We start from the raw sequence: 144,179 nt of genomic DNA, 5'->3' as shown, positions 1-144,179 counted from the left end.
ATAAAATAATCTGGAGAAGGAAATAGCAAACCACTCTTGTATCTTTGCCCAAAAAAAGCCAGATGGTGTCACGAAGTTTTGGACACAACTCAACAACAAATTTGGGAGCTAAGTGCTGTCATTATATCTCCATTTTAAAGATGAGGAAACTGTTGCAGACAGAGGTTCAATGAGTTGCCAAGGGTCATGCAGCTAGTTATCTGAGTCTAGATTTAAATTCGTTTTTCTGACTCCAGGTCCAGTGCTTTTTCCCTGGGCAAAATTAAAATGAGTAATTGATCAAGACTGCATATTATTATCTATTATTATTATAATAAAAACAATCTAATATTATTATAGATGTTGACATATCTATTATCTGCAAAACCATATTAAATTTCTTATGAATTTGTTAAATATGAATAACATTTCAAATGAACTAACTTACAACTTGTGCATAGATAGTAATATAATAATCATATGTATTTATATATGTGTGTGTATTCCTATCTATAGACATTTAATTTCAAAGTTGAAATTTTTTATTTGAACAAAGATTTTCAACATAGCTCAACACAAGTCAGATTAGGTTCTGCGTCATTTATTTCTTTATTTTCACTTAAAACCAGAATAAACTGAAAAATATTCATACAGATGTGTAGTGGGAAATGATAGGAGAATTTTATAAGTTTTCTTGCTGAGAGATGGAAAATAATTTTTAAATTTTTAGCCAAAAATGATAAGACTTTCATTTCCAAATAATCTTTTTAGTTCAAAATCTGTTCACATATGAATCCAATTTTCTTTATTAGCCGGAAATTGTGAAAGACATATCAAACGGGTTGCATATTTAGTTTAACTTATTGGAAATTTTAGGAAAATATTTATTAAAAGTTACTTCTATAAATTTCAGATTATCATTAATGTCTTTCTTGACAATTCAATCCCAAGATAAGTTAATTTTTAAATAGAAAATTATATAATGTCACAAAGCACTCAGTACTGTTTTTAGACATGTGGTTATAAATCATAATTATATCTTTTATTTTGTCTTGAACACTGAATGAGCTTGAATTTGCAACTATGGTGATGTATTGACTTCATTAAATTTTCAAAAAAGATGTGTGCTAAATATGCTAGTCTTTGTAGTAGTGTCATGCAATTTTTAGAATCAGGTAAAAAAAATGGTTGGTGAAGAAAATTCTTTTCTTAATTTTTGAGTGAGTAATAACTCTTCCATGTGTGGGAAAGCCACCTAATTTCTGTATGTATTAGAAGTGTAACATGTTTGCCAACCATCTCTCTGCATAAAATAGTAAACAATTAAAAGCTAGTGGGTCTTGATTTTGTAAAATTAATATTGGCAGCATTATCTAATAAGCTTAAAAAATTTAAAAATTTTATTAAAATTTATTTTTTAAAACCTTACCTTCCATTTTTAGAATCAATACTGTGTACTGGTTCCAAGGTAGAATTGTGATAAACACTAGGCTTCCCATCCCTAGGCCTGGCTCCTACTGATTCACCTAGCTTCTCCCATCTAGTAAGCCTTCCGTTTGAAACCCAAACTAGTCTGTATATACTACAGTTTCTATACAATCTTTTCTTTAGTTTTTTAAAGTATGTGAAACAAGGTTCCCAAATTCCTAGTCATTGATTTTGCTTTTTTGTGCAGATTTCAAAAGTAGACCAATTGATTTGATTTCCTTCAAAATATGAATTAATTAGATTTAAAATGTCCTAGAGTAAATATGCCATATTTACAGGTGATGAAATGGTTATTTTCCCTTCCACTTTATAGATATATGATAAATTCAATTGAAATTGCTAGGTTCCAAAACCTCATCTAGTTGCCACATGTATATGTGAGTTTTTTCTAAACTCATGATTCGCCATCATTGGACATATATATTTAATTAATGAGTGCATTTTCAGAAATGTATGTCATTTCTAATCTCTTATTGGAATCATCTCCAAACATACACTTAACAAATGCTTTGGCACCTGGAAGAATGGACTTTTTCTGAAAAACTATGAATTTCTTCAGTTTTTTGCAGCTTTGTAAATGTGAAGCTTTAGTCACTTTTCTATTTCCTTGTTCATTCACAAAAGATAAATGAATCAATGTTTTTGAGTCCTGTTTCCATTTTTAAAAATTCCAATAGCCTTATCAACTCATTTTTATGTTTCAATTATAAAAGTTGAGGTAAAATTGATTTTAAGCTGCTATTTGTTGGAGTATTTTCACAAATTACAGATTGTAGTTGCTGATATTCATTATTTTCAAGGAGTGAAAAATTAAGTTTATATTCACCATTATATTTCCTCTATTAAAGTATATTGAACAATTTTGTGTATTATTTCAGATTGTAATCTGTGAAATGATTTTTAAGAATTTCCTGATTGCCCTGCATGGAATCTTAATGCATATTCAGAAATTCTTCATTAATACATTTTTTTTTCATTTTTGTTTTTATCCAGTGATTCTATTGCAATTTCTGAAATTGTATTAAATTTAATAAGTGAAAAAATTGATATAATTTTAAAAAAATGTAATAAAATATATTTTTTCCAAAATTTTCATTTTTATACTCAATATTTGTTAGGTATATAATGGTACTATACATGCAATTAATACAAATGTACATTCCTCCAAGCAAACTTTGTTTTTTGTTCTTGTTACTTTATTTTTTTTTTAATTTTTATTTTTTTACAAATAGTCAGGTATCAGGCACTTCTTGGAAATAAATACTACCTTTTTAACCAGTTTATGGATTTTGAGAGATATGGCTTCCTAATCATTCTAATGTGTAATTTCTAACCACAGGAATGCAAATGATAAGCAAAGTCTCCAAACCATAGAGAAATAGGTTTATTTGGGGAGCGCTGGCCTCCCAATGAAGCCAGACTTCTGATCAAGACCAAAAGACCCCCAGCAACATGAGAGACCTTCCTATATACTCAAAGGAATTAGACATTTTTTATGCCAGTACAAAAATAATCCAATGCAATAACTAAAAATAGAGGCACACGGAAGCAATCTTCAATGGTTAGGGCAACTAAGGAAATGCTTCTTATTGGTATAAGAAGTCATTTGAGAATGACTTAAGAATCACTTGATATAAATTGGGGGAGTGATGGAGACTGGACTAGTGATGCAAAGATAAGAGTGGATGGTGTTGGCTGGTACCAGGCTTTGAATCCTGGGTCAGGCCTAATGGTGTATACTAGATCACAAGTTCAAGACCCCAATTAATGCTGAGGGTGCCTGATATAGGAACTTTGAAGGGTGGGACTGATACTAAGGCTTATGCTAATGCAGTTATTTACTTAATTCAAAACCTTAATATTTACACTACATTAATCACAAAAAACCTACTAAAATCATGACTTATGTGAACTATCTTAGAATTATAGTTATGATTATCTCAAGACTACTGCTAACATTAAAATCTAATCCTCATATAAGGTGTAGGGGATTTTTCACTTACATTATTCCTCCTCTGATCCAAAGAAAACTATGAGCAATTTTCTGCTAGATCATTTACAATCTAGGGATGATGCCAATTGAGGGCAGCAAATAGAATGATATTGTGACTGGGTACAACCTAAGTAAAGAAACATCATCAAAATCACAGGTAAGTACAACAACAAAAGCTACAAAAAAGAACTAATCAGTGTTCTAGAAAATGAAAGTTATTGATTTTGCAGTCCAGGAACAAAATATGTTGATGGATGCTTGAGGTTGGACACATATCCAGTGTGTATCTCTCCACTGTTGTCTTGAAGAGCAAAAGATAAAGTTCATGCAGTGTGGATGCTAAGCTAGCTCAGAAAAGTCCATTCCAAGGGCTGGAAATGAAAGACTTGTCAATTGCCAGCTGAGGTGTTCCACGCGTGGCTTTAGCTTCTTAAGAAGGACCAAATATCTTAAATAAAGAGCAATACTAAATAACAACAATATTAGGAGGCAGGTAACACCCACAATCACTAGAGTCTCAAGTACTATTTGCACTGAGTCCCAGTTCACTTCCTGCAGAGGCTTTGCATTCTCTGGGGCTCTATGTCCAAACAGAGCCATAACTCTGCCCAACCTCTGCTGTTGTGGATCCAATATTAAACAATGTCAGGTAGGTGAATAGATAGGATCCAAGATGTTAGGAGCATCTTGAAAGAGTTCATGTCTGAAAAAATACATCTGAAGAACAATCTATAACATATGCTTAGAAGCAAGCTAGCATTTAGATAGAGTAGTACAATGATAAGAATAATGATAAGAATAAGAATTTAAAAAAATGATTAGGACCCATTTAAGTATGAGTTACAATAAGTCGCTGCTATTAAGTCATGTGACTTACCATGAGGATGGATCCCACCTAGATGTAATATCCTGATTTATATGAGTGTGTTGTGCTTTTGAAAGTATCATTTAGTAACTTTTATGATTCTCCAATATCATTGATGATAACAATTGATGTATTTTCAATTTAATTGATTAATTATAGCACAGATTCATTTCATAACCATATGAGCAAAAATTCATTCTGAAACTTGTTACATAGATCTTGATATTCTGAGCCAGTCCCTTAAGTTTCAAAGATGAGTTCTTTACAGAATTTATCACTGGTATAATTCTGAGTTTTGGAATCAATGTCCCAAAAATTTATACCAAGAACTACTTCCATGTGCTGCTATTGGATTAGAACTTTCGCAAATAGATCTCGTTTCTATGTCCTCAAAGTTAAATTTTAAACTATATTTCTATAACCCAATTTTATTTCTAATTTGTTTCAAAAATTTTATTACTGATTTTATTTTTCAAATGTATAGTTATGTAATAAACTTAAAACAAAATGATTATAATCCCATGTGCAATAACCAAGTCAAACACACCTGCAAATTTTCCTTTACACTCAAGCTTCTTATTGGCACTTTATCTTTCAAACTTTCTTAACTGTCTCTTCCTCATCTCATTTGCTTAAAAGAAAAGCACTTTCAAACTAATTTTGAATTCTCATTCTACACTTCTCTTACCTTCTACTTCTTAGTCCCTCTAGTCTTTATTTCCAATTGTATTTCAGGTTATCTACATATACACCCAAACAAATTTCAACTTATAATTTTTCCTTCTTTAATTTATTAGGATCTCAGATAATCCTGGTTAACTTTTAGAAGCAAGAAGAGTTTCTCTCCTCTTGTTTTCATGAATAACTAACAACGCTTTAAATATCTAATTTATGACCATAAAATCAATGTATATAACAAAAATTTATAAAATTCATATGTAAAGACTCAAATAAAAATATATATTAGAAGATCACCATATATATCCCTTTTGAACCTTTTAGACATCCTTGTTGTTATGCTAAAAACTACTAAAATGATCCCAATAGCCACTCATGTCTGTCTTTATTATGATCTTGGAGGTATTTGTTGGACAGGGGCTAAAACTGCTTTACTTTTCTGACCTGACTTGGAGGTTACTTCTTTTTCTCTTCCTAAGCAATAGGCTTCTCATGCCATCCCGGGCAGTATTTCAGAAAATACTCCTTGATATTTGGGAATGACTGATTTACAAATGTAACATTAATTATTTTAGCATTTCTCTGGTTGATGTGATCTGATCTATCATCAGACCTTATAGGGATCTTATCTTAACTTGCTATAATTCTCTGGTTTATCTGAAAAAAAAAAAAACCCAAAACCAAAAAACAACCCAACAAACTTCATTCCTTTAACTAGGTTACCTCTTTGGTATTAGTTAGGTTTCCTGTAAAGGGAAAGCAGAGGCAGACACCTCATTCTTTCCTTTATTCTAATTCTCTTTATACTCAAAATAGAGAAGAGCAAAGAGAGCAATATTTTTCTTTCTCTTAAAAATTATAGTAGGTAATTCTTTTAACAAATTAAATATTTTAATTGTTGCCATTTTTTCTGGTTTTCTAAAAAGGATTTCAAGGATCTGCTTTTTTTTCTCTATTTTATTGATGTAAGCTTTTAGAGATATTAATTTTCCCATAAGTAGTTTTATCTGCATGTCATAAATTTTGATATGTTGTCTTCTTCTTGTCATCCTCATCAATTAAATTATTTATTGCTTCTTTATTTTTTCTTTGACTTCTTTCTTTAGGATTAGATTATTTAATTTCTGGTTAATTTTCAATCTTTCTTGCTACAGACCTTTATTTTATATAATTTTTGGATTGTTGTCTGAAAAGGATGCATTTAATATTTCTGCTTTTATGCATTTGGCTTTGAGATTTTTATGCCTTTATTAGGGGATATATTTTTGGTCTGTTTTTGTGCAGATATTGTATGCCACTGAGAAAGAGGCATATTCCTTTCTTTTCAGTTTTTTACAGAGGTCTGTCATGTCTAACTTTTTAAAAAATCCTGTTCAATTCTAATTTCTTTCTGGTTTATTTTTTGGTTGGATTTATCTAGTTCTGAGATGGGCAATTAGGTCCAAGTATAATTAAGTGCTTGCTAGGCAATTAGGTTTAGACAAATAAAAGCAAAATCATTTCTTGATTTTAATGAGTATGCATTTTGATGGAAGAAGCATCATGTGAACGGGTACTTATAAGATAAATAGAGAGTAGATGGAAAGGTAGCCCAAGTAATGAAGGCATTAGCAATCTAAGGACTTGGAAAATCTAAAGAATGTTCCTGAAGGAAGCCAGGGAAATCCAAAGACAGAAGTATGGAAGGCAGAACATTTCTGATATGAGAGGTAATCAGTGCAAAAGAACCACAAAGATGGCAATATTTCAAGATGGTAGAGTACATGGAGAGTTGTAAAGTGTATGTAAAGATTATGAAGAATGACTCAAAGTCTTTACTTCTCCAAACTCTATCTGGTAAGAGATCAATGCCGGTAAACTTAACTTCCAGCTGCTGTTCTGTCCAACTTACTTTAGGCCCCATTTCTGGACTTGCTCTGGGTTCCTCTTCCCTAGGTAAGTCCTTGCTCAGAGTGCCCACATATTTCTTGCCATGTGAGTTGGATTTAAGCTCCTTTGGCAAGTCTGCTCATAATGGCTCTAGGCTTTTAACCTAAGCTTGTCCTGGTTTCTGAGCTTCCATTGTTTTGATCCATTTCCAGGTGCCAACAGCTTCTGTCTCTCTCCTTTTATGGTGTTAGGCAGAAAGAAGGTATTGTTTCTCTTTGGTCTTCTTGATAATTGATCTTTCTGGCAACTTTTTAAATATCTGGTGGAATGTATATGGGAGAGCTGGACTTCTCTAGATCCTTTTATAACATTGTAGTAACTGGAAGTCTCACTTACCATTTTTATATATCCTTTTATTCTCAAATCTATTTGCCCAGTACTATTCTCTATCCTGAGCTTTAGTTCTAAATGATCAACAGGATACCTCCATATTTATGTCTCATAGATATCTTAAAACTCAACGTCTACAAAATGGACATAGTTTTCTTCCCCTTAAATCTACGCTTCCTACACATTTCTTTTGTCATTTTTATTATTTTTTCATCAGCAGTTTCCTAAGGATGGCCATTCTGGAATTCTCCTTTTAACTATTCCCTGAGCCTCACTTCACTTATCTAATTGGCTCCCAATTCTTGTTAATTTTACTTCTATCTTTAACATTTATCTCCTTCTCTTTACTTAAATTGGTTTCCATTCTAATTTAGACCTTCATTAACCTCTCCTTTGCACTGCTAAAATAACCACCTAATTTGTTTTCAGTCTTTTGGGCTGATTCCTGTCCCACATATAACTACCAAAGTAATCTTCTTTTTAAAGTGGTGGTCTGACCTCCCATTCCCAGACTTAAGACTCTTCAGTGGATCTTTATTTGTCTCTTGGGTATATTACAAACTCAATTTGGCATTTAAAGCCTTTATATTCTGAAGCTGATCTACTTTTCTAGACTTATTTCACATAATTTTCCTTCAGGTACTTTATATTTTTCCAAATTGTTTCAAAGTTCTTGGTCTTTACAAACTTTTATTGTATAGATTGATATTCTTCTTTTTACATCTTTCTATTCCATTTTTTATTCTGGTTCTAAGAAATATAGATTTCTTGAAGTATGATATGTAGGCTTCTCCCTGCTCCCATGATATACAGGTAGTCCAATGTTTCCCTAAATATTTTCCTCCTTGATTTATTTTTCAGTTCAGTTGTGTTTGCTTTGAGGTGGTACCTATTTGACATATAGTATTTTTTCGACATTTTGACGCTAATATTTAATATTGTCTCATGGAGCCATTGGGTTCTCTTTGGTTAATTTTAATTTTCAGAGAGTTCATTGCTTGGTTTTGTACCTCTTGTGCCTTTCCTTTTTTTTTAAACTCTTACCTTTCATCTTAAAATCAACACTGTATATTGTTTTCAAGGTAAAAGATGCTATTAGGGTTAGGCAATGGGATTCAAGCAACTTGCCTTAGATTACAGAGCTAGGAAGTATCTGAGGTCAGAGTTGGACCAGGACCCTCTTTTCTCTAGGTCTGACTCTCATACACTGAACCATCTAGCTGCTTCCTTTCTTGTACCTTTTCAATTCTTCCTTCCATGGGCATATTTCTTTTCCATTACTTTTCTTCTACCACTTTACTGTTATCATTTTTTCTACCATTCCTCATTTCCCCTCTACTATTATTATGTAATTGACAAAAGCATTCTTTTTATCTTTAAAAAAATTCTTGCTTCATCTCATATAGAAATTTTAGTTGAATTTGTACCCAATTTGTATTTTTCTGAAGCTTTGCTTGTAGATGTTTTGGAATCATTCTTTTCTTTTGGATTTGTGTCTTGAGCCTCTCTGTCACCATAATTGCTTTCTATGGAGGGATTCTTTTCTTGTTTTCTCATTCTTCTAGCTTACTTCATAGCTCTCAGACTCTTTACATTTACAGAGGAAAGGTTTGGATTAGTCCTCTTTCTGTTTTCTTGGGATATTGACTGTTTTATTCTAGGATCTCAGAGATAACTTAGGTAGAGTACCTGAAAGCTTTCAGGGTCCCCAAAATAGTCTGATTCAGGGAAGAGTCTAATTACTGCTCCTCTTGTCTGAAGTCTACAAGTTCCTGACCTGGGTTTGGGTCTGAGCAATGGTAGACTGCTATTGAGCTCGACATCTCTCACCTAGCTGAGAACCTCTGTTGATTCAGTGACAGAATAGAGGCTTCTATTTGGTCCACAATTCTTGCCTTATTTATTCCTTTTTAGGTTTCAAATAGGATAGATTTTGGACATGAGGATCTGCTCTTCTGGGATCAGTCACATTGCTGCTTTTTACTTTTGAACTTAGTCTTCTCAGTTTAAAGTCTGCTGCTGCTCCTTAACTTGTTATACCAGCCCTGAACCTAAGTTCAGTTCTACCCTTCAGGTATAACTGAGACCTGGACGTTAAAGGACAAACTTACAGTTGGCACCTGTTCCTGAGTATGCTGTGGTTCTGTAACATGAGTCTAAAGCTCTGCATCACCAGAGTGCTCAGGGGGCAGTCATTCCTTGTGAGATCCAGACCACAGTGTCTGTAGATCTTTCCATTTAGGCAGTTCTGTTTTTTTTTTCCTTGGATTTTCCCATCAGGATTTGATCTGGTGCACTTTATAGATCTGTTTAGAGCAGTGATGGGCAAACTTTTTAAAGAGGAGGCCAAAGGAAAGGAAATGCTCATCTTTCAGTCTGCTTCTAAGGCAACTCTTTCGAAGTTTCATTGTATTGTGTCCTACTCATTATATTTGTCAGATTAGGAATAATGTCACTCAGCCGGATAAAACATTTCAGGCTCTCCCTCCCCACCCCCCCATCTGGCCCGCAGGCCATATTTTGCCCATCACTGGTTTAGAGGAATTATTGTGGGGCAGGGAGCTCACTTTGTAATTTCCTGCAACTGCTATCTTGGATTCTTTTCTTCTCAGTGAGATCTAATCCACCTTTCCTCTGAGCTCTTTAAAATTTGTTTTCCTAAAATCTAGATTTCATGATACATACTATACCAGATGTCTATTTCTGTATTGAAAAGGATAAAGTCAGAGGGTTATTTCTTCCAGGAGTTCTCATCATTTCCATTCTAGCAACCAATTCCTCCCTGTTGGTAAGAATCAGACCTAGGACAGAATTTCCTCTTGTTGGTTATTTACCCTTTTGAAGAATGAAATTATTACTAAAGCAGGTCAAGAAGTTATTAGTTTTTTTTTTCAGAGAGAAAGCTTTAGCAAATGTTTACATAATTAAATTCTCTCATCACTACTACACTAGCCTTAGTGCCATTCCTGAATTTGTTTTAACCACTTTTAAACTTCACCAAAATACTCTCTGCCATCCTTCTTCCTTCTTGGATCTTGGATTTCTTCACATGAGTGTCAACTTGGAAAAATGCAGAACTACTAAAGTACTTAGTCAGAAAAACCAAGTCTTTAATCAAGGAAAGAGATAGGTCCAACATAATTGGCTACTTTCACAGAGCTAGGCACCAAAATACTACACAGAGTCAAAACCCTGTGACTCTGGGGACAGCATCTCTGGGAGAATGTGCTGGGAGAGATGATTCTCCAAAGAAACAGTAGAACATAGGAATCTTATATACCTTTTGGGGAACTCAGAGCATCAAATAGTATAAACAGGTTGTAAACAGGCTTGGGAAAGAGGCTGTAGCCAGGGTTAAGAGTATCAGGGAGTGGTCTACTTACAAAGGATACTAAAAGGATGGTTTTTGCATAGGTGTTAATCTTCTTGGGAAAGGATTTCTGATACAGTGGGAGAAACCTCGAAGACTAAAAGGGCACTTAACATTTGATTAGATCTGCTACCCCCACCTAAGCTGGGATCATCAAGTACTTTAAGGTGTATTGTTCAGTCTGAAATGGGTGAATCTGGGACTTTCCTTGGGGTGAGTTCTCAGGGAACAGGAGCAAAATTAGGGTCTTCAGATTTTAAGCTGACATAAGTATATCTTCCTAATATATAATAGTAACCTTTTAGCTGTCTTATTTCTTTTGAATGAAATACAATCATGGGTTTCATTCCACTAAGTAGTATCTTTAAGGTCAAATTTTGCTCCATTTCATTAGGCCCTCTGGTTCTTGCTTGTGGCTTAAATTGGACATTTTGCTGTTAGTAAATTTGATTTTTGTTTCCTGTTAATTTCTGGCAGTTCCACTTGCCATTATTATTATTCCTTCTCTGTTGTATATAATTTGGGAATGTATACATAAGTAGTCCTTTCTTTCCTCTATCTTTTTAGTTCAAGACCCTTTGGATAACATTTACAAAATAATTGGCAAATAGATCCTTACCAATCTCCATTAAATGGCCAGCAGTCTATGAAACCTGAAGTGCAATTTGTGATTCAAAAACTCAAGACCATTTTCACGTACCACTTTCTTAAGCAGTTGCTTATTTACATTAAAGTTAATTTTTCTCATTTACATTCATCATTTAATTGGGAAAAATGAGAGGAAATAAAACTGTACCTGTATGCTTTTTAAATTTTTGCTAAGACTTCATAATCATTGACAATACTTTTTTAGGTTGGTTCTGCAAGTGTCATTTATTTGTATGTGAATCATTAAGAATGTGTGCTTATCGTCTATTCTGAGAAGTTTTCTGAGCTTATTGATTATGTCTTAGATATATTTGTACCCCATTAAGATAACATTGTTATCAGGTTGAGGAATAATAGTTACTTAAGAAACCCGGACAAGGAAGTCACCATCTCATATTTTTTGACCTTTCAAGGCATTTTTCAGTCATATCTAACTCTTTGTGACCCCATTTGGAGTTTTTTTGGCAAAGATACTAGAGTGTTTTGGTATTTCCTTTTCTAACTCACTTTACAGATGAGAAAACTGAGGAAACCAGGATTAAGTTGCCCAAAGTCACATAGCTGGTGTCTTGAGATCACATTTAAACTCAAGACAATGAGTCTTTTTTTTTTTTTAAAACCCTTACTTTCTACCTTAGAATCAACACTGTGTATTGGTTCCAAAGCAGAAGAGTGGTAAGGGCTAATCAATGGGGGTTAAGTGACTTGCCCAGGGTCACACAGGTAGGAAGTGTCTGAGGCCAGATTTGAACTAGACCTGGCTCTCAATCGATTGAAATACCCAGCTACCCCCAGAATGAGCTTTTATGACTCCAGGACAAGCACTCTATCCATTGTACATAGCAGCTACCCTATTTTTTGACCTTTATTTAATTGATTTCTGCTAGTGAGATAATTTTCATGTAACTTCAATAGAACATCAATCTCTATTACTTGTGATATCTAAATACTTTAACAGAGATAGTTTTATTTATTTGAGATAATAGAAATAGAATTTGATTTACAAATCTTTAGTATTTTGGCTGTGGCCAATATTGTACTGAAATGCCGGGAGAATTATCCCCATAAACGAGTCTGAACCAACAATGCAAAATGCAAAGGGACTTTATTGTCTTAGTTTAAACTAAGGGTCTCACATTGAAAGGCTGATGTGTGACCACGAGCTGTGCCTGAGCTGGGTTTTTATAGAGTGGTAGGCAGCAGGGGGTGGGATAGGGGGATGTCTGTAGGCAGCAGGATTGGGGGATGTCTTCAAGGTAGGTGTTCCGTCAGATAAGGGGGAGAGGTCTGTAAGGAAGGAATTTCTTCAGATAAGGAAGGAAGGAAGGAATTCCTTCAGATAAGGGGGAGAGGTCTGGAAACCAAAGGTCTATAAGTTAAGAATTCCTACAGACAAACCTATTTCACTATAATGTCATACAGGGGTCTAGATTTTTAATTCTGACTCTTTCTAGGTTCCACAGTACAACTGGTTATCTATGTTACTATTGACTGAACTGGGCCTTGACAACTGTGCTGGTAGTGTACAAAAACTTTCAGGTTTGCTGGGGCCTGATAGAGATTTTGTTTCTCTGTAATCATCTTCAGATCCTCAGAGCTGTCTAAATAACCTGATAAAGCAGTAGAGTTGGACTTTAATGATGGAAAATAGATATATATTATAGGATTTTAGATGAGATGTACATTTTGTTTTAGACAAAAGACTTTTTAGAAAACTTAGTAACCTTAGAATGTGCAAAGGAAGATATTTTAGGTACATTGTTTCTAAAATACAGTTGAAGAGAACTAAATGACCCTCATAGTAAAAGCTTTACCCAGACAGTGCCTTATTCATTTGTAATTTTAGATTTTTGTATGTGTCCAAATTACAGCTATAAAGAGAATGATTTGTGTTTTATAGATATTATTTTCATAAATGGAGTCTAGGTAGTATTAGAAATTGGGATAGGGAACAAGTCAGTCTTGGGAACTACACTTCCCTCATTTTCTCCCCAGCTTTATTATTACTATTATTATTAATTTACATTAACCTCTTCACATCCTATGATTCTGTCAACTAATATCTCTGTTTTTTATATAATACATGGAACTATCAGCCTATCTCCATGCCACTGAACTGGCTGCTTCTCATGTTTGGAATTCACTCCCTCTTCACCTTTATTTTTCTTTTTATTAGCAGATAAGAATAATGAGCAAATAAAAAAAATCTCACCACAAAAAGCTATTATGGTGACAAGGATGCTCAAGTTACAAATTCAAAAGAAAATCAGCAGGAAAATTATAGTAGGGCAGAATTAGAAATGATCTACATGTCTTAAATTTTTCCCTTGTATCTTCATACTTGGCAAATTATTTGGAGAAAAGGAGAGTGATTTTGCAGGATAAATTTTCCAAGCTTCCCAAATAATTTGGCTAGAGTGTCAGATTATTCAACAGAAAGAGAGAGGTAGACTTAGTTTGAAAAATTATCACCTCAAGAAATTGTCTCTCACAATTCAATTTCCAGTGCTTTTATAAATTCTTTAAATTAAATTAAGATATTTTGTTTTATTTCACAAAGGTTAACTGCCATGGTATATAGGGAACATGAGTATTAAATATAATGCTCCCCTTTGCTATCATGGGAAAATATATTTTTTTAGAAAACTCAATACATAAATCCCCAATTATTGGCAATTTGTGATCCTAAGATTTAAAATTAAAATATGGAGGTTTCTCACTACTTCCAAAATGCTGGAAAAGCTTAATAATAGTGTTTCAGCTGTAATGCTGAGACAAAGAGAGAAATATTTGTTTTTTATGGAAGCCTGCATAACAATGACTTTTTTCTTCTTTTCCCCTCCCCCATAGACACATTCCTCATCAGTTCTCATGGTAAAGCTACCAAAATGTCTTTTATGTCATATTTGTAGAGCAGGAGTTCTCATGGAAGCACTTCCTGTCCCTTCTTTGGCAAGAGTATTTTATGCCATCTTCTTTTCCTGGTACAATGAAATGCTCAACAATTGAAAGATTCTTAGCAAATGACACTCAGTCCATAGCCCTGATTGTAAATCAGTACCACAAACCTAAGAAAGCTCTTGAAATGGTAAATAAAGAAAATATTGCCAGAATATTTCTGTAGATTTTTCAGCCCTCTTATTATGTATACTAAATCCCGTTTTCTTTGTAAATAATTTTTATTTTCGTTTGCTCTCACCCCCTTTCCTCAAATCTCCTGCATGATAAATAGGAAGATTACTGCTCTTCATGCAACACCTGGGAATAATCAAGCAAAATTAACAGTGAGAGACTGTAGAACATCTGTTGTAGACATTTTTACATGGTTTGACAGACTGCCACTACCAGCTGTTAGATTTAGGTGCCTTTTTTTCTACTAGATATGATTGCTTTCCTGTTTTCCTCTTTTTGGCTTTAGTAGGCTACATAAAATATCCTGTAGAGATTGCATAAAAGCACTTTTGAAAAAGATTGCTGAAATTGATCAATGTTCAATTATGATAATTTATTTTAGTTACTATTGTTATTAGGTAGCTCAGATAATTAAAATGTTAAATTAATAAATACATAATTTGGAATTTTTTTATTTTTAAGAAAAATTGTTCAATTTGAACTAACTACATGTGAAGTTATCATTTGACTCTCTAGACTTAATATGATGTTTTGTTTTTTGCTAAAATTTGGACCTGAATTTAACACATATACACATAAACAATTTCTCATGTAGCCATCCTAAGATATTCTTCTCCCTTCAACTAGTTTTTTATTAACTATTATTAATTATTACTAATATTAATTATTAATATCAACATGGATGACTATTTTGATCCCACTCCATGTTTCATAATAATTAAATGCTATAATATAGTAATGTGAAAGTGTGCAAGGTACTGAGAAGACAAAGACAAAAAAGAGTTTTTGCTTTCTAAAAATCTACCTTCTAATAGGGAGGATGGCGAAGATAGACATATTATTAGGAAGGAGCTGGTCTGAGGCTGTCCTAGTTGTGGAGTCAACTAATCCTTATTAGTGTGGTGATAATGGTGGCAAAAAAGTGACCAGGTCTAATTTAAATGTTATTATTCTATCTCTTACTCTTTCAGCAATGTTTTGTATGTTTCTAATTTAGTTGTGTGTGTGTGTTTTATGTTTTACTGTTGGAGTAAACTCTGGGGATAGGAGATATGATTTGTCTAAACTTATACCTATCCATCTTAGAACTGAAATGAATATGTTCTCTCTTCATGTATAATTATTTAGAAAAAGTAGTCACAGCATATATACATGTATATACAATCTTAGTTTTTTATTTTCCTGAGCTCTGCTACAAAAAATGAATGATTCTAGTAGCTCTTTGACTCTTCAAGAACCAAGAGTTGATGCCTTGTATATTTGATGGCAGAATTTTTTTCTAACTGCTCTGCAGAATAGAAAAACGTCATGATAGAAGTTCCAAATTTTTGTTTTTTTTTATAGATTCTAGAGTTTGGAAAGTCATCAGAAATTAATTATTCTAAGTCCTTCATTTTATAGATGAAGGAAATAAGATGAAATATCTGTCCAAAGTCACATAGGTAGTATGTGTAAAGGCTGAATGTGAACTCATTGCCTCTGACTGCAAATCCATTTTTTCCTACTTTATCTTTTGGTGTATGATCCTATGATCTCTGGAAACTACTTGGTAGCTTGGCATTAAAAGAATTAGAGTTCTATTTTATTATAGAAGATTATTTTACATCTGCCTTCTAAAGTATGTCTTATAGAATAACTCTGGACACTCTCATATTATGCTAGTTGAACACAACTTCAGAAATGGCTTACCAAATTGGAAGGACTTCAGATACTGGCCATGGTGTACTATGGGACTGTTATTTGAGGATTAACCTAGCTAACTTCAGAGAGAACATCAATAATCAGTAAATCAATCAGTAAGTACTTATTGAGCACTATACTAATTGCTCAGGATGTAAAGCAGATATTATCCTTTCCTTCAAGGAGTTTATATTTAGTATTAGAAGACAGCACATACAGACATAAGTACTCTATGTAAAATATTTATTTAAAAATCAGGAAAATTTCTGGAGAATGGCATTAGAAGACAGAGGTGTCAGGAAAAGCTTCACATAGTAAGTAGCATTTGAACTGAGCTTTGAAGAAAACTAAAGATAGTAGAGGGAGTCCCTTCTTGGAATGGTAGACAGCTGAGGAGAGGTTAATTAATTATTAAATCAATCAAGTATTTGTATTTCTGGTCATCACCTCCCATTTGCTTCAGGAGAGGTTGAGTAAAAAAAGGTGTCTTCTAGCTTTTAAAGTGTTATATTTGCATGTGATTTGGGAAAACAAACTGGTTTTGGAATAGCCTTTTGGAAATAATAGATTTGTAAAAGCTGTCCTTAGTGCTGAATTATATGTGGACATACACAATTGAAGAGTAGAAGGAGATATCTTCATGCAGTAAGAAAATGTAAATCAAGGATAGTCTGGGGTGGGCAATTTTTTTTGTCCTACTCTTTTCCTTCCTCCCATTAGTCTCAGGTTGCCTCTTATCCTCTCCTCTTCATCTCAACTTCTTGACATTATTTGACAATCTTTCCTCCTTTTTCCTAGTATCTAATGAAATGCCCTTTCTCTTTGCCAGGAATCTCATCATCTTTCATCTTCTCCAATAGATTAACCCCGTAATCATCCTTTCCCTTTTTTTCTCTCTTCCTCTTCTCTGTCTCCCTCCCTTCTTCCCTCCCTTCCTCCTTTCTCTCTCAATGTTTGTGTCAACTTGAAATGTGGAGACCCCAGTTCTGCCCCTGTCCTGAGAATTCACCCCAAGGGAAGTCCCAGACTCAGCCCTTTCAGAGTGAACAATGGACTTTTAAAGTATTTAAGGAAAATAGGGAATAAAGATCAGATTTAAAAAAACTTAGAAGATAACAGAAGAAGATCAGATAGGATAACAGACAAGTAGGACAGCTTAGAAATTTACATGTACAATATATTAAATATGTAAAAATAAAAACAACTATGTAGCAAGTATTCTGATATTCAAGAGGTATAAAAATAAGTATAATTACATAAGAACCAGAGCTATTTCCCAAGAATTAAATAGTCAAAGAATAAATATGAATAAGAAGTTATTAAGAATAAAGGTAAGTTGCCAATGACCCATGTGAAAAAGTGTTATAGATCACAAATTATTAAAGGAATTATAAATTAAAACACTAATAACAAAAATAACTAACATTTATTTAGGAAACAAGAGAAGCTAAGAGGCAAAGAGAGGAGGGGGAGCATCTTAGGCATTGGGATGAATTATTGCAGTGGTTATGGATACTTCTGAGGATAGTGTTTAATGAACAAGTCATCCAGGATAGCTGCATCCTAGAGTCTGTGGTGGGAAGTTTAAGACTATTATAAAAAAAGGGACAAATTTCTGAAGAGTTTTAAATGCCAAATAATATTTTATATTTACCCTAAAGGTAATTGGTAGTTATAGGAGTTTATAGAGTAGGTAGAGTAACTTGTAAGATCTGGCTTAGGTAAATTACTTTAATAGCTGAATGGAGAATAGACTGGAGTAGTGAGAGACTAGAGAGTCAGAGAAAGTAATGATAATACTATTACAGTAGTCTAAGTAAGAGGTGAAGAGGGTGTCAACTTAGACTTGGGTTAGAAAGAAGGGGATGAATGTGAGAGCCATTGTGAAGGTAGAAAAGATGAGAGTTGCAACTGTGAAGTGAGAGTGAGTTAGGAGTTGAAAATGATAGAGGGGTTTACATGCTTGGGTGATTTCAAGGATGGTGGAACTCTCAACAGTAATGGGGAAATTCAGAAGGGAGAGAGTTTGGGAAAAAGAGAAGTTCTCTTTTGAATATATTTAATTTGAAATGCTTTTGGGACATCCAGTTAGAGAGTAGCAGTTGACTCATTCACATAATGATAATTGAACCCATGGGAGGTGATGATGAGATCAATAAATAAGATAGTATAGAGAGAAAATGAGAAAAAGGCCCAAGTGAGAGTTTTGATACCAACAAGGATGAAGAAAGAGTAAAAGGGAGATATCACTATCATCCTCATCACCTCTCATTGAGACTACCCTAATAGCTTTCTATTTAGTTTCTCTACCTCTCAAGTCTCTCACTACTCCAGTCGGTCTTCTGTTCATCTGTTAATGTGTTTTACCTAAAGCCACAGGTCTTACAAGTTAACTTTTTCTGCTCTATAAACTCCTGGGGCTACCAGTTACCTCTAGTATCAAATACAAAAATGTTATTTGATATTTAAAACTCTTTAGAAATTTGTCCCTTCTTATGTTTCTACTTATCTAGGCAACCACTGAACAAGGACATTCTCAGGTAGGTTAAGAAGATGAAGATGACAAAATAGTTTTAGACCTTTGATGCATTCCTATTTGAAACAGTAACACTAAGATTTGGCTACCTTCTACCAAACACCAAAGAATACAGTGACAGAATTGAAATGATGCTTTGTTTAAGTTTGAACATTGATTCTGATGCAAAGGTGGAAGAAGAAGAGCCTGAAGAAGACCAGGAAGGTGGTAGGACAGAAGGGCACATGAGAAAATTCCAAATCAGAAAATGAAGAAATCAAAAAATGGATGCAGAAGAAGAGTTAAAAATAAAGAAAGAAAATCTTGAAGTGGAAAAGGTAAATTGTAATGATCATCATTGGAATCCACTGTGTCCAATAGAGAGAGAAAATATGAATTTAAGGGATTTTTAAAATTTTTTAAAATCTTTAAAATTTTTAAAATCTTCATCATTTAAAAAATATCGAGGATTAGTGGATAACAGAAAGAAGCTAGTTTTTGTTTGTTTTTCTTTTTTTGGGGGGTGTTGAACATTTTTTAACATCCTTCATGAAAGTTAATTTGTACTATTTAACTATTTGGTGTAAAATCTTGTCATGTGTACAAAAATTACCACCCCTCCCCAAAACAATCAGCAGACACTTTTTAAACACTTACTGTGTACCATCCTTTGAGATAATTGCCTGATTTAACAAAGACAAAAGAGAAACAGTTGCCACTCTCTAAGATCTTACATTCTGATGTGGTAATATATGTTGTCTAAATCTTGGAGGGAGGCCATTGGGAGTTGGAGTAGAATAAAGTGAAGAAAGACTTCATGTAGAAAGTGCATTTGAACTGAGTTCTGAAGGAAAATGGGAATAGAAAGACAGAGATTAAGAGGCATTTGGGATATGAGAAATTAGGCAATATATAAGTACACAGAGGAGAGATAAAGTATTGTGTATGCGGAACAGTGAATAAACTAGTATGGTTTAGATTACACAATTCAAGGAAGAAGATATATGAAATGAAGATGACTGTAAAAGTGGAAAGAGGCCAGGTTACAAAGAAATCTAAATTCTATAGAACTTCCTGTTTGATCCCAGGTTGAACATTACATTTTGAGTGGGAGAATAATTTAATTGGATCTGAAAACCATTTTGGTGACTGTGTGGAGGATCCATTGGATTGGGAAAGGACACAGGAAGACCAATTGGGAAGAAGTTTCAGTAGTACAAAAGAGAAGTAATGAGGACCTAAACTAGTTCAAGAGATTTTATGGTAGGATTAGTGAAAATGAGTAATAAAAGGTAGCACCAATGTAAATCTGAAGGTCAGAAAGGATAGTAGTGCTTTTAATACTAATAAGGAAGTATAGAAGAAGACATGGTTTGGGGAAAGATAATGGTTCTGATTTGCAGATTTAGAATGTGAGATGCCTATTAGGCATTATTTAGAAATATCAAATTTAGAAATATCAAAGTCATGAGGTAGGAGTTGACTCTGAAGTCTCTACTCTTTTAATCCCAAATTCTAGACCAGCTGGGGTCTCCATTGCTGAGGTCCTATAGACAATTGCTCCCAAGGCTTTCTACCTGCAGATTCAGTTTGGTATCCTCAGTAATACAGGCTCCCCTGGCTCTGCATATAACTGGAAATTGCTAATCTTATCCTCCAGGGTTTGTTTCTTGTAGTTTATCTCTGTTTGCTCTGTTCTGCTCCTAGGGCCTATGGCTATGGGACTGAGGTCAGGGAAGTGAGAAGCCTTTCCCCCTAGTTGTCCTTGCCTGTTTAACTTTACCGCAGAATTAGATCTGTTTTTGCTGCTTTTAAGTTTTGATTTTATTTAAAGAAATCCTTCATTTTGACCAAGTGAGATTTTTTTCTATAGGTGCAGAGGTTATTAAACATTAGGAAAACAATCATAGATACAATAGTTTCAGCAAAGTCGCTTGCTACAAAATAAATACTCAAAAATAAATAGCAAATATGACAGAATAGGTCAGCAGATTATTCTACTCTCCATATTTCTCATAAAGATGTAAAAAATGTGCCCTGAGTAAGGCTTTAAAAAGGCAAAAGTGGTTAAGATTTGAGGAAAAACACTGTGAGATAACTTGAGAAGAAGTTTAGGAGGACTCTACATGACTGTCTTAAGGACCAATAAACAGATGCATGAAAGAAATGAAGTCTTATCTTGGAACCTTCAGCCAACTGACTGTGTGGGTGACTGACTGAGAGAAGAATGTGGGGCCTTTTTGCTCTTACTAGATGCTGTAGCATACTGGCTATAGAAGAAGAGCGAACCTTGGGAGAACAAAGTTCCTAATTGGTCTACCAGGATGGAGGGGTAATAAGATGCTTAAAGCACTTGGAGAAACTTCCAGGGGAAGAATTTTGAAAGAGATAGTATTGCTGAGAACCCTGCAATATAGAAATTAAAAGAACCAAGAAATCAAAGATTCTCAGAAAGCTGATTAAATAACAACCACCACCACAAACCCTGAGGCATTATTGCTGCTCCTTATCCTCGGCTAGAAGAACTTGACACTTGCATAAAATTGGCAGTTCAAAAATAGGATGCTGAAAATTTATATTAAAAAAATGTTTTAAGCAAAAGAGAAAGAGCCCAATCACAGATAGGTTCTTTTAAAATAAAGAAGATGAGAGTTCAAAATCAGAAGATAGTGAAATTAAAGCATCTATTTCTAAAATTTTAAAGGAATACATAAGATGGACAAAGCCTAAAAACCGTTTTTGGAAGAGTTTAGAAAAACTTTGAAAAACAAATGAGAGAGGTTGAGGAAAAATTAGAAAAAAAATGAAAACTACAAGAAAATACAAAATTGTGAAAGAGAAATCATTTGGAAAAAGAAAAAGAAATGAAAAAAAATTTCAGCTTTAACCTTGTCTGAGATCATTATTGCTACCCTTGCCTTTTTTGACCAGCTGAAGCAGAATATATTTTACTTCTTCCCTCTATTTTTACTCTGTGCGATTCTCATTTTTAAATGTGTTTCTTATAAGCAATAATATATATTTTTGAGTTTTTGTTTTTAATACAGTTTGCTATCTGTTTCTGTTTTATGGGTGAATTTGCCCCATTTGTTATAATTATTAATTGAGTATTTCTCTCCATTCTATTTTTCTTCATTCTTTGGCCTTCTTTGACTCTCTTTGTCTTATTCCTCCTCAGAAATCTAATTTTCATTTAATCCTTACCTCCTTAATCTTACCCCTTCTTCATTCTTACCTTTATTTTCCTTCCCCACCTTTTTTTCCTCTGGTTACCATCTTAGTTGTTAATCTTATTTGTCCTTCTAACAGTTACTCCCTTATGCAAGATTTAAATTAATATTAATAACTCCAAGTATTATATTTTATAAGATTTATTAGTAATCACTTGAAGTAGAAGAAATAAAAGAACAAAAGTATAAAGCCTAAGTAAAAGCACATGGGTCAAAATCTCCTGCCTGGCTCTAACCCAGCCTCCATAACCAACCTCCTGGGAGCAGAGAGAGAGAGAGGAGCTACACCAAAATATATCCTCCCTACATACAGTGTTTGTACTCAGCATGAGCACACAAATAGGATGCTGGTTAAGAGAGTTGTGGGGAGAAAATTCTAATTACACAATCTCCCCCCTCCCCCCCGTGATTCCACTAGGAAACAAGTATGTAGAAATCTCCCAGATTTACATGCCTAGTTTCCCCATTGAATCATTACACATAACCAACTTATATATCTAAAGATCTTTAACTAGAGGTACATATAATATTTCAATTTCTAACGGGAAATTACAACAATTTGGGGAAAAGAAGGAAATAAAAGAGAAAGAGAACAAAACTAATGATTGCTAGGCACATTGACAAAAAGCCAATTAGGGGGCAGTCCCCTTTGGCATAAGAGTGTACATTCAAAATAAATGCATTCCACCCCCCCATAGTTCAATTTCACTACATCTTTTGGATCTTTTGGTGCAGTGTGTAGTTTCTGTAGGCTACTTTATGGTGCCTTCTCCAAACAGTTCACTTTCTTGATTTGGGGAGTTAGCAAGTTTCTTATCCTAAAATTACTCTCAAACAAGAAAAAAATTGTATAAATCTAGAATTTTATGACAGTAATTGAATCCCCCCTGAGGAGGGTGTTGACCAACACATGGATCACCTTGGGATACATGGTTGAGTTATGAGGTATATGAATCAATTTTCAAAAGAAAATAAAAAACATCAAAATAAAACCCCAAATAAAAGAGAAAATAGTAACTTCCAGATGAAACATAAACTATAAAAGTCTTATGTGTAAAAATTCTAAGTAGGGAAGAATAAACTATAACAGGTCCTTGAATCAGGGTCCGATTAAAGTGATTTATGTCCCACAAGCCTGTAGTAGCCATTATGCACTTAACTAGTCAGCAGCCATGACTAGAAAAAATTACCATAGTATGAAAGAGAATAAAAAGACTAAATTTTGAAGCAGAAGGGAAATATCATTCCCTGGTCTGATTTTACCTTTGAGGGATAGGGGAGCCAAAATGGCAGCCAAACTGAGGTACTTGGAAGAAGTCTAGATTTGACATGAGGGAATCCTATGTCTGAGGGTGTCAAACAGCCAGTTCCTCGAACCCCAAAATAAGTTCAAGTCCCCTGTCTTGGTGCAGAATCTCATCAATCCCACTGGGATTGGTTGGTCTCCTTGACCTTGTGCTTCTTGAAACTGTACAATGGTTCTTTCGTGATCCTTCTTCTGAAATCAGACACAATTATTAATCATAGTCATCCCATAATATTTAATAGTCAATGGCAGATATCCATAGTCTAAAGTTTTTGGGTATGCATTTATATTAGGGGTAATGGGCATTTTAAACTTATTGTAGTACAAAATCAAAAAAATCATTAATAGCAATAATGTACAAAAAATGAGAGAAAAAAATTCAAATACTCTATTGCACATGTAGGCAAAAACAATAATAAAATTTTAAAAAATCAAAAATATATAGTTCACATTCAATGACAAGGTGTCAGCCAATAGAGGCACAACACAAAAGTTTCTCACCCCAAAATGAAATCCATTTCCTTTTTCACTTGGCCATGATCCACAGTGTGAGTGCACATGATTTTTTTTTATCAGATAACAGCTTTATAAAAACAGAAGTATAGCAGCTAAAGCACATTCAAAAGAAGAATCAAAATCACCCAAATCATAACAACACATCAACTTCTCTAAACATTACTAATATAGGTTTTGTCCATCTAGTTTATGAACTTTTATAATGGTATATTCTCTAGTCCAGTCATGGGGAGGGTACAAATAAAGGCAATGCAACAGAACTTATAGCTAATGGCTAAAAACAGTAGCTGAAAATGACATAGTGTAACAGAATATATTAGATTAGATTAATATGTGAACTTAAAAAACAAAATTGAATTTTAAAGCAATCAGCAAATACAATAAGTGTGACTGGATATAGGCACTCAGTGTTAATAGAAGAAGGTTTTACATGTGAGCAATCGATTTGAGAATCCTTTTTTCCAATTCTGATAGCTGCGCTACAGAGACTTCTTCACTATTTGGAGGGGAATAAACTGAAACAGTTAACATCAATAAGGCAATGGACTCTGAAAAGGCTTAAAATTCACCTCCAGACTCTTTGAGGTTCCTTCCCCTCCCCAGTATCATCATCTATCTATATTACTTTGGTCACACTTTTGGGGTCCCCCATACTGAGGGGGATTTCCACACTGAGCATAGTGTGGATGACCCCCATAGTGGTTGTGCTGCAGAGTCTGGGTAGAATCTCCCTTCTGCATCTTGAGATTAGTCAAGATATATTTCAGTTGCTTTTTCTTGGGGAGGAATGAATAAATTTCAAAGTATCCAATAGGTACAAGTACTCCCAGGATTGGTAGTAAGTAAAGACATTCTAACACTGTTGTAATGCACTGCTCTTTCATGGAATGGGCCATGCTTGCAATTTTACTTCCTGTCCATAGGTGGCACTACCTAGTAAACACTACCTAAAGTTAAGAGGCTTGGAAGAGTAACCTTCCTTCCCCTCCACCTAGGGATAAAAACACCAGGGAGTCACTTGCTTCCATTGCCACATGGGCAGGGGACTACTGCTCCCCTTGATTGCTCTCTCCAGCTATGTGGGCAGGGATTTAAGTGTGTGGAAGCATCTCTTCAGGTAAAAGCCTTAAGGAGGCTAATTTTTGCCTAAGAGAAACACCTGGGCTTCCAAGGCAGCAGCAAGCTGTGGCAGTTGGGTGGGTGGCAGTGGCTCAGCAAGGACCCCCAGGCAGTGTCTGGTCAAATGCAGGAGACAGAAGCAGCAGCAACAGCAGCATTAACAGTGGAGGGAGGAGGAATAGGAGCAGTGAGGGTGGCAGAGGCTTTTTAAACTAATATGTCTTTTTGTCTATTAAAAACATTGCTCTACCAATGTAGAGAGGAGCAAGGGTCCTAAACTCCAGAAGTCTGTTTGCCAAAAATGTAAGGTCAGTAGAGAGATTGTGATTCAGTAATTCTCCCTAAAATGTATATACTATTAAGATTCTTAGATTGTATAGCAATGGGGAAAAAAACAACCAGAAAAAAAAAAAAAACCTTACGGAATCATGAACTGTTATAGGGACTATACAAGATAGTAAACTTGATTTACAGCAGATTTTGCTAATTCTTTTTATTTTTTTCTGATTTTTTTGTGATTTTACTTTGTTTTCTATTTCTTTGATTTGATTTTTCTTTCCTGTTATTTAAAATAAAGTTAACTAAAGTTTTATCAATTTTATTAGTTTTTACAAAATTCATCTTTAAATTTTATTCTTAATTTCTAGTCATTTTCATTTCAAGGTTATCTATTATACCTTAATTTTCAGTGTTTTCCTTTTCTTGTTCTCATTTTGAGTTTATTTGTGGTCTCTCTTTTTTTGAAAAGGCATATTCTGTTTATATTCCTCTTTTTTTCTATTTCATTAATGTATGTTTTTAAAGATAACAATTTATTTTCACAGGACTATTTTAGCTTCACCTTTTTTTTTTTAATAATTTCCTTTCACACAATTACATGTTTATGTGATTTTTTCCTTTGGCTTAATCATTACTGAGGATTTCCTCCTTAAGTTTTCATTTGGAAATGTCTCTTATTTTGCTTTCCAAAAAGAGTATTATTTTTATGATCTATAAAAATGTACTTAATATTCTTGCTTTTTTACTTTTCTTTGCAACATTTTTGTGTCCTAGTGCATAGGCAATTTTTGGAAGTTTAAAGTATACTCATAAATATTTGTGTATTTTTAGTAATCTTATGTAGAAGTTTTTAGAAATCTTTTTCTTCTAATTTAAAAAAATTTTAAATTTGTATTTTCCTTTTTTTGAATTTTTTTAGATTTATCTAAACTGTGGAGTAATGGAGCTCTTATAATATTACAGTCTATGCCTTCTTGTAATTCAGTTAATTCTTCCTTTATGAATGTAGATGTCAACATTTTTGAAATATATAAGTTTAATGTTGATACTGATTTTGATCTCTGAGGTTTCCATCAGCATAATGTATTCTCTTTATTTTTTTATATTATGAATTTTTGCTTTTACTTTGATGGAATGATTACAATTCCTGTTTCTTTGGAATCATCTGATAATACTCCCTGGGACCTCCTGCCAATCTTCAGTCTCCTCTTGCTCAATTTTTGACTCTAGAATTCAACACCATGCACCCCCCCATGTGAGTACTTTCCCCCTCTCCCCTATTTTATCTCCTTTTCCTCTGTTTTTTTGTCTCCTATTAAAATGTAAGGTCCTTGAAAGCAAGAACTATGTGTCCTTTTCCCCTTATATTTGTGTCTTCATTGCTTAGTACAGTTCCTAGCACATAATAGACATTTTGTTGTTGTTGAATGTTTTTTCAATAGTGTCTGACTCTTTGTGACCATTTTTCTGGCAAAGATACAGAAATATCTCTAGCTTATTTAATAGATGAGGAAATTGAGACAGAAAAGATTAAACAACTTGTCTCAGTGTCACAGATATGAATTCAGGAAGATGAGTCTTCCTGACTCTAGTACTGGTACTCTATCCATTGTGTCACTTAGCTGCTAAATTTTGTTCTATTACCACCATTTATTCTTGTATGTAATTGTTTTTTAAGCATATTTCTCATAAGCAACAAATATTGCATTTTGTTTTTTTAGCCAATTTTTACAATTTCATATTAATCTTTTATTTAATACATGTTTCTTCTAACTTGAAACTTCTTGTTTCGAGTTAGATATATTTTTTCTCCAATTCTTTTTTATGAACTATGATTTTGTTGTTTTTTATACCTCCATAAAGAAATAGAAAAAGTAGTACTTTGTTTCTTCAATTATTTTTGCTTGATTTACTTGAAAGCAAGCATTCCCACAAGCTCTCTTCTCTTCAAACCCCATTCTCCCTCACATTTGTCACATGTTTTCCTAATTTTGAAATTTTATTTGATTTAGTAACTCATTTTCCTAATTTCTTTTATCTAGTTATCTAATTTTCCCCTTCTTATTTTTCTAGTTAGTCAAATAAATTCATTTTCCTCTCACATGCTTCAGTTTGATTTCTTAGTTTTTAAAATTTTGTTTTTTTCTAAAAAGACTTATTTCCTTATCCTCTTCATTATTTGTTAACTTATTTTGTTTTAGACTTTTATTTTTTATTCATATTCTTTGTGCTTATTTATTCATACTTTTTAATCTCTATTTGTCTTGCCGTTAAAGTCTCTAATGTAATTGTTTTGAGCTCTTCTAAACAGATTCTATTCTTTTGATTTTGTTTTTTCTCTTAGAAATCTTAAGATCAGTACTTAAAAGAGAGAGAGATTATTTAAGTTGAATTGTTTCCATCTCTGACTGTACTTTTAATTACTACTCTGTATTCTCCCTTTGATCATTTCCTTCCTATGTTCCATGCACTCTCCTATCTTGGTCTGTGCCTTCTCATTTTCCTGTATAGCCATTGTCCCTAGGAGTTCTGATTTCTCTCCTCTGGAGGCAAGATGCTTTCCTGGAGGAACAATGTTTTCTCACAATTTTCTTTCTAAACACAAAAAATATTAAGTCATTTGTAAAAGGATATTGAGAAGTTTACTACACTGACTTTCATACCTATTCCTCAATCACCACTTCTGTTTAATTTCATCTTTTGCCCAAAACCCTTGTGTACTTTTAGAAAGAAATCTCTTAATGGTCTCGTGTTGTTATTAGTTAATCAATAAGACTTTATTAAGTGTCAGCTATGTACCAGATACTGCTAAATGCTGGGGATATAAAGAAAGGTAAAAGATTATACTTGTCTTCAAGGAGTTCACAATCAAATGAGAACGCCAAAACACAAACAACAATGTACAAACAGCTATATATACACAGGGGACCCATAGTAAATAATGAACAGAGACAAGGAATTAGAATTTAGAAGGACTGGGAGAAGTTTTCTATAGAAGGTGAGATTTCAGTTTGAACTTGACGGAAGCCACAGAAACCAGAAAGTGAAAATGAGAAAGCTAAACATTTTAGATAAAAAGGACGATCCGTGTAATTGTCTCGAGCAATTTAAATCCTCAAAGATGGACTTTTTTGTGTGAGAAATAACAAAGGAAGCCAAAGTCACTGAGTATTTAGGGGAAAAAAGGGCAATGATTATTAAAAGGCTAGAAAATTGGAAGAGAAGGTTGGTTAGGAATGGCTTTGAATGCCAAACAGAAGATGTTAGAGATGATTGGGAACCACTAGAGTATATCGAGTAGGTAGGTAGTGGTAAAATGGTCAAATCAGAGAAAATTGCTTTGATGAATGAATGGTGAATAGAGAGGGGAGAAACTTTTGTTTGGCAAACCAGTCAGGATTTGTCAGGTTCTATGATGGAATGAAATGAAGTACTCTTAAGTCACTGAACAGTTTACAAATAAGAGATGCCCTTAGTACTAACATAGCAATGATATACAACAAGAATATAGTGGCACTTAGCTTCTATTGATACCCTCTTCTCTAACTTGTTTCCATATAGAAACATGTGGGTAGAGGAGGGCAGGACGTTTTTTTGTTTCTTTTTTTAATATTGAATATCATACTCTTTGCAGCCATTTCTTTCAATCTTTACATTTGTATTATTTCCAGTTATTTTCTCATTAAAACAAAGGTATTTTCATATATACACAGCTTTTTACCCTCTCAGTAATGCTCTTAGGGCCAAATCTTAATGGGAACCCTAGGTCAATGTGTATATATAACTTTAAAGCTCTTAATATATATTTCCATCTTGTTTTCTTAAAAACAATTCACAGCTGCATTAGCAAAGCAATATTAGACCATTTCTCCATGTTCATATTGTATTTAATTTGTTCATCTTAACGTGTCTGGTTCTCATGCATTACCAGGGCCATATTTAACTAGATTGGTCCTTGGACATCAGAGATAATCTGATGTCAAAACCATACTCTTTCCAAAACAAGTCTTTCCAGCTTAATCATACCCAGTGGAACTTTTATTCCAGTGCCACAACCCATCGGGAAAGCAGTATTACCTCCATAATATGATGACAGTTAAGATAAACTTTTGCAGATTATTTATCCTTTCTAAACCATTGATGGCCCACCAAAAACTATGTTTGGGTTTTATGTATGCTCAGACTTAGATCTACTAATAACCTCATGAAGGTGTGTGGGTGCTCTCCAGATGTCTGTCATATTTAATTTATCTGAAATTCTATTCACCTCCTTAACTTCTTTCTTATTTATTTTTTGGTTATACATAGCTAGTTCTGAGAAGGAAAAATTAAAGTCCCCTGCTATTATTATTTTATCTAATTCCATCTGTATCTAATTTAGTTTTTCTTTTAAAAAATTGGATGCTATAACTCTTGGTGCATACAAGTCCAATACTGATAATGATTCATTATCCATAGTGTCCCTCAACATAATATAATTACCCTATTCATCCTTTCCAATTATATCCATTTTAGCCCCAAATCTGTCAAAGATCATGACTGTTACCCCTGCCTTTTCTGGATCAGCTGAGGCATAGTATATTTTTCTTCAGTCCCTCACTTTTACTCCATATGTGCTTCTCATTTTCAGTGTACTTTTTGTAAGCAACACATTGTTAGGTCCTCATTTTTCATTATTTCTGCTATCCATTTTCTTCCCATGAATGAATTCATTCCATTTACACTCAATATCATAGTTACTATCTGTGCATTTTCACCTATTCCCTTCCTCCACACTGTTTGTCCTCTTCTTCCTTTCTTTCTCTTACACCTTTCTCCGTACCTTTCAATTCTTTTTCTATCTTCCTTTCCAAAAATCCTTTCCTTATCCCTATAAGTGATCCTTTTGTTTCTTGATATGAGTTTGATTCTAAAAAATCTCTCCCCTGCCTTGTCCCAAGAGTCCCTCCTTAATTCCTTTGCCTTATCCCCTTACATCTTGATGTCCCTGTAAGTATCCCTTGTTTCCCCTCCTTTACTTATTCCCTTGCCCTTTGTTCTCTTTACCCACCCTACCTTCTCTTATTTCCTGAGTCACACAAAGGGATTCCCAGTTCTTCCCTGATCTCATCCCCCCTCTTTCCTGTTCCTTTGATTGTGAAGATTTTTCTTTATCCTTCTAATTGTATATGTTGTTCTCTCTTTATCTTAGGTCTGATGAAAGTAGGGTTTTAGTACTAACAGTTCTCCGTTCCCTTGTCCCCTTCTTTGTGGCAGTCTTCCATTCATTCCTCCTCCATATGAGAAAGCCATTCCACTCTAATTCCTCTTGGTCTATTCTACTACCATTTTAGCTCGTTCCATTCTATTCACCTCAACTTTGTGTCTTCCATCCATACATCCCCCTTCAAAATACTCTGGCAATCATGCCATTCCCAGTAGCCATAGATGACATTTTCTCATATATTAATAAAACACTTTGACCTTCTGGACTGCTTCTGATTAGTCTTTCATTATCTTTGTATGTTTCTTATAGACTGAATCTTCTGTTGAGTTCTGGGGTTTTCTCCAGGAATAGTTGAAACTCATTTAGTTCAATTTTTATCTTTTATAGTTATGCTCATTTTTGCTCGATATGCTATTCTTGGTTGTAAGGCTAGTTCTTTTGCTCTTCAAAATGCTGTATTCCATGTCCTGGATTCTTTAAATATTGCATTTGCTAAATCTTGTGTTATTCTGACTAGTCAATTTTTTTTCTTGTTCCTTATAGCAATTTCTCCTTAACCATGGGACCATGGAACTTGGCAATGATGTTCCTTTGCATTTTCATCTTTGGGTCTCTTTGAAATGGTAGTTGATGTGTTTTTTCAAATTCTATGTAACCCTCAGTTTCTAGAATGTTTGGGTAGTTTTCCTTGATAGCTTTTTAGTGTATGGTATTTAGGCTTTTTTATTTTTTGATTATTAACTTTTCAGGAGTCCAACTATTCTTATATTGTCCCTCCTTGATCTATTTTCCAGGTCAGTTTTTATAATTAGATGTTTCATATTCTCTTCTATTATTTTGTTCTTTTGATTTTGCTTTATTATTTCTTGTTGTCTTAGGAAATTGTTAGCTTCCTCTTGACCAATTTTAGTTTTTTATACATTTTTTCTTCTGTACATTTCTGGATCTTTTTTTCCATTTGGATGATATTTCTTTTATAATTTTCTTGCATCTTATTTTTTTCTAAATTTTACTCAATCTCTCTCTTTTCATTTTTGAGGTCTTTCTAAACCTTTTCCAAAAGTTCTTATTGAAGTTGTTGCCATTTATTGTCTGTCTTTGCTGATTTTGAAGTATGTGTTTTTATTTCATTGTCCTTTGAGTTTGAGCTGGCCCCATAATAGCTATCAGTAGTAGGGTTCTTTCTCTTTTGCTTGCTCATTTTTATTTTAGTGGCCCAGTCAATAGACTGATTTGCTGACTTGTTGTTGGAGTCCCATGGTTCCTATTGTGTTGGAATATCTCAGGTTTTAGGATTTTTTTGGTGTGTATTTGTTTTTTCCTGTGTCCTCTTTGTTTATTCAAGTTTTTATAGACCCAAATCAGGTAGATATATTCCCAGTTCCCTGTTCAAGTCCTAGCCTCTGATTGACCTTAGGTGCTTGAACACACAGGCAGTTCTGACACTGCAGTTGCTATCAGACAGTCCACCTCCCACTGTGGCAGCACTTAGGGACCACAACTGATGGGGCTTCAGTCTCTCAGCCACCAGTCATGAGTGTGCATTCCTTTATTCCTCTTCTTCTACCTCAGCCTGGGATATAACAGGTATCTAGTCCATGTTCCTCAAGCCTTCAAAGTCCCTTGTTTGTTAACAGCAGGTTTTAGTTCCTTTCCTTATGGCCTGGTGTCCATAGACTTTGTGGTCCACTCCTTCAGTCCTCACCTGGAGGCCAGTTGAGATCTCCAGATCCCAGGGAGACACAGTTGCTCCCAGGGCCCTTCTGTCTATAGATTCTGGTGATGTTCTCTTCCAGGATGCAAGTTCCAGGGCTCCACAAACCAGGAGTTCCCAAACCTGCCCCCAAAGGATGCCTTGTTGATTTCACTGTTTGTTGCTTTCCTACCCTAGCCTATGACTTTGGGAGTGATGCCAGGGAAATTGGAAACCTGCCTCTCTAAGCTACCCCTGGCTGTTTAGCTTCACTTCTTAATCCTGTCTGTTTTTGCTGTTTTGCATTGATTCTGTGGAGTGATGTTTGGCTGTCTGTGGGGTATATTAAAAGGGCAAGGAAGCTTTACACTCTATCCTGCTAACTTTCCATAATGCATCTTTCAAGATGTGTTATTTCTTATGTAAACTTCAGATTTCTCCCAAAATGGAAGGCCTTGGTTTCCAAATGAGTGTCACTAATTATGTACTTAGATGAATACAAATAAATGCCATTACAATCAGAGATCACCCAGAAGCTATGTCAGGTGGAGGCCTTTTGATTCCTGGGGACAGCTTTATTACATAATTTTTTTTAAACCCTTACCTTCCATCTTGGAGTCAATACTGTGTATTGGCTCCAAGGCAGAAGAGTGGTAAGGGTAGGCAATGGGGGTCAAGTGACTTGCCCAGGGTCACACAGCTGGGAAGTGTCTGAGGTCAGATTTAAACCTAGGACCTCCCATCTCTAGGCCTGGTTCTCAATCCACTGATCTACCCAGCTGCCCCCTTTATTACATTTTTAAGGAAAATGAAACCAAATTGGTGAGGAAGAACTATCCAATATCGGGAGAAGAACAGGTATCTCTGATAGGCAGCTTGCTATCCCATTGTGGCATAGACTTAAAGATATTCCAGAGGGCCTTCCATTCTTTCGGTGCTTTCAAAGATTTTACTGGACAATTATCTTGGCAAAGACAAGAGGAAAAGAGTAGAAAATAATATTATAGGTGCTGTTTACCTCTCTCCACCACAACTGTTAAAGAGTTAATGTGAAAAAGAAAGAAGAAAGAAAAAAGGAGAAAAATGTGGAGAACAAAAGGCAGAAAATTTAAACTTTTCTTCCTCTATTTGGAAGGATCAAGTTTTAGATGTCAAGTATCTGGTCTCTATATAAGGCAATAACACATTTTTGTAGTTTACAGTGGTTCTTCTAAAGCCAGGTGATAACAATGAGTGGGAGTAGTACTAGGAACATCAGGAAAGTAGCAGAGATGACACTTGTTGCACAGTCACTCATTCTTCATTATATATCAGGGTCACCTGTAGTAATGAGGTTATAAGCTTCTTACATACATCCTGTCTTGCTATCTAAATTGATACTTAGGCTCTCCCAGTACTGAATACCCATTCCCTATTCCCTTACTCACCCACCAAAATTCGCCACGTTGGGAAAATGATATGAAATCTTTGTTCCCTGTAGAGACCTTTAAAGTTGGGCTATTCCCTTTTACCACAAAATCCAAAGACTCCAACTCATGCCCATCTAGGGACCCACAATTAACATCAAATTAGCTAGAAAATCCTTTTTCTTCCAACTATGTTGTACATTTTACTGTTGTGAAGTGACAGTTTTGTCTCTCCCCTATTACTTCCCAGCTGTGGTACCCCTTTATCCCTCAAGCCCTTTCTAGAAGGAGTTATAGATGTCTGAACCTTCCTAGAAAAAAGGAAACCTTAAAATTAAGGGAGACTTGGACTATTTCTACAGAGTGTACAGATCACTCTGAGAGTCAAGGACTTTGCACTACTTTTGCACGAAGGAAGGAATAAGAAATTAATGGATATAATTAGATAGAATGATTTTCAAAAACAGTTCATTCTTTTTCAGATACTTCTTCTGGGTCAGAGAACCCTTCATTCTACAATTAATTTATTATAGAAATGTTTTCTGAGAGTTAGATGTATGGTGATACAGCTATTGATTATCAGGGGCAAGCCTCTTGCCCTAAAGTAATGGTGATCATTTGAAGGTCACTTTCATTTCTTATTGGTATAAGGAGCCAGGTTGGGGCACCTTGGCATTACAACCCCTATATCCATATTCACAATAGAAGCTTTCCTAACCTCTGGTTTTCCTGTAATGGGGCCAATCTGGCTTATTATATGATGTCAATGATGAGTTTTAACATACCCTGTAAATATCTGTATTCAGTAGGAGGCTTTGACAAAATTCTTCCATTGCTTTATTCCCACTTCTGTACTTTCTAGGCCTCAGATCATGTGAGCTGACCCATGGCCACTGATCTTCTCTACTCCATTCCTCAAAAGTTCTCTCATCTGTTGATACAATCTAAATCTTAACTCATTGGAAAATGTATTAGTTCCCCAGATCTCTCATCCTTATGTTATCCCATTAATGGATAAGTAAATACTGATATCTAGTTGTATATGCCTTTCTCATAACAGATGGAGGAATTGTGGACCAGACAAAGCAGTGTTTCTCAGGAGCACAGGAAGGCACTAGAATTAAGAAGGATCAGAAACAACTTTCTGTAGAAGGGGTGATTTTCCCTGGGAATTGAAGGAAGTCAGGGAGAGCAATACAGATATATGGAACAGTCAGTTTAAAAGGCCAGAGTTAAGTGAGAGAGTTTCTTCTTTGAAGAACCACAAAGAGTCCAATGTCTCTGGATTACAAAGTATTTGGTGGAATACGGGTGAGGAGGTATATGATTTAAAGACTAGAATAAACTGTGTGTATGTGTTTGGGAGATGGGGGTAAGCTAGGTGGTGAAAATCTTTGAATTGTCAGGACCCTCCTGACAACAGTTTGGGTCCTTGAAGGCATGTAAGAGAAATGATATGTAAATTGTGGGATCAGGAGGGCTAGGCTTATGGATTTGCAAGCAAGGCACTTTATTGAAAATTACATCTTTATTTGTAGGGGAGAAACACAGGCTGGAGTTTTACCCAAACTTTCTATATACATAGTTAACAGGCAATGTTTACATGGTAACAGGTAAGGTCTTACAGAGGGACCCTAAGCAACACAATGTAATGCCAAACATTGGTGATTTTCTAGGGTACATCTCATGCAGGGATTGGCGGACGGGGGGTGTCCATAGGTTACATGATACATACACAAGGATTTACCTAGGTTGCATTATACACATACAAGAGTTTACCTGGATTACCTATACCTTCAGGGGTTTCTAGGGATATGGGATACAAAAATGCCCTAGATAGAGAAGGAGAGAAAGGAGGTGGAAAGTGGATGGGGACTTTCTGATTTATGGGCCTTTTGCTGAGGGTCTCTGGAACCAGGTCTTTCCTAAGGGTCTTAGGCTGCTACATTGAATACTATACAAAAGATTTTACATTTGACTCTAAAAGGGATAAGGAGCTACTGGAGTTTATTTAGTACAAGGTGATAGAGTTGGATCTACACTTTAGGAAAATTACTTTGGCATTTGAGTGAAGATTGACTTGACTGAGAAGAAACTTATGTTAAGCAGACCAGTCATCAGTTGCTCATACATGAAGAGATGATGACCTGTACTAGTGGTAGTATCAGGAGAAAAGAGGATATATTTAAGAGATGTTGCAAAGGTAAAAACAAGAGACCTTAGGAAAAGATGGGATATGTGTGTGAGAGAGTGAGAAGGTGAGGTTGAAATCTAGTTTTCAAAGCTCATGGCCTAGGAGGATAGATTAAGAATAGGGTTATTTGGAAGTTGGATAGGCTTGAGGCGAAAGCTTAGTTTTGGACAAGTTGAATTTAAAATATTTGTGGAACATCTATTTTGAGATTTCTAATAGTCAATTGCAGATTTGACCTAGGAGTTAGGGCTGAATTAGTTTTAAGAATCATTAGAAAGGGTGGACCAATGTAATAGACTAGGTAAATGATCTCAGCATGCTAGTATTTGATAAACCCAAAGATCTCAGCTTTTGGGACAAGAACTCTTTATTTGACTAAAACTGCTGAGAAAATTGGAAAACAGCATGGGAAAAATTAGGTTTAGACCAGCATTTTATACCTTATAGCAAGATAGATTCAAAATGGGTAAATGACTTAAATATAAAAAAGTGAAATCATATATAACTTAGGTGAACATAGAATAGTATACCTGTCAGATCTGTGGGAAAGGAAGGAATTTAAGAACAAGCAAGAGATAGAGAACATTGCAAATGTAAAATAAGTTTGATTCTATCAAATTAAAGAGTTTTTATACAAATAAAACCAATCCAACCAAAGTTAGAAGGAAAGCAACAAACCAGAAGAACATTTTTATAACAGAAGTTGGTGACAAAGGTTTCATTTCCCAAATATATAAGGAACTAAGTCAAATTTACAAAAAAAATCAAGCCATTCCCCAGTCGACAAATGGGCAAGGGAGTTTTTAGCTGAAGAAATCAAAACTATCAATAATCACATGAAAAAACATTCTAAATTTCTCCTGATTAGAGAAATGCAAATAAAAACAACTCAGAGGTATCACCTTATACCTAGCAGATGGACCAATATGGTAGCAAAGGAAAGTGATAAATGTTGGAGGGGATGTGGCAAAATTGGGAACCTAATACCCTGCTGGTGGAGTTGTGAATTAATTCAACCATTTTGGAGGGCAATTTGGTACTATGCCCAAAGGGCTTTAAAAGAATGTTTGCCCTTCAACCTAACCATACCACTGCTGGGTTTGTACCCCAAAGAGATAATAAGGAAAAATACTTGTACCAAAATATTGATAGCCATGCTCTTTGTAGTGGCAAAAAATTGGAAAATGAGGCTGAACAAATTGTGGTATCTGATGGTGATGGAATATTATTGTGCTGAAAGGAATGATGAATTGGAGGAATTCCATGTGGACTGGAACAACCTCCAGGAATTGATGCAGAGCGAAAGGAGCAGAACCAGGAGAGCAATGTACTCAGAGGCTGATACATTATGGCACAGTTGAATGTAACAGTTTTCCATCAGCAACAATGCAATAATCTAGGACAATCCAGAGGAATTTAAGAGAAATAATGCTATCCATATGCAGAGAAAGAACAGGGGGAACAGAAACACACACACACACACACACACACACACACACACACACACACAAAAGTATGATTGAACATGTGGTTTGGTGGGATGTTGACTTTAAATGATTACTCTATTGCAAATATGAATGATATGGAAATAAGTTTTGAACAATAATACATGTATAACCCAGTGGAACTGCTTGTCAGATCCAGTAGTGGGGAGGGAAGAGAAGTGGGAAAAAATCGAATCATGTAAATCATGGAAAAATATTCTGAATAAAAATTTAAAAATCATTAGCATAGAGAGGTAGAGCCACAATGGCAGAATAGAGAAACAGGAAGTATGAATCTCTTTGAAAATCCCCTCCAACCAAGCTTAAAAAAACTTCAAAACAAATTCTAGAATTAGCAAAATCAACGAAGGGTGAGAATAGGACTATTCTCCAGGAGGAAACTTGGAAAGGAGGGAGAGATCTCTTTTACAGAGGGGAGAAGGAAGTGTAAAGACACACCAATGCTCAGTACAGGCTGGGGCAATGCCTCCCCTCCCCCACTGCTTGAGATTCTAAGCCTCCGCCCAAATCAGAAGTGAGACCCTGAGAATCCTGACAAAGCCAAAAACAGAGCACCCCCATACTCACTCCGCAAAGTTCAAAGCCTCAGCAAAAACCCCTAGTGAGACCAGAGCCCAAGCACAAGCCTGAAGTGAGGCCCTGAGATCCAGCTTAAGGCAGCCTGCTTTGCATCTGGCCTCTGTAAGCCCTTGATGAGGTGCCCAGCACTGGCACAAGCCTGTAGTGAGATCCTTAGGCTGGAGAGTGTATCTGGTTGTGCAAGCCAAAAGAAAACCTTGAATTGGTAATAGGAGATGGCTTCCAGAGCTCACAGTCCACACACCATCATACCACTTTGGGAGAACTGAAACTTGCAGACACCCACATCTAGGCCTGAGGGTAGATGCAAGAAATTATTGATGTTTAAGAGAGCGTCCCATCTTCTTCAGGAAAAAAAGCCTACCTTTAAGATAAAAAATAAAAGTCAAGAAAAGGGCTGGGAAAATGGACAAAAATAAAAAACCCCACCAAACAAATAGAAAATTATTATGGAGACAAGGAAGAGCAAGCAAGGCACAAACTCAGAAGGGCACTGTGAGGTCAAAGGCATGCCAAACTTCAAAGAAAAATGGAATGGGAATAGGTTCCAGACTCTGGAAGAGCTCAAAAACGATTCTGAAAACCAGAGTGACAGAGGAAAATTGGGGAAAAGAAATGAAAGTGATGCAAGAAAATAATAATTTAAAACGTTCAATAAAGGATACATGAAAAGTACTGAAGAAAATCCCTTACACCTTACTCTCATCTGAAATGACTCAGAGAGAAAATAACCTCCAGACTCATTTGGATATAGAAATCTAGCTTCCCAACTATAGGGAAGTGGAGGGAAATAAGAAAAGGGAAGAGGGACTAATAAATAGATGGGAGGATAATTTGAAGGAGACAGTAGTTCGAAACAAAACATTTGTGTGCAATGATCCAGAACAGTTCTGAAGAACTTATTAGAAAGAATGCTATCCATGTCTAAAGAAAGGACTGTGGGTTTAGAAATCCAGAAGAAAACTTGATTAATCATTTGTTTATATGGGTTTATGAATTGGGGTTTTAGTTTTAAAAGATTACTCTATTACAGAAATGAAGAATATGGAAATAGGTTTTGAATGATAATATATGTATAACCCAGTGGAATTGCTTGTCAACTCTGGGAGCAGGGAGGGGAAAGGGGAGTGGGACAACATGAATCATGGGATCATGGAAAAAATATAAAATTAAATTTAAAAGAAAAAAATTGTGAGGAGGGACAGAGTGAAAAGAATAGGATCAAAAGGGGAAAATAGGATGGAGGGGAATACACACTAATCACAAATAATGAATGTGAATGGGATGAACTCACCCATAAAATGGAAGTGGATAGCAGGGTGAATAAAAAGCCAGAATCTTACTGTTTGTTGTTTATAAGAAATACATTTGAAGCAAGGAGATACACAGAGAGTAAAGGTAAGGGGCTGGAGCAGAATCTCTTAAGTTTTGGCTGAAATTTTTAAAAAGCAGGGGTAGCAATCTTGATCTCAGACAAAGCTAAAGCAAAAATAGATCTAATTAAAAGAGGAAGAAAATTGCATTCTAATAAAAGCTGCTTTAAGCAATGAAATACTAAACATATGCATCAAATGGCTATAGCATCCAATTTTTAAAGGAGAAATTAAATGAGTTATAGGAGGAAATAAAACTATAATAATGGGAGAACTCAACTTTATCTTTTAAAAACGGAATACATCTAAGCAGAAACAAATCAGAGAAGAAGTTAATAAAACTGAAAGTAAGACAACCATTGAACTGATAGTAAGACTAGGAACTGGTTTTATAAGGGAAAAATAATAAAATTGACAGAAAACTGGTTAATTTGATTGAAAAAAGGAAAGAAGAAAATCAGATATCAGTATTAGAAATGAAAAGGATATATTCACCACTAATGAAGATGAAAATTAAAGTAATAATTAAGAGCTATTTTGCCCAATAAATATGCCAATCTAAGTGAAATAGATGAATATTTACAAAAATATAAATTGCTCAAATTAACAAAAGTAGAAATAGAATGCAAATAATCATATCTCAAAAAAAAAATGAAAAAAAAATCAGTGAACTCCCTAAAAATATTCAGGGCCATGTGAATTTACCAAACCTTTAAAGAACAATTAATCCCAATATTATATAAAGTAGTTGGTAAAATAAGGAAGGAAGTCCTAGCAGATTACATTTATGACACAAATATGGGGTTGATACCCAAGTCAGGAAGAGCAAAAACAAAGAAATTTATAGACTAATTTCTTTAAAGAATGTAGATGCAAAAATTTTAAATAAAATACTAGCAAATAGACACAAGAATCATTCATTATAATTAGGTAGAATTTATAACAGGACTTCAGGTCTGGTTCAATATTATGAGTTGGGGTTCAAAGGAACATTATCAGCATAGTTTACCATACCAATTACAAAAACAACAGTATCTCAATAGGTACAGAAAACACATTTGACAAAAATATGACATCCATTCATATTAAAAACACTAAATAGCTTAGGAATAAATGAAGCTTTCCTTAAAATTAAGTATTTAAATATCTATGTATGTATATTATTTATCATAAGTAGTATTTATCTAAAACCACCAGCAAGTATTGTTTATGATGAAATAACCTATAAGCCTTCCCCTTAAGTTTAGGGTATAAAACAAAGATACACATTATCACCACCATTCTTCAAATCACATTAGAAATGTTAGCTATAGCAATAAGAGAAGGAAAAAAAATAGAAGAAATTAAGTAGCCAATGAGGAAAGGTAAACTATCACTATTTGCAGATGATATGATGGTATACATAGAGAATGAATTAAAAACCTAGTTGAAATAATTAGCAACTTTAGCAAAGTTGCAGTATACAAAATAAACCCACATAAATCATTAGCATTTCTATGTATTACCAACAAAGTCAAGCAACTATAGAGTTAGAAAGTGAATTTCCATTTTAAATAACTCTAGATAATATAAAAATACCTGAGAGTCTACTTGCCAAGACAAACACAGGAACGATATAAACACAATTACAAAACACTTCACACAAATAAAGGGGGATCTAAATAATCAGAAAATTGTTAATTGCTCATGACTAGGTTGAGCTAATATAATAAAAATGATAATTACAACAAAATCAATTTACTTTTTTGGTTCCATACCAATCAGACTACCAAAAAATTATTTTCAGGATTTAGAAAAAAATTAACCAATATAATCTGGAAAAACAGTCAAGAATATCAAGGGAATTAATGAAAAAAATATGAAGGAATCCATACCAGATATCAAACTGTACTATGAAAGAGTAGTGACCAAAACAATCTGAGATTTGGTAAGAAATAGAATAATGGGTCAAGGGAATAAGTTAACTGAAGAACAGAATGGCAGAACTAGGAATAGACCAATATCTTTTGCCAGTCAGTTTTCAGATGAAGAAATCACAGACTATAGTCATATACAAATATGCTTTGGCCTGTACCTTGTCTTTGGATAATTTGTACCTAGCTAATTTCTCTGGGCCTCTCCCTGACCTTCTCCATATTACTTCCCTGCTTTCCCTGCCTGTTTTCCTGGGGCTCTGGGAGGCAGGGTGGCTTTGGGGCTTTTAGTGAAAAGACTTTGTGGGTTTAGTTTTCCCCAATAGGCAAGTAGGACATCCTTGAGTTCAAACTATCCCTTTAGTATACTTTCTACCTTAAAAGCAGCCAAATCTTCCCAGGCTGAGAGAGCAAGCTCTCTCTCAGCCTGACCCATTCCTGAGACTCTTCTCCCATCTTGAGTTTCTCCATAGCAGTTGTCAGAAATCCTGAACCCCTCTCTCCTTGAGACCAATCCTGAAACATTAATAAAACCCTTGGTTACCTAATCAAACCCTCTGGAGAATCTTTGTATTGAAGAAATTAGGCAGGGGTGAAGGGGAAAAGAATAATTCTCTTTCATTTCCTGAGGGAAACTGGAGGGGTCCACCTTGGGAGGAAGTAGTTGTCCAATGCTTCCTCCTGAATCCCTTCAATTTCACTGACAGAGAGGAGACTTGTGGTTCCTCCTTTGAGGACTTGGGAAACTGACAAGAAAGCCCTCAAGTCAGATTCAAACCACTTCTGTCTGGCCCTATTCCTTGTGTCTGTAAAAGTACCTCTCCTGCCTGGAAGAGTTCAGCCTGTTTCCCCTCAGTATACTCTGTCTCTATCCTGGGTGTCTAGTCTGTGTCAGCTGCCTCTCCTGAACACCTCACCCTGTACCCTTACCATCGTAATACCGCCTTCTCCATTCCTCTCTAAACTCAGCCATCCCTTTCATTCCTCTCCTATTACACCCTTTTACCCCTCCGTCACTCAGCAAAGGAAGAAGAGCACCCCCCAACTTTAGCGTCCCCTTTTTATACACAACATTTAATTGGCGAGCAAAGGTTAGCAAACAACCTTAAATCTTCTGACATACCCAAAATGAAATTGACTAGGATAACATTCATCTTATCTATGGTCTTTCATGCAAGGTGTAATGGATTTTTGGTTCAAAACAGTCCCGAATTTCGTGCAACAAGCTTTAGACCTCTATGACTATTACAAATGGTGTGCCTTAACTCTGGCTGAGTGCATTTGTTTTATCCCAACTGCCATAGCCATAACCCTATCCATTTGGCAATTCCTAATAGTCTCAAAGAATGTATGCTCTCACCTATGGAACTATTACAATACAATCACAGCCAAGAAAGACACTGATTCTCAGGAACTGATAGCAAACATTAAGCTACTGTTCCAAGTACTAAAACAACTAAGAGAAGGAAGGGAATTGGACAAGCACACAATTCTCCAACTGGAGATTGTGGAATCAAAGTATCTAGGAAGCAATATCACTAAAAACCAACCATTCACAAATGCTGTAGTCTATCTCCTACCAATAGTTGACCAAACAATAATGCATCCTATTGAAGGGGTAGTGCATGTGAAAACATACAAAGCATTCACCCCAAGTGACATGGAGGTCCTAAAAAGACGCTTTCCCAAGTATTTCAAAAAAACTTTCAAAAGCATCAAGGAATTAAAGAGGGTGTTTACATTATTTAATCCAAGTTTCAACGATGTGGAATTTCTTTTAGGGGAATTTTACTCTTCCTCAGAAAAGGAAAAATTCCTGAACGAAACTAGGACAAACCCCAATTTGACAGCATGGGCACTAGTTCACCAAGACTTAGATTTCACACAGCATGCAAACCTTAGATACTTGATTCAGTGTAGAATGGACTTACTTGAGGCAATGAAAATTCACGCAAAAAGACCAAACTCCTGGCAAAAGTTTGAAAAGTTAAAACAGGGGGAAGAAGAACATCCAAGTAGTTTTCTACATCGAGTAATTGAGGCAGCTGAGACAATCCTTGGTCTACGAGATACACAGGCCCAGGACACCATAGACCACATACGTAGGCAATTTGTAAAGGGAACATCAATCCCAATATAAAACTACTTTAGACAGAATTGTCCACAGTGGGAATCATTGCCACTGGAGGATGTAAGGCAACATGCTTCTTACATCCATGACTCAAAACAGAAAGAAGCAAGAATTGCAAGACAGACTGACTCAGACAAAGACGAAATGATAGCTTATTTAAAAAGGCAATTAAAACAAATAAGGCGAGAGAAAGAAATCGAGGAGATGAAAAATTTTGCCCTCCAAACTAGTAGGAGCCAAAATCAATACAGGCAACCTACAGTTAACACCCAAAAAATAAAATTATCTTCCCCTAGATGCTATCTTTGTGGATGGCTTGGTCACATTATTCATTTTTGTAGATTCAAACAACAAATTGATTTCTCCAAAAACAATAACTATAATCAGAGAGACAGAGGAAGCAGAAGGACCTATTATAATTCTAAGTGGTCCAAAAACAATCATGACACAAAAAGAAATGAAGAAAGCAAACATGATGGTTCATGCTGTAACCATGCATGTAAAAAATTTAGTCAATCACCATCCTTAGATGACATGGAAAGATATATACAAATGGGAATGAAGCCACAATCATTATGAATCAAGGTCCCTAATTCAAAAAATTCTAATCATTGTAATTTAGGTGTGACAGTATGTAATTTGAGTGAGAATAGTAAAATTGAAAATCTGGGCAAAATAGAACAAGTGTCTAAAGCAAGCTACTCAGAATATCAACATAGATCTGTGGTAGATATTCAACAATGGAAAGAGATCATGCAAATGCGCAGAGAAATTTATGGCAATAGTAAAGACGATTATATAAGGGATCAGCTTTCTCTTTCCATCCCAAACACATTGGATGAGAAGCATAAGGATTAATCAAGCAATTGCAACAGCTCGCATCATGAAGCTTTGCAATCTTGTTCAAAATCATCAAAAACTCAAACTTCTCTCTTTATTCCAAGTATAAAACAAAGGGGCAACTTGGATAAAGAACATTATGGTGAGGATTTACATTGTATTCAGAAAAGAATACATTTAGTAACCTCGGGGGAGTTAAATGCCAAAATTCTATCTCATTCACTTGCTTCAGACACAATGTCACAGATTGAGGTTAAAGAGCAAACAAATCAGTACTTTGGCAAAAACTTAGATTTGAAAGTGCAACCCACTAAATTACAGGGTGGTAGCATCTGTTTAGGAAATTCCACATCCACCTTTCTCAACCCCTTAGCTAAAGAATTCCAACCAGAAGCATGGGGAAGGGAAAGGGAGCAGTTGTCATCCCCAGTAACCAGTGTGGCCTCAAATAATGAAGCTTGTTCAGTGATTGAAGACAAAAACCATCTGACTTCAGTCACACAAACTTCAGGGCGAGATAGGGAACATCAGTCAGCTTTTAAGTCAGTAGTCGTACCTGAAGTGTTGAAGGGAGCATACTGATGGGAAAACTTCTGATTTGGAGCATGACAGTTCTCTAAATGTCAGAATGGACAGTGAATCAGATAAAACCTCCATTTCTGCAGCCCTTAGCAAAAGCCAACATGAAGTTTGCACAACTAATAATGACTCACCAGCTCTCAAAGAGAGAATGCCCTTTAAGCCTGCCTTCCGTTATTCTTCTGATTCTCAACTGAACTTGCCTGATGGTGCTATAGGAAGTTTGGCTTTAGATACAAATGACCATATGCAATACTGGATCGATAAGTGTACATGCAAAACTGAGGATTCTTTATTACCCCTAGTGCCAGTGAAGTCCAATGATTGTGGAGAACCATTAGTTACCTTAGAAATAGGGGGAGTGAGGGGTACACTATGAAGGACTACTGGACACTGGTGCAACTTGTTCCGTTTTATGCGACACACCAGAAGGATGCCAATATCAAGGCAGTTTGAGAGTAAGAGGAGCTTCTGGGGTAGCACAACAAGTCCCAAATCTAAAAGTTAATATGGTAAAATTTGGACCTCTAACTCTCGAACACACCTTCTTATTGATGCCATCGTGTCCTTTGAACCTTGTGATTGTTTTATTACTTATTAGCCCATTCTAATTCTTTATATTTTTTCTTCTCTTATTGCTGTTGCTAGCATTTCTAATACTATGTTGAATATCAGTGATAAGGGGCATTGTTGTTTCACTCCAGATCTTATTGGGAAGTCTTCTGGCTTCTAGCTTCTTCCCATTACTTGCTGATGTTTTTAGGTAGATGCTTCATACCATTTTAAGAAAAAAATCCATTTGTACTGATGCTTTCCAATACTTTTAATAGGAATGAGTATTGTATTTTGACAAAAGCTTTTTCCTTATCTATCCATACAATCATATAGTTTTTATTACTTTTATTAATGATATTATCAATTATGTTGCTAAAGTTCCTTATATTAAACCATCTTTGGATTCCTGATATAAATCCTGTCTGGTCACAATGTATAATGTTTGTGATCTATTGTTATAGTCTTCTAGTTGGTGTTTTATTTAGGACTTTTATATTCATATTCATTATTGAAATTGGTCTATAATTTTCTTTTAGTTTTTGTTTCTTTTTGCTCTTCTTACTTTAGATACTAGCATAAAATTTGTTTTATAAAGGAGTTTGGTAGAACTCTTTCTTTACTTATTATTTAAAATAATTTATTTAATATTAGAATTTAATATTGGATCTGTAAATGAACTCACTCACTTGTAGATCTTTTTGGTCCTTATGAATTTTTTTCTCATGAAGTTCATATATGGTCTGTTCATTTTTTATCTCAATTAGGTATATATATGTATGTATATATATATATATATACATACATACACACTCTATTTCCTTCTCTTACAATCTAGGCAGTTTACATTTTTAAAAAATATTTTTCCACTTCACTTACATTGTTAAACTTGGCATATATTTGGGCAAAATAAGTTCTTTATTTTTTTATTTTTTTAAATAAATTTATTTTTTAGAAAAGTTATCATGGTTACATGATTCAAGTTCTTACTTTCCCCCTCACCCCTTGACCTCCACCCCACCCATAGCCAATGTGCATTTCCCCTGGTTTTAACATGTGTCATCAATCAAAACTTATTTCCAAATTGTTGATAGTTGCATTGGTGTGGTAGTTTCAAGTCTACATTCCCAATCATGTCCGGATCAACCCATGTGTTCCAGCAGTTGATTTTCTTCTGTGTTTCCTCTCCTGTAGTTCTTCCTCTGAATGTGGGAAGCATTCTTTTCCATAAGTCCCTCAGAATTGTTATGGATCATTGCAACGCTGCTAGTACAGAAGTCCATTACATTCATTTTTACCACAGTGTGTTGGTCTCTGTGTACAATGTTCTTTTGGCTCTGGTCCTTTCACTCTGCATCAATTCCTGGAGGTCTTTCCAGTTCACATGGAATTCCTCCAGTTTATTATTCCTTTTAGCACAACAATATTCCATCACCAGCATATACCATAGTTTGTTCAGCCATTCCCCATTTGAAGGGCATACCCTCGTTTTCCAGTTTTTTGCCACCACAAAAATCACGAATATAAATATTTTCATACAAGTCTGTTTATTGATGATTTCTTTGGGGTATAGACCCAACAATGGTATGGCTGGATCAAAGGGCAGGCAATCTTTTATAATCCTTTGAATGCAGTTCCAAATTGCCATCCAGAATGGTTGGATCAGTTCACAACTCCACCAGCAATGCATTAATGTTCCAATTTGGCCACATTGCCTCCAACATTCATTACTCTCCCCTACTATCATTTTAGCCAATCTGATAGGTGTGAGGTGATACCTCAGAGTTGTTTTCATTTGCATTTCTCTAATTATTAGAGATTTAGAGTACTTTCTCATGTGCTTATTGATACTTTTGATTTCTTTACCTGAAAATTGCCTATTTGTGTCCCTTTCCATTTATCAATTGGGGAATGGCTTGATTTTTTAATACAATTGATTTAACTCCTTGTACATTTGAGTAATTAGACCCCTGTCAGAGTTTTTTATTATGAAGATTTTTTCCCAGTTTGTTGTTTACCTTCTGATTTTGGTTGCATTGTTTTTGTTTGTAAAAAAGCTTTTTAATTTAGTATAATCAACCATCCCATTCACATTCAGAGTTATAATTATCAGTTGTGTATTCCCCAACATTTTGGTATCCTCCCTTCTTAGGCTATTTACTTTTAAACTAGTGCTTTGTTTTAAACCACTAACCCTTGTCCCCTCCCTTGATTTACTACCCTTTCTACCACCTCCCTTGTTATTCCCCTCTTTTTATTTTTTACAGTCTAATGAATTCCCTCTCCCTTCTCCTCCCCTCCATTTTTTGACCTCCCCACTCCTCTGCTCCCCTTGGTTTATCACTTCTGACTTTCTGAGTAGGGTTAGATAGAGTTCTATATCTCAATGGATATAGCTACTCTTTCTTCTCAGGGTTAATTCCAGTGAGAGTAAGGTTTAAATATTACCTCTTAATGTTCTCTTCCTCTCCTTCTTATAATAGTATTCATCCCTTCCCTTTCTCATGCCCTCTTTGTGTATAATAGAATATCCTATTTTTCTTATTAATTCAAGTTTCTCTTAGTGTCCTCTACTATTAACCCCCCTCTTTCCCACCCACCCCCTTATCATCTTAGACCATTTAGTATTTTAACTTCTTCCTGTGAATAATTCTTCTAATTACTATAATAGTGGATACTGTGTAAATGGAATTAGCTCAAGCCCATTCATAGTTAAAACTCTACCCACCAGAAATAATGTCATCCCCAACTCCCTTAGTGGGGAGGGGAGATGAATTACCCACACGTGACAATAAGTCACAAATCAAGAACAAGGGACTGCCATTTGGGCAGTCCAAAACAGTGTAGAGACTTCCATTTGTCCACTTGAATTAGAGGTGGACCCCCCAGGAAGTGATTAAAGATGCTATCTCTTCAAATATGTTCGTAACTTCCTGTGGAGGGGTTTGGGCCTTGAACTTGGTGCTGAAGGATCTCGGCTGAGACCTTAGGCAGCTTCCCTTCTGAATTGTTACCTAGCTAAGTTATGCTGACATCCTTAGGCCTACCTTGGCGTTTCCAGACTCTCTATTCCCCTACCTTCTACCTTCCTAATTGTAAATAAACTATCATGAACCAATCCTGACTTGGGTCTATTTTAATTATGGAATCAGTCTGAGTTATTGATTCCTGGTGACCACACCTTAAAATATATATCTATATAATATCTAATTTTTCCATAAAACAGTACTATAATAGTGAATAGAATTCAGTACAGAGAATTACACATAACATTTCTCCATATAGGAATACAAATAATTAGATCTTATTGAAGCCCTTAAAGAGGCAAATTTAAAAATTAAGAGTTTTCTTTCTTTCCCCTCTGTTTCTTATTTACCTTTTCATGTTTCTCTTGATTTTTGTGGTTGAATATTGAACTTTCCATTTAGTCTTGGTCTTTTCTGTGCAAATACTTGGAAATCTTCTATCTTGTTGAATGCCCATACTTTCCCCTGGAAGTATATATAATCAGTTTTAATGGATAGGTGATCCTTGGTTGTAGACCCAGTTCTCTTGCCTTTCTGAATATCATATTCCAAGCCTTGTGGTCTTGTAGTGTGGAGGCTGCCAGATCCTGTGTGATCCTGATGCTGCTCCTTGATATCTGAATTGTCTCTTTCTGGCTTCTTGTAAAATTTTTTCTTTTACTTGGAAGCTCATGAATTTGGCTATTATATTCCTAGGTGTTGTCTTTTCTGGGTCTAGTGTAGAGGGTGATCTATGGATCCTTTCAATGTCCATATTGCCCTCTTGTTGTAGAACTTCAGGGCAATTTTGCTGAATAATTTCTTTTAGTATGGAGTCCAAGTTTTTATTAATTTCTGCTTTTTCTGGAAGACCAATGATTCTCAAATTGTCTCTTCTAGACCAGTTTTCTTGATCTGTCAAATTTTCAGTGATATTTCATGTTTCCTTCTACTTTATCAGTCTTTTGACTTTGTTTTATTTGTCCTTGTTGTCTTGAGAGATCATTGGTTTCTACTTGCCCTATTCTTGTCTTTAGAGACTGGTTTTCTGCTATATTCTTTTGATTTTCCTTTTCGATTTGGTCTATCCTGTTTTTCAGCTGTTTGATTGTGATCTCCAATTTGCTCATCAATTCTTTTGATTTGGGGGCATCTTTTTCTAATTGCCCAATTCTAGCATTTAGAGACTGGTTTTTGGCTATAATCTTTTGGTTTTCCTTTTGATCTGGTCTGTTTGGTTCTTCAAGGCTTCCAGCTGGTCATTTCTTGTCTTTAATTTGCTTATCAATTCATTTGATTTCTGAGCCTCACTTTCTAATTGCGAAATTCTGCCTTTTAAACTGTTATTTTCTTACCAGTTCTCTACTATCTTTCTCATAATATCAGATTTGAACTCTTCAATAGTTTGTGACCAGTTTTCATTTTTTTGGGAAGGTTTGGATATGATTACTTGTTTGTTCTCCTCTGCAGTTTGCTCTGTTGCCTGGCTTTTTTCTGTATAAAAGTTGTCAAGTGTTAAAGATTTCTTCTTGATCTTTCTCTTCTGGGGTTCTTGTGTCTGGCTTGCCGTTGTTAGCTATTAAGATAAAAAATAATAAGGGCTGATATTAATATAGAAATTAGTATTTTAATTAAAGCCATGCTGATTGATAAAGTCATTAGACCATGAGCTTCTAAGAATTCAAAACTGCCGCCCCAGCCATTATTGTTACCTCCATGCACTCAGTAGCTAAAAAGGAAGTTCCTCCTCACCCCGGAGATTTAAACTGTCCTCTGCGTGGAGACGTAGGCGTCCCCATGCCCAAAGAACCGGAACCGGAAACCCATTGGACCACGGGAAATGTAGTTTGATAATTTCCACGTGTCCATAGAAAATACATATATATACTTAAAGATGGCATCTCCCAAATTTCACTTTTACATAGCCCAGCACCCTCTCAGCTTTATCCTCACCCCCAGGGTCTGTCTGAGCTCTTTGGGTTCCTGAGGTCTCAGGTCTAGTTGTTCTCAGAGTCAAGTCTCCCTTGCTTGTTGCTCTGCCCGAAGGTCCTTTAACAGTTTTAGGCCGCTGCTTCCACAGTTGTGCACCCATCTGCACTGGGTCCCCACCCATGGTCCACGCCGGCTTTCTGAATCGGCATCTGCAGCTGGGACTGCACCTGCCCTCAGGATCAGAGTTCAAAGTCTGCGCGTTCTTTAGCCTCTTGAGGTCTTAAGTCTTGCTGCTCTCAGGAACAGGCTCTGGTGACCCCAGGTAGCTGTCAAAGACTTAATGGATGCCCCAAACTTGCTCTAACTCTAGTGCACTGGCTTTGGCCCTGTAGGTGGTGTAGGCGTGGAGGGGGTTGCTCAGCTCGCGTTTTAGTAGAGCTATTTCAACCCCTTATAGCATGGAAATTCCCCGATACCACGTACCTTCAATGCTGCGCCCTGTTGTGGGGTCCCTTCGTTCGTCTGGATTTGTTTTTATGTCCCCTTGAGGAGACCTCTGTGTTTCAGTTAGGAGAGGTTAAGCAGGTGCTTTTTACTTTGCCGCCATCTTAAGCTGGAAGCCCCCCAAGTTACTTCTTTATTGCTTTGACTTAATTTCCATTTCTGTTATTGTCACATTTTTATTTTTAATGGTAGTAATTTGGGTTTCTTCATTCTTTTAAAATTTATATTAAGCAATGATTTAAATATTTTGTTGATTTCCTCCCCCCATAAAACTTACTCCTAGTTTTATTCATTCAGTGGTTTTCTTGCATTCAGTTTTATTCATCTTGCCTTTAAGTTTTAGGATTTCCAATTTAGTGCTTAATTGGAGATTTTTGTTTTGTTCCTTTTCTAGTTTTTTAAAATTGCATTTAGAATTCATTAATTTAGTCTTTATTTTATTGACATAAGTATTTAGAGATTTAAATTTCCTTTTAATTATTGTTTTGCTGTATCTGATAGGTTTTGGTATATTGTCTCATTATTATAATTTTTGTTAATAAAATTATATATTATTTTTACAATTTATTCATTTACCCACTCCTTTAAGATTGCTATTTAGTCTCCAATTCATTTTTTCTTTATGTTTCTATGGTCCCTTATTAAATATAATTTTTATTGCATTATGGTCTAAGTAAGCATTTTACATTTTACATTATATAGAAAGTTGAAGTCCCCCACTATTATTGTTTTACTATCCATTTCCACTTGTAACTCCTTTAGCTTTTCCCTTAAAACTTTGGATACTATAATATTTGCTCTATATAGGTTTAATATTGATGTTTCATTATTTATGATGAGCATAAACAAATTTATAACATATAAATTTATAAAAATATTTATAAAAAATTTATAAAAAGTTATAAAAATATAACTTTAACAAATATAATTTTCCCATTTATGTCTTTTCATTAAATCTGTTTTATCTTTAAATTTGTCTGACATCATGATTACTCTTACTTCTTTTTTTATAAGTGCTTTTTAAAATCTATTTGTGACTGTCATTTAAAAATATTTCTTGTAAACAACACATTGCTAGGTTTGGGTTTTTGATCCATTTTGCTATCTATTTCTGTTTTATTGATGAATTCATCCCATTCTTATTAAGTTATAATTAGTTGTTTTGCATTTCCCTCTATTCTCTATTCCCTTGCTGTTTTTCAACCTTTCAAAAAGATCTAATCAAAAATGGGTTCTAGTACTATTTCTAAGGGCTTTCTATCCCCTCCTTCCTTACACTCAATATTACACACACCTCTTTTGTATGAGACAATTGTTCTGTTTACCTCTTCCTATCCCATTCTATTATTATTTTTAGTTCATGCCATTATGTTCAATTTGATATCAAATGCACTATACAAATATGTATACACATACATATATATTTATATATGTGTGATACATATGTATGTATATGTGTGTGTATGTATGTGTATATATATATATATATATATATAAAAAACCTTTCAAAATACCTAAATAGTGATATCATTTATATACACACATATTTGGGCAATATTGAAGATACTATAATGTCTAAAACTTTTTTTGAACATAACTTTCAATAATCTGACAATTTTTTAAAATAAACATTTATTAATATTTATATTTTAGAAAAGTTAACATGGTTACATGATTATGCTCTTACTTTCCCCTTCACCCCCCCCTCCCCTGGCGGATATGCATTTCCACTGATTTTAACATGTGTCATTAATCAAGACCTATTTCCAAATTGTTGATAGTTGCATTGATGTGATACTTTCAATCTCCAATCATGTCTTCATCAACCCATGTATTCAAGCAGTTGATTTTCTTCTGTGTTTCCTCTCTTGCAGTCTTCCTCTGAATGTGAGTAGCGTTCTTTACCGTACATCCCTCTGAAAAGTCCAGGGTCATTGCATTGCTGCTAGTACAGAAGTCCATTACATTCTATTTTACCATAGTATATCAGTCTCTGTGTACAGTGTTCTTCTGGCTCTGCTCCTTTCGCTCTGCATCAGTTCCTGGAGGTCTTCCAATTCACATGGAATTCCTCTAGTTTATTATTCCTTTTAGCACAATAGTATTCCATCACCAGCATATACCACAATTTGTTCAGCCATTCCCCAATTGAAGGGCATGCCCTCATTTTACAGTTTTTTTGCCACCATGAAAAGCGTGGCTATAAATATTTTCGTGCAAGTCTGTTTATCTATGATCTCTTTGGGGTACAAACCCAATATTAGTATGGCTGGATCAAAGGGTAGGCATTCTTTTATAGTCCTTTGAGCATAGTTCCAAATTGCCAGCCAGAATGGTTCGATCAGTTCACAGCTCCACCAGCAATGCATTAATGTCCCAATTTTGCCACATCCCCTCCAACATTTATTACTCTCCCCTTCTTTCATTTTAGCCATTCTGCTAGGTGTGAGGTGATACCTCAGAGTTGTTTTGATTTGCATTTCTCTAATTATCAGAGATTTTGAACACTTTCTCATGTGCTTATTGATAGTTTTGATTTCTTTACCTGAAACTTGCCTATTCATGTCTCTTGCCAATTTTTCATTTGGGGAATGGCTTGATTTTTTTTATACAATTGCTTTAACTCCTTGTATATTTGAGTAATTAGACCCTTGTCAGATTTTTTGTTATAAAGATTTTTTCCCAATTTGTTATTTCCCTTCTGATCTTGGCTTCATTGTTTTGGTTTGTACAAAAGCTTTTTAGTTTTATATAATCAAAATAATTCATTTTACCTTTTGTAATTTTCTCTAACTCTTGCTTGGTTTTAAAATCTTTCCTTTCCCAGAGATCTGTGTTCACTTAACTTATTTATAGTTTCCTTCTTTATATTCAAGTCATTCACCCATTCTGAATTTATCTTAGTGTAGGGTGTGAGATGTTGATCTAAACCTAATCTCTCCCATATTGTTTTCCAAATTTCCCAACGGTTTTTGTCAAATAGTGGATTTTTCTCCCAAAAATTGGGCTCTTTGGGTTTATCATATACTGTCTTGCTGACGTCATTTACCCCAAATCTATTCCACTGATCCTCCATTCTGTCTCTTAGCCAGGACCATACCGTTTTGATGACTGCTGCTTTATAGTATAGTTTAATATCTGGCACTGCTAGGCCCCCTTCCTTCACATTTTTTTTCATTATTTCCCTTGATATCCTTCATCTTTTGTTATTCCAAATGAAATTTGTTATAGTGTTTCCTGATTCAGTGAAAAAGTATTTTGGCAGTTTGATAGGTATGGCTCTAAATGGGTAAATTAATTTGGGTAGAATGGTCATTTTTTATTATGTTAGCTCATCCTACCCATGAGCAATCAATGTTTTTCCAATTTTTTTATATCTAGTTTTAATTGTTTGGAAAGTGTTTTGTAGTTGTTTTAGTATAATTCCTGTGTTTGTTTTGGTAGATAGATTCCTAAGTACTTTATCTTATCTAGGGTGATTTTTAAATGGTGTTTCTCTTTCTACCTATTGCTGCTGTGATGTGTTGGAAATATATAGAAATGCTGATGATTTATGTGCATTCATTTTGTATCCTGGAACCTTGCTAAAGTTGTTGATTATTTCTACAAGCTTCCTAGTTGATTCTCTAGGATTTTTTAAGTAGACCATCATATCATCTGCAAGGAGTGATAGCTTAGTCTCCTCATTGCCTATTTTAATACCCTCAATTTCTTTTTCTCCTCTAATTGATACTGCTAGTGTTTCTACTACAATGTTAAATAATAGAGGTGATAATGGGCATCCTTGTTTCACTCCTGATCTTATTGGAAAGGCTTCTAATTTATCCCCATTGTATATGATGCTTGTTGATGGTTTTAGGTATATACTGTTTATTGTTTTTAGGAAAGGTCCTTCTATTCCTATACTTTCCAGTGTTTTCAATAGGAATGGGTGCTGTATTTTGTCAAAGGCTTTTTCAGCATCTATTGAGATAATCATGTGATTTTTGTTTGTGAGATTTTTGATATGGTCAATCATGTGGATGGTTTTCCTAATGTTGAACCATTCTTGCATTCCTGGTATAAATCCCTCCTGATCATGGTGGATGATCCTCTTAATCACTTCCTGGAGTCTCTTTGCTAATATTCTATTTAAGATTTTTGCACCTATGTTCATTAGGGAGATTGGTCTGTAGTTTTCTTTCTCTGTTTTTGATCTACCTGGCTTTGGAATCAGTACCATATTTGTGTCATAAAAGGAATTTGGTAGGACTCCTTCTTTGCTATTTTATCAAATAATTTGTGTAGTATTGGGATTAGTTGTTCTTTGAATGTCTGATAGAATTCAGTTGTGAATCCATCAGGCCCTGGCGATTTTTTCTTAGGGAGTTCTTTGATGGCTTGTTCAATTTCTTTTTCTGATATGGGATTATTAGGTATTCTATTTCTTCTGCTGTTAATCTAGGCAATTTTTATTATTGTAAATATTCATCCATATCTCTTAGATTGCTATATTTATTGCCATATAATTGGGTGAAATAGTTTTTAATGATTACCTTAATTACCCCTTCATTAGAGGTGAGATCTCCCTTTTCATCTTTGATACTGTCAATTTGGTTTTCTTCTTTCCTCTTTTTTATTAGATTGACCAGTACTTTGTCTATTTTTTCTGTTTTTTCAAAATACCAGCTTCTAGTCTCATTTATTAGTTTAATAGTTCTTTTAGTTTTGATTTTATTAATTTCTCTCTTGATTTTTAGTATTTCTAATTTAGTTTTCATCTGGGATTTTTAATTTGCTCGCTTTCTAATTTTTTAAGTTGCATTCCCAGTTCATTAATCTCTGCCCTCCTTAATTTGTTAATATATGCACTCAAGGATATAAATTTCCCCCTCAGTACTGCCTTGGCTGCATCCCACAGAGTTTGGTAGGATGTCTCATCATTGTCATTCTCTCAATGAAATTGTTGATTCTTTCTATATTTTCTTCTTTGACTAGCTGGTTTTGGAGAATCATATTATTTAATTTCCACTTAGTTTTTGATTTGCCTGTCCAGGTGCCCTTACTCATTATTATTTTTATTGCATTCTGATCTGAGAAAGTTACATTTATTATTTCTGCTCTTTTGCATTTATTTGCAATGTTTCTATGCCCTATTACATGGTCAATCTTTGTGAATGTACCATGTGCAGCTGAAAAGAAGGTGTATTCCTTTTTGTCCCTATTTATTTTTCTCCACATATCTTTTAAATCTAATTTTTCTAGGGCTTCATTCACCTTTTTTATCTCTTTCTTATTTATTATTTGGTTTGATTTATCTAGATCTGAAAGAAGAATATTTAGATCTCCCACTATTATTGTTTTACTATCTATTTCCTTCTTGAGCTCTACCAGTTTCTCCTTTACAAATTTGGATCCTGTGCCATTTGGTGCATACATATTGAGCTACGTTATTTCCTCATTGTCTATACTGCCTTTTATCAGGATGTAATTACCTTCCCTGACTTTTTGAATCATATCTATTTTTACTTTGGCTTTATCAGAAATCATGATTGCCACTCCTGCCTTTTTTTTCTCATTTGAACCCCAAAAGATTTTGCTGAAGCCCTTTATTTTAAACTTGTGTATGTCCACCCGCCTCATATTTTTTTCTTGTAGACAAGATATGGTAGGATTTTGGTTTCTAATCCACTCTGCTATTTTCTTCTGTTTAATGGGTGAGTTCATCCCATTCACATTCAGAGTTATAATTATCAGTTGTGTATTTGCTGACATTTTTGTATCCTCCCCTAGTTCTATCACTTCTTCTTACACTATTTCCTTTTAAACCAGTGTTTTGCTTTAAGCCAGTAACCCTTGTTCCCTCCCTTGATTTACTTCCCTTTTTACCCCCTCCCTTATTACTCCCCTCTTTTTATTTTTAAGGCCTAATGAATTCCCTTCCCCTTCTTCTCCCCTCCCTTTTTTGACCTCCCTACTCCCCTGCTCCCCTTGGTTTATCCTTTCTGACTTTCTCAGTAGGGTTAGATAGATTTTTATATCCCAATGGATATAGCTACTCTTCCCTCTCAGGGTTAATTACACTGAGAGTAAGGTTTAAATATTACCTCTTAATGCTCTCTTCCTCTCCTTCTCATAATAGTATTCATCCCTTCCCCTTCCCATGACCTCTTTGTGCGTAATAGAATATCCTATTTTTCTTATTCCTTCAAGATTCTCTTTGTGTCCTCCAATATTCACTCCCCTCTTTCCCTCCCGCCCATATCATCTTAGACCATTTAGGATTCCAACCTCTCCCTATGAATAATTCTTCTAATTATTATAATAGTGAATGCTATTATGGTGATCAGAGTTCACTATAGATAATTATACATAACATTGCTCCACATAGGAGTTCCAATAATTAGATCTTATTGAAGCCCTTAAAGAGGCAAATTTAAAAAAAAATATGAGTTTTCTTATTTTGCCTTTTGTTTCTTATTTACCTTTTCATGTTTCTCTTGATTTTTGTGGTTGGATATCGAACTTTCCATTTAGTCCTGGTCTTTTCTGTGCAAATGCTTGGAAATTTTCTGTCTTGTTGAATGCCCAAACTTTAGCCTCGAAGAATATAGTCAGTTTTGATGGGTACATGATCCTTTGTTGTAAACCCAGTTCACTTGCCTTTCTGAATATCATATTCTAAGCTTTGTGGTCTTTTAGTGTGAAGGCTGCTAGATCCTGTGTGATCCTCATTGGTGCTCCTTGATATCTGAATTGTCTCTTTTTGGCTTCTTGTAAAATTTTTTCTTTTACTTGGAAGCTCTTGAATTTGGCAATTATATTCCTGGGCATGTTCTCATCTGGATTGAATGTCGCGGGTGATCTATGGATCCTTTCAATGTCTATATTGCCCTCTTGTTGTAGAACTTCAGGACAATTTTGCTGAACAATTTCTTTTAGTATGGAGTCCAAATTTCTATTAATTTCTGCTTTTATCAAGAAGACCAATGATTTTCAGATTTTCTCTTCTAGACCTGTTTTCTTGATCTGCCAGTTTCTCATTGAGATATTTCATGTTTCCTTCTATTTTATCAGTCTTTTGACTTTGTTTTATTTGCTCTTGCTGTTTTCATAGATCATTGGCTTCTACTTGCCCAATTCTTGTCTTTAGAGACTGGTTTTCTGCTATAAGCTTTTAATTTTCCTTTTCAGTCTGGTCTGACCTGTTTTCCATCTGTTTGATTTTGGTCTCCAATTTGCTTATTAATTCTTTTGATTTGGGGGCATCTTTTTCTAATTCCCCAATTCTAGCCTTTAGATACTGGTTTTTGCTATAATCTTTTGGTTTTCCTTTTCAATCTGGTAATTTCTGGTCTTTGATTTACTTGCCTTACTTTCCAATTGTGACATTCTGCCTTTTAAACTGTTATTTTCTTGCAAATTTCTTCCATTTTTCTCATGATCTCAGATCTGAACTCTTCAAGACCTCATGACTCATTTTCCTTGTTTTGGGAAGGTTTTGATTGTTTTTTCTCCTCTACCGTTTCCTCTGTTGTCTGGATTTTTTCTGTGTAAAAGTTATCAAGTGTTAAAGGTTTTTTCTTCTTCATCTTTCTCTTCTGGTTTTCCTGATGATTTTGGCTTGCCATTGTAAGCTCAGTTCCCTCTCAGCTTTATGCTCGTGCCCAGGATCTGTCTGCGTCCTTTAGACTCCTTAGATCTCAGGTCTAGTTGTTCTGGGACAAGCCTCCTGGTGGTCTCCTTGCTCGTTCTTCTGCCTGAAGCTCCTTTAACAGTCTCAGGGAGCTGCTTCCACAGTCAAGCACCTCTCTCTGCATTGGGTCCCCACTCAAGGTCCACTCCTGCACTCAGAATCAGCCCCTTTGTCTGCGCCTTAGCCCGAGCCTGTGTCAGCCCCTTCGCCTGCGCCTGCGCTTAGGGTCTGTGTTCAGAGTCCATGAGTTCTTTAGCCTCTTGGGGGGGGGTCTTAAGTCTTGCTGCTCTCAGAACAAGCCCTGGTGAGCTGCCAATGACTTAATGGGTGCCCCAAACTTGCTGTGACTCGTGTGCTGGCTTTGGAGTTGTAAGTGGTGTGGGGATGGGGGCAGGGGGTTGCTCCACTGGTGTTTTTGTGAGAGCTGTTTCACTCCTTTATAGCATGGAAATGCCCTGATTCCACGTACCTCCAATGCTGCGCCCTGTTGTGGGGTCCCTTCTTTCCTCTTGAATTGTTTTTATGTCTTCATGAGGAGTCCTATATGTGTGGGTTAGGAGAGGTCCAGCAGTTAATTTTTACTCTGCCACCATCTTAATCCCGCCTCCACTAGATTTTCCTAATCTGACAATTTTTATATTGTCTTTCCTCAATTTGTTTTTGAGGTCATTTATTTTTGCAGTAAGATATTTCATATTTTCTTCTAATTTTTTATTCTTATGATTCTGCTGTTTCATCATTAGCTTCTCCTAGTCCAGTTCTAATTTTTAATTGTTTTCTTTGGTGAGTTTTTGAATTTCTTTTTCCAAATGGTTTACCTTTCTTTCACAGTTTTCTTAATTTTCTTATATTGCTCTTATTTTTTATTTCTAGTTTACTTCTTATTTATTTTTAGAGGTTTTCCGAAACTCTCTTTGGGCTTGTGACCATTTTGAATTTTTTTTTGATGTTGTAGAAGTAGTTATTTTAAACTTCCCTGCTTTCTAAGTTTGAATCCTGGTATTGTCTATCCCCATGGTAGCTATATATGGTTGGTTTATTTCTCTTTTCTTTACTCATTTGAAAAATAATACCTTGTTGTCCTGTTTACTTTATGCTGGAGTAGGGTCCAAACCCTACTCACAGGATACTGGGGATAATGTCAGAAGTTTTATGGGTTTTTTTGTGCCATTATTTCTTGAGTCCTCCTTGATTTTTCTAATTTCTTTAAACCTGGGCCAGATGTGTTTCCTGGTCCTTCTGGCTGACCACCCCAGTTTGTAAGTGACCTCCTAACATAACAGGAGATGGTTGGAAATCCCCACATTTTAGGCTGCTGTGCACTCCCTTGACCTTATGCCTTGGAGTTTGTTGATTCTGTGTTATTTGCTTTCAAGTTATTTGCACTTCAGTCAGAGATATCACCACCAGGGAGATCAGAGACCTACCTCCATCGTTGTCATTGGCTATACCATTTCTATGCCAAAGTATTAATTATTTCTTGTTGTACTTTAGAGTTGATTCTGAAGTATTATTATTTTTCAATTTTTGAGGGAACTTGGAGAGTAGGGTAACATTGCATTATATTCTGCCATCTTTCCACAATCTTCCAGAGTAAATCCTATTCTTGAAGAAAATAACCTAATGAAATATTAAGCAGAATTAAAAGGAACTTAGCTTTCATGAACTGGAATATGACATTCCTACTATACTTTGCCCTCATACTACTTCATCTGCAATATTGTATTTACATAGCAGTGAGAACATTGGTATAAAATGGATATTGGTAATTGTATGATCCTCAAAGGAGGGCAACAAGTGTGGTGAGGGGCTTTAAGTATGTGATATTTGAGCAATAGTTGAAGGAACAAGGCATATTTAGCTCTAAAAAGAGAATATTTATTTATTTATTTAAACATATATCTTTTTGTCAAATTATGCCTTCTCTAATAGGAGAGTGGAGCAAGGTGAACCTGTGAATTTTAATCTAACAAACAAACTAATTTAAACAAAAAAAGAAAAGAGAAGGCTCCAATTTGATGTAGGTGTCTTGGAGCTCAGAAGGCAGGATCAGAAACATACAAGGAAATCAATTTGGGCTTGATTTCACGTAATGCTTTGTAATAATTAGAATAGTTCAAAAGTAGAATAAGTTGATTCCCTCTCCTGGGAGATGTTACGGTAGGGATTTCTTTGGTGTGTAATTCAGATTAGATGACTATTGAGGTCCCCATAAATCTCAAATTCTATATTCTATGATTCTTGAGCACCAACATGGCATTTTTTTTCAGTCAATGCCACACACACAGTGTGTACTTTATATTTGTGGAGTTGTTTCAAACTTAACATAGATCATTATTAATTCTCTGATTTCATCCTTACTTTACATTTCCCTTCATCCTTGGAATAGCTTCTTACCACATCTCTTTCCTATTGAAATTGCATCCTTTCCTTTAATACCTTTCCTATGTGGTAATATTTAATATACAACCATTTACCTTAAGTTCAATGAAATTCATGCACTTTATTATATAATTTTGCTTACTTACCCTAAGTTATTTTTTGTTTACTCTAACCCAGTTTCTGGTTGTTTCTTCTAGCCTTAGAATGTAATTAGAAAGAGCCTGGAAAGCTCTGGCTACATTGGGTAAGTCTTGATGATATGGCTCCTTCAACTCCTAAAATATATGAAACTATTGGAACTGAGAATACATTGCTCCTTAGATCTAATCCTCCTTGTGCAGATTTACTAATCCTTCCTTTCTTAATCATTCTTCTAGAGGTCTTAGGAAATGAGACAAATTATGTCTAACCTATATATCCAGTTTGAACAGGTACCCTCCTTGAATCATGTCCAATATGAACCCCTTGTCTGACTGGCACCTTGCACCTTTGAATTTCTTTTATATTTTTTATGCAGTTAAGTAACTGACTTGTGTCTTGGAGGTTTTGTTTCCTCCCTTATCCAAAAGCTGTGCGACTAGCTCATTTAAGGTTAGATCTACATAATTGTAGTAACTGGCAAGATAGATGAGAATTGTCTACCAATTGGTTGAAATAAGTAGCCAGAGAATGGAGACAAAAACTGCATGTCACTTGACTATCCAGTCATAGGCTCATGTAATGAGCCAAGTCTCACTCAAGCCAAAATGATAGCTCAGGTCAGAGATTGTAATAAAATTATATGTTCTTTTAACATGTAATATTTAACATAAAATTTACTTAGTTACTTAGTCTTAGAAGTGGACGGATATTCAGAGTAAAGAAGATATTCAACAAGGATTAAACATTGATTTAACTGGACATATGTCTCCATGCTGCTCATGCTTATCTGATCAGAAGCCTCAGGGCACACTTTTTGTAAACTGATTTTTTTATATATGTCAGCAGAGTGCTACCTGTATCAGTGGACTAATCTTTTAGTTCCTTGAATCAATTAAGTGTTGAGGACAGATCACATATCTTAAGTAGAAATTAACCTAGTCTGGGAGTGTCTGGATCTTCAAATATTGGTTGCTCCCACTATATCCCTAGGGCTTAGGATCACAATAACCTTTATACTCTACATGAGAATAATGCTCCATTGGATCAAGAATGCATCCTGTTAATATCTGGGGAGATTCAAGGGCAAATCTTAAAGGAGTTTATTCAAGAAGTTAAAAATGCAGCTTATACAACCATTTCTTGGTTTTTATTGCCCACCATAGAGGGGGGAAAAGCACTGAAATACTCTAAGAGGGACCTGAAAATAAACATGAACAGTGTAAGTAAATTGACATTTTGGAAGTGAAAATATAACCTAACACTTAGAACTTCTCAGGACTGAGAATTTAAAGTTAGAGGCCAATTTTTAGACCTATTCATTGTCTAGTTGAGGAGCTAATTTTTGTAATTTGCTTGAAGGGGAAAGAGGCATTTTGAGAAGAGATCTTAGGGATACAAAACTTGGTCTGATTTAAGTAGATGCCCAGGAAAAGCTCAGGGTAAGAATCAGACTGGGCAGAGCTGAATACTCTAGAAGAGATTCAGATCGTTTTGGAAGGACATGATCAAGATTCAGGAAAAACAGTAACACCTGATGATTGAATAATGTATTGAGTTGGATTATTGAGTTAAGTAGAACTCCCATAATTAGCTCAGGTAACATTGTTTCATCACATTAATCCACAGTTTTCTGTGGCAGAGAGAATGGAGTGGGTTAGGTGGGAATTGTAACCAACTGATTTTCAGAGGAGAATTTTCTCCATTTGCCATTTCTCAAATGGTGCTCAGCTGAAGTGATAAGCCATTCTGGGTCCATTTCCTGAATACTTCCTCCTGAAACTATACTCAATTGATTCTTGGTTCTCTTGCAGAATAAAGGTCATTGATTTGGGGTTTGTGGAATAGTGAGAAAAAATTCTCTGTTTTGAGAGGAGTGTGGTCTCAATACAGGTGAAACATCACCTGGTATATTAGCCACACAACTGCAAAGGGAACTAATTCATGTCAGAAGACTAGAAGACCCACCCAGTGGTTAGTACAGCCTGGGAGAATAATTCCACATCCTCAAAGTCACTCATTTAGAGCAGTTTATCAGAAGAATGCATTTTTCTGAAACCATATCTCATTCTCCCTTACTCTCAGGTCAAAATTATGAATCTCTCATACTGTTTTGTTTTGTTCTAAGCAATGAAATACTCTAATTGGATTATAATTAGAAATCATCTCTACTAAATAATAAATTCCTTGAGAAATTCAGACTATCGTGTCTAATCCTGGTAGACTTATTGATCAATACAATGTATTAGATATATTAGGTCTATGCTATATTGAATTTCCTTATGGTAACAACAAAGTAGAAACAGCTAAGATAGAGAAGTGGGGAAAGTATAGATGTGATTCACTCCCATAACTCCTTCACAAAGATCTAGAAAATATACACAAAAATTGAGTTCTGAATGGTAAAGCAAAGGAAAAAACAAACAATGATACATATTCGAGCCCAGGTTGTTATTGATAGGCAGATTGCTTTGTACACACAAGGTCTAGCCAGTAATAGAGGATTTTAGTGAAAGAGGGTGAAGACAGTATACCCAAGAGAGATGTCCCAGGCCCATATGAAGGGGCCTCACTTTGTGCAGGCTTTAGGAACAGGTGCTAACTGGTAGTTCTGTCACTCACTACTCAGTTCCTGGGCATAATAATAGGGTAAACTGAGGAGGTGGCATTCTAGGATAAGAAATGGTAGCAGATCTTAGTTTTAGCACCCACTTATTGTGAAATCCTACAACAGAATAACTAGATTCAATCCCACATTAGGAAACTAATGCTCAGATTTAGAGGGAAGTGATCCGACTTTGCCCTGGATCAGACCGAATTGTGAGCACTGAAAGCTTGTAGGTCTTTAGCCTGAACTATTCTTGAGATCTTGTAATAACAATCAGAATACCCCATGAAAATGGCAGAACCCAAGAGAGCACAAATTCAGCCCATATATTTCTTCCAGAACTTCTTCAAGCCCAGTCCTGACTTAAAAGTCCAAAGTTAGGAAGTAAGCTGAATAAATGAACAATAAAAAAGAAATCCCTCCATAGAGAGCTGTTATGATTACAGGAATGCTAAACATAGACTCCCAGAAGAAAAGACTGACTGACAAATATCTACAATCAAAGCCTCAAGGAAAAACACAGTTGAGAAACGAGTTCAACTAAGAGTCCTGGAAAAGAGGAAGCAAGAGCTTTTAAAAATGCTAAAAATTAAAAAAAAGTTTTAAAACATAAAATGCTAGCACTAGAGAAAAATGGCAAAAGAAATGAGAACTATGGAAGAAAGAATGAAAGAATTAACAGCTTGGCACAAGAGATATAAAAATGAAATTTGCAGTGCACCAGATAGAAGTTAATGACTCCATGAGATCATAAGGAATATTAAAACAAATCAAATGACTGAAAATGGAAGAAAATATATCTTATTTTAAAAATAATTTATCTGGAAACCCAAAATGAGGTGTGATTTAAACATAATTGGATAACCTGAAAGCTACTAGAGTAATAGAGGAAATCTAAAAAGATGGAGCATCTGGCAATAGTTTGGTTCTTTTGATTATCTTAAAAAAAAGAATGGAAAGGGATGGGAAAAGGAATAGACTGGATGGGGGGAGGGCAGAAGATAAATAAAGTATGAGGGGACACATCTTACTTCACTGAGGTTTTTAGGTACAAGACTATAAACAAGTAGGAAGATGTGGGGTGAGCCAAGTGATCCCCACTCTAATTTTAGCTAGTAGATTGAGAACAGAAATACATGTCATTTAAAAGGGAAAGGGGAGAAGAGAAAAGAGTGATAAAATAGATGAGTGATTAAGGGAGATATTTGTCCTAAGTCTAACAATCCCTAAGGAACAGAAGCAAATTCCCCCAAATCTGTAACACTGTGGCTAATCACATTCCTCTCTCACCATTCTGTTCTTTATAAAAAGGGGAATGGAAACAGAAGAAAATGTAGAGAGGATTGAGAGAAACAGACAATTAATAATAATTATCATGAATTTCAATTAGGTGAATTAATTCACAAAATGGAAGCAAGTAGAAGAATAGACTAGAAAGCAGATTCCAATAATGTTTTTTTGATAAGAAATAGTTTAAATATAAAGATTTGCATAGCATTAAAATAAGAAAATGAAGCAAAATCAATTATGCTTCAGTTAAAGTTGGAAAGGCAGGGGTTGATAATCATGATCTTAGGCAAGACAAGAACAAAAATAGACTTAATTAAAAGAGGTGAACAGGGAAACTACATTTTGCTAAAAGGTATTATAAGGAATGACAATATAAATATTCACCATAGATATGTACCAAATGGTATAAAATCTAAATACTTCAAGGATTAGTTAAAAGAGAATCACAGGGAGAAATAGATAACTACAACAATCACAATGATTGACTTCAGGTTTACTCTTCACAGATATAGATATGTCCAAAACAAACAAACAAACAAACAAACAGAAGTGAAGATCCTCAATGAAATATTTTAAAAGTTAGATATTATATATTATTGTACAATAATCTTGAGGTTATATTTCCCAGCTATTCATGAAGCCCTTACAAAAGCTGACCATTTATTGGCAAATAAAAATCCCACAGAAATTCATGAAAGCACAAATACTAAACACATCATTTATGGACTTCGATGCAAAAAAATTATATTTGAATAAAGTCTAATGAATAAATCACTCAAAATTTGAGACCAAGGAACTAAGGAATGAGTTCTTCAAATAATAGATTGGAAAAATAATTAATAATTTCATTAAAGACAATGACAGCAATGAGACTATACTAAAATTTTGGGAATGTAGCCAATATATTCCTTGCAATAATACTTGTAGCTTTGTACACTTTCATCAATAAAATAATGATCAGATTAATGAATTGGGCATGCACCTTTAAAAAAGCCCAACTTAGATAACCAACAACTTAGAAATTTAAAAAACAACTTAACTAACAACTTATAAATTGTACAAAGAAAATATTAGCAAAAATATATATTGAATTAATAAATAAAACTAGATGTTATTAAGAAACTCAACAAAGTAGACAAACTTTATTACCTAATTTTAAAATGAAGAAGTAAATCAAATTTAAGTACTAAAAAAGGAAAAGGTATTTTCAAAACCACTGAAGAAAGTATTAGAAATCTCATTAAACCATTAGAAACCATATTAAGCCACAAAAGAAATTGTTAGAAACTTTCATGCAATTATATGCTGGTAAGACTTAAATGGAATAGATGAATACTTACAAAAGGCATATAAAATGCCTAGCATAATAGAAAATAGAGGACAACCCAGTCTCAGAAAGCAACATTTAACAAATCACAATCACAACAATCAAAGGGTAGACTAAGTACCGTATGGATTTATAAGAAAGTTTTATAAGGATTATGAAAAATTAATTCCAATAATACCAAAGCTATTTGAAAAAAATAGGAAGAAATCTGCCAGATTCACTTAATGATAGAAACTTGTCTTGATATCTATACCAGGGAGAATGAAAACAGAGAAATACAACTGTTTATTAAGGAAACTACAACAATACACATCTAGTTTGATTTTATACTTGGGATGAAAGACTTATTCACTATTAGGGAAACTGTTAATATAAATCAAGAACCACATAAGTCAATAAGTTCAGAAAAAAAGCCTTTGACAAAAAAACCAACATTTCAATTTTTAACTAGAAAACAGAAATAAATAGATTTTTGATCTGATAAATAGCATATATCTGAAACCAAGAGCCAACATTATTTGTAGTGGGGATAGAGCTGAACCTTTTCTTTTTTTTTTCTTTAAGTTTTGAAAAGTGGGAAGATGTCTTTCTAATGATATCAAGGGTAAAGCCATATATATATATATATATATATATATATATATATATATATATATATATATATGTACACACACACACATATATATGTATATATATATATGTATATAGAAATAAAACCAGTATTACTATTCAATATTGTGCTAGAAATCCTAGGTTGAGAAATAAGATGAGAAAAAAGAAATAGAGGGAATAAATATGAATAAAGGGGAAATAAAATGATTGTTTTTTAACAGGTGAGTTGTTGGTTTGATTCAAGAACCTTAACCAACTAAAATATTAATTAAAACAATAGCTTTAGCAAATTTAAAGGCTATAATTATAGTCACACAGTCATAAGCATTTCTTTGTATTACCAACAAAATCAAGCAAGATAGAGAAATTCCATTTAATGACTACTTGGCATTCTGCTTAAGACATTCAAAGGAATGCTGTGAATACAATTATATTCTTTTTACACATTTATACTTTTATTTACACAATTATTTACACAATTATACTCTCTTTACACATTTCAAGACAGATACAGTTAATTGGACAAGTAGTTTTTTTATGGATAGGGCAAATTTATCGATTAAATCAATACAATTATTTATTAATTTTTAATTAATAAATGTAACAATACTATCTTTAAGTTAATTTATTCTTTCAGTTCCATACCAATCAACTTATCAAGTAATTTAAAAATAGCAAGATAATTTATCTGGAGGAATAAATACAGAATCTCAAGGGAAATGACAAAAAAAACCAAACAGCTGGAAATGAAGGAAACCTAACAGTATTATGTTCCAAAATATGTAGTAATCATTAGAGCAATTTTATACAAGATAAGAAATAGTTTGCTCATTGGAACAGAGTAGGTACACAATAAACTGAAGCAAATGAACACTGTGGCCAGTCGCTTGGTAAACTCAAAGATTCCAACTCTTGGAGTAAGAATGTACAATTTCACAGAACTGTTAGGAAAGCTAGAAAGGTGACAGAAACTAGTCATATAACATCTTAAAGAGTATGCCAAGATAAGCTTCAAATGCCTATGTGATATAAAAAGTGTAATATAAAGATAGCATCACAAATAATTTAGAGGAGCAAGGACAGAATTAACTTTTCAGGTCTATGCATAAATGAAGTGTTCAAGACCAGAAAAAGTGGATGATTTTGATTATATAAATTTAAAATATTTTTGCACAAGGCAAAACTAGTTCAGCTAAAATTAGAAGAGAAGCAGATAAAAGGGAAAATATTTTCAGCAAAGTTCTCTGATATAGGATTAATTTTAAGCATTTATATGCATACATATGTGTGTGTGTCTGTATGAACATATGTGGAACTGGTTAAAACATTTAAGAAACACTCTACAGTTGATAAATAATCAATAAGCAGTTTTTGGAAGAAGAAATCTTAGCTATCAGTAGCCATATGAAAAAGAAATTCTTTCTAATCACTGATAATTAGAGAAATATAAATTAAAGCAGATATTAGGTTCTACCTTACACCTATCAGATCTGTAAAGTTGACAAGAAAATGACAGTGACAGATACTGGAGGGTTTGTGGCAAAACAAGTGCATGAATGTACTGTTGATAGAGCTGTGGATCTGTCTAGCCTTCCTGGAAAACAAGGTAGAACTGGGCCCTCAAGTGTATTAAATTCTCTGTGGTCCCTTTTTGACAGTAATATCCCTATTAGTTCTATACCTCAAAGAGCTATAAGAAAGAGCAAAAGAAGCCATGTACAAAATATTTATAGCAGCTTTTTGTGGGAGAGGATGTGGTAAGGAATTGGAAACTAAGCAGGCACTCATCATTGGTGAATGGCTGAACAAGTGAACAATGAATGGACTTATTGTTCTATAAGAAATGATACAGGGGAAGGTTTCAGAGAAAACTGGGAAATCTTGTATGAATTGATTCATAGTTTGGAGAGCAGCATCAGGAGAATAATTTATACAATAATAGCATTACAGTAAAGATAAACAGCTTTGAAAAACTTTAGAAATCTGATCAATGCAGTTGTCTCCAATGATGATTATAAAAGTCTCATGTTGAAACATGCTACTCATATCATAACAGAGAGGTAATATTATTTGAACATTGAGACATACTTGTTTCTGGACATGTCCACTGGGAGAATTTGTGTGTAATAGGAATTTTATTTATCTTTTTTTCTCAGTAGGGAGATAGGGGGAGAAGGAAGTTTTTCCTGATTGAAAAATAAGTTCAATTTTATCCCTTTCAAAAAAAGGAAAAAAGGAAAAGAAGGATCTTTTCCTATTCATCTTAGATAGATGTCCCAAACCCAGTATTTCACGTAGCCATTAAATACTGGTCACATGGAATAGATATGAAACTATTCATGGGATAGTAACTACATCTCTTCTGGTTTTGCAGTGAGAATGAAAATGGGGAGGGAAGAGAGCAAATACCATATAAATTATTACACCTATTACCAGTCATTGAGTGCTTCCTCCACTGATGCAGATGAAGCAAAAGGCAACAATATTAAAAGAACACATCAATTTTACACAAGATAAAGCAATTGACCTCGAAGACAAGAGGCACAGAGATAATTTAAGAATCATACATCTCCCAGAAGAAGACGATACATCTGAGAACCTGAATTCCATTTAGCAAGAAATGGTACAATTACCTGTACAGAACTTTTAAATATAAAAAACACAGTACTGTTCAATTTCTCTTATTACTGCCAGAGAAAAATCTATGCTTAAAAACCTTAGGCAACTACTGGTTAAATTTCAAAATTTTAGTAACAAACAACAAATTTTGCAAGTATCTAGGAGAAAGACCTTCAGATATTAAGGAATGCCAGTTCAAATAACCCATGGTAACCCTATAGTCTTGGAAATAAGGACAAAAGAATGGAATTGTATATTCCCAAAAGAAAGGAGTTAAAGCTACTACCAAAAATAACATATCCTACAAAGCTTAGCCCAATCATCAAGAAAATAATTTGGATCTTTATCAGAAAAGAAGCATTTGAATCATTCTTGGGAAACAACGACAGAAGCAGCAGCAACAATAACAACAAGAGAGGTGAGCTAAATATTTGATTTGCATATGCTTCAAATGAATGAATGAATGAAAAAGCTTTTTAAGTCCCTACATATGTGTCAAGCAATGAGCACCAGGGATACACTTAAAAAAATGAGACAATCTCTAACTTCAAGAAAGTCATATTTTTAATAAAGGACAGCACATATGGGAAAGTTCATCTTTGGGGCATTATGACAAGGCCTAGGAATTTAGAAGATGCTCTGGCAAGTTTGCTTGATAGAAACAAATTGCTTGGCTTGTGCTTAAAGCAGCAGGCATATGGTAATTCCCTGAGTTTGGGAGGACTCAGTGTTATTATAAATAGCAAAGGTTAAAGTCATTCACTTTGTCAGACAGGGATTTCTTATTGCTTAGCTTGTTATTGTTACTGAGGAAGGTGGATATCGTGGGCTTTGCCACTGTTTTAGTACATGTAAACAACTTTGTGGTGAAGAATCAACCCTGCAGTTTTGGAAGAGAATAAGGTCTATGAGGGGGGAAAAAATCCCAAACTCAAAAAACAAAATCCAGTATGAAAATAGCATAAGTAAATTTTTTGTAGGACAAAATGTTGACTTTAATGAGGAAGGCATATATATCAATACTAAAGAAATAAAACTGAAATGTATATAAACAGCTCAATTAAACTAGAGTGTAATGATGGAAAAAACAAAATCCATTATTGAAAATGAGAAATGTGTAAAATAATAAAGATAACTGCAGATTTAAAAAGCACAAAAATATTTGCATAACTTTTGTACTTAGAGTGTATGTGGTACTGTGGGGATTATTGAGAAATCTCACATATAAAAATAGCATCAATAAACCATTAAAAATAAACACAAAAGTTTTTGATAAATAGAATACATCCATAATACTTGAAAAGTTTGTTATCCAGTTTTAATCATCTTCTTTATTCTTGAAAAATATTATTACAACATTGCAACTTCTTAAGTTAGATAAACACTTGTTAAATTATGGATATTCTTCCTAGATTTTTCCTCTTCATTTATCAAGTCAGTTCTTGAAGTATACATCATTGTGAACTTTGATCTACATTAAGTTGCATTTATATGAAAATTTAAATCATTGAATTTAATGTTTGGACTTCTAAATATATTAATGTAGAACAATAAAAAAAACACTGAACTAAAGAAATTTTATGGTAGATTTGAAAGGAAGAAATTAAAGTTCCTTTAATGGGCAGATGGATGAAAGATTGCTCTCTTAAATTATGAATCTTCACAACTAAATTAATATCAGTTTATCATCTTAGTGGAATGCAAACTGTAGAGATAGTTCCTACACTCATATGAAAAAGACTCAGCTGATTACTTCAGTTGTTTGAATCAAAGCTCATTTGACTATATATATATATATACACATAATTTTTACACAGAATTTGTATAGTATGTCTATAAAAGTGCTGAATTCTTAGGAAATATGTTAAGAAAAATATAAATTGTAAAGGAAGGCTGAGTTTTACCTATTAGTTTTCCTGTTAGTGCTTACTAGTTACATATGTGATTTGAGATACTAATTGAAAGAATATGCTGCCTTTTGTCTTTTTTTAAACAATTGATAGCTATTTGTCAAGATTAAATAATGTGACATTTAGCATCAGTCCTTGAAATTGTAGATGGATTTTAGCTGCTATACAGCTGAATACTTAATGTTCATACATTTACCCCTTATATATATGGGCTTTGCTACAGTAAAAATCCCAGAAAAGCACTGTGGCACAGTGGATATTAGAGGTGGCCTACTGATTTAGGAAGATATGAATTGAAAGTTGACTTCATATATACACTTCCTATGTAATTCTGGACAAGTTACTTAACTTCTCAGCATCCTAAACCATTCTCTAAGATTATAAATTACAACACAGTAAGTACCTGTATTGGTAGAAGGAGTTTCCCTACTGGGAGTTCCTTATTTAAGTAAAAACACAGATCTGGTTTAAAAAAAATTATATCCTCATTTTGATAATTACTTTGCTTCCCACATGAAATCTGATGGAGAAGGGTGTATGTGTGTGTGTGTCTGTGTATCTGTGTGTGTGTATGTGGTGTGTGTGTATTTATCTGTGAGGCACATGAGTGCCTGCATTCATGCTTATAAAGTAATCCAATTGGCTAGTTAAGAAGAGGAAAGTTTGGCTAATAGCCTATATGTTTTATTTATTAAGTATCTCCTGTGTGCTAAGTATGGTGCTAGTATTTTTCCAATTCTTCATTAACAATTCAATTTAAAAGACACTAGGAAGATAGAGAAGACTTTAAGCTCACAATGTCTAGAACCTATCAGAAAAGTAAATAGGATATTCCATTTACTACTTGTTTTCAGTTCATTGGGATTTGCTGTTTGGCCATATGAGCAAAATAAAGTTGGAAGAGATCCCTACAAAATGGTTTTTAATATTATTGGTAATGTCTACAGAGATTACTAATAGAATTTCAAGGCTAAGTATAATTACAATTGTATATATTTCTGCAACTCAGGTGATTCATTTGTGAATAAGTGCATGAATGTATTTGTCTTCTCTGGAACTAAAACATACTTCTTATTAATATTTTACCTGTCTGGATGTCTAGTGTTCATTAAAGTTTTTCATAGTGATATCCAAGAAACATATTGTACCTTTTTTTTCCAAATTGAATTTTTCCTTTAAAAGATGTGGAGGTGAGGCATTTTCATTTTGCAGTGCTTATTTTCATGCTGTTGAGTTGTGTAGACTTACTTGATGAATTTTGAGAAGCTAGTCTTTATAATTCAAACTTAAATGAAAACTTAAAATTTACTGGGCCTTGTTTAACATAAAGAATATAATATTTGTACTTTTAATCATATGCTGGGTTCTAGCATCATTAAGAACGTTCAAAATGTATTTGAAGTATCAGTGGGAGTTTTGAAAACCGATCTTTTCCAATAGAATTATAGTTGTTGCTTGTGATGAATTACCTACTCAGCTCCATTGCAGTAAGGATGTCTATTTTTCAGGTTGACCCCCTGTTTACAGTGCCAGCACCACCTCCACCAGTTTCCAGTAGCATCACGCCTCAGATTCTGCCTTCCTACTTTTCCTCATCTTCATCCAATATTGCAGCCCCAGTGGAACAGCTTTTGGTACGAACTCGTTCAGTGGGTATTAATACTTGTGAAGTTGGAGTAATAACTGAGCCTGAATGTCTGGGACCCTGTGAACCTGGGACCAGTGTGAATCTGGAAGGGATTGTGTGGCATGAAACTGATGAAGGTAAATTTCTTTTAGTTTTCCATTATCTTGTCTTTGCTATGTTGATATGTATCTGTAAGAGAATTTATTGTCTGTGTTGGGAGGAAAGACAAGTGGCTTTTGCCATCATTTGGCTTTATTTTTATAGAAAAATATTTGCTTTTTTTGTTTGTGACTGTTTTTAAAGGTCTAAGTTTTTTATCTGAAGAATTAAATATTAAAGAGGAGAGATGACTTCATTCTTATTTATTCAAATAAATATGTCAAAATGTGGTAGATCTAAAAAAATTGGAATCTATAGTCGAAATTTTTGTTGAAAGGGGTCACTAGTTAACATTGGCCACAGAAGTATCATTAATATTTTTGGCTTATGCACAAAAGTAATGGAGCCAAGAATACTCTTGTAGGTTCATTTGGAAAGAGGTTTGGCTTTGGAATCATATCTGGGTTCAAATCCTACCTCACCTATTTACTAGCTCTGTGACAAGGGGCAGTCATATAATCTCTAAAGGAGCTTTAGGTTCCTTAAAATGAGGATAATAATCCTTTCACTTATTTACTTTGCAAAGATGTTTTTGATGAAGTGCTTTTTAAACAATGAAGTAGTTATGTGCAAAAGTTATTTATTTTTTGGACCTGTTATCATCATTCTATTATATAGCTACATACCATTTCCTGAATTCTAGCTAATATTCTTCCAGATGCAAATCAAATTGAAGTCATAAATGGAACTGGGAGAGAGAAGCATTAATGAATTATATTTGTATTAGTAAATCAGAAATTTCAATTCGACCCATCCCAAAATCTGATTACAGTGAAAAAAGAGGAGTGGGATAGGCAATAGATGTTGGTAGATACATAGTTAAGGGAATATTGATGAATTTAGACAATTGGCAAAAGAATGAAAAATATGAAAGAGAAAAAATTTTAAATAGTAAAAAATTAATAGCTTTTGCTTTTTGCCTCAAAACAGTCATGAGATTTTAGCCTCCCATATACACATGATAGGGAATTGGGGAAGAAAAGGAAAGAAAAGTCTTTAGTACAGGCAATGGAAGGAAAAATTGATAAGGATTCTTATATGTAAGTCAGGGTAAAGTCCCTTAAGTTATGGAGACAATTTAAAGAATCATGGGAATAGTTAGTACCTATTTGCTCAACTGTATAATTTGTTTTTCACTTTAAAATGTGGTTTTCTACTTGTATTTGAATATGACTATTTCTAATTTGGTCACGCTTTTTAAATAAAATAATGAGGATATACTATAAAGAACTCAAGAAAAACTGAGAAATTCTCCAATTTATCCTGTCTTGATGAACCTTTGTAGTTAACACCATTTAGGAGATATACTCAGGAAAATTCAAGGTTACTTATGTTTTTCCATTGATCCAAGGAGATATTTAATTGTTGCTTCGTCTTCATTTTGATTTACAAGTATTCAATATCCATTAGGGAATTCACTTGTTTGTTTTTTTTTAAAGCATAGGATATACATATCCTATGCTTTATATATATATATACATATGTATGTATATATACACATATATATATATGATGTATATATGTATATTATATATATTTAAAACCCTTACCTTCCATCTTAGAATCAATACTGTGTATTGGTTCCAAGGGAGAAGAGTGGTAAGGGCTAGGGAATGGGGGTTAAGTGACTTGCCCAGGGTCACACAACTAGGAAGTGTCTGAGCCCTGATTTGAACCTAGGACCTCCCATCTCTAGGCCTGGCTCTTGATATTATCAATATTTGGAATGATTAGTTGTTTACTGGGCAAACATGAAAGCAAGAGTTATTTTTGTTGAATATACTAAACTTGTAACATCAGGAGAATTTAATAATCTATTTCTAATAAAAACTCAGGACCTTTAGAGCTATGTGTTAAAAAGAATATTCTGCCATATTTAATATTAATTAATTATTCATTCAGTTAATTAAATACAGTTTATCATTATTTCATGTAATTTTGAGAACAATTATAAGTAAAAGGGAGAACGCATCAATCAATGTAAGCAAATGAATTTAGGAACAGGAATGGAAGATGAGGGAGAAAGAAAGCAACTAATATAGTTTAATTAGAGTTTTGACATAGCATTTACCCAAGTAGACAAATTGTAACATTGCCAACATAAAACAGTAGCTTTGAACTACTAATTTTTAGATTTGGTTGAATAAAAAGTTCATTCCTAGTACATTTGCTTTTTTTGGTGTGATATTGTTGGTAGTAGTTCCCAATTATTTATAAGATGGAAAAAATGATATTTGGAGGTAATTTGTCTTTTTATAATTCTACATGTTGTAATTATTCAGTCATCTCCAGTAATTTGTAATATTGTGAATTTGAAGGTGTGAGATTTAAAAATTGCAGAATAGTATTTCATTGTTTCTTGTGATTTAAAGTTGCTGATTAGAGAAAGATTCATTTAGTTAACTTTGTTTCTGATTTAACTCTGTCTTGCTCTTAGTGTGCAAAGCTTTCATGGCTTAGTAACAAATTGTCAAGATAGAAACTGTTGCAAGTATGGAAAAATTTAGGATATATAAATTTATACTACATGTGGATGTTTTGTTATTCCACTCTGATCTCTCCTCTTCAAGGAAAGTGCGTGATAATACAAAATTACTCACAGATGTAAAAATCACTTTAGGGTTTCATGTACATTTGGGGCACACATGCTGCTGTTCAATGATTTGTCAAAAATTTTGCTCTTTTTAAAAATAAAATGTAAATATGTGTTTGTTGAATTTGGTTTTTAGTTAACTGAGATTCATTTTCCTTTTGAAGTGATCACATAAGGTTTTAAAGAAATACTTTTTGTCTTACTCTTTAGTTAATACTTTCCCTCTAGTCATGGTTCAGTATTATGATTATCATTTATATCTCTTGAATTATCGAAACGATTTCTCTTTCTTTTCATTCTCATGTTCTTATACTTAAGAAAAAGCTAAGCAAAGACAGGGAGTGAAGAGAGAACTCAATTTTGCCATGCCCAGTGGATTTTCCTAATTGTCATCTACATGTTTTAATGATTCTGAGCCTTTAATTATTATTATTATTTTTGTAAAAAGTTGTTCATTGTAGAGTGTAAGAACAAAAGCTAGGTTATTTAGAAAATCTGTTACGTATTATAGTATATGCTAAGAACTGCCCAAATGGATTGTTGATTTTCCATGGATGTGAATAGCTAGAATAAAAAGGAAAAAGTAGAGAGACAGTAAAAGATATTATTTGATAGAACAGTTTAGAGGAGGAAAAGGGTTTATGTATTTGAAATGTTTCACTTAGTGCATTTTGTGCTTTCTGGGGGGGGATGTGAACTTGAGGGAGGCAATATTATCAAAGTAAATCAATTTCTTGTAGAACATAGCAGTATGTTGTCATATTCTGCTTCTCCTCTCCCCCAAGTTATAAAGAAAACTGATGTTTTGGATCTGTAAAGTTCATTTTCAAGCTAATTAATTTAAATGAAGTTCATTTTAAAACTTCTCATAAAATATGACTTCTTTTGTTAATAATATTTTATTTTCCAGTATTTATTCCATTGAGGTAATTCCTTCTGACTTTTGATTGAGTTGGGCAGGAACTGAAAAGTGCATTGAAGTTGATTTTATAATAACTAATTCCGAAATAGAATGAGAATTATGGAGGTAGTGGGGAGTACTTAGCTGATTGAGTGTATTCCTTGAGCCTGGAGTATTCAGCCTGACACACTGTGTAAGTTCACATCTGTTTGAGATGTATTCTCAGTGATTATGCATAACAACAGAAGTGAACTTCATTGTGATTAAAGCTAGTTTTCTTGTTGTAAGAGCAATAACCATTAGCCCACAGTGTGTGTTTGACTGGTTAGCTTGGCTATAATACTTTGCTTAATGAGTTCAGGTTTATAGGTTTGATTCCCATCAGGTGCAGAGTTTCTTTCTGTACCAAGGCCATCTGCTGTACTATAACTGTATCTGAGAGCCTTGTAGATTCATCCTCTTCTTTGGTTACCAAGGGAACTAAATATGAATTGAGATGCTTCAAGGCAAATCTATCCCCACTAGTGGAAAAAGTTTAAAGTATGTTTCCTATTGATGTGCCATTTGAACGTACAAAAATTCAATGAACAGAATACAAGGTAGTTGCATTATCTTAACTACCATTTTATCAGTAATATTATTTGGTTATGATATTTAGCTCCTTTGAAATACCTTTGTTTTGAACATCAAGTCAGTTTTTTTCCCTGAGGAAACCAATTCAAGTGTTTATTCTTAAGTAAAATTTGTAAATCTAACCATTACAATTTATGTTTTTTCTTGGAAATTATAAGATTGAAATAAATTTTTAAGTCTCATAGAAAAATGTGGAAAGTAAAAAAAATGGAAGCATTCTTAAATTTTGAAACTTCTCACACCTGGTTTTTTCAGTGTGCTCTTCTAACATCCTACATCTGTCATGTCTTCCTGACAGCAATATAGTTCAAATTTTCCATGCTAAGTGTTTATTCTTTCAACTTTGTAAAAAACAAATCTTCTTATTCTCATTTGAAAAATAAGCTAAAACAAAACTGAGCTAAAACAAAAACCTTCTGTTTTGAGAATGATAAACTTCTTTATTTCTCTTTTATATTTGTTTATGCTATTAAACAAAAATAATAAAACAATGTAGTCAATAATAAAACAATGTAGTCAAAACCAACTTTAATAAGGTGTTTCATTGGCTACTTTAGATTACTAGCTTTAAAATGAAGAAATTATAAAGTGTAAGTAAATCGAATGAAATTAAGTGTGTGCTTTCATTGTTAACTTACATCAAGGCAGAACTCATTTAGTTTAGGTTCCATTCTGGGACAAAATGAAGCACTACTAAGTTGCTGAATATTCAACAATGGAGCAGGTTTACTTTGTCCTAATATAGCAAATATATGTAGGAAGGATGTAGCTTCTCTGTTAATGGCCTCTCTAATAAACATTTTTGGGCAGTCAGTCAACAGAGAATGGAAATGTGTAATTTGAAGAATCCATCAAGTCTGAGAAATATCAACTACAGGTGACTGGAACTTTTTATGCCCCAAATAAGGAAGTTGCATCATGGAAAATGAGACCAATTGTGTTGCATGTGGAAGAGAAGCCATGTCAGAGTCAGGGAAGCTCTACATTAGGAAATGGTTGGTCCTATTACATATTGTACCTTGAAAGAAAGAAGATCATAACAATCTTCTAGAGCAGAAATGTCCAACTAATGGGAAAAATGGAAAACTAGAAATTGTCGGGAGCTATTAAGAGAAATTAGAATCTCAAGTAGATATTTTTATCTGGATCCCCTCAAGAGATCAATACAGACTGGCAAAGCCATGTATTGGCTTTTTCTCCCTTTTGGGTCAAGAACTGGAGTGGGATATCTAAGATAAAAATCTGAGATTCCTCTTTTGACTCTTTTTCAGATCCACACCTTTTCTTAATAACATTTTAGGTCACATTGGAGAGCTTTAAACAAACCAGCAGTTACTGGGTTAACAATTTCTCTACAAGAAAATTAAGATCTCTAAACTCTAAAAATATTCCTAAGTCAGCCAAGGTCAGAGCTAGACAAAACTTTATCCAGCCAGGTGCAGTCCTCCCGATGAAAAAATACAAGACTCAATTCATTTATGATATCTATAGAATATATTTACAATTCTCAGAATTTGCTTGCTGATATCCAGGCTGCTAGAATTCGGCCTTGGACCCTGTTCTATCTTTACTTTGAAGCCTCCAAGGATTTTCTTTTGTATGATTTGTAACCCTTTCACAGCTGTGACTCTTTCTTTGTGTTCTTTGTTTGAAACCAGTATAAAGTTGACTCAAGAACTCCATAAAGATGGAGCACTATGAGCTAACAAGCCATGCTTCCAATCTATTTCATTCTTTGCATCCAACGACCACCCTAGGCCACTCAGATTAGTCTCTGGTTATAGAGCAGGATCTCTAGAAGAAATGAATAAAAGAAAAACTAGAAAAAAATATGTAGGAACACTTGCTTTAAGCCTTCCTTTCCTTCCTACTTCTTTTTTTTTCCTTCCTACTACTGAAAGACTATCTCAAAATCTTACTGTCCATGTGATGTGGGTTATGCCATTAATATAAGTTTGACAGTGATGAAAAAGAGTCACCTGAAGAACATCAGAGTTCTAGCACTGATGATGACAGCCCAATGTAATCACAGATTTCTTCTGATGTGAGGTAATAATGAGCAAGAAGAGCTCTAGGAACATCAGGATCTATACATAGACACTTCTGGCAAAGTCAACAGTTCTTCATCCTGCATCAAGATCATCAGGACTATTAAAATGGCCAAGAGGTCATAATCCTCTTGCATGCAACCTATAGCAGGATCCAAATTGATATAGAAGTGGCTCCTGTACTCCTGTCTTACACATGAAAACCTCTCTCTCCCTGAGAACCATATTAAGAAGATGGTATGAAATCTTTGATTTCTTAGAGGCCACTATGGAAAGTCTACCCCCTTCTTGTACACTGGCTAAATTAGGGCTCTTTCAACCTCATCTAGTGTCTCAGAAATACCACAAAGCCAACTAAGAGATCCCATTTCTTCCAAGTAAGTACATATTCACCATAGTTACATAGCAACAGTTTCACCTCCCTTATGCTTTTATAAAACCAAGATGTCTCCCAAGACCTTTGGGGAATGGAACTACTTGAATCCTCTGAAAGGTAAGAATGTGTGCCAATGGTGGGTGTATTAGCTACTTCTCCAGTATATAGTTCCTTTTGAGAGGGTGAGACATTGAGGCTAAGGCATTTCTGTCCTGAGAAAGGAATGAGAAAGAGTCAGAAACGATCAGCCAGAACAGTGTGCAAAAATACTCCATTCTTGTTTGGGTTAAGTCTTCTTGAAGATTAGATTCAAGAACCCCTCCAGACAAAGGAGTCCTGCTCCTTTCCAGTGTAACATCGATATGTCATGGACATAGAGATTAGACAGCTGATGTGGACAGTCAGATGCATAATGATGTAGCTTTTATTCAGTAAGGACAACTCTCTTAGACCATGGTGGGAGAGTTCCATTTTGTCATTTGGAGACAGGTTAAAAGCCACTTTCTAGACCACTAGGAAGATATGCCTTGTCCTTACTGAGGAGGATCATATGGTCCTGTGCCCAGCACTGAATGTCTAAATGAACACTAGATACACTCACCAACCTCTGCCAGTCTTGTAACAGCTCCAAAGTGGTTGTTTAGCATATGTTTCTGATGGGTGCTGACAAATCCCGCAAACAATTGTATGCAGAGAGAGACATTAGCAAAATTCCTCCATTGGTCCTGATCCCAAAGGGGAGAGTCCTTGATTTTACAGTCTTGTGCTTTCTAGGCCCCAAACCACTTGGTCATATACATAGCCACTGTCCAGGATCTTGTATAGATGAAAATCTTCTCCTTCCCATCCTTCAAGACTCTCTCATATGCCAACCATGTAACCTGGAATAATTTCCCATTACCAAATTAGATGACTGTTAAAACCCAGTAACATATGCCTCTATTGCAATGAATGCAATGAAGAAGAACCATGCAAAATGGCATTCCTTGGGAGCCAAGTCCCTCTATATTAGAATCCATTGGGCCAAGAGAGGAGGTAGGATTCCAGGATATAGACCGAAGGACTTAGTATTCTGTTTGGTCCTTCCCTCTTGTGAAGACTACTAATACCCAGAAAGACTGAGGCAAATGTGATTTCTAATGAAAATTTCCATTTGGGAGTAGAATCTACTTTTGTTTTAGCAGTTATTCACCTAGTCCATAATAGCCAACTTTGGATAAAGGGTGATTTTAAGATCCTGTGCTATCTATTGAGTTGCAAAAGAGGCTTAGAAAGAAGAAAGCAACTGCTGTTCAAAGCAACTGCTGTTCAAAAAATGCAGTATAGGAGTGACTGTTTCAGTGTATTTGGAGCTCTGGATTCCTAACAGTGCTTTATTATAGCTATCTCTTGGTGTCTACCAAACAGAGATCTCCAGAAACTAATACATTTCTGAGTCATAAGGACCCAAGTGGAGAAACTGCTGGAAAACCTGCTTTACACGTTCTCTGCCTTACTCAAAAGATTTACGGGTGTCTTGGAAATGGGGGTCATCAGGATATCCAGGTGGGGAATGTGAGTTTTTCAAAATCTAAATAGTCCATTAAGTTTCTGAGATTTTTAAATCATGAGGAAGCAACTGTAGGTAGCTTATTCTGGATTGTACATATAATCTTCTGGGCTTTCTGAGCCCATTGTTTGCCTCAAAATTTGACTGAGCAGGATAAACTCTATTTTCTCAGGGTTGACTTCTCACTCCTTGTCCAAATATGGACCTCTATCTGGTCTAGGGCCTTTGTCATTGTGGCCATCTGATCTAGGAGGTTGTTTTCAGATCTTTGATCACTTTAAAGTGGCAGTATGGAGACTTCAAATAGCCTTACACAAGGATGTTGAATGCATATTGATCTCCTTCCCAAGTGAAAGCAAACTGTTTCTCATTAGGGTCAATCATAGAAATAGAAAAAAAATTAACAAGGTTGATAATGTCATAACTCTCACTCTGGTTCTGTGATAGCTGTTTCAGCTTGATGAGATCAGGAATAGAGGTAGAGAGATACACATGATGACTTTGTATTCCTCACAGGTAATGCAACATTGTAAGTATAATGAAGTACTCCAGCCTCTTCCATCACTTTATCAGAAGAGAAGAAATATTTCATCTGTCTGGGGTTCTAATATACTTTTTACCCTTATACCTTGTTAACTCAAAGGGTTTCCATTTGGTCCTTCCACAGTAATATTCTTTGGTGTTGCTGAAAGGGCCCACCCAAATACTGAGCCCATAATCTCATGTCCCTTCATTAATTGTCCACTGTAGCTTCCTCTGAATGGTGTAAAAGAGGGAAAGGTTAGGAGGAAATCTCAGACTTAGTTGGGGTTAAAGGGTCCCTCAGGTCATATGCTTAAATTTCTTAGACAGTTTTACAAGCATTCCTGAAGGCTGACCATCAGCCATTTTTCTTAATCTTAGTGCTTCTTCATGAGGATGGTGTCTGCCTACCTAGTAGGACTTTGATGGAATCTGTGAATTCTTCCCCTGATCTGAGAGTACCTATTTGCACTGACAACCATATTTACTCAAGCTACAACTGACCCAACATGCCACTCAAATTTCACCAACTGATCAGCCCATATCTATATAGTTGTTTGGTATGAGGAGACCCATACCAAATTCTGAAGCCATTGAGATGGCATTCTGCTCAAAAGGCAAGAACCAATTGCCACTGAGCTATTAAACATAGTTTTCTCTCATTTTAGATATGGAATGTAGTAGGACTTGGTAGAGGTGGAGGGAGACTGAATAAATCTAATTTTTCCAATATATTCCTTAGAAACGTCGCCATCTTCCTTGCAGATCCCCATCTGGCTATAAGAGAAGTTCATTTTTACAAGGCCAGGGGTGAATAACTCCCCAGTTCAGTCTTTTAAAAAGAGATAAACAGCATATTCCTTCTAAGGTTCTAATAAATGTAGTTGGCTTTATAGAAGAAGGTCCTTAGAGAGGCCATGAAAGACTAAAACTGCCTCCATTGGACTACATCTCCAGAGGCCATAACTCTAAGAATTTTTCATTTTTTTGTTCATTTGAACATCTACAACCACTTCAATTCCTAGGTAGCATTGTTTCCTAGCCTGTTCCCTCAGGTAGAGAGATACTGTCCTTCCCCTGGAATAGTAAGAGGATAACCCTGGGGCTTTCTTTCTCTGGGTTGGAATTCCTAGTCTTTGTCCAAAATCTGTACTTTTTCTCCAGGATGTGGTTCCTTTCTCAGGAGGAATCAGGACCTGTGAGTTAGAGGCTATATAGCTGGAGCCTCTCATTTTCCAACCCTATCAGGAGAGATTTCTTTGTTTGAGGGATCATTAACTATTAGCTGACTCTTATCTTTCATTGTGCTGCCCCTGAAAGCCAAGTCTCTTAACTGCTGAGTGTGTAGCCTAGTTTACTTTCAGTGTAATATATTGGCAGTTTTATGCCAAGATATATAGGCCTAACTCCAATGCAAGTACCTTCTAATTTCAGGTTTGATGTTGGGATGAAGTATCTGATTTTCCCCTCTCATCTTCATCTGAAAATATATCTGGCCAGTCAGTCCTCAGGGTATGGTGACTCCTGTGATCTCAGAAACCCAACAAGTCTGAGAAAAGCTAAATATATGTGTCTACTACTCCTTAACTCCCCTAGACCTTCATGGAAGATGAGGCCAATCAGATTTCATGTACAGAGAAAGCTATGTCAAGAAACCACTGGTGCCATCACAATTGGTAAATAAGTTTTCTTTAAATTGAGAGAGGCAGTAAAAGTTCTAGCTTAAGTTTTTATAAATGATATTTTCTAGCTTTTAGGTTATATCTATATATTTACAGTTTTCTTCTGTGCAGTTACATTTTTTAAAATGTCAGAATTATCTTATCATTTGACCTTAATTATTTCTTAATCACAAAATGGAAATCACTTCATTTTTAAAATATAGTTTGCTCAATTTATTATATAATCATATCTTTATCTTATCATGGCACCATTGTATTATGGTTAAATTTGTTCATTTGGTAAATGGAGTCACAAAATGACAACATAGCTTACTACTGTGGGAATAAGTTTATTGTAAATAGCCACAGAGAAAGATATTGCCAAAATGACTTTTTGTTTCACAATAATACTTCAAAAAGTCTTTTTTTTTATCCTGATCAAATTTATTTCTGATCTTAGGTGGCCTTTAAAACTTCAAAGTGAAATGACTCTGCTTGTGCTAATTGAATATAAGCCCTAGCAGGACCTACCATAGGCAAGCTCTATCTGCCATCAGAGAAAGAACTTCTAATTATCAAAAGTTTGGATACCATTTTTTTAGCCTCAATTCATAAAATGCCATTAAGTTTTTTATGACCTCACAGCTTTAATTCATTTGCTTTTTACTTTGTGTGACTCAAATATCATCTCACTTTCAGGAAGAATTTTTTGAATTCATATCAGTCACTAAGCTCTTGAGAATATTTTCTCAGTGTATTCACAACTGAAACCATTTATACATACCTATACAGTGCAAGAAATAGAATATTGAATTAGTCCTGTGGATTATAGAGGAAAAAAGAATGTAAGCATTCTGATAAATGAGTCAAAAAAGAATCTTTTTGCACTAATATTGCTTACATTTTTTGTAGAAACTTGGGCACTGAGACGGTAAGGGACATCATTATACAAGTAGTAAAGTGGCAGAGCTGTAATTTTAACCCAGATCTTATGACTTCTATTCCTGCACTCTTCCCACTACTCAGTGCTGCCTTGTAGAACTTCTTGAAAAGAAATTAAACTTTAACTTTGCAGTGACCATAAACCTGACTTGTGTTGCTTATAGTTATCTGGACCATGCAGAGGTCCACAAGTTTAGATCCCTGGTTAGTCTTCTCCATTCATGATGACATCATAAAATTTTAAATTTTAACAAAATCTGTTTTTGCTTTCATTTTTCTCCTCGTCCCTCCAAATTGCAAAAAAAATAAAAGAAAAAAATCTTTGTGACAAATGTAAATTGTCAAAAAAGAGAGCTTCCCACATTGGCCATGTCAAAAAAATATGACTCATACTTCACTGTGAAATACTTTTTTATGTATGTAACAAGTTTCATCTCTAGGCTACTGGAATTGTGGTTAGTCATTGTATTGATTGGAGTTCTCACGTTTTTAAAAATGTTTTGTCATTATATCATTCTCCTGATTTTCTTCATTGTTTTCTGTATTCATTCATACAAGTATTAAAAAAAGTTCTCTCAAGGGAGACTGTCAAAGGACTGTTCCTTTTGTTCTTTCTTATGTAATGAAATAGTATTCAATTACATTCATGTAACAGAATTTAATAGGTATTTCCTTACTCTTCAATGTTTTGCCGTTTATAAAAACAAACTACTATAAACATTGTACATGTGAGAAATTTTTTTCTTTGATCTCTTTGGATGGATAAGAATTGTACTAGTATCACTGGATTACAGGATCTTCATAGTATAGGAACTTTGGGGTCAAAGTTTGTTGCTTTATAGAATGGCTAAGACAATTCACAGATTCACTAAAAGTTAATGAATGTGCCTGTTTTCCAGAATCCCTTCCAAAATTTTTTCATATTTTCTTTGTCAGCTATGTCAGTCTGATGGGTTTAAGGTAGAACTTCAGATCTGCTTTAATGTATATTTATCTAATTAATAATAATTTGGAATACTCTTTTCACATTGCTATTCATAGCTTGGATTTCTTCCTTGTTAAACTGTCTTTTCATATACTTTTGATCATTTGTTTGTTGAGAAATAGCTCTTATTTTGAAATTTTTAATCAATTCCTAATAAATCTTCAAAATAATTATCAGAGAAATTTGGCACTGTTTCCCCTCCCCCCCCACCTCTCCCACCCCCAGTTAACTGTTTTTGAAGCTGTCCAGCAGCTCCACGAAAATTCCTAGTGGGTAGGACACTCAGAAAGGGGAACCAAAGACTGAGTGAAAATGGGTTATGGGTTAAGGACTAATAGAAAGAGAACATAAGGCGAGAATAAAGACACACAGACATAGAAAGTTCTGGCATAAGGTATGTCGATGTGGAATCTAGAGACCCCAAACTTGTGGCTTAGTGAGATCTGATGAACTCCAAGTTATAGAAATAGCTTGTAGGCTGGAGACCCCCAAAGCTTGTGCTTCCCTGTTCCCATGAGAATCCACCCTGAAGGGAATCTCAGGCCAGTAGTTGCAGACTGAATAATGGACCCTAGGGAAAAAGCTAAGTGACTCTTTGGCGCAGTCAGAAGCCTGTCAGTCTCCTAAGCTGAAGGTCCCAGGGGGATGTGGTACAATGGGAGAAGCTTCTAAGGCAAAAGAATCAACCTACTTTCTCCCTGCTTCCCTGCTTTGCTCCCATTATGTCTCTTAAGACCTTGACCTCTATTCTTCCAGATGAATTTTGTCATTTTTATCTAGCTCTCTTGTTGTACCCAAATTTTAATACCTAACCCAGGTTCGATCATGGCTGGAGGAAGAATCACACTGACAATGCAATATGCAAGAAGAGGCTCATTCTTTACTAGCAATAATAGCTAGGGTCGCTAGGCAGAGAGGAGTACCTGAACCGACCCCTTGGAATTCTCAGCCAAGAGTTTATATAGAAATATTTGGGGAAGGGGGTTGGTACATACATAATTATCAAGGTAGTGTCAGGGACAGGTGGTCAGGAAGCACCTGGGGAGGGGGGGGTTTCAGGGTCAGGGGTCTGGAAGCATTTGGCAAACATACATTAAGTAGGCAAATATTGTTCAGCAGGCAAACATAGACAAACATTCCTCAAGAAGGTTAATATCCATCAGATAAGATAGCTTCAGTTTTAGGTTTATGATAGGGAGAGATAAGGAAGACTGTACTGGGAAACCTTGGGGGCTGGAGATAGCTTGTCCAGGCCAGAAATAGTTCAGTAGACTGCCAGACTGATTTTTAAATCCAACACTCAAGTAATCTTTTTTTTTCTTTTTCTTTTTTTTTAAACCCTTGTACTTTGGTGTATTGTCTCATAGGTGGAAGATTGGTAAGGGTGGGCAATGGGGGTCAAGTGACAGCTGGGAAGTGGCTGAGGCCGGGTTTGAACCTAGGACCTCCTGTCTCTAGGCCTGACTCTCACTCCACTGAGCTACCCAGCTGCCCCTCAAAGTAATCTTTTGATAGTTTGACTGATAAATGAATTTAGGTAGGATTGTCATTTTTATTACAGTCTCCCTTCAGCAAGCAGTTGATATTTCTTCAGTTATTTACACTCTGTTTTTATTTCCATAAAGAGTATTTTGAAATTGTATTCATATAGTTTCTATATGTATATTTTTTGGATAGACTTTGAATTATTTTATACTTTTTGTAGTTACAGAGTTTCTCTTTCCATCTCTTCCAGATGAATTTTATTGGTGATATACAGAAATGCTGATATTTTAAACATAGATTTGTTTTGTTTTATGTGCTATATTTTACCATTATTATTTCAGGTATATTTTAGTTGACTCATTAAAGGCCTAAATACCATCTTCCAAAAAAGTTTAATATTTTCTTATGCTTATTCCCTTAATTTATCTTTCTTGTTCTATTTATATAGTTGGCATGTCTAAAACATATTAAATAACAATTGTGATAGTGAAATTCCTGTTTTACCTTTGATTTTATTGGAAAGCCTCAAATTTATTCTCATTACATAGAATGTTATCCCTTGATTTTAGATAGATGCTACTTATATTAAGGAAATGTTTATTTATTCCAATGTTTTTTTTAATATTTGCTTTCAACTTATATGGGTGTTATATATAAAAAAGCTTTTTGAAGCTTTTTTTATTCATATGTTCAGGTAATTTTTTATTAATATTGTCTGTTAGGGTAATAGTTTTCATAATATTGAAAGAATTTTATAATTCTACTATAGATATAGCTAGTTCAATGTGTATAATCTTTATGATTTGTTGCTTTAGCCTCATAGTAGCCAATATTTTGTTTATTTTTTGTGAATTTATTGTATTAGAAATATTGTTTGACAACAAGAATTCTTAATGAATTCCAGACTCACTGGGGTTTAGGGGAAGCTGAATTTGGATTAAAAAAATCTTTATTTGAATATTGTTGATTTTAATTGTAGTCCTGTGTTTTTTAAAATCCTTTTGAAGCATATGACCAAGCTACCAAAGGCTTCATTAGACTGTTAAAAGGGTTCATAATACTAAAAAACATTAGGACCCTTCGTCTATAGCTTTTCCCCCCTTTATTTTTATTCTCTCGGATTTAGGTATCACAATCTTGTTTGTATCAGAGAAGGAATTTGATAGTATTCTTATTTTCCTTGTACTTTAATTTATTTGGTATTTGAATTAATTATTTTTTATTTTTAGGTAGAATTCTCCAGTAAATCCAGGATTTTGATCTTTTGGAACACATTTATTCCTCTCCCTTGCACCCCTCCAGTAATATTTTATTTTATTTTTCCCCCAATTACAGAAAAAATTTTAACAGGTTTGCTGATAGTTTGTGATCCAAATTCCTCTCTTCCCTCCTTCCTCCTGAAACAGCAAGTAATCTGATATGTTATACATGTGTTATCATGCAATACATATTTCCAAATCAATCGCTTTATATTTTAAAATCCATTTAATTAATTAATTTAGGATTTTTTTTCCCCCATAGTTACATGATTCCTGCTCTTTCCCTCCCCTCCTGTCCACCCTCCTTCCAGTAGCTAATGAGCAATTCTCCTGGGTTTTACATACATCATTGATCAAGAACAGTGATAGGCAAACTTTTTAAAGAGGGGGACAAAGGAAAGGAAATGCTCATCTATCAGTCTGTTTCTAAGGCAACTCTTTGGAAGTTTCTTTGTATTGTATCCTACTCATTATATTCGTCAGATTAGGAATAATGTCACAAGGCTGGGGCCTGATAGAACATTTCAGGGGGCTGCATCTGGCCCTCGGGCAGTAGTTTGCCCATCACTGATCTAGACCTTTTTCTATATTATCAATAGACTGCTTAGAGTCTATATCCCCAATCATATCCCCATCAAACCATGTGATCAAGGAAATGTTTTTTAATTCTGTGTTTCTACTTTCACAGTTCTTTCTCTGGATGTGGATAGCCTTCTTTCTCATAAATCCTTCAGAATTGTCCTGGGTCATTGCATTGCTGCTAGTAGAGAAGCCCATTATGTTCAATTGTACCACAGGGCATCGGTCTCATTTCTTCCCATTTCTCAGTTTTTCTTATTATTTGATATTTAAACTTCTTTTTGAGTTCTTCTGATAGTTTTTTGGGCTTGAAACTCTTTTATAGCTTCCTTTGAGACATTTGTTCTCTTTTGACAATATGTATTTAAAAATGTAAATTTACCCCTAAGGACTACTTTAGAAGAATCTTAAGATTTTTGGTATGTTGCTCTTATTATTCCCTTTTTCTTTAATGAAATTGTCTATTGTATCTATGGTTTCTTTCTTTGATGCATTAATGTTTTAAGATTAAGATATTTACTGAATTTTAATCCTTTTTTCAGCAACCCTTTACTGAGTATAATTTTTATTTCACTAAGGTAGTAAAAACTATTTATCATGACATCTTAAAACATTTTGGCAAGAGCAATTTAATTTTCTAAAAGTAACTGTGCCTTAGCTTATATCCCACAATTTGATGGCAATTTGTGTTTTTGTTTTTTGTTTCAGTTTTTTGAATATTTTATTTAAAAATTTTTATTGGTTTATGAAATAAAAACTTCGTTGTAAAAAACAAAAACTAACAATACAGTGAACTTATCAGAAATGCATATGACATTCCACATCTGTAATCTCAAACTTCTCTATTTAAAAATTTTTTAAGAGAAACTGGTTTTCTTTCTCATTTATCCTCACTGAAAATAAAAGAGAAAAGAAAATGAATTCTTTGTAATAAATTCACTGACTGTATACAAATACAGGCATATATTGTTTTATTCCATACTCTAAACCCACCAAATCTCTCCCTGTGGAACCATGACTACTATTTCATTGATTGCAGGGTTTTTTAAAAATCCTTTTTAACATTGTTTGTCTTTAGAGTGTTTTTTTTAAAAAGGATTGTTCTCCTTACTCCATTTATTCCATTGTTCATAAGTTTTTTAAAAAATCCTCAAAATTATTTATTTGCATGATATTGATGTTATACCAAAATACTGAGTTTTCAGGTCAATAACAACAAAATATATTTTTATACATAAAAATCAGGTCAGCAACAAAATATATTGCAAGCACCAGAAAAAATTTATTCAAATGCCAAGAAACCAGAGTGAAGGTGGTCCAATACTTGTTAACAAGAAAAGGAAAACAAGACTAGAAAACAATAAAAGAGAGAAAATTTTGGAACATGATATTGTAGATAGCAAAGGATAAAGGCTTATAACCAACTATAAGTTATCCTGCAAAAATGGGTAAGATCACACATTAAAAGAGGAAACAACGAACCTTTAAATAGATAATTTTCAAGCATTTCTGAATAAAAGGCCAAAGACGAATAGAATTTTGAAAATCTAAAAGAGGAATAAAAAGAAACTTAGAAAGATAAATAATTTTGAATATTTGCAAAGAATTAAACCATGATTAAGTTCACATTCTAATAGGAAGTGATGATCATAAGCCTTAAGATTCTTTAAGCATCTTAGAGATTATCATGTAAGAAAAATAGAGCATCTAAGTGGCTTTGTTTTGTTTTGTTGGTCTTAACTGAGGAATGAGAAAATGTATGAAGAACAACATTAAGGATGAAATGAGGAAGAAAGACTTCTGAAACCACTATTTTTCCTAATGGAGGCTCATGAAGAGTATTGCAAATGTGAAGCAGGGGAGGGAGGAATGAGCATCACATAAGATTCATGCTTATTTGAACAGTACAGAGGAAGCTTAAATACACATGTATAGCAATGCGTAGAGTAGCATATAGAAATACATTATTGTCAGTAGTAAAACATTCAAGAGATAGAGAGAGACCAAATAAGGGTTTTAGAAGATAGAGTATGAGGAGTATAAACAAAATCATGTTTAATGTGAATCATCAAGCAGATATCAAAAGGAATCAAAGAAAGTATAAGTTAGGGTTAGGATCTTAGTGAGGAGAAAAAGGCTGGTGGAGCAAAAGAAGATCAGTTATAAATCAGTACTGCTAATAATGCTCTTCTTTTTTCATCATATTCTTCTTCATAAAGAGAGGGAGGAAAGAATAAAAAATGTAAAGATTATATGATAAAGGGGAAAACTAATAATCATAACCATGAATATGGAAGGGATAAATTCACTCATAAAATAAAAGCAGATTGGATTAGAAAGAAGATTTACCAATGTGTTGTTGATAAGAAAAATGCCTAAAATTTAAAAATTCACAGAATTCTAATGAGGAAGTCAAGTGAAATTCATTGTGTTTCTGGAGAACTCAAAGAAGCAGAGATAACAACTGTGATCTCAGCCTAAGCAAGAGTAAAACCATAAATATGGTTTGAAGAGACATTAAAGTAAACTATATTTTGCTTAAAGGCACCATAGGGAATAAAATAAGCAATTAACACACATAAAGACTGAATGGCACTGCATCTAAAACTTAAAGAGAAAATTAATATAATTACAGGGTGAAACTGATAGTAAAATCTTAATATTTGGGAACTTTAATATGCCCATTTCTGATCAGTACATAAAAATGATAAATTTTAAGAACCTAAATGGAATTTTGGAAAATTGTTTGTAATAGATCTCTAGGAATTACTGAATAAAAACAGAATACACATATATACATACATGCACAAATATATATATGCATATATATACATATATATATATATACACATATACACGATGTGCCATAATGTCTCTTGCACTGTTAAAATAATTTACCATGACCTGACATAAAACCTTATAAATTTAGAATAGCAGAAATATTAAACATATTTGTTACTTAGAAAATCCTAGATTTAATAAAAAATTAATAGAAATAATTAACAACTTCACTAACATAGCAGGTTAAAAAAATAAAAGCCACAAATTGTATTAGCCTCTTTGTACAGTCACAAGAAAACCACAAAGAGAAATATAGCAAAAGATAGGCAATTAAAGATGATTACAGAATGTTTAAAATACTTAGGAATCTATACTCTATGCCAAGCATTGTGCCAAGTCCTAGAGATAAAAAAGGCAGGCAAAAGCAAAACAAACAAATGCCCTCATCTTCTGGAGCTTTCAGTGTAATAGAGGTGGTGAGGGAAAAGAAGATGGAAGTGGAGCCAAGATGGTAGAGAAGAAGCACATCTGAAAATCTCTTCCTACTAACCTTAAAAATAAAGCTTCAAAACGAATACCGGAATGGCAGAAACAACAAAAGGACAAGGTCAGACAATTCTCTTGCAAAAGACAACAAAGAAGGGAGGGTGAGAAGAGTGAGAGGGGAATGCAATCTGTAGCAAGGCCACACCACTGCCCAACACAGGCCAACAGCACAGGTCTTTTTCACCCACTGTTTGAGGTTCTGAAGCCAGGCCCCAGGCCTCAGCCAGAAGTGAGATCCTGAGGCCTTGTCCAAGCCAACAACAGGACACTCCCACATGTACCCCTTAAAGTTTCAAGCCCCAGAACAAACACCCAGTGTGTCCTGAGCCCCAGAACAAGCCTGCAATGAGGTCCTAATCCCCAGCTCAAGGCATCCTGCAGTGTATCTGACCTCTGCAAGCTCTTGATGAGGTGCCCAAATACCAGCACAAGTCTGTGCTGAGATTCCTAGTCTGGATGGTGTGCCTGGCTGTGCAAGCCAAAAGCAGTCAACAGGGAAATTGAATTGGTAGTGGAAAGGTAGCTTCCAGAGCTGACAGCCCACAGGCCATCATACCACTTGCAAGGTATGAACCAAAACTTGAAAATCTCCAGAACCAAGTGTACTGCAATTGTGGTTGGTGTGAAAGCAAAGACCCAACCTATTTCTAGCTTCAACCATTGGCAGGAATCATATATGTCTATGATTCTCATTATGTAACCTGGAATTACTACCATCCAGAAATTATAAATCATAGTCGAAAAGTTGTATAGTAATGTAAGGATTCCATCATGGTACAAATTGTTTTCCCCATTGATGCATCTATTGTACCAGTTGGAATGTAAAATTTCTATGGTACTGTGCTTTTAAATTTTCTTTGCTTGTCTAAGTTTGTCCCCTTTGCTATGCTGTAGATAGGAGAAAATGGCTGCCATCTGGTTCAAACAGAGACTTTCTTCCCCCCCCCCCCCCCCAGGAGTTATTTAGGCACTTTACCTAAGCTGGCTCTGCCAAAACTGTAACAATTAAAAGAGCCAGTAACTGATGTTTTCATAGAAGGGAGATAGAGAAAGTCTATGTGGTGAGTCTCTCTTCCAGCACTCCCCTGGGGCCAATTAAATACTGGGAGACTTTAAGGGAGTGTCATCCTGAAACTGGGTGACCTGGATGGTTGTGCCACCCCACAGGACTTGGGGGTGAGGCTTCCCTATAAGATGAGGTATGTGGTACCCCAATCTGATCCTGAATAAGGATGGGGTTCACACAAACCTCCCCCAATCAGTTAAATTTACAATGGGTGGTCTGGCTTCAAGATGGAGGCAACCAGACCAAACTGTGGTTCCCCTCTTCCTTGTTGTCTCTCAGGCACTCTGAAATGCTATCTGACTGATGAATGGCTTCTTATTATTTGCAAATCAGGGATTGGGGAAAGGGGTGAAGGGCAGAGGGATTTTGGGGTGCACTCTTTGCTATTTCTATGGTGTCTGTCACCTAGGAGGGAAACCTAATGATTCCCATTCCTAAGCTTCTACCTCCGCCCTTCTCCTTCTATTTCTATTTCTATTTTTCTGTTGCTATCCTTTTTTATAATTGTAAGTTTTGACTGAAAAGGGTCTCTCAGCAGGGTGAAGGAGAGTAAAAGATCACTCCCAAAATGGAGTCCAAACTTAGCTGACTCCATGGTTGAAATTTTGATGGGTGAGATGTGATGGAATGGCTTTGATCAGAGAATCAGGGTTTCATTTTCCAAAAGAAAGATCCTCAGGAAGCCCTCAGGACTGGATCTGAGCTGGGTTGTCCTCCTCCTCTCTCCTCACAGTGCTCCACCTGAAGACCTCTCTTCCTCCTCTTCCTTAGAGAAATTCACAGAATTCTCTCTGGCATCAACTGTTCAGCAACTGTCAGCAACTGCCTTTTCTGGCTCCTTTGGACCTATCACCTTGCACAAATCCCATCCTCACATAGGTCTGAGGATAGCTGCAAGAAAATAAAGGAGTTTAAGAGATTGAAGCTTAAGAGAGAGCTTCCTCTAACCTGGGAACAGGACCCACCTTTAAAATTAAAAAAAAAGTCAAGAATAAGACTGGGAAAATGCAAAACAAAAAAACCTTTTACCATAGAAAATAATTATGGAGTCAAGGAAGAGAAAGGCACAGATTCAGAAAGGGGACAATGAGAACAAAGCAAGTACATGCAATACTTAAAAAAAATAGCAATTGGTTTCAGGTCTGGAAGAGCTCAAAAAAGATGTTAAAAGTCAAATAAGAACAAAAGTTTTACCTAATCAAAAGAGATAAACAAATTATATATTGATAAAAGGCACTATAGACAATGAAGCAATATCAATGCTTAATATATATACATATATATGCACCAAAAGGCATAGCATCCAAATTTCTATAGAGTTTATAACGTGTTACAGGATGAAAGAGACAATAACACTTTAATGGGAGGACCTAAACCGTCTCTTCTAAGAAGTAGATAAACCCAGTCACAATATTGGGCATTTCTCAGATGAATAACTTATAGTTATCTGTATTCTCATGAAAAAAATGCTCCAAATTATTCTTGAGTAAAGAAATGCCAATCAAAACTCTGAGGCATCCATCTCACACCTATCAGATTGGCTATTATGACAAAAGAAAATGATAAATGTTCAAGAAGATGTGGCAAAATTCGGACATTAATGCATTGTTGGTAGAGTTATGAATTGATCGAACTATTCTGGAGGGCAATTTAGAACCATGCTAAAAGGGCTATGAAACTGTGACTCAGTAATACCACTACTAGGTCTGTATCCCAGAGAGATCAAAGAAAGGGAAAAAAAGACCTATATAAACAAAAATATGAATAGTAGTTTGTTTTTTTTTTTGTGGTGGCAAAGAATTGGAAATTGAAGGGGTGTACATCGGTTGGGGAATGGCTCAACAAATTGTGGTATATGATTGAGAAAGAATACTCTTAAGGTATAATAAATGATGAGCAGGATGATCTCAGAAAAACCTGGAAAGACCTACATGAACTGATGCAGAGTTAATTAAGCAGAACTGGAAGAACATTTTACATAGTAATAGCAATATTGGATGATGATGAAGTGTAAAAGATTTAACTCTTCCCATGAATACAGTGACCAAGACAATTCTGAATAACTTAAAAAACAGACTGTGATCCACCTCCAGAGAAAGAACTGATGGAGTATGAAGTATGAATGCAGATTAAAGCAAACAATTTTTCACTTCATTTTATTTGTGTATTTTTATTTGGGAGTTTTGTTTTATATAAATCTTTTTTTGCAACACGACCAATATGGAAATAGGTTTTTCATAATCATACATGTATATCCCAGATCAAAATTCTTACCATCTCAGGGAGGAGAGAGGGAAGGAAGACAATTTGGATCTTAAAATTTTGGGAAAGGTTAAAAATTAGGATTCCATGTAATTTGGGAAATAAAATATTTTAAACAAACAAACAAACAAATAAAAAAGATTTTATCCAAACAAGATATATTGGAGATGATCTCAGAGGGAAGGTCCTAAACTAAAGGAGGACTGAGAAAGGATTCTTATGTAAGTCAGATTTTTAAAATTTTATTTTATCCAAATGAAGATCCAGCAATGAAGACTGAAAAAGTGGTCTGATAGATAGGAGTTAAAGCAGGAGAGAGTAGTATTAGGGAAACCTAGAGAAAAGAGAGAGAGTAGTATTAGGGAAACCTAGAGAAAAGAGAGTATCAAAGAGAAAAGGGTAATCAATAGACTTCCTTGCAATCTAGAAAAATGTGAATTCAGCAGTTTGGCAATAGAAAAGGTAATTGGAAACTGAAGTTTTAGTTGAGAGAGAATTGAGAAGGAGTTGGAGGCACCAATAACAGACTACCTTCTTAGGGAGTTTAACTTTGAAAGGAGAGCTTTATATTATGATTAGCTACCAGGGACAAATAGATCAAATGAGTGTTTTTTGAGCATGAAGGAGACTTGAGTTTATTTGTAGACAGTGGATTTGTAGCTAGTAGACTGAGAAATATTTTTTAGAAAAAATTTTCTCCAGTGTGACAAATGTTAAGTAATTAATTGCTCTATTTGATTATCAATCATAAGAATTTTGTTTTCTGTTTTTTTATTTTATCATAAAATTTTGTTTTTTGGTTAAAAAAACAAATTGTAAGTAGCAAATGACATGTATCAGAGAGAAATTTTAAAAGGCTGGAAGGATTTCTGCACCTTTGGATTTTTCTCCTTAAATAGAGATCCAAGGAGTTAGAATAACTTAATAAATGTATCTCTAGCAGACTTATGCCCAAATTATAGAATGTAGTCTATTTCCCCAAACACGTAATATCCATCAGATTGGCAAAAGTGACAAAATGAGAAAATGACAGTTCTTAAAGAAGCTATTTGTAAATATGAGTAAATTATCATCTGACACAATTATAACATTACTAACTAAATTTTTACTTCCAAAGAGATTAAAGAAAGATGGAAAAGATCAGTATATGCAAAAAATTTATAGTAGGACTTTTTGAATGTCCGTTATTTGGGGGAAATGGCTGAATGGTTGAATAAATTATTTTATATGAATGTAATAGGATACTATTGTACTATTAAAATGATTGAAAGGGATGACTTAAGAGAAATCTGAGAATTGGCAAGTGATATAGAATGAATTGAACAGAACTAAACTAAACAGAACAGACTAAAACTGAAAAGGATAATAATTTCGTTTTCTTATCGTTGTTTTCAATTCTGAACATCAAATAGAGGTTTGCATAGACAGGGAAAAAAGAATCTATCTGAAACAATCTAATATACTTTTCTTTTAAAATAAATACTATGACTTGCTTTTCTTTTAAAATAAATACTAAATTCAACATATAACTTTTAAAAATATCCTACTTGTCTGATTTTTTTTCTGACCTCTTCTATGTATTTTATTTGGAAAAAACATCTTTTGATCACCCTATTTTTTATTTGGTGGGGAGGAGAAGGGGGAAGGAGAAAGGGTTTACCTTATATCTCACTCTTCTTACTACTCCACCCTCATTATAAACAGAACAAAAACAAAACCATTGTAAAACTATGCATAGTGAGGCAAAATGAATTCCCAAGATAGTCATAATAGCGCTAAGAGAATTTAAGACTTTCGTAAATGAAGTGTTAATAATATAGAAGACTAATGATGAAGCAAACTTCCTCCCCCCTTGACAGAGATAGACTGTATAAGAAAGAGACATATTTACAGATAAAATCAATAAAACACAAATATGTTTTACTTAACTAATTCAATTATTAGTTGTGCTTATTTGTTACAAGGCAGGGCTTTTGTTTGGGAATTGGGATTTTTTTGGTAGGGAGAATTTGGAGTAGTGACAGTGAAGCATAAATAAAAAAGAAAGGAATGAAAAAAACATCAATAAGTAGCATAGGGAATAGAGAATGGACTTGTGATTTCAACAACATGGGGACCTACCAGATGAGGAAAGTCCTCTACCAAATATAATCTTGGCCTGCATTAAATGGATATAGTTTCCAAACACTGAGAAGTGATAGTATGTATTCAACATTCTGCTCTCATGAGACCCTATCTGCAATATTGTGTTCAGTTTTGGGTACCATTATTTAAAAAAGACATTGATGATCTGGAATGTGTATAGCAAAGAGGAGAAAATATGACCCTGAGACTATCACATGTGAAGATCAGTTGAAGCAACTAGGAGTATTTAACCATAACAGAAGACTCAAGAGGTGAACATGATAACTGCTTTTAAAAGTCTGAAAGGCTATCATGTGGAAAAGATTAGTTTGTTTGCCAACAAGGGGCAGAAACTGAAACAATGACTGGGTAGAGACTGCAAAGAGATATGTTGTCAGGAATAGCCTCCTAACAGAGCTTTCCAAAAGTGAAATAAATTGCTTTAAAAGATGGTGAATTCCCTTCCCTTAGAGGTTTTCATACCTTAGAGGCTACATGTATACTTCTTGAGTATGATTATGATGGGGATTCTTTTTGTTTATGAATTGGACTAGGTAGAGATGAAGTCCCATACAACTTATATTATATGATTCTTTTATTTTCTAGGGGGGAAAATAAGCAACCCTTGATAATAGTAATGGAAAGAGGGGGGCAGAGGACCTAGACTATTAATTCTTCTAAAGATATTTTATAAGTACATAAATACACATATGCATATGTGTTGAAATTCTTTCTGATACTTCCTCAGAGGTATTGTAGAGATGACAATGAATTCCTAAACGCTATACCATTACCATATGAATGGCAGCAATAAATCTATGAGCATTTTATTAAGGGTTTACTGTATGTCATATAGCACGGCATAACTAGATTGAAAAGTCTTCATTCAAGGACAGATCTACTGAAATACAGAAAGGTTTAAAGTTTGTTGCTATGTGAATATTTTTGGCAACAAATAAATTGAAGCATGTCCACAATCTTCTTTAATAAAGGAGTACACATACCAGTTAAATTATGGTTTTTTCATACTTTTGAAGTATTATAATTCAATTTCTTCTTCTTATCATTGTAAAAATCTGATTTATTAAATATATCCCAAACACATTCACCTATATAGGTCACCTGAATATGACTACTGCTGTGATACACAGGTACGCTCTCTCTGAAATTAAACTGAAATAGTAGATTTCTTTGAGAAAAGATTACAAAGTTGCCAGAATAAAGGATTTCCTTCTGTCAATTCTGTGAATGACTGATCAAATGAGATAAAATATGTAAATTACTTTACAAACCTTAAAGTACTATGTATTTTTTTTGAGATCTTTGATCACAGGATAAACAAAATTGATTTGATTTTGTGTAGAAGCCTGACTAGAAAATTGGCATAGGAGTGACATTAGCCTTATAGACAAGGAATATGGGCTAAGATTTTATATCAGAGCCCAAATAACCCTAGATTTCTAGTTTTGTAGCCAAATTCAGGAATAGGTAAGAATTAAACTCAATTTTCCAGCCTAAAAACGGTTTTTAAAATCTTATGTTTTATTTCCAAAGCACATATGTTGTATTTTCAGTGACTATATTTGAAGTACAATTTTTATCAAGTTTAAGTAAATGCTTAATTGTAATTAAGTAAATGCATAATTTTGTTTTAACTTTTAAAGTCTTTTCAAGGCAGCTAGGTGGTTCAATAGAGAGAGAGCCAGACCAAGAGATTCTTGGGTTCAAACTTGGCTTCAGACACCTCTTACCTCTGTGACTCTGGGCAAGCCAGTTAACCCTTAATTGCCTAGACCTTACTGCTCTTATGCCTTAAACCTATACTTGGTATTGATTCTAAGATGGAAGGTAAGAGATTTTTAAAAAAAGGTATATGCAGATTGATGACTGTCTGCAAAATAGCATTGTACAAATACAAAGTAAAAACAATATTAGTAGATTAAGCAATGGGATACGTATATATATGTTTAAAATTATAAGTATAAACAGTCTCAGGTATTTGGAAGTACATATAATATTCATATTTCAATAAGTTTGGTAATGTTTCATGGTAGAAGAGAAGTTTTTTAATTGAAAGGAGAAGACTTGGATAAGATAAGATGAGAATATTTTAGGCTTGGGAGAAAGCTATAAAAGTATTAGGGGATGCATAAATGAAGAGGACATTGAGTAAATTTGTCTAGTTGGAGTAGAAGAAATTTGATAAGATGTGGATAGAGCTGAGAAAGTAAGATAGTGTGATACAGACTAATTAAAAGGGTTTGAAACATGGTTGCAGATTTATAAGAAGCTACAAAAAAAAGTAATCTAGAGAATGAAAATATTCCAATTGATGATAATGCAAATTTTACTAAAGGCATTAAAGATCAAATGGAGAAGAAATTGTCAAGGTAGAAAATCTAATGAAAAGTTAGAAAAGTCAGAACTAGAGCTAAGGAAATGAATATAAAATTTGGAAATTTGGGACATTAGGAAGTGATATAAAGGAATGGGCAACACTATATGGCCATGATGGCAAACCTATGGCATATATGCCAAAGGTGGCACACAGAGTACTCTCTGTGGGCACATGGCCACACTTTCCCCTCCCTCCTCCAGCCCAGTTTGTTACTAGAAAGGCAGAGGGACTTAGGCGGAGCTGCTCCCCTCCCCCTCTCCACATCCCCTGACAACATTTTTTACATCCCCCCCTTCTGCCCAGCAGCCCAATGGGAGAGTACAGCAGGTAAGGTGGGTGGTTCACAGGTATTAGAGCTAGAGGGGAGCAGAGCACTCAGGCCACTCCCCACCCCCTCTCCACACTAGCTGAGGACATTCCTCACTTCACCCTCCCCTCTGCCTAGCAGCCTAATGGGAGCATTTTCTCCCTCCCTGTGTGGGGGTGGGGGGAGCAGGGCATATCTGGCACTCATTGGGAGGTAGGGCATGGCATAATGTCTGGGGTAGAGATGGGGTGCAGCACGTGGTCTATAAAAGGTTCGCCATCATTGATATATGGTAACTTAATAAAATTTTGATGCCAGAGTAAGATAGAAGTTGGAAAATTAACCTGAGGTTTGTCTTCATTGTTCTGACTTTGGTACAATTCAGCTCTTCATTAGATTAGATTAGATTTTCAGCTTCTTTTGGCAATTTAGGTAAGGGGTTAAAAAGGCGTTAGGAATGATTTATGCTGTTGCTGATATATCATATAATTTCTGAAATTCTTTTTCTATCAAAGGCTCCACCATCCTTCTAGTCACCAGATTCTCAACTTTAGTATTATTTCTGACTGCTCACTCTCCCTTACCCCACATACCCAATCAGCTGCCATATTTTATAACTTCTGTCTCCATATCTCTCACACCTGAATTTATCTTTCTATTGGCCTAGAGACTGGAGGTCCTAGGTTCAAGTCCGGCCTCGGACACTTCCAGCTGTGTGACCTTGGGCAAGTCACTTGACCCCTATAGCCCACCCTTACCACTCCTGGGCCAAGGAAGGTCCCTAGCCCGGATGAAAAAGGAGGAGGGTTGGGCGTGGGGCTAGCAACCCCACCCTGTAAAGACTACATCTGTTAAAGAAACTGCAACCTAAAGTAGGGGCAGCTGGGCTAGCTCAGTGGATTGAGAGCCAGGCCTAGAGATGAAAGGTCCTAGGTTCAAATCCGGACTCAGACACTTCCCAGCTGGGCGACCCTGAGTGACTGTGTGACCCATTGCCTACTGGTTGTGGCCCTATGCTCCTAAAATGGAGTCCCAGGATAAAAAAAAAAAAATTATATGACCACACCCTAGTTCAAGATTTGCTGCCTCCTAATTTGTCCCTTGGATACAAGTCTCTTCTTTTTACAAACCAGATACAAAGTGATTTTTCAGAACTACATTTCTAACTATATCTGTCCTCTGTTTAGCATTTTATAGCCTTTCACAAACTGGCCCATCCCCTTTTCTGACCTTCACAGGTATATACTGGAAGCAGTTCTTAACTGGATCTTGTGCTGATTTTCAGTGTGTGTATTTATTTATGCTTCAGAAACTGGCAAGGCTTTATTATTTTGTTGGTTGTCTAGACTTTAGAAAGTTTGGGAGAAAATATTAATACTGTATATTAAACCTAAAACTGTTTCTTGTGTAGTCTTCACCCCCACCCCACCCCCAGGCTGGCTGTTAAACATTTTCCAATTAATTCCTGATTATGTCCCTTCCCATATTCCAAAATCCAAATTGACTTTCTTGCCATTCTTCATAACTTCATATGTCCTGTTTCATTGTTTTTCAATTGGCTTTCCCCAATGCCTGAATTGCACTCCTATTTTGCTTCTCCTTAATGTCTTTCAAGACTGTTCAAGTGATATGTTTCCTCATCCCCTACCTGCAGCTACTACTGGCCTCATCCACAAATTTATTATGAAATATTTTGTATGTATTTACAGACCTACATGCTTTCTCCACATCTCAAATTCATTATGATAAAAAAATCCTTATTATCTTTCCCTCCCTAAATCTACTTCAATCTCTAATTTTTCTAATTCCACTGATATTAAAATAATTTTTGGTTCTTTTCTCTCTCACCTTTTGTACCCATTTATCAAGTTCTGTCAGTAAACCTCAAAAAATAACTCATATTCTTGTTTTTTTATCCCACTATCTGGAACCAGGCAAATTGAGGGACTCATGTTTTTGTTTCACTTCCAAAGAGTTTTCCTTCATGGAAAGGGATCAGGTTCATACATAGATGGGCAGAATCATGGAACCATAGAATAGAACCTGGTCATTTTATAGATGAGGAGAAAAAGGTCATATGAAAAGAGGAATCACTTGAAAACAACATTTAATTGAGCTAGAAATCAGGACAGCTGAATTTTAAAGGTATCTATACAGCACAGCAGGTAAAGAAAGTAAAGTGATAAGACCTGGAGTCTAGAAATCTAGGTTTAAATGCTGCCTCAGATAATCGTTAGCTATATAATCCTAGGTAAATTACTGTTCTCTTCAGATTTTTCATATATAAGGTGAAGACAATAGCTATTTTACTTCACAAGGTGTGCAAGTCTCAAAGGAGATAACAGAGTGCTTTGTAATCCTTCCTTTTGCACACAATTGGAACATGGTTTGCTGAAATAAGTGAGTGAATGAACTAGGTCCTTAGTACTAACATCCTTCTAGTCAGCTATGTATATTACCTTAAAGTCAATCTTGATTCTTCTATTTTCTCCTTCAGTCCAACTTCTCATTCCATATAATCAGTTCCTCAATCTTGTCAATTCTATAGCTGCAGTGATAATGAAATTTATATCTTTTTATTTTTGTCAATCCTATCTCTCTATATCTCTCAAAATCTTTTTTTTTAAATGCTTACACAGCTTCTACCAAAACTTAGCACTTATCACCTTTTGCCTGAACTACTTTAACAGCCTCCTAATTGATTTATCCTGATGGCAATATTTCCTCTCTCCAATTTCCTCTTCACATAGCTACAAAAATACTCTAAGGCAGTGGTGGGCAAACTTTTTGAAGAGGGAGCCAAAGGAATCTGTCAGTCTGTTTCTAAGGCAACTCTTTCGAAGTTTCATTGTATTGTATCCTACTCATTGTATTCGTCAAATTAGGAATAATGTCACACAGCTGGACAGAACATTTCAGGGGACCATATCTGGCCTGTGAGCCGTAGTTTGCCCATCACTGATCTAAGGCACAGGTCTGATCATGTCACTTCTGAGTTAAAAAAATCCTCACTGACTCTCTGTTGCCTTTAAGATGAACTACAAATTTCTTAATCTGCAATGCAAAGCTTGCCACAATCTGGCATGTATCTACCTTTTCAACTTTATTTCAGATTACTCTACTTCATGCATTTTATGTTTCTCTTATACTAGGTTAAATGTGTTTGTTGTCTAAAGTTACAATAATAATAGTTAACTTTATATAGGACTTTAAGGTTTGTAATACACAATATAGGCATTATCTCATTTGATACTTTTATACCTTTATTCTCTGTACCTTACCCTATAATGGAACATACTGCCTTTCTTATTTAAAGCTATCAGAATTTTTCCCCCTTAAATTCCCAGTTCAGGTATTATTTCCTCTGTGAAGTCTTCCCTGGTCTTCCTAACTATTAGTGCCCTTCAAATCACTTCTATTGAGTTACCTTTATATGTAGTGTATCCTCTATTTCCTTTTTGCTTATTAAATGTTTGTTGAGATCAATGAATAAATGGTTGTTTTATACTTCTCAGGCAAAATTTCTTTATTATTCAAGGGGGAAAACAAGTAGTCTTGCTTATTTCATTGAAATCTGAGTAGCCTCATTTCTAATTCATATCCAAGAACTCAAATACTTAAGTAGAATTTTAAATGCCATTCTCAGTTGACAGAGATTAAACTATAGAATGAAAAGATCTAAAATAAGAAACATCAATATCTTGTTGCTTGATTTACTCTTTAGTGAGAAGCAATATCAAATGAACAATATGGACCATCCAGACAGCTCTCAGGGTAATTTTCAAGTAATTTTCCTCTTGAGCTTCTTGTGCAGTCTTATAGAGTCTGTACTCTATAAGATTTTGTTAGATAAACATATAAATCTCCAGGTTTAATTTCCTAGTCTCTCTTGTTGAGAAAAATATTGAAACCTTTGAAGTGGTGTCTTCTACCCCCTCTTGCTAATTTCCCACCATGCTCCCGTCATCTTTTTCATATTCCAATGAAAATAAGTCATTTCTATTTCAGGAAGAGAGATGAGTAGGACTTGGGAAATGTATAAATGTTTTAGTATATATCAATTTAAATTTCTATACAGAACTGAATTCTAGGCACAAGAGTAATTTTGTGTGGTTACTAAAATATTAAACCCCCTATCTAATTACTCAATTTTAAAATCTCTCTCTATCTAAAGTAACCTTCATCATTTTAATCAGTCTAACTAATATTATAGTTGTAGTTAATTTTATCAGAACAGCAACAGGAAGGGAAAAAATTACTTCCAAAATTAAGACTGAGTTGGAGACAAAGTTCAATGTCTGTTTCCAACGTTAGGATCATTAAAACCCAGGAATATGGAGTTGAGTGGGGTAAAGAACTGAAAGCAAAGGAATGATAGCTATGAACCCTTGATGAGGGCCAGTCTAGGATGGCAGAATAAGGGGGTATTTGCCCTTGGAACTCTCAGTAATAGAACAGCCAGATACATCATTAATTAGTCCAGACCCTTCTTTTGATGTTTACTCCCTGTGTGACCTTGGGCAAATCACTTTATCTCCATGTGCTACAGTTTCCTTATATGTAACATAAGGGAAAAGCACTAGGGTTAGGTGGCTTCTGAGCTCTTTTCCAGCTGGAGAGCCCTAATTCTATTAAATTTCAGAGGTATATCCTAACTTTCCTTCTGTCCACTCTGAATCCAATAAACATTATTCTGAATGATAGTGATGATACTAAAATGATACTGAATGATACTAAAGCAAATATGGGTCATCTCAAAAGCTTCCAATTCAGAAATAAAGCTTCATAATCTTATTTTTTTTCATAATTTTGACTTTCTAATGTCTCAGAATATGGAACAACCTTTTGTTGTGTTGGAAAGTGCTAGTTTTAGAACTAGGGAGGGAAGAATTATTACTTGTATGACTGAGAGAAAGTCAGCCAAACCCAATGACTTTCATTTTCCTCATCTGTAAAATGTACTACTTACCTCACACAGTTATTGAGAGGGAAGTGCTTTACAAATCTTAAATTTACATAGAAATGTGAATTATTATTATTAACTTGTGTCTTCAGCAAAAAAAATATTTGAAGAATTTAACATTCATGCATTTGGCCTGCCAATATGGTAAAAATTACAGTATTACCAAATTCAGTTTTATAATAGCATACTTTTATAGAAACAAAATCAGTAATTCAATCCTTGTAAACTTATAAAACAAATGTTTCAGCAATGTTTCTCACCAAATTTACATCTTGTCCTTTGATATATATTCTGCCAAAAATGAGTAAAATTTCAAAGCTTTAGTTTTCCATGGATTTTAAGAAGAAATTTTTAGCATTACCTTATAATTAACTGGCCATTAAAATATTTTCCTTTTTAAATATAGTTGGAATTATGTCTTTCATCATAAATATTCCTTTGATTATATGTACCTAAATAAATGGAGAAAAGAAAATGATTTTAGAATGATGTGTACTTGAAAATGTGAAATGGCAAATGTCAATAGACTGAAATTTAGAGATAAATCTGTGGTCAGTTTCATGTAATTCAACTTATTTTAATTGAACATCCACAACATTTACATCCCTATTGTGTTCAAGGCATCAAGCTATGTAATTTTTTTTAACCCATATCTTCCATCTTAGAATCAATACTGTGTATTGAGTGGTAAGTGCTAAGCAATGGAGGTTAAGTGACTTGCCCAGGGTCACACAGTTAGGAAGTGTCTGAGGCCACATTCAAACCTAGAACCTCCCATCTCTAGACCTGGCCCTCAGTCCACTGAGCCACCTAACTACTCCCCATATTGTGTATTCTTTTTAAGAATTTAATTCTTCACATCAGATTTTTAAAAATCCCTCCAAAACTATTTTCAGTTTTAATTTTGTTGTTATTCTTCTAGGAATATTAGAGATAAAAATCATGGTAATTTAAAAAAATTCCATTTATATTCTTTGTCAGAACTAGCTTCATGACCCCAGGGGACATATAAAGGATCAAAAAGAAAAACTAGAAGGAAAGAAAATCTTTAACAGATGAGACCCCCTTCCCCAATTTAATACAGCTAGCATTCATTTTTCTAGCTCTGAGTTCATATAGCACTCAACAGAATATACCAAATAATTTATCATTTAAACAGTTATGTGTTGTTCTCTAGTTTTTAATGTAAGTTTTCTTATATAATATAATAGCAAACATTTATATGGTGTTTTAAGGTTTGTAAGCATTTTGTCAATATTATCTCATTTGATCCTCATGACTACAGTAAAGGTAGAAGCTCTTATTATTCCTATTTTATAAATGAAAGAGCTGAAACTTAGAAAGGTTAAGTGACTTGCCCAAATGGATTGAGGCCCAATTTGAATTCAGATTTCCCTGACTTTTTTTCCAGTGCTTTGTGCTACCTAGGTTACCTATAATAAGGCTGGATTGATTTTTGGAAAAGAACCCTTGACCCTTGCCCAGATATACCCTTCATGATTTTAGTGCACCATATAGAATTTGAGGAAATCAGTTTCCAATCATGAGGGACACAGGGAATTCTTGTGTATGATTACAAAAAGTCTACTAATTCACCATGGAGTCAAAAGGAAGGATGATTTCAAGGGATGCTAAGCTGCAACTGCTGTGTATATAACACGGGCATGACCCAGATCTACTTCTACTGGCAGCTTAATCACAAAATATGGTTTATAATGCAACGTACATAACCCTCCCCACAATCTCTCATTTTTTCTGGACTGTCTCCCTTACTCCAAATTGCCCTCACATTAGCATGCCTGGGGGTATTGCTGAAGTAGAACTGCCCATAGGCAGCAATGGTATTTAAGTTAAAAATAAATTCTGAACATTAGCTAACACTAAATAAAACAAGCATCTCTGTATCCATGTTCCACTGAGTACAAGATTAAAAAGTGAATTGCATGTGAAAATGTGAACCTTTATTACATATTGCTTGTTTTTCTTTTCAAAGTGTATAATAAATTCAACACTCTCCTTCGTGTTTTGTTCTTTTTCAACCTTATTTTATCTTCTGTGAATTGTTTCAATGATTCTCTTTAAGGAGGTTGAGGGTGGAGCAAACTTGTGACTAACCTCTCTCTTTTCACTTCTACACATTAAAAAAGAAAGCAGAATAAAATATTCATAACAAATATTCATAGTTTAACAAAGTAAAAGTTTCCTACATCAACTGTATCCAAAATGTATTATCATATTGATTTTTTCACTTATATCGCTATAGTTATTCCACGCATTCCCCCATCTCCTCTCAGAGAGCCATCCCATATGACAAAAAATATTTTTTAGAGAGGAAAATAATCAGCACAATTGATTGATATATTGAAAAAGTCAAAACATGTGTCCAATATATAATTTCTATGGATCTCCAGAGAATATATAATTTCTGTGGTTCTCCAAGGAAGTTTCTCATATTCTTCTTTTGGGTCCTGCTTAATCTTCAATTTTATATATTTATATATTTAGTGAGTACCTATTCTTTCCATTTATTTTTTTAAACCATGAACCTTCTGTCTTAGAATCAATACTGCATATTGGTTCAAAGGCAGAAGAGCAGCAATGGGGGATAAGTGACCAAGACTCGCAGGTAAGAAGTATCTGAACTCATATTTGAATCCATATTTGAACCTATGTTTATGCCTGGCTCTTTATTCACTGAGCCACTTAGCTGCCCCCTGTTCTTTCCATTTTTATTGTAGTTGCTTTGTATAATGTTTTCTTGGCTCTCCTTACTATATTGGTTCTGTATTGGGTCTATATTGGGTCTATATTGGTTCACATTAATTTTTCCATGCTTTTCAACAGAGATCTTTCCATGCTTCACAAATATCATTTCTTACAGCACAATAATGTGGAACATATATGTAATAGAATATTCCCCAGTCCCTCCCTAATTGATGAGTATCCACTTTGTTTTCAATTCTTAGCTATCACAAAAGATGCTGCTATAAATATTTTGAAGTACATGAGAACTTTCTTCTTCTGATTGATGAATTCCTTGGAGTATAAGCCTAGTAATAGTTTGATTCAAAGAGCATGGACATTTGAGTCTCTTTTTTTCCATGATTCTAAATTTCTTTTCAAAGGATTGTTCACCAACGATTTATTAGCATGCCCATACTTCTTCAACTGCTCAAACATTAACTGTTATAATTTTTTATTTTCAATTTTCAAAATGTGAGGTGAAACTTCAAGGTTGTGATTTTGATTTTTTATTAGTGATTTACAGTATTTTTTCAGGTATTTGGGAATACATTGCAGTTATTTTGAGAACTGTTCATATCTTTTGACCACTTATCTATTGGGCAATGATTATTAGTCAAATGTGTATATATACATAATATACAATAGATATGTAAATTTATACCTTTTCATTGAATTTCCCCATTTGACCTCTTCTCTTTTTAGGTGCATTCATTTTGTCTGTGCAGAAGCTTCTCAGCTTCAAGTAATGAGAGTTAACTATTTTATCTTTTGTATTTGTCTCTATTCTTTTGTTTGATTAAGAATACATTTTTTATTCACAGATGTGAAAACTGATGATTTGTTTCTCTTATAATTTCTTTATAGTTTGATTGTGAATATTAATATCCCACTCATTGAGAACATATTATGTAGCATTGTTATATTTTGGTCAAAGCCTAATTGCTTTCTGTTTTCCTCAGCAGTTTTTATCAAAGAAAGGATTTTTCCCCAAGATAATTTCTGTTTTCACCTTTTGTATCAAATACTGCATTGTCAAATTTTGTTGTTTCTGAATCCCCCTTGATACAGTCCATATCTTTGGCCTATTGTTTGCTTGTTGTTATTGTTTGCCCTTCATTTTGCAAGAAATTCAATAACATCACAATGTTAGAGTCAGGGTACTGTGTGTTCAGCTGTGACTAAGCAGATGTTGAGAGGGTATCACCACAAATTGGGCATACGTGGTCCATTAGAGCATCTAGAGTAGAAGTAGTGCTGGATTTGAACAGCTCACATTCTTTCTTTGCTTCTATGATTCTGATTTCCTCAGAGGACAGTGCCTTCTTTCATGTGGGCACAACTAAGCCAGTATTTCTCATGTCTCACAGTCAATAAAAAAGTTCTTCAGAGATACCTTGAGAGTGTCTCTATACTGCTTCTTCCAACCAGCATGTGAGCACTTACCATATTCAAATTCTCTGTAAAATAATCTTTTGGATAAGTGTGCATTTGGCATTTGAAGTATGTTGCCAGCCCATCAGAGCTATATTCTCTGTAAAAGAGTTTGAATGCTTGACAAAGTATCTCTTTGCCAAAGTAACTCTTTGCCAAGCATTCAAACTCTTTTACAAAGGATTGCTGATAGTAGTTAAGTTATTCACAATTGATCATCATACATTTTATTGCTGTTACTGTGTACGACATTTCTTCTGGTTCTGCTCACTTCACTTTGTATTACATTATATAAATTTTTCTAGTTGTTTTTGGTGGTCATTTTGTTTATCATTTCTTATGGCACATAGTATTCCATAACAATCATATAGCATAACTTGTTCAGCCATTCCCCAATTAATGGACTACTCTTTAGTTGTCACTACTTTGCCACCACAAAAAGAGCTGCTATATGTATATTTGTACAATTAGGTCCATTTACTTTCTCTTTGATCTCTTTGGGATATAGATGTAGTAGTGCTCTTGCTAGAGCAAAGGGTAATGCCCAATTTTATGGCCCTTTGAGCACTGTTGCAAATTATTCTCCAGAATGCTTGCATTAGTTCATAGCTCCAACAATTTTAGTATCTCTTCTTATTTTTATGTTCTTTTTTTATGATGCCACCCTGTATTTCTAAAATGTATCCATTTTGACTTTACTTTTGTATATGGTGTTGGCATGACCCTTGTTGTGAGGGTTTATTTAGTAATTTATTTAGCAATAGTGTTGGACCTAGCAGGAGGGGCTGGAGGATTCCAAGATGGAATGAAAGAGCAGGAAGTAGGGCTTGTGCTCTGAGAGAGACTCCATTAGTGGTGGGCACAAACTGTTGCTAGCCCTGGGAGATCTCAGAGTAAAGAAAACCCTGCATCCAGATTCCCTGGGATCCTGAGTTGTGGAGGCTTTCAGCAAGTGAACAAGACCTGCAGAGCTGCTCCAAGTGGAGAAGGGGTTTGGGATATGGTGGTCAGTATCTCAAACACACTTTCTCTACTTGGGTACCTTGGACCACCTTGACTCTTGGCATCCTCTGATCATCCTTGGATAACTGTGAGCCCCAAAGCCACCCTCAGGCCCTTTAGCTGTGCTGTTCAAACTTGGCTGGAATCAGGTTTGAAGCAGCCTAACTAGTGACTCCAGTACTGCTCCTTTGGGCCCTGCCTGGCTTAGGTCAATTAGATAAGAGTAGTCAAGTCCTCCCTTTGCCCCAGTGGTTTGCCCTTTAGGTTTTCAAGTGCAGAATCCCCTATCCCATCTTTTATTTAGTTACTCACAATTAAACTGTTTAAAACCTTTACCTTGCTTGCTGGTTACATAGACCCTGGCCTAGTGGTGAGCTGGGTGACCATTGGCCAACTGCCATTCTTGACTGTTACCAGCTTAGTAGTGAATCTTGGTCTCCCTATCCTGGCTGGTCCTGTCTCTCCTTCAACCCGGTGTGTGTACCCACAAACCATTTAGGTCACATTTTAACATCCCTGGTGCCCCATCTTTTACACCCTGGTTTCTGCCATATTGTTTTCCCATTTTCTTATCATTTTTGTTGAATAGTGAGTTCTTCCAAATGCTTGGATCTTTGGGTTGTCAAACAGTAGATCACTGTGGCCATATACTACTTCATGTTGAGTGCCTAATTTATTCCACTGGCACACTACCCTGTTTCTTAGCCAGTACCAGATTGTCTTTATAGTTACCACTTTATAATACAATTTGACATAGGTCACTTTCCTTCATATTTTTCATTAATTCCCTTAATATTCTTGGCCTTTCTTCTTCCAGATGAATTTTGTTACTATTTTTTCTAGCCCTATGAAATAATTTTGGGGAAGTTCGGTATGAGATAGAATTGTCATTTTTATTATATTGGTTTGGCCTACCCGTGAACAATTAACATTTTTCAAATTGTTTAGACCTGACTTTATTTGGGTGAAGAGTGTTTAGTAGTTGTTATATAGTTCTTGAATCTGGCAAATAGACTACCAGGTGCTTCATATTATCTAGAGTTATTTTAGATGTAATTTCTCTATATTCCTTATAAAATATTCCATATTTTAAATGGAATCATATCTATTAGATTTTATTGGTGGCATAGAGAAATACTGATGATCTATATGGGATTATTTTATATCTTGAAACTTTACTAAAGTTAATAGTTTCTATTAGTTTTTTTTTTGTTGATTCTTGAAGTATCCCATCATTTTATCTACAAAGAGTGATAGTTTTATTTCCTCAATGCTATTCAATTCCTTTTTAAAAATATGATCTTATTTTTCCCCAATAACATATAAAAATAATTTTTAACATTTTTTTTAAAGTTTTGAATTCAAAATTTTCTCCCTTTTCCCCGTTCTCCTTTCCTCAATCTTTCCAATCCCATCTGTAACATGATAAGCAGTCTGATAGAGATATGTGCAATCTTGCAACACATTTTTTCCCTGATAATCATTTTTTTGTGTAAGAAATCAAAAATGAAAACAGAAAAATAGTAGTAGAAGAAGAAAGTGAAGTATAATGTATTTCAGTCTGTAGTCAGACTTTCACAGTTCTTTCTTAGAGGATAAATGGTATTTTTCATCATGAGTCTCTAAGTTTGTCTTGGATCACCCTATTGCTGAGAATAATTAGGTTGTTCATATTTATTCTTCAAAAAGTATTATTGCATTGTGTACAATATTCTTCTTATTCTACTTCACTTTGCATTAGTTTGTGTCTTCCCATATTTTTCTGGAATCATCTTGCTTTTCATTTTTATAGCACAATTGTATTCCATCACAATCTTATACCACAACTAAGTCATTCAATGCCTAATTGATGGACATCTCCTCAGTTTCTAATTCTTTGCTGTCACAAAAAGAATTGCAATAAATATTTTGTACAAATACTTCCCGTTCTCTCTCTCTCTTTTTTTAAAATTTTAAACCCTTAACTTCTGTGTATTGACTTATAGGTGGAAGATTGGTAAGGGTAGGCAATGGGGGTCAAGTGACTTGCCCAGGGTCACACAGCTAGGAAGTGGCTGAGGCCGGATTTGAACCTAAGACCTCCTGTCTCTAGGCCTGGCTCTCAATCCACTGAGCTACCCAGCTGCCCCCCGTTCTCTTTTTTTAAAAATCTCTTTTGGATTCAGACAATGATGGTATTGATGGATCAAAAAGTATGCACTGTTTTGGAGTCCTTTAAAGCATAGTTCCAAATGCTAGAATGGTTGGATTTGATCACAGTTTCACCAACAATGTCCCAATTTTCTCACATTCCCTCCAACATTTATCATTTTCCATTTCTGTCATATAATGCAATATAATAGATCTGAGTAGTACCTCAGAATTGTTTTCATTTGTATTTCTCAAATCAAGATTGATTGAGTGTTTTTTTCCATATCAGAATAGATGGCTCAATTTAATCTAAAAGCTGCCTATTTATATCCTTTGAGAATGACTTACTTTTATAAATTTGACTTGGTTCTCTATATATTGAGGAAATTAGACCTTTGTCATAGATATTTGCTGTAATTTTTCCTCAGGTTTTTTTTTTTTGCATCAATATTCATTAGGGAGATTGGTCTATAATTTTCTTTCTTTTTTTTTTCTTCCTCATTGAATTGAAGACTATTTTTATGTCATAAAAATAATTTGATAATTTCTCCCTCAGGTATTTTTTTCAAATATTTTATATAACAGGGGAATTAATTGTTTTTTGATGTTCAGTAGAATTCACTTGTGAATCTGTCTGGTCCTGTGGCTTTTTCTGAGGGAATTCATTGATGCCTTATTCAGTTTCTTTTTTCTGAGATGGGGTCATTTAAGTATTCTATTTTCTGTTCTTTTAATTTGTGCAATTTATATTTTTAGAAATATTCATCTATTTCATATAAATTGTCAAATATATTGGAATATAATTGGGTGAAATATCTCCTAATAATTCCTTTAATTTCTTTTTCACTAGTTGTGAATTTACCCTTTTCATTTTTGATATTAGTAATTTGGTTTTCTTTTTTTTTTGTTCAAATTGTCCAATGCCATATCTATTATATTTTTATAACACAACTCCATATCTTATTTATTAATTTTATGATTTTCTATTTTATTAATCTCACCTTTGATCTTTAGGATTTCTGGCATAATGTTTAATTTAAGAGTTTTAATTTGTTCTTTTTTCCAGTTTTTTTTAGTTTCTTGCACAATTCATTAATTTACTTTCTCTAATTTATTCATGCAAGCATTTAGAGAGAGAAAATTTCCTCTAAGTACTAAGCACATCGGGTACAACCTCAGAATTTTGGTATGTTGTCTTCTTGACATTTTTAATAAAATTATTGATTGTTTCTATGATTTGATCTTTGACCTTCTCATTCTTTAGGAAAAGGTTATTTAGTTTCCAATTAATTAAATCTTTTCTCTCATCACTTTGTTAAGTGTAATTTAAAAAAAAACCTTACCTTCCATCTTGGAATTAATATTCTGTATTGGTTCCAAGGCAGAAGAGTGGTAAGGGCTAGGCAATGGGGGTCAAGTGATTTGCCCAGGGTCACACAGCTAGGAAGTATCTGAGGCCAGATTTGAACATAGGACCTCCTATCTCTAGGTCTGGCTCTCAATCCACTGAGCCACCCAGCTGCCCCCTTAAGTGTAATTTTTATAACATTATGATCTGAAAAAGAGACTTTTCATATTTCTGCTTTTCTACATTTTGTTGAGAGGCTTTTCCGATCAGTTTTTGTGAAGGTGCCATGCACTTTCAAGAAAACGGTATATGTATTTTTTGTTCCTATTCAATTTTCAGAAGTTCAATTTTTTTGCATATTAATACTGTCCAGATTTCATAGGTATTTAGTATTGTAGTCAACTTGATAGCCCTGTACACCTTCGGTTTATAAACCATCTCTCCTATATTTTCTTTTGGAGCTTCCCAAATGCTGAAATAGCTGAAATATCTGTGGCAGTATGTTCCTAAGCCTTATCATCTATTTGGACATTCCTAGAAAGTATAATAAGGAAACTTACCTATAGTGCTAAAAATTTCTCCATTTTCTATAACCAGTGTTTCCATGTATGGATGGGATGGTACTGGTTGGTGGAATACCTCTGTTTTCTTGGGGTTGATTGTCAGGCCAAAATTAGCACAGGTGACAGAGAATCACTCCAAACTCATCTCAGTCTTAGAAGCCACATTGAATGCACAATCATCTTCAAGCAAAACATCATGCACCAACTTCCCTACCACTTTGACCTTGGTTGATAGTGTTTTCAAGTTAAATTGTTTAATATCAATGCAGAAGCTGATCTTGATGCTCCTTTTGTCCTCGCTGAAGGCATCTGACAACATTGTGGAAAACTTCACGCATGATAAAGAGCATAGGAGCAAGCACACAACTCTACTTAATTCTGTTGATGACTGGGAAAGCATATGACCATTGCCCTTCATTCAGAACCTGTGTAAATGTGCCTTCATGAAATTGGTGTCCGATGCTAACAAACTTCTCTGGGCAACCCAATTTCACCAATGATTATAACCTGAGGCAAAAGACCAGTGGCTTCAGTATTGGTTGAAGATGGTTGGTTAGGGGTACAATGAAGGTATTCAGCCTATCTCTCTGAATCATGTCCTTGTCATTAATTAGTGTGGCTCCATCAGTGCTGAGTAGTTGAAATTCTTCAAAGGTCTTTGGCCCATAAATAGTCTTCAAGTCATCAAAGACACACTTGGTATTATTGCTATTAGAGTAGTAATAGAGTAGTAATCTCATTTTCCTTTTTGCTGAGCCAAGAATCTTGCGTCTCTCTAAGCTTCCTTTGTACTTGGTTTTTTTATTTAAGGAAACACTACCTTCATAGCCCTGTGGAATTCTTAGTTTTCCTTTATCAGCTTCTGAATTTCAAAAAAAAATCATTTTTGACAAATCCAATCCTGATGTTTATGGCTGTTCTGGCCTAGATGAGCAAATGTTGTGCCTTACTCCAAATTTTCCAAAAACTGTCCACTCCTCTTCAGTTTCACTATTGCTGGCTATGTGCTGACTTGGCTTTCCCTTCAAGTCAGCAATAAACTGTTTATATATGGAGAAATGCTCTAGCCTGTTAACATTGAGTTTCCTGACAATCCTCTTGCTTTGGGACCATTACTTTCACTGAATGCCACTGTTTAGTTTAGACAAGATGAGTCTCTGATTAGTTTGGTACTCTTTCCCACACATTATTGCCTCTATCACCCTCACATCTTTCCTGTCTTTCCTCACAATGATATACTCTATTAAATGTAGTGCTTGTTACAAAGGTGCTTCCAGGATGTTTTATTGCAGTTAAGTAGGTAGAAGACAATAATGCTGGTAGAAAACATACAAGACCATTGCTATTACTCTTTCCAACTCCATTCCTCCCAAGAACTCCCTGCCATATCTGATAATCTGTTCCTGTGATAATCTGCCATTAAAGTCCTCCTTCAGCACATTGAGGATGGGGTCCTCCAAGTCTTCACAGATTATTTTTTTTTTGGTTTTTGTGGTGGGAACATATGGACTAACAGTAGTGTGGTGCTGTAAGTGGCAATTGCATTGTCATAAGCCTATCATTGACTCCTTTTCGGGGCATGCAATCTTGCTGACTAGATCTGATTATGAGTCCTGTATCTGCTTTATAGTTTTCTTCATTACATTTCATCACTTCAGAAAAATGTGTATCCAACTCCATCTTTAGTAAGTTTGCTAGCTAATTAGTAAGAATGCTAGAGGTATTCTTCTCTCAGGTCTACTGGATTTCATGTCCATAAGCATACATATATTCCATGTACCAATGTTGAATGGAATCACTGTCACAAATTTTTTTGTTTGTTTTTTGTATTTTGGCCACAGGCTGAAATACACACCAGCCTTGGCAAATAGGCCAGAGTGGAGTGAAGCCTACAGATACCTTTTCTAGCCTCTTTTTCTCCCCTGGATGTGAGCAGTATGGTCTTTAAAAAGAAATCAAGGAAGCTACCAAATCCTACTGTAGCTTCAGTCCAGAGAGAAGATGGCCCAATACAAGTGGGCCCCTTGCATGCAGGGTTATGGCTATAGATCCTAGGGTATCCACTTTTGCTACTTTGTCACTTGCCTGCCACAGGACTTCAGAAAGGATGAAGAGGCAGATGAGGAGTGATGACTGGCATATGAATTTGATTTATGTGAGGCAGAGTTGCACAAAATCGCTAGCCTGTTCTAGAGCCATCAGAGTCCAGAAGACAGAAGTTGAGATGGCTGATGATAATTTGGGATTCAAGGGTTGATCTTAATGTCTTCTTTTCTGTCCAAAGTCTAAGTGTATCACAGCATTGGCTTCAACCTTCTCAATGGCTGTTGGAACAAAATTGTTCTTGTCTGCCCATTACACTGAGAGAAGTCTTCATATGCTTGGATAAGTGTTCCCCTACTCTGCCACAGGCAGCTTCCCATCTGCTGCTTGGTTTAGCCTATCTTCTTAAACAGTTTTACCAGGGTGTGCCCCTTATGCCTGCTACAACTTCTTGGAACCACAAGTATCCACCAAAGATGGGTGAGTAACCCTGGAAGAACTCAACAAACCCTCTGACCAGAGGTACTGGTCCTCACTGTACTTACTATACACCTCACCATTGATATGAATTTCTGTTCATTAGCTAATACCAAAATGATTTTCATTTCTTGCTTTATAATATGGTCTAAGGTCAGTAAGTACTCATTTTTACCTCTTTTCATAATTTCCCTTGATATTTTAGATATTTTGCTTTTCCAAATGAATCTTGTTACTATTTGGTCATGTTTTGCAAAGTATCTCCTTGGCAATTTGATTGATATAGCATGAAAAGTGTAAATTAACTTTCATAGTATAGTGAATCTTGTTTTATATGTACTCTTCACATGCAAATTCAGGTATATATGAGTGGCAATTAAAAAAATAAAGACAGAAAAAATAAATAAAATAAAACTTGTTAATTATGTGCTAAATTTACCACACCATTTCCCCAAGTGAGAGAAAGACTTGCAGTAATTCATTCAATTGTGCTCATTCTTGAGAAGCATTAGTGTGAGTCAGTATAGTGTTTTGTACCAAACATTAGCTCCCCCATTAGTCTTTGTGCAGAGTCTCACTTTAAACATGTTGTGTCAGAGTCAGAGCAGTGCTTCTTTGTGTTTTCATGAATAATAATTAATAATTAATAGTAGTCCCAAAGTATAAGAATAGTAATGTTGGATGATAAGCCTAAGAAAACTCATGAAGTGCTTAGGTATGTTCACATAAGAAATACTTATTAAATAATGAAGTTCATTGTTAGGTCAATTTTCAACTTAGGTAAAGGGTCTTAGAATGCATCGGTCATATAAAAAGAGATCCTTCTGTATTTTCATTTTTATCTTATTGACATAGGCTACTTATGACCACCAAATATTCCTCCAACTATTTAGGTTGTTCTTTATTTCTTTAAGGATCATTTTTATTAAGTAGCAATCTATATATGTCTTTTTTGTGCTTTGGGAGATAAAGCCCCAGATATTATTTGCATTTTATAGTAATTTGAATAAGATTTCCATTTCTATTGTTGCTTCTTGTGTTGTTATTGAATAGAAATGCTGCTGATTTTTGTAGGCAACAACTTTTCTGAATCTATTAGTTGTCTTAGATCATTGCTGCTAATTTCCCAGGATTTTCCAAGTATACCAACATATCAGCAAATAATTAAATTCCTCCTTCCCTGTTGTTATTCTTTTAATTTCTTTCTGTTGTCTTAATGCTATTGTGTTAACATTTCCAGAATTATATAAAAATAATGAGTAGAGTAGTCATCTTTACTCCCATATTTATTGGAAAAGATACTGCTCTATCCTCCTTCCACATGATGCTTGCTTTTGGTTTTAGATGCTTTCTATCATAATTTATTTTGAAAAAGGCCCATGCTTATTCTTTGTAGGTATTTTTTAAACATAAAAACTGTTGTATTTTATCAAAGGTTTTTCCTGCATCTATAGAAATCATCATTTGTTTTTATATATTTTTCTTTTAATATGATCTTTTTCCTAATGTTGAGCCATCTCATTATGATCATAATGAATAATTTCTTTGATAAATAGCTGTATTTTGCTTGATGGGATTTTGTTTGAATTTTTGAGTCAATGTTGCTTAATGATATTGACCTATAGTCTTCTTTGTTTTATCTTGCACTGGTTACAAACTGGTACTATATTTAACTCATAAAAGAATTCTGATAAGGTGATTTATCTTTCAGTTTTTGAGAATTGTAAAAAAAAGACATTAATAGTTCTTTAAATGTTTGATAGAATTTTCCTTTGAATTCATCAGGACCAGAGTTTTTTTGGCTTTGAAATTTTTTCCCCCATGGTAGTTTCTTTATAGCTATGTTCTATTTCCTTTTTTGATACTGGCTTATTTAAGACATCTATCTGGTTTTCTGATAGTTTTATTTTTATACTTTTGAAAGTATCCTTTTTGTTTTTTAAATAATATTTTATATTTTTCTCAATTACATGAAAAATTAATCTTAACCTTCATTTTTTAAAGTTTGAACCATATTCTCACCCTCCCTCCCTCTCCAATCTTTTTCCTAAAATAGCAAGCAATCTGATATAGATTTTGCATATATATATATATATATACATATATATATATATAACACAGTGTAAAACATCTTTATTAGGCATTTTGTCAAAGAGAACTCAAACAAAAATGAAAAAATAAAGTGAAATAGGAGGCAGGTAGGTGGTTTAGTGGGTTGAGAGCCAGACCCAGAGCCAGACAGTCCTTGGTTCAACTCTGGCCTCACATACTTCCTAGCTAACCCCTTCCCCCCCAGTTGCCACTCTTCTGCCTTGGCACAAATACATACTATTGATTCTAAGACAGAAGGCAAGAGTTTAAAAAAAGAGAAATAAAGTGAAATATAGTATGTCTAGATCTGCATTCAGACTTCATTAGTTCTTTCAATGGAAGTGGATTGTCATGGATCATTGTATTGCCAAGAATACCTAAGTCATTCATAAATTTTCATCATGTAATATTGTTATCACTTTTATTTAGATCTTTTTACTTTAGCCTTGTCTGAGATCATGATTGCTACTCCTGACTTTTTTATTTCAGCTGAAGCATAATAGATTCTGTTCCAGCCTTTTACCTTTTACTCTGTGTATGTCTCTGTGTTTCAAATTTGTTTTTTTTTTAAAGCAGTATACTGTAGGATTCTGCCTTTTCATCCATTCTGCCATCTGCTTCTGTTTTATGGATGAGTTCATCCCATTCAAGTTTACAGTTACTTAATTGTGTATTTCTCTCCATCCTATCGTTCCCTTGTTTCTTCTTCTCTCTCCTTTTATCTTGTCCCTCTTCACAAATGTTTTTCTTCTGACCATCTCCTTTGATCCATCTTCTGTCATTCCCCTTCTCTTTTTTCATTCTCTTAGGATATTGATTTTTATATTTGACTGAGTATCTACTTATTCCTTCTTTGAACCAAAATGTTAAGAGTAAGGTTTAAGTGCTGCTCAGTCTCCGTCTTGCCCTCCTATATAATAGTTCTTTAGGGATTTTTTTTATGTGAGACAATTCATCCCATTCTATCTCTCCCTTCCCTCTTCTCTCAGTGTCGTCTTCTTTCTCCTACATTAATTTTGTTTTTTAAAATATCTTTCCATTACAGACAATTCACACTCATACCCTCAAATGCCCTAATATTGTTAAAGTTTGTAGGAATTACAAGTATGATCTCATATAAGAATATACAGTTTAACAGTATAATCTTATTGAATTCTTATATTTTCTCTTTCCTGTTTCTCTTTTTATGTTTCTCTTGAGTCTTCTCAATGTCAAATTTTCTATTTAGGGCTGATCTTTTCTTTAGAAGTTCTTGAAAGTTCTCAATTTCATTGATTTTCCATTGTTTCCCTTGAGGCATTATACTGAATTTTGCTGGATAGATAACTCTTAGTTGAAATCTAGTACCTTGCCTCCTAGAATATCATATTCTAAGTCCTGCAGTCCTTTAAAGTAGAAGCTACTAAATTTGGTTTGATGCTGATTGCAGCTCTATGGTATTTGAATTATTTCATTCTGGCTGCTTGAAGTATTTTTCCCTTTGGTCTGGGAGCTCTGGAATTTGGCTACACAATTTCTGGCATTTTTCCTTTTGGAATCTCTTTCAGGAAGTGGATGCTTTCAGTTTTTATTTCATCTTCTCATTCTAGGATGTCAGGGCAATTTTCCTTGATAATTTCTTGAAATATAATGTCCAAGTCTTTTTTTTTATCTTGGTTTTTTGGCCATCCAATAATTCTTAAATTATCTCTATAGCCTATTTCCAAGATCATTTGTTTTTCCAATGAGAAATTTCATATTTTTTTCTACTTTTCATCCTTTTGCTTTTGTTTCATTGTTTCTTGAAGCCTCCTGAAGTCATTCTTTTTTACCCTAATTTTAATTTATATGGAATTATTTTCTTAGGTGTGCTTATATATCTCTTTGTCTATTTGGTTAATTCTACTTTTTAAATTTTTCTCATTTTCCCAAATTTTTCTTCTGATTCTCTTATTTAAAGTTTTTAATTAAATTATTTTTACAAATTACATGTAATAACAAATTTCCACACAAGTTTTCATAAGTTATATGATCAAACTTATCTCCCTCTCTCCCTTCCCTTCCCCCTCCAGATGCTGGCAGGTGATTCTGTCTGGGTTATATCTTAATTATCATGCAAAACATATTTCCACATTGTTCATCTTTGTACGTGAGTAATGTTATAAAACCAAAACCTCAAAAAAATTCCCCAAATAAATAAGTGAAAAATTGTTGGCTTTCACCTGCCTTCTGATTCTAACAGTTCTTTCTCTGAAGGTGGGTAGTATTCTTTGTCTTAAGTCCCTCAGAATTGTCTTGCATCATTAATTGCTGAGAGTAGCTAAGTCTATCACAGTTGGTCATTCCATAATATTGCTGTTACTGTGTACAATGTTCCCCTGATTCTGTTTATTTTACTCTCCATTAGTTCACTTATGTCTTTTCAGCTCTTTCTGAAATCATTCTGTTCATCATTCCTTATAGCACAATAGTTTTCCATGACCATTATATATCACAATTTGTTCAGCCTATTGATGGACATCTATTTAATTTCTAATTCTTTACCACCTCAAAAAAGTTGCTATAACAAACTTGGAAAGAAATCTTTATAACAAAACTCTCTGACAGAGGTTTAATTTTCCAAATATATAAGGAACTAAGTCAAATTTACAAAAAAAACCCCAAGCCATTCCCCAATCTACAAATGGTCAAGGCAGTTCTCAGATGAAGAAATCAAAACTATCAATAAACACATGGAAAATGTGTTCAAAATCCCTCCTGATTTGAGAAACACAATTCAAAACAATGCTGAGGTAAGGTACCACCTTACACCTAGCAGATTAGCCAGTATGGCAGCAAATAAAAGTGATAAATGTTGGAGGGGATGTGGCAAAATTGGGACACTAATACACTGCTGGTGGAGTTGTGAATTGATCCAACCATTCTGGAGGGAAATTCAGAACTATGCCCAAAGGGATTTAAAAGACTGCCTGTGCTTTGATTCAGCCATACCACTGTTGGGTTTGTACCCCAAAGAGATAATAATGAAAAATACTTGTACAAAATTATTTATAGCTGTGTTCTTTGTAGTGGCAAAAAATTGGAAAGTGATGGGATATCTATCAATTGGGGAATGGCTGAACAAATTATGGTATCTGATGGTGATGGAATAATATTGTGCTGAAAGTAATGACGAACTGGAGGAATTCCATGTGAACTGGAATGACCTCTAGGAATTGATGCAGAGTGAAAGGAGCAGATCCAGGAGAACATTATACACATAAACTGATACACTGTGGTACAATTGAACATAATGGACTTCTCTACTAGCAGCAATGCAATGACCCAGGACAATTCTGAGGGACTTATGAAAAAGAAGGCTATCCATATCCAGAGAAAGAACTGTGGGAATTGAAAAGCAGAAGAAAAGCATATGATTGATCACGTGGTTCGATGGAGACCTGATTGGGGTTTTGGCGTTAAAAGATCACTCTACTGCAAATATGAATAATATGGAAATAGGTTTTGAACAATTATACGTGTATAATTGCTTGTTAGCTTTAGGAGTGGGGAGGGAAGAGAAGTGGGAAAAGTCATGAATCAAGTAAGCATGGAAAATATTCTAAATAAATAGGTGAATATTAAAAAAAGAGTTGCTATAAATATTTTTGAACAAGTAGGTCCTTTTCCATTTTTTTTTATCTCTTTAGGATACAGACTTCATAGTGGATCAAAAGGTTTGCATTCTTTTATAGCCCTCTGGGCATAATTCCAAATTGCCCTCCATAATAGTGGAGTAGGTTAAGAACTCCAATGCATTAGTGTCCCAATTTTGCCACATCCCCTCCAATATTTAACATTTTTCTTTACTGTTATATGGGCCATTCTGACAGATGTGAGGTCATAACTCAGAGTTGTTTTAATTTTCATTTTTCTAACCAAGAAGGATTCAGAACATTTTTATATGATTATTGATAGCTTAGATTTCTCCGTATGAAAACTGCTTATTAATATCTTTTGACCACTTGTTTATTAGGAATGACTCATATTCTTGTAAATTTTATTTAGTTTTTTATATATTTAAGAAATGAAAGCTTTATGGGAGGAATTTGTTATAAAATTTTTTCCTGGTTTGTTATAGTTATAATCTGGGTTACTTATTAATGTTTAAAGTGCTTTTTGAGCTTTTCTATTAGATCTTTTTTGGGTCTGAGGCCAATTTATATTTTTCTTTGGTGCTTCACATGTAGGTATTGTGACAATCCTGCCTTCATCTATATTTGTATCTTGAACCTTCCTGTCACCATAGTAACTAGAGTTAGATTCTTTTTGTTGTTATTTGTTTTTACCAGTTTGTTTTGTGATTTCTTTTAAACTTCTTCACTCCTCCAAAAATGAGGCTTTTCTTTAGGGTTATTTGAAGGGAAATTTGGGAGGAGTAGTGAGGATAATTTCCTTGCTGTTTTACCTTGGCATCAAAAGACCCCAAGTATTTCATTTCTTTCATATTCTCAATTTTGTTAGCATATAACTGTACATAACATGTTCTGATTATTCTTTTTATATCTTCTGATTTTCCTCCAATTTCATTTTGCTCATTTTTTAATTGATTTGATTTTCTGCCATTTTTAATAAGATTCACTAAGACTTTTAAATTTTTATTATTTTTTTCAATAAACCAATTTGTAATTCTATGTTGTTTTTTGGTGACAGTTATTTTAATACCTCCTCTTTTTTGCTTAGGCACTACTAAATCTGAAATAGAAAACATTTCTATACTGAGAAAGCAAAAACAAAAAGAATCCTAATATTCCATTTGTGGCACAGAAGGAAAAAGACAGGAATAATCCAAATGTTCCATCCAGAAAAAGTCCCCACTAGTTCAAGCTGTGTCTCTAGCAGAGTACAAGCACATATCTAGAAACCTAAGAAGATTACACATGTGTTGGAAAAGTGCTTGATGCAACTCATACTTTCGGGCTATATTCCTTGATATCCTTAGTCTTTTAGGGAATGTTCTGCAACATGATTATCAAAATCACTTTTCTATTTCTTCCTGGTCTTCATATCTTTCCCAGTATACATGTTTATTAATAAGCTTGGATTTATTCTTTTGAAAACTTCCTATTCCTGTCCTTTGATTATTTATCAATGGAAGAAGAGCTCTTATTTTTATAAAATTGACTTAGTTCCTCATATATTTTAGAAATGAGACCGTTTTCAGAAAAAAATTTGCTATAAATATTTTTTTCTAATTTTAACTGCATTGGTTTTGTTAATGAAAAAGCTTTAAAATTTTTGTAAACAAAATGATCCATTTTACTTCTGGTGATCCTTTCTTTATCTTTTTGGGGGGACATGAATTCTTCCCCATCCATAAATCTGACAAGTAATTTCTTTCCTGTTTCATTCTTTTTTTTTTTTTTTATGATATCACCATTTATACTTAAATCAGGCTCTCATTCTGAGCTTACCTTGGTGTAAAAAGTGAGAGGGCTGTTCTATGTCTAATTTCCACCAGATTACTTTTGTAGTGCAGAGAGAGGGGGTCATGATAGTTTTTTTCAAGCTTTGGCTGAATTCTGAAATCAGTTAGGAGTTTAGAATCTTGTGGGAGAGAAGTCAGTTGGTTTGGGAATCTCGTGGAGAGAGGGTCAGAGCAGCTGAGCTGCTTCCTTGCCTATCTGAAGAATTGAAATTTTAGCCTAGCTTTGGAATATTTATTTAAGATTGTTAGTTTAGATAAACCCTTTGTATTTCCATATCCTATCTTATTTCCTACCTTCCTTCCCTTACCTTAAATATCTGTGGAGTGAATCAGGAGAGTAGTTCAAATCTGTGAGGGGTTTAACTATAATTTGGTAGTATTTTATCTAAAGAAATTGGTTAGTCATCATTTTATTCCCTTTAAACATCAAGAGCACCTTGTAAGCTGAGCTTAGGCAGGACCTTGCTCAGACTCCATCTCTGCCTCCCTTCCCCCACCTGAGGTTTCTTTAAAAAACTGTTAGGGCTTCCTCAATCCACTTTCCTGACAAATCATCCTTAAAGACAATAAACCCTTTTGTGTTTCAACAGACCTGTTAGTTGACCTGTCAGTTAATTAGTAAGAGAGGGAAGAGGGAAAGAACCAACATACTCTGGGCTTGAAGGGAAGCCAGGGTATCCATCTTGAAGGAAGGTGTAACTTCAAAACAAGTCCCTTCCTGTGAAATTAACTAAAGCCTGTAGTTAATTTCAGTTCGGTCTATTTCCCTCAGTTTGTCTTTAAGTCTAAGTCCTAGTCTATAAACCCTGCTGCCTTGCCTGTTTATATTAGTTCCTCCTCTCCCTGAAGATCTTTGTTCCTTTCAGTGTTATACTCCTTGACTGCAGCCCCATATTATATCCTGAATCTCCTTATTCCAGCCTACCTGTAACTGTATTACTTACCTAGCAAGTCCCTGACAACCTCCTTTCAAAATCCCCTTTTACCACACACCTCTCCTCAAATTCTCCTCATTACACTTTTCAGTTTTCTCATGAATTTTTGTCCAATAGCAAGTTCTTGCCTAAATAAATTAGAACATTATGTTTCTCAAACGCTAGGTTACTGTGTTGATTTGTATTCGTATTTTCTTTACTTATTCTCTTCCACTGATCTGCCTGTTCTGTTCCATGTATTAACTATTCCATTTCTTAGCCAATGCCAAATTATTTTAAAAAGTACAGCTTCTTAGTATGGTAGTTTAGTATTCATTATTGGTACTAGCCGCTTCCTTCTCTTTTTTTCCCTCATTGATTGCCTTGAAATTATTGACTTTTTCCTTCTAGATATATTTTATTTTTTCTAACTCTATAAAATTCTTTGGTATTTTGATTGATGTGGAACCTCTACATCAAGAATTAATATTTTTACAGTTATTAGATATGTTGTTATTTGTGAGAAAATTGTTTTTTAATTGTGTTCATGTAGTTCCTCTGTATGTCTAATAGTGTTCTTTATGTTCAATTTTGTTTATCTTTCCCTTATTTTCAGGATTTCTGTTTTGCTGTTTAAATGAGTTTTAAAAAATGTGTTGTTTTATTTTTTCTACTTGAATACCTGATCTTTTTCATCTTTTCTTTCTATTTTTTACATTGATGAAAACATTTAGAGATAGTTTTTCCCCTCTGCACATAGTGGTATGTATTCATATGGTTTTACTTTTCTTTAATGAAAATTTTTATTGATTCTATGATTTTTTAATCCACTCCATTTTTACATTTGTTATTATTTCCAATTAATTTTAACTTATGATCCAACGGCCTTATTAAATATAATATTGTTGCATAATGATGAGAAAAATATGCATTTAATATTTCTGCTTTTTCATATTTGTTTTTAAACTTTTTATAATTTAATACCTGGTAATTTTTTTGAAAATGCAATACACAATTAAGAATAGCTATAGCAGCAATGTAAGGATCCAGAGCAAGGCTGAGGAACTTATAAGAAAGAAAACTAGTCACATTCAGAGGAAGAACTGTGGGAGGAGAAACACAGAAGAAAAACAACTGCTTGAACACATGGGCTGTTGGGGATATCATTGGGGATGTAGACACTAAATGACAACTCTAGCCCAACTATCAATAATATGGAATTAGGTCTTGATCAATGATACATGTAAAACCCAGTGGAATTGTGTGTCAGCTAAAGGTGGGTAGTGGAGTTTGGGGGAGAGGGAAAGAACATGAAATATGTAACTAGGAGAAAATATTCAAAATAAAAATAAAACAACAACAACAAAAAAATAGCTATATTCTTTTCTATTCCCATTTAATATTTTTCAGAGGCCTTTGGTATCTAACTTTTATAAATTTCTGTTGGTCCCCTTAACTTTTCTCTTGCTTTTTTAAGATTAGTTTTACTTAGGTCCTCTTAAAGGAAATTTAGCACCCCATCCCCAACACATTAGTATAGTTTTACTGTTAGTTTCATCTTTTAACATTTCATTATTCCTTTCATAATTTAGCTGCTGTGTATTTGATACATACATATTCAGTATTGATAATTTCATCATTGTTTCTGGCATATTGTTTATTTCTTTTAATTAGTTGTAAATTTACTTTTGCCTTGTTCGAGATTATGATTGCTACTTCTATGTTTTTTGTTTCATTTTAAGCATAACTTCATTCCCTAACTCGAGTTTTCTTTTGTTTCAAGTATATTTATTGTAAAAAACATAATACTAGATTCTGCTTCCTAATCCATTCTGTATCCCTCTTTTATTACATTTTGTAGAGGAGATATGTTGGATGAGCTAGGCAAAAATACTAACTCTTACTCCAGTATATTGCCTCTACCTGTAGTCTAATTTTTGTACAATTCTATGCATGCTCTTAACTTCTTGCTTTTATTTTTGTTATATGTGTCTGTCCAAAAGGGATTTATTGATTTTCATGCATTACTATTCAATGAATATTCCTTTTTCTTTATAATTAAAGTGCTTATTATTTCATTATCTGTTCCTTTCAGCTTAATTTACATACCCTGTTCTCACTCAAAATCATGTCTTTTAAAAAACAATTTTCCTTATCTGAGATCAAAATTGTTATCCTTGCTATTTTTATTTGAGTTTTTACTCTTGCCTCCATTTTCACTCTATGTGAATCATTAGGTTTTCATGTGTTTCTTGTAAACAGTGATTCCACTTTCAAGATACTTCCTTTCTCCATTTTATAAGTTCATCACAATTACATTCACATTACAAACATACCGTTATCATTTTTCTTCTCTTTTTGCTTCCTTTCTCTTCTTTCTAAGGAAGAAGCAAAAGGGAAAAAGGAAGACAATGGAGTTAAGCCAACAGTGATTTATAATTGGAGTTTAGTCCAATGGATAGAAATCTATGCCTGGCTTTATGAAGACTAGAGTTCAAATTTTTCCTCATATGCCTTAGTAGTTGTGTGACCCTGTGAAACTTATTTAAACTGCTTTGCCTTTGTTTTTTCATCTGTAATACAGGGATAATTCTAATACCTGGATCCCAGGGTTGTTATGAGATAATAATTTTAAATTATTTAAACCACTGTCAGGCATATGAAAAACTTTGTATAAATGTTAGCTATTATTATTATAATCATTATCATTATTATTATTGTTGGCTGTTATTTACCCAGGCCTGGCACAAAGCCTATCCTATCTTTTTTTTTAATCCTACTTTATGATCACCCCTCAATAGCTGAAATTTATTTTGTTTATTAGTGATCCGTGTCCTTTCCCCTTATCCACCTTCTTTAAATTCGTCTGTGCCCTCTCTGTATGCATCTTCTCTTTTTCTGTTGAACCTAATTTATATCTTCACTAGACTAGGTGTGCACATATACATGTGTACATTTGAGTCTCTTTTACTCAAATTGGATAAGAATGAAGTTCAGAAGAATCCTACTCAACTCCTTCACTTTCATTTTCTCTTTTCTTTCTCAGATTACCCTATTTGAACTAATAAATTCCTTTCTCTCTTCATTTTTTCCCTACTGTGAATATAGCAACCATAGACAAATTCTATATTTGTCTTCTTTGATCTTTGAAATTGTAGGATTCTTACTGGATAATTATCTTTTTTCCCCCTAATTCATCATAGGATAATAGATTTAGGGTGGCAAGGGATGTTAGGAGTCATTAAGTACACACACACACACCACACACACTTTTTAAAAAAGTTTAATTTAATGTAAAAAACAAATAAACAAGCATTTTCATATACAAGGAAAAGGAATATTATACATAAATGAAATCACAAATCTCTTTTATGTTGAGCTTACATATATACATAATAAATCCCATCTACAAGTGTTCTAGCCCTTCTTATCCTCTCTGCATCACAAGTCTTTTATGTTTTCACCTTTTGTTTCACTCACTGGAGATAACATTTATAAATTATTCTTCCAGTACTAATTTTGTAGCTGTGTATACTCATTTTACTTCATTATCTCTTGTAATCCTTTCCAAGTTTTTGTTTTTTCATTATGTTCATCACTTCTTATAGCATTAGCACAGTCGTATACCACAATTTGTTTAGCTGTTCTCAAATAGGCGGGCATTCCCTCAATTTCTAGTTCTTGCCACCACAAAAAGAACTGCTATCAATATTTTGGAACATATGAGTTCTTTTCCTCTTTCCTTGATCTCCTTTGGAAACAGACCCAGCATTGGTATTACTGAGTGTAAGAGTATACACAGTTTTGTAACTCTGGGTGTAATTTCCAATTCCAGCAACAGTGTATTAGTGTTTCCATTTTTCCACATCCCTTGCAATATTTGTCATTTTACCCTTTTGTCATTCTAGCCAGTCTGATGGATTTGAGATATTTCAGAATTGTTTTGATTTATATTTCTCAATCAGTAGTGATTTAGAGCATTTTTTTCATATACCTATATATGACTGATTTCTTCATCTAAAACTTGTCTGTTCATATCTTTTGCCTATTTATCAATTGGAGAATGGATGTTATTCTTATAAATTTGACAGAATTCTCTATATTTTGGATATATCCTATAAAATGTTTCCCAGAATTTTCTGCTTTCCTTCTAAAATTTTGGCAACATTTGTTTTAGTTACACAAAAACTTCTCAATTTAATGTGCTCAAAATTTTATATTTTATATTTCACAATGCTCTCCATCTCTTGTTGACTCATAAATTCCTCTCCTATCTGTAAATCTGATAGGTGGTATGTTCCCTGTTCTAATTTACGTATGATATATTTTTTTATGTTTAAATCATGTATCTATTTTGTTCTTATCTTAGTGAATAGTATAAGATATTTGTCTAAACCTAATTTCTGCCATACTACTTTCTCCCTCACCAGATATCCATCTTTTTTATTAAATCTTTTAAATACAAAAAAGAGAAAAAGGAGAGAAAAACTCAACAAGACTTAGTACATATAAAAGTGTGAAAAGTATGCACCAAATCACATTCATATATTGCCTACCTCTACAAAGAGTATCAGTTATCTTTTTGTAAATATCTTTGCAACCATGTAATACAAAGAATACTCTATAATTTTGCAACACTTGATTTTTTATGGTTCTTTCCATTTTTTATAGTAACTATATATTGTTCTCTTATTTCTGCTTACTTTATTCAGCATAGTTCATATATAGTTTTCCAAGTTTCTCTCTGTTTGTCTGCCATCTATTCTTATGCTTAGTAATATTCCTTTACCTTCCTGTACTGTGATTTGTTAAGCCATTTTCCAGTTGATGGATATTTACTTTTTGTCTCCTTTGTTGTCACAAAAAATGTTGCTATAAATATTTCAGTGTATGGATTTAAATTTTTATCATATTTATTCATATTTCGAACCTCAATTCTTGAATTAAAAGGTCAGTCTCTTTACCCTCCTGAGTGCTTGGATATGATTTTTTAAAACTCTTACCTTCTGTGCACTAGTTCTGAGGCAGAAGAATGGTAAGGTTTAGGCAAAGGGGGTTTTGACTTGCCCAAGGTCACTCAGCTGGGAAGTATCTAAGGCTAGATTTGAACCTAGGACCTCCTGTCTCTAGACCTGACTCTCAAACCACTGGGCCATCCTCTTGGATATAATTTTTTGACTCAAGCTTGGATGATTTAGCTTCTGCCATGCTGCAATTCTAGATAGATGGTTTTGTCTCTATATAATTCTTTGCTCATTTCTATGACTTGGAACTAGGAGAGGAAGCTAAGGACAGGATGTTCTCTCTGTTTAAATCTCTGACTTCAGTCAGATCTCTGGCTCCTTGATCTGGTACTTACTGTTACTTTCATTCTCTCTATCTACCCTTGTTCCTTTACTGAGTTCCTCTTGAGGTCTCTATTTTAATGAGGAACCAAAGAGGACTATCCCTAATTCCCAAGCTGGTTCTGATTGTTGCTCACCAAATTTCGTCATCTTCCCACCTTATTTTCTCCCGTCCCTCCCTTTTCAACTACATTTTACTTAGAGCTCTTTGAGAGCTTGTACTGCCTTTTGGGGGAGAGATTCGTTTTTGTATTTCTTATTCTTAGTAGAGTGTCTGGCATATAGTAAGGTCTTAATAAATATTTGTTGCCTAGCTGCCTGCCCTGACTCTATTTGATCTATTTTCAGGAGTCCTAAATGGACATGTTAGGCAGTTATGTACTACTAGTATGATTTTTTCCCCTTGTTAAGGTTTTGACTTTATGCTATGACCAGGGATCTTCCTTCCTTCTCACACATTGCTCTACCAGGGACAGTCTAGAACTCATATCAGCTAATTCACTGCTCAGTTGGTTAGGATGAGTTTCCTCAACTTTCTTCTGTCATTCCCTTCCTTTGAAGTGGACATTTACCATTCCTTACCATCTCCCCTGCCATACTCTTCTAAAGTTCTTCTGACCTTATTATCTGCTCTTCTATTCCCTGAAGGCTCCAACATTGTCAACTAACTTACTGAATTAACCTAAGGATCTCTAGACCTTGCTGTTGGCCCTTCTTATTTATCCGTAGGAACTGTAGACCTTTCCATGAGGCTGAACTTTTTTGTGTGTTGTTCTCTCCCCAAATTAGTTATAAACTTGAACATAGAGATTGTCTTAATTTTTATATTTTTTTCCCTACTACTTAGCACAGTTCTTGACACATAGTAAGCATTTAATAAAAGTCTTTTCTTTTAAGTCAAAGTCTCTTTGCAGCATGCCAAATCAAAATTCCCTCAAGCTTCTAGATATCATTTTGTGCAGTACTAGATTGGATAGAGGAACTTGCTATTGTTGGTTTTATTGAATCTTTGATTCATTTAGCTCTCTTTTTCATATTTCTAGAGTGTGTTTTAGAGGAGGCAGGTTGGATTTGAAATATTAATATTGCTGTCTTTGTCAGAACTTGCCTTCTCTAATGGTTTCAGCTATGTAAGTTACAACTCCCAAATTTTATTTTAATATCCTTTATTGGCAAAGTTAGTTTCTTTAAGTTCTTTGATATTATTCCCTTAACATTACCTCAGTGATGAAATTGCAAAAAGGTTTAATATATTTTTATTAAATTCGAGTGATGAAAATCCAATAATTTGTTTTTCTCATATACAATATATTACTGTCATCTCCCAGTAATTAACTTGTTGCTTATAGGAATTAAATATATTCAAGTGAAAGAAAACACACTGACCATATCTCAAAATATGTGCCTCATTTCATACCTGTGGCCTACAATCACTTAATTAAAAAACATTCATTAATTATCTGTTATGTGTCAGGAACTGTGCTAAGCACTAGAGATACCAAAAAAAAAAAAAAAAAAAAAAAAAAAAGGAAAAAGAGAGTCCTTGTCTTCAAGGAGTTTACTTTCTAATGGGATAAACAACATGTCAACTAATATATACAAAGTGAGCTATATATAGGTTAAATAGAAAATTATTAAAGAGGGAAGCACTGGAATTTAGAGGGCTGGTAAAGACTTTCTATAAAAGGTGGGATTTTCATTGAAACTAAAAGGAAATGAGGGAATTCATTAGTTGGAATTGAAGAGAGCATGGCAGTCATAGAAAATAACAAGGGCAGATAAAATTTCTTTTTTAAATTGTATTTATTAATTAATGCCATTATTTTTATTATATTGATGTGTCTCTCCCCCACGAACAATTAATATCTCCTAAATATTTGTCTTTTCAACAAATTATCTCTAAAGAAAATCTTAAAGTTGCATTTTTATTAAGGATAGATATCTTGTGTTGGTTGGATAGCTTATAACTTAGGTGTTTTGTAATTAATTTGAGTGAAATCTTCTTGCTCAGTTTTTTTTTTTTGTTGTTCAGTTATTTCAGTTGCAACAGACTCCTCGTGACTCCACCCCAGGGCTATCCCAGCAAAGATACCAGAGTAATTCTCTACTTTCCTCTCCAGTCCATTCCACAGATAACAAAAATGAGGCAAAGAGGGATAATCGACCCACCTAGGGTCACATAGTCAAGTGCCCAAGGACATATCTGAACTAAAGAAGAGGTATCTTCCCAACTCCAAGCCAAACAAGGTCCATTGTACCTGTCAGTTTTGCTAATAATGAACAAAAAGCCTGGGGTTTGTATCTTTTCCTGTTATTTTACTGATATTACTAGTGTCTTCCTCCTTCCTGAAAATTCCATGTGTCCTGTATCTTCTATAGCTCTTCTTATTTCACAGTATGTTAACAAAACTTCAGGGTTATCCCAATGATGAGACCTGTTTGTTTTCCCCTTTTCTCTTATGTTTTTTTTTTTTGCTTTCTCTCTTCTTTTTCTAAATTCATATACTTTTGATTTAAAACTGACAAATTGGATAGCATATCATTGCTTCTCTATATGACTAACACTGAAATGCTTAAACTTCATCATGGACAAATCTTTTGAAAAATATTTCATGATAATATCTATTTGTGTTCTGACATAAGAAATGTATGCTAATTTTAATTGTGGTAGAGAACAGGTAAAAACATGAGAAGAAATGAAGAATAAGGAAATGGAGAAACTGTCTTCACATAAATATTTCCCTAAGGCAAATTATATGCAAATAGGTATTTCTAAAGCAGCATGCCTAGTGGAGAGGGTGCCAGAATTGGTTAGATCCAGGAAGACCTGAGTTCAAATCCTTCCTCTGACATTTAATAGCTCTGTAATAATGGACAAATCTCTGACCTTCCCACTACTTCAGGCAACTTTTTATGATTTTTCTAATAGGTTAGAGATGGTTATTATCAGTGTTGATGGATTGAGTACCCACAACTACAATATCAGAAATCATAGATCTTTGATATAGTACCAAAGTTTTAGAGTATATATAGTATCCTGAGACCTCAAGGTACCTGGTTGTGGTACTCAAGATATTTAGAGATTTCTGCCTTCAGAAGTTGTCTATCCTGAACAAATATGCTATACATATTTGAGTTTATAGGAAACAGAGTTTTTAATGCTGTATATACATATATATTTATATAAATAACAAAGTCTATATCTGAAGGAAATTGCTTAAATACTTTCAAAACCTAAATAAAAAATTTGAAATAAATAAAAATTGACTTCTTTTTTCACATATATTCTGCAAGGTCAGCCTTTTGTAAGTAATCCATTTTAATTTTGGATAATCTTGGAATTAGGGAACTAATAACAAAGCTGAAACTGTAGAATGATAATTTTGATTAATTGTTGGTGACAAATATTTGTTGAATAAATTATTTGTACCATTTCTTATCATTCAGATTCCTGAGTCAACCGCATATGTTCATGTGTGCAAAATTAAAAAAAAAACTTTACATAGGCAAGGTAATAATGAAGATAATGGGGATGGAAAGGAAGAAGGCAGATATAATAAGAAAATCATTTTAAAATATAGTGTGGTTTTATTTAACTGTGAGAACTGGCTAGCTAAAACTAAAGATTATTCTGTTGATAATTGTTTATTATTTCCAAACAAATAATTTGGGATTCATTCTTTATCAACATGCAAATTGATAAAAAAAAAAAAGATTAATGCATTTTAACCAAACTTTCAGAATGATATCATGCTGGAGGTAGTTAGCTTTAATTTATCTACTTCAACCATTGCTGAGTAGCAGTGAAGGCCCACCTAAGGTTAAAAAATTTTGATTTCCAGCTTCTGGGAAAGGGGAGAATGAGTGGGCCAAAAGGGTTCTGCCATTGTAAACCTTCAACTTGCAAAATTCTGATTTTTAAAAAGATGAGTTTTTGTGTATGCATTCATATGTATACATATGCACATATGTATGAGTCTTTAATATGTGCATGCATACATATACACAGATGTATACATATGTGTCAAACATACCATATATCATATATAATATAGTCTATATTATACAATTATATGTTATGTTGTAATTATAAGATGTATATCATAATTATACAATTATATGTATGATATATACATGTATTTGTGGTTTGATAAGATGGCTCCCTCATTAAAGCCTCATCATGATATCAAAATTACTCAGCACTCTTCATGGTTGTGGCACCAGTTTTCAATCCTTTCAGGATATACCAAAATGGAAAGACCTCAAGTATAGGCCCTATTAGCTCTTATTCTTTCCTATACACTTGCTTTATTTTACCCTTCTGTTCAAGGATATCAGGGCAGTTTCCGTTAATAATTTCTTATAATATGATGCCTAGAATATTTGTTTTTTTTGGGGGGGGAGGGAGTGTTATAGTCTTAATGTAGTCCATTAATTCATAAATTATTTCTCCTACATCTGTTTTCTAGTTCAGTTGTTTTTACAAGACATATTTCATATTTCTTCTATTTTCTCATTCTTTTGGTTTTGTTTTATTGTTTTGGGATATCTCATGAAGTCATTAGATCATTAGCTTTTATTTGCTCAATTCTAAATTTTTTATGGAATTTTTTTTCTTCCATGAACCTTTGGACTACCTTTTCAATTTGAACAATTCTCCCTTTAGGAAACTGTTTTCTTCTTTAGACTTTTGTGTCTAATTTTTCATTTGGCTAGTTCTGCTTTTATGCTGTTATTTTTCTTTCTCATTTTTCTTCTGTCTTTTACATTTAATTTTTTAATTCCTTTTCAAGCTATTCCACAGCCTGAGACCAATTATAATTTTTTTTGAAGTTTTGTTTGTGACTCCTTTGATCTCACTATCCCCTTCTGAGTCTTGCTCTTCTTTGTCTCCATAATAATTTTCAACAGTGAGGCTTTAGTTTTTTGTTTGCTCATCAAAAAAAAACCAACCCTAACCTTTTTTTCGACTTTTATTTTTATCTTAAAGGTGGGTTTTGCTTTAAGGATAGAAGAGTTATCCTCTTAATCTTTAGTTTTTCCTTGCTGCTACCCTCAGCTCATCTCTTCTGTAAGTTTTAATTCTTCCAAGGGGATATGATGCCCTTTTTTTTAGGAGCTGAAAGCCTTGCTGGAGGCTGTGCTCTCTTTCCACTGTAGTGAACCAGACTCTGTGTACCTAACTTCCAAGTTTTTTCTACAGGATGATTGGAGAGGATTCTCTGAGATGTTCAAACTTTCTGTTTCTCTACTCAATCACCTGGCTCTACCCTCCAGAGTTTCCTATTAATTGGAAAGACAGAAAATCAGTGTCATAATATCAAGGAGTATATAGCTTGATGAGTTAGGGGCAAATAAGGCTTGAAAGGAAGGAGGGGCCTAAGTTATGAAGGGTATTTGCTCCTGAAGGGAATAAACTAGAGTTTAATGAGTTGGAGGGAGGCAGGGTAATACAATTAGTCCTGTGCTAGGAAAATAACTTTAGTGGCTTACTGGAGGGTAGATTGAAATAGTGTGAAAGATTTGAAGCCAGCAGACCCACCAGCAGGCTATTACAGTAATCAAGTCCTAAGGTGATATAACCTTTACTAGAGTAGTAAGTGACAAAGAAGAGAATGGGCCATATTTGAGATTTGTTGCAAGGTGATATTGTCAGGTCTTGGCAACAGCTTGGCTATGGAGTTATGATGGGATGTTGGTGGGAGATAGTGAGGAATCCAAATATTACTTGGCCCCCTGGAAATTAATTTTTAAAAATTTTAATAGCAATTAATAGGAAAGATCAATGTACCTGTGGCCATCACTGCCTCCCTGGATCACTGCAGCACCCACCAGGGGGTGGTGGTGCCCTCTTTGGGAATCACTGGTCTAAGACATAACCCTAGGGTCATCTACAGTTAGAGGGAATTATCTGGAAGAAGATCCAGCAAAGGAGTCAGAGAAGGAATACTTAGATAGGTAGGAGGAAAATTAGGAGACAGTGACATCCTGAAAACCTAGAGAGAAGAGAAGTGATCATCAGTATCAAAGGCTGCAGAGAGGTTGGTTAATGATGAAAAAAGTATGTAGGGGAAAAGGGACAGACTGGGTGCCATCTGGGGAATAACACAAACTGGGACTGACAGAATAACACTGAATAACCACACAGGGATGTGAGGAATGGCCCCTAACTACCAGGGATACTGGTGATGTTAAGATAATTCCAGTGGTGGGTCATGATGGCTTAGAGGAGACTTAGGAAGTATAATAAAACTGGTTTTATTGTTGGTAATTTGGGAAAGTGGGTGAAGGGTTTCTACAACTAAGGAAATAGCTCAACTGCCTAAGAATATAAGAGAACAGTTGGCTTAAATCTACTATACTACAGACAGCTCTAACTATACTGAAGAGGGCTGAAGTTTGGCATCTCACAGCACAGGTACAAGCTGTTCCAAGGTGATAACAGGAACCAGGACCAAATTCTTGCATAGCCAGTAAAAGTCCAAAGGAAGCACTAGGGAGTATTGGCAGTCTATCAGCCATCCGCCAGCTATAGATCTGAACCTTATCTCTAGCTAGACTGAGTTGATGGTCTCTTCTCTCCAATCTTTTATAAATCCCACACTTCGCAGCTCCTTGGATCTTAGCAAGCTGAACCACAGATTATACCCTCCTTCTCCTAGCTTAGCCAAGAAACTCTCTCCTTTTCAAACCTCTGGCTTCATTCCATCCATGGAATGTTCATGCATTAAGTCCAGGGCTTGCTCTAAGCTGTCAGTTCTCTGTCTTACCTTAAATCTAAGTCTACTCTATAATCTCCCTATAACAATGAAGATTGAGAAAAGACCATTAGATTTGGCAATTTATAAATTTCTGGTAACTTTAGAGAGAGCAGTTTCAGTGGAATGATAAGTTTGGAAGAGATGGGGTGGAGACAAAGTGGAGACACTTATTGCAGATGACCTTTTCAAGGAGTTTACCTTTGAAGAGCTGAAGAGAAATAGGAGTTATAAGGGCTGGAAGTTAAGATGTTTTTCAGGTTCCTCTATGAAAAAAAGTAAGGAAGTATGCTTCATATACTTCACTATTAATTCTCTGAAATCACTATATTCATCAGTTTTCTGAAGAATTTCAGTATTTTCCTTTATGCTATTATTTTCTTCACTTAAATTGTTTTCTTGCAAATGGTCACAGGATATCAATAAGTAGTTTTCAGATGGAGAAAGCAAAGCTATCAATAGTCATATGAAAAAATTTTCCATGGCTACCTGATTCATGATCTCCCCTCCCCTCATCTAGTTCCTCCCCTCTCCCAAATCCAACAAGCATTTCCACTGTGTTATACACGTATCATTGTTCAAAACCAATTTCCGTGTTATTCATATTTGCAGTAAAGTGATCCTTTAATATTATGACACCAATTATATCCCTGTCACATTCTGTGATCAATCATATGTTTTTCTAATGCATTTCCATTTCCACAGTTCTTTCTCTGGATATGGATAGCATTCTTTCTCCTAAGTTCCTCTGGATTTCTGGGTCTTTGCATTCTTGCTAGAAGAAAAGTCTATTACATTCGATTGTACCACAGTATATCAGTCTCTGTGTACAATGTTCTCTTTGGTTCTGTTCCTTTCACTCTGCATCAATTCCTGGAGGTCATTCCAGTTCAAATGGAATTCCTCCAATTCTTTATTCCTTTCAGCATAATAGTATTCCATCACCATCAGATACCATAATTTATTCAGCCATTCCCCAGTTGATGGAAACCTTTCATTTTCCAATTTTTACTACCACAAAGAGCTCAGCTATAAATATTTTTGAACAGGCCTTTTTCCTTATTATCTCTTTGGAGTATAAACCCAGTAGTCGAATGATCAAAGGGCAGGCAGTCTTTGAGCGTAGTTCCAAATTGTCCTCCAGAATGGTTGGACCAGTTCACAACTCTACCAGTAGTATATTATTGTCCCAATTTTGCCACATCCCCTCCAACATTTATCATTTTCCCATGCTGCCATATTGGCCAGTCCACTAGATGTAAGGCGGCACCTCAGAGTTGTTTTAATTTGCATTTCTCTAATTAGGAAGAATTTTAAACACCTTTTCATGTGCTTATTGATAGTTTTGATTTCCTCATGTGAAAACTGCCTATTCATGTCCCTTGACCATTTGTCAACTGGAGAATGGCTTGATTTTTTGTAAAATTTACTAGTTCCTTAAATATTTGGGAAATTAAACCTTTGTCAGAGAGTTTTGTTATAAAAATGTCCTCTTAGTTTGTTGCTTTCCTTCTAATTTAGATTGCATTGGTATTGTTTGTACAACCCCTTTTTAATTTGACATAATCAAAGTCATTCATTTTACATTTTGCAATATTTTCTATCTCTTGCTTGTTCTTAAATTCCTTCCTTTCCCATAGACCTGACAGGTATACTAGTCTGCGTTTACCTAATTTATTTATAATTGGACTCTTTATATTTAAAATATACCTATTTCATATACCTATTTTGAATTTATCTTGGCATAGGGTGTAAGAAGTTCCTCTAAAACTAATTTTTCCTAGATTGTTTTCCAATTTTCCCAGCAGTTTTGTCAAATTTTGAGTTCTTGTTCCCAAAGCTGGGTCTTTGATTTTATCAAACACTAGGTTATTGAGGTAATGTTCCACTGATCCTCCCTTCTGTCTCTTAGCCAGTACCATTTTATTTTGATGACCACTGCATTATAGTGCAGTTTAAGATCTGGTACTGGCTTCCTAAGATTTCTTCCTAAGTTTCTCTACATTCCCCATATTTGTTATTTCTTATTGTGCATTAATATTCAATTCCATTCATAACCTGAGTTACTAGAAGTATAGCAGCAACAAGGACTGAGGAAAGGCAGTCAGATTTAGCAAAGCTTTGTGACTGGTGATCTCTTGCACTTCACTAATTTACCTAAGTTTTCTACCCTGGCTTACTCATCTCTGAAATAGGGATACCTAAGATATATTTCAGAGTTGGAAAGAAAAATGAAATAATCAATAGGGTGCTACATAAATATTTTAAGCACTTAGGCATGCTTGAAGTGGACAAAATTGCTGCTGGGATACACAATGTTGACATTAACTTTATACAAGCATTTTTACAGTGTCCATGCCTTTGTACATAGTATATATGCATGTGTATGTATGTTTATACATGTGTATATACGTACATATTTGTATACTTATATAACATCTAAACGATAAAATGAAGATCATGCTGTGAGGACAGAGATTCTGCTATTATTAAAATCTTCCAGTCTTACATTTTCTCCTGTGACATCAAATTAATGATGCTTAATATATAGAAATTTTACCTTCATTTTTATTTTTAAAACAATATGTTTTTCATAGTTAGTTGTGAACATAGTAATAATATATGTTCCAGGCACTGTGCTAGGTACTTTACAAATATATCATGTTATCTTCACCAATGCTGGGAGTTAGGTACTATTATTACCCTCATTTTGCAGATGAGGAAACTTAGGTAACTAAAAGTTAAAATGACTTGGTCAGGGTCACACAGGTAGTAGCTATCTAAGACTGGATTTGAATCCAAATCTCCCTGATTAGAAGCCCACTGTATCATCTAGCTGCCTCTTTGGCAGCTTAAATTGGAACTAATCAGAAGAACTCAATACTGTCCCTTTAGATTTATTGTATTCACAGTGTATTTCAGATTTTTCATTTGTTGGTGTTTGTTTGGTGATTTTTCTTATGTCATTCACCTAGGTATACTTGTTCAATTGCCTAAATTATAATATTTTTTGTTTCTTTTATATCATTGCCAATATAACAAATATTCAATACAAGCTTGTTTTCAAAATGGCTTTTCATCCTGCCCCTTCAATTGCTAGTCTCCTCCTTCTATTCTACTTTATATTAATTTATATTTATTCTCTTTACATTTTTTTCTGCATACCCTTTTATTTATATGTGATTGAATGTTGTCTCCACTTCATTAGTATGCAAGCTCCTTTAGAGTCAGGACTGTGTCCTTCTTTGTTTTTGTATCTCCACTTATGGTGATGGTTGGCACATAGTGCTTAATAAATACCTATTGATTTTATTCACTCTTTCTGACATCCTTTATGCATTTGCACAAGCCAGACTCCATGCTGGAATGCATTCCTTTCTTATCTCTATTTCTCACAAGCTTTATCTTCTCAAGTCTTAGCTCAAGTATCACTTCTTTAAAGTTGTTCCTAATTTCCTAGTCATTAGGGTACTCTCTTTCCTCAAGCTACCTACTGTAAGAGGGGAATGTAGATATTTAAGGTATGGTCCCCAGAAATTGGATTAACACAATTTCAAATTAAAATAGACAAGTCAGAATGACTTTTATGGAAGTTTATTTACAGTTAGGAAGGTTGAAGGTAGGGAAATTGAGAGAGAGAAACTCTGGCCCAGACCAGAGGACCCGACCAGGTAAGAATTTAGAGGCCCCAGAAAAGGAGCACAGAGGTTAATTAAACAAGGCTTCTAGCCACAAGGCCTTTTACAATTAGAGAGACAAGAGAGGCCTCCTTGAGGGCAGAGCCTCCAGAAACGCCAAGGGAGGAGAAAGGAAGTCAGCCTAACTTACTCATGTGACAATTTGAGGGAAGCAGTCTGAGGTCTCACCAGAGATCCTTCTATACCAAGTTTAAGGCGCCAACCTCCTCCACAGAAGTTACCTTCATATTTAAAAGATAGCATCTTTTGTCACTTTCTGCATCCACCTCCAATTTCAAGTGGACAAATGGCAGCCTCAGCACTGTTTTGGACTGCCCTAAGGGCAGTCCCTTGTTTTTGATTTGTTACTTATTGTCACGTGTGGGTAACAGACCTTCCCCTCCCCACTTAATTCTAAGTTGGGTGGGGTGACATTATTTCTTGTGGCTAGAGTCTAAACCAGGGATCGGCAACCTTTTTGGCTGTGAGAGCCATAAATGCCAAATTTTTTAAAATGTAATTTCGTGAGAGCCATACAGTGCTCACAGTGCGAGCTCCTGTAACAGCACCTGAAAAAAAATTGACTTTATGCCTCCTGCAGAAAGAGCCATATCTGGCCCTCAAAAGAGCCAGATATGGTTCAAGAGCCATACGTTGCCGACCCCTGGTCTAAACAATGAATAAGGATGAGCTAATTCCATTTACACACTACTGTTTACTTATTCCTGTCAATGTACCTTGAAATCTGGACCCATCAGGATGTAAGAATCTTGAGAACAAGGTCTTTCCCTCCAATCTTCTGTTCTCCCCTAGAAAATGCAATACTTTGTATAGAATAGGAATTTAATAAGTATTTGCTAAAGTGTTAAATTTATTATCTGTGTAAGTTAGGACACCCCCCATCTCATTTAATAAATTACAGACAGATTATGTAACGAATATGACAAAAATGTTAATATCTTGAATGAAGTACAAAGAAGAGTTCTCACTTATAAGTCCAACTTAGCTTTTCTTGACTGAAAATCAGCTCTTCCTCAGGCAGCCTTTGAAAAATAAGCCAGTTGTTAGTCCTAGAGACAGTGTAGAAAGAATGTGTGTGTGTGTGTGTGTGTGTGTGTGTGTGTGTGTGTGTGTGTGTGTGTGATGTAACCCTTCGTGGGAGAGAAGAAAGCAGTTATAAAGGGGAAAACCAGATCTTGAGAAGGGGCTACTCTTTACCTTTTCTGGTATTCTTCTACCAGAGAGCACCAAAGCAAAAAGGATTTCTCTTTCTTCCTATCCTCCTCTGATCAGCCATTGTGAAAACAGTATACCTATTAGTTTGGGAGTAGGCCCAGAGAGTCTAGAAATAAAAAGATAATCAGTGAAGTTGGCTTCTAGCAGTGACTCCTAACAGCAGAGACTATAACTTGCTGTGGATTCAAGAAAGAAGTAAACTTGGCATATGGAAGTTGTAATGGGGGCTTAGGAGGATGGGGATATAGCAGAGAACAAGCAGGTGAAGGATGGAAGTCCTCTCCTTCATCACAGTCACCCCTATTACTGAAAGACTAAAATGGTATCCCCTTAGGAAAAGGGGAATCTGGGAAGAGCGTGCCACCATTGAGAGGTTGGAGGAATGGTATCCCCTCAAGGAGAAGTGAGTGGTACCCTGATTCGGTGATGGAGCGAGTTGGGAAACACAGAAACCTCTCCTTGTTTACAGCAGGAGGTCAGACTCAAAGTGGAGATCAGCCTGCCAGTGCTGCTGCACTCCCTCCCCAGCAAGTCTCCCTCCAATAGAACCAACCCAGATCTGTTCTTGAAGTCTTTGGGTATTTAATCAGGAACAAAAAGGACAGTCAGGTAGGGTATCAGCAGGAAAAAGGGCTACAGATATCCCTAAGTCAGGTCCATCATTCTGGCAAGTAACCACCAAGCCTCAGATAACGAAGGTGAGCCAAGGTCTCAACCAGAGATTCTCCTGCCCAACCCCACTAATAAATATTTCCTAGACGCTATATTTGCTATAAGTCTAGGTGGGATATAGCTGGGCAAAGCCCAAGGCAAATGGAGTTTGGGGAATGGCTCCCCAAAGGAAGTCCAGTAACCCTAAACACAGTTAATCAATATTGGGGATATAAGTGAATGTCAAGAAGACAAGATATCACAGGTTCAGGTCTCCTATTCCAGGAAACCCAAATGGCCCCTTCACGAGATCTCAGAGCCCAGATTCACAACTTTTCTCTTTGGCTACAACCCCTCAAAGACCCCCAATTGGGTTTCCCTCTCCCGGAAGTCTCTGCTGTTCAAATGGTCACTGGTTCTTCTTCATCCCCAACATTCTGTGGCAACTTTCCAAAATGTCAGAGCTTGCCTTATCCTTACAAAGTCAAGCTACATAGAGACATCAGCTAAGAAGTGATCAATTTCCCCTTTGCATTTGATTGGAAACAACATGAAGACTCCATAAGAGATGAGGACATTGGGACCCTATAGTGTAGAGGCATGAGTTGCCTTAGCTGCATGTGTTGCTTAGGTATATGCCTTGCTTCCAGTATAAGTTATGTATTTGCTCACTCTTATCACCAGTGCTATGTGTACTTAAAGAGGAATTTGCCACAGCTTTGGGGGAGCAAATATTTTGTAATTATTTTTCTTACTATGTCATCTTAATAAAATTTTTGGCTACATAGGGCATCTGAACAGTAGTTTCAGGAATTTAAACCCATAAAGTATTTTGAGCCTAAGAGGCCTGGTACTAACCTGCAAATGCAAATTTGGGAAGTAGCCCATAAGAATGCTACATTTCAGTTGCAATTTATGAGAGACTATGAATTAGGTACTTTGCTTTCATCACTTCAAACAGGTTTTGGAAATTTAGCATATCTTTTTTCCATCCCTCTTGTTTCAGCTTATCCTAGAAATGATGCCATGGAGGTGCTAAGCCAATTTTTGCAGCTGACATCAGAATTAAACTGCCAACCATGTTCTTCCTCAATCATGTTCTTTCCTCATTACTTTCCATCTCTGGCTCTGGAAACCTTAATCACATCAATTCTATCATTATTTCTGGAAAAGGGAATGTCAAGCCTCTATCCTGTAACTCGCCATCTCTGTGATTTATCAGACTAAAAAATCTTTCCTTCTTTCATTATCATTATACTGCCACATATTCCAAGAAAGTGAAGACTTGGGGGCAGCTGGTGGCTCAGTGGATTGAGAGCCAGGCCTAGAGATGGGAAGTTCTAGGTTCAAATCTGGCCTCAGACACTTCCCAACTGTGTGACCCTGGGCAAGTCACTTAACACCCCCCACCCCCCATTGCCTAGCCCTTATTGCTCATCTGTCTTGGAACCAATACACAGTATTGATTCTAAGATGGAAGGCATGGGTTTAAAAAAAAGAATGTGAAGACTTTCCCTGGAAAAATG

Source organism: Gracilinanus agilis, chromosome 1, assembly GCF_016433145.1.
Source record: "Gracilinanus agilis isolate LMUSP501 chromosome 1, AgileGrace, whole genome shotgun sequence".
In the NCBI taxonomy this organism is placed as follows: domain Eukaryota; kingdom Metazoa; phylum Chordata; class Mammalia; order Didelphimorphia; family Didelphidae; genus Gracilinanus; species Gracilinanus agilis.
Note: the sequence above shows the minus strand (reverse complement) of the source record.